The sequence below is a fragment of the Ostrinia furnacalis genome, unplaced genomic scaffold (assembly GCF_004193835.3).
Source record: "Ostrinia furnacalis isolate ACB-3 unplaced genomic scaffold, ASM419383v2 OfSCF4982, whole genome shotgun sequence".
Lineage (NCBI taxonomy): Eukaryota > Metazoa > Arthropoda > Insecta > Lepidoptera > Crambidae > Ostrinia > Ostrinia furnacalis.
In genome coordinates this window covers 1-142,972 of record NW_021135221.1, presented here as the reverse complement: position 1 = coordinate 142,972, position 142,972 = coordinate 1, and the positions used below count along the sequence as shown (strand labels likewise).

At 40.6% G+C, this 142,972-nt stretch overlaps 13 protein-coding genes across 14 annotated transcripts; 5 read left to right on the top strand and 8 right to left on the bottom strand.

The window, feature by feature from the left end:
* Positions 1-1,287: 1,287 nt before the first annotated feature.
* LOC114360407 (RNA-binding protein 25-like) lies at positions 1,288-5,792 on the top strand (the record flags this gene model as incomplete). The annotated part of the gene is made up of 5 exons (XM_028315122.1): positions 1,288-1,423; positions 3,797-3,899; positions 4,063-4,170; positions 4,952-5,116; positions 5,661-5,792. Coding segments are annotated over 5 exons (644 nt in total), but the record flags the coding sequence as incomplete, so codon positions are not given.
* A 183-nt stretch (positions 5,793-5,975) lies between these two features.
* On the top strand, positions 5,976-17,780 carry LOC114360406 (transcription elongation regulator 1-like). The gene is made up of 13 exons (XM_028315121.1): positions 5,976-6,101; positions 6,273-6,380; positions 6,580-6,702; positions 6,942-7,103; positions 8,663-8,785; positions 10,656-10,820; positions 11,175-11,291; positions 12,897-13,063; positions 13,365-13,496; positions 14,102-14,230; positions 14,805-14,936; positions 15,998-16,132; positions 17,370-17,780. The coding sequence occupies exons 1-12, from the start codon at positions 5,976-5,978 to the stop codon at positions 16,125-16,127; spliced, it is 1,614 nt and encodes a 537-aa protein (XP_028170922.1). The 3' UTR covers positions 16,128-16,132; positions 17,370-17,780.
* Positions 17,781-20,628: 2,848 nt separating this feature from the next.
* LOC114360410 (WD repeat-containing protein 34-like) lies at positions 20,629-25,444 on the bottom strand. Its single transcript, XM_028315125.1, has 4 exons — positions 24,279-25,444; positions 23,243-23,407; positions 22,494-22,684; positions 20,629-20,775 (listed from the first exon to the last, which is right to left on the bottom strand). The coding sequence occupies exons 1-4, from the start codon at positions 25,347-25,349 to the stop codon at positions 20,676-20,678; spliced, it is 1,527 nt and encodes a 508-aa protein (XP_028170926.1). The 5' UTR covers positions 25,350-25,444; the 3' UTR covers positions 20,629-20,675.
* A 2,414-nt stretch (positions 25,445-27,858) lies between these two features.
* LOC114360405 (ctenidin-3-like) lies at positions 27,859-31,177 on the bottom strand. The gene is made up of 5 exons (XM_028315120.1): positions 30,907-31,177; positions 29,993-30,010; positions 29,494-29,538; positions 28,683-28,887; positions 27,859-28,262 (listed from the first exon to the last, which is right to left on the bottom strand). The coding sequence occupies exons 2-5, from the start codon at positions 30,005-30,007 to the stop codon at positions 27,859-27,861; spliced, it is 669 nt and encodes a 222-aa protein (XP_028170921.1). The 5' UTR covers positions 30,008-30,010; positions 30,907-31,177.
* Positions 31,178-32,329: 1,152 nt separating this feature from the next.
* LOC114360404 (glycine-rich protein A3-like) lies at positions 32,330-33,870 on the bottom strand. Its single transcript, XM_028315119.1, has 3 exons — positions 33,804-33,870; positions 33,506-33,692; positions 32,330-32,583 (listed from the first exon to the last, which is right to left on the bottom strand). Exons 1-3 carry the CDS (start codon positions 33,837-33,839, stop codon positions 32,330-32,332), a joined length of 477 nt encoding a protein of 158 aa, XP_028170920.1. The 5' UTR covers positions 33,840-33,870.
* Positions 33,871-38,835: 4,965 nt separating this feature from the next.
* On the top strand, positions 38,836-40,594 carry LOC114360411 (rhomboid-related protein 3-like). Its single transcript, XM_028315126.1, has 2 exons — positions 38,836-38,969; positions 40,411-40,594. The coding sequence occupies exons 1-2, from the start codon at positions 38,857-38,859 to the stop codon at positions 40,577-40,579; spliced, it is 282 nt and encodes a 93-aa protein (XP_028170927.1). The 5' UTR covers positions 38,836-38,856; the 3' UTR covers positions 40,580-40,594.
* Positions 40,595-41,684: 1,090 nt separating this feature from the next.
* GCS2alpha (glucosidase 2 subunit alpha) lies at positions 41,685-66,740 on the top strand. Its single transcript, XM_028315118.1, has 19 exons — positions 41,685-41,696; positions 42,252-42,379; positions 43,289-43,499; positions 47,549-47,660; positions 48,841-48,985; positions 50,391-50,528; positions 52,066-52,174; positions 53,022-53,161; positions 54,066-54,253; positions 57,667-57,809; positions 58,578-58,675; positions 59,419-59,541; positions 59,912-60,077; positions 61,221-61,357; positions 62,032-62,144; positions 63,091-63,248; positions 63,864-63,977; positions 64,661-64,770; positions 66,396-66,740. The coding sequence occupies exons 1-19, from the start codon at positions 41,685-41,687 to the stop codon at positions 66,607-66,609; spliced, it is 2,559 nt and encodes an 852-aa protein (XP_028170919.1). The 3' UTR covers positions 66,610-66,740.
* A 3,383-nt stretch (positions 66,741-70,123) lies between these two features.
* On the bottom strand, positions 70,124-76,925 carry LOC114360400 (zinc finger protein 98-like). Its single transcript, XM_028315114.1, has 3 exons — positions 76,761-76,925; positions 75,975-76,504; positions 70,124-75,739 (listed from the first exon to the last, which is right to left on the bottom strand). The coding sequence occupies exons 2-3, from the start codon at positions 76,497-76,499 to the stop codon at positions 73,931-73,933; spliced, it is 2,334 nt and encodes a 777-aa protein (XP_028170915.1). The 5' UTR covers positions 76,500-76,504; positions 76,761-76,925; the 3' UTR covers positions 70,124-73,930.
* Positions 76,926-78,538: 1,613 nt separating this feature from the next.
* LOC114360412 (synaptic vesicular amine transporter) lies at positions 78,539-80,325 on the top strand. Its single transcript, XM_028315127.1, has 3 exons — positions 78,539-78,717; positions 79,376-79,509; positions 80,069-80,325. The coding sequence occupies exons 1-3, from the start codon at positions 78,540-78,542 to the stop codon at positions 80,132-80,134; spliced, it is 378 nt and encodes a 125-aa protein (XP_028170928.1). The 5' UTR covers position 78,539; the 3' UTR covers positions 80,135-80,325.
* Positions 80,326-84,635: 4,310 nt separating this feature from the next.
* Positions 84,636-100,862, bottom strand: CPR48 (cuticular protein RR-1 motif 48). The gene is made up of 12 exons (XM_028315117.1): positions 100,857-100,862; positions 100,073-100,159; positions 96,745-96,858; positions 95,910-95,964; positions 93,965-94,119; positions 90,230-90,329; positions 89,388-89,474; positions 88,487-88,641; positions 87,655-87,712; positions 87,021-87,124; positions 86,402-86,488; positions 84,636-85,352 (listed from the first exon to the last, which is right to left on the bottom strand). Exons 1-12 carry the CDS (start codon positions 100,860-100,862, stop codon positions 85,278-85,280), a joined length of 1,083 nt encoding a protein of 360 aa, XP_028170918.1. The 3' UTR covers positions 84,636-85,277.
* A 5,521-nt stretch (positions 100,863-106,383) lies between these two features.
* gkt (tyrosyl-DNA phosphodiesterase glaikit) lies at positions 106,384-133,024 on the bottom strand. Of its 2 annotated transcripts, XM_028315124.1 has the most exons (14): positions 132,881-133,024; positions 132,691-132,789; positions 131,046-131,190; positions 130,033-130,523; positions 129,090-129,202; positions 128,391-128,457; positions 126,342-126,573; positions 124,880-124,975; positions 124,138-124,308; positions 111,854-112,022; positions 110,439-110,541; positions 109,870-109,969; positions 108,565-108,775; positions 106,384-106,584 (listed from the first exon to the last, which is right to left on the bottom strand). In XM_028315124.1, exons 1-14 carry the CDS (start codon positions 132,915-132,917, stop codon positions 106,462-106,464), a joined length of 2,157 nt encoding a protein of 718 aa, XP_028170925.1. In that variant the 5' UTR covers positions 132,918-133,024; the 3' UTR covers positions 106,384-106,461. The 2 variants fall into 2 exon arrangements, with proteins under 2 accessions (XP_028170925.1, XP_028170924.1); XM_028315123.1 differs by lacking the exon at positions 129,090-129,202 and having other exon boundaries at positions 128,391-128,570.
* Positions 133,025-133,982: 958 nt separating this feature from the next.
* LOC114360401 (conserved oligomeric Golgi complex subunit 7) lies at positions 133,983-140,119 on the bottom strand. Its single transcript, XM_028315115.1, has 6 exons — positions 140,105-140,119; positions 139,454-139,571; positions 137,073-137,167; positions 136,189-136,272; positions 135,143-135,236; positions 133,983-134,586 (listed from the first exon to the last, which is right to left on the bottom strand). The coding sequence occupies exons 1-6, from the start codon at positions 140,117-140,119 to the stop codon at positions 134,483-134,485; spliced, it is 510 nt and encodes a 169-aa protein (XP_028170916.1). The 3' UTR covers positions 133,983-134,482.
* A 304-nt stretch (positions 140,120-140,423) lies between these two features.
* On the bottom strand, positions 140,424-142,270 carry LOC114360399 (uncharacterized; the record flags this gene model as incomplete). The annotated part of the gene is made up of 3 exons (XM_028315113.1): positions 140,424-140,618; positions 141,426-141,440; positions 142,153-142,270. Coding segments are annotated over 3 exons (324 nt in total), but the record flags the coding sequence as incomplete, so codon positions are not given.
* Positions 142,271-142,972: the final 702 nt, after the last annotated feature.

Below are 142,972 nucleotides of genomic sequence, written 5' to 3'. Positions count from 1 at the left end.
CGTTCTTGAGTTATAAGCGAAGTAACTAACACGACTTTCTTTTATATATATAGATATTGGGGCAATTATTAGAAGTATTTTCCCCAACAGCCAGACAGTTTTGACAGTTCCAACTCCTTGAAAGACAGTTTTTTTAGGGTAGCTCCCAAAGCCACCACGACCCAAACTTCATAATTCACCAACATTATATCCTATATTGGGAGCATACGCTGACAAACTTTCAGCTTTTATAAAATGACGTAGGTCTGGCGTTCACTAGCTCTTAGTCTATTAGCGGAAGAATGGTGGGGCGCGTCTTGTTGGATGAAGCGATCTATAACTGCGCACTTGGTTCCCGTGACGTCACATTGACGCTCTGGTACGGACGGGAAGGTGTGTAAGTGGGAGTGCGCAGTTTGCTCGATCGGGTTGTATTTGTGAGCTCGAATCTGAATCTAGTTTTACATTGCTTAATGCCGCTCACAGATACTTGTCAAGATGTTTGTGAAGATGCACAAAAAGTCAATAGCTCCGTTACGTTTATTTTAATTGAGAAACAAATCCTAAATTAATTTAGTTGACAAAAATAAATGTACTTCATTTTGCTGTCCATAATTTTCTCTATTTTTGCAAAAAAAAAACTCATCAAAAATATTGATATCGTATTTGTGATGCTTTGAAAACTTGTACAAACATCTTGATACATATCTGTAGCAGTCTTGAAAAACAGCACAGATTAGAATTCTTTTTTAAAGACGATAGCAAATCAAGCTCAACACCGTGGCATCCTGCTTCTTACGAAATGCGAAGTCTTAATAAATACAGTTCGCGAGGCCTAAGCTGAGCTTTGCATTTGTGTGAATGCACATGGATAGTTTAGGTAGGTGTGCCAGGAATTTCCTGACGAATTTCATGCATTTCCTGACGAAAGGAAACTGAAATGAATGAAAAAAACTGGCACACCTTTGCCAGTTTTTTAGCAATGCAATATCAAAATCATCTTATTTGGTCAGATTCAGTAATTTGGTATTTGACATAGTTCATCTAGGGACCACATTCGGCGAGTTGTAGCGTCCAACTTACAACATCTACAAATTTATCATTCCGGCTACAAGTTTTTTTAGATTTGCTAAATCTTTATGTATACGAAACTTTGGTTTTCCACAGTGGCCTCTCGAAGGGAACACACATAACATTTTTGAACTTTTTTAAACATTTTTATCCAACTGCTTTTGGTGATCACACACAAGTGCAAAACTCAGCTTACGCCTCGCGAATATTTTGCTTCAAAAATATTAGCCTGATAAGCCGTCGCCTACAAAATTAAACCTCCCCAACAACAGAAGGAAGCCCCAGCCGAGACGACAGAGGAGCCCGATCCAGAGGTAGAGGGAACGAAAGAAGAGGACGCGGCCGCGAGAGAGAAGGAGGCGCGAGCTCAGGCCTCCATCAAGGAGAGGGAGAGAGAGGTGCAGCGAGCGCTTGCGACCAGTCTGCGGGACAGGGACAAGGAGCGGCAGTATCACAAGCGGGACGAGGCTGTGCAGGTGAGATAGCGTCCAATTAGGAGAGAGAGAGATCTGGTCTCCATCAAGGAGAGAAAGATAGCCTACGGCCAGGTAGTGTTAGTGGGAGCGAGACAGAATGCAGGTGAGACAGATGGCAGGTCTATAGAGGAGAGAGAGACAGCAGGCCTCCATCAAGGAGAGGGAAAGAGAGGTGCAGCGAGCGCTTGCGACCAGCCTGCGGGACAGGGACAAGGAGCGGCAGTACCACAAGCGGGACGAGGCTGTGCAGGTGAGATAGCGAGGAGAGAGAGAGAGATAGGAGGCTTCATTTTAGGAAAGAGAGGGAGACAGCAAGCGGCCAGCGAGTGCAGGTGAGACAGAGACGCAGACGGCAAGAGAGTCCAGGTGAGAGAGAAAGGCGTCCATTTCAATCAGAAGTGACCTGAAGGCAAAGGGAATGAAAGAAGAGGACGCGGCCGCGAGAGAGAAGGAGGCGCGAGCACAGGCCTCCATCAAGGAGAGGGAAAGAGAGGTGCAGCGAGCCCTCGCCACCAGCCTGCGGGACAGGGACAAGGAGCGGCAGTACCACAAGCGGGACGAGGCTGTGCAGGTAAGATCTAGGAGAGAGACTTATGAGACTCCCTTCAAGAGAGAGGGAGACAGTAGGCGGCTAGCGAGTGCAGGTGAGCCAGACGGCAGGCCTCCATCAAGGAGAGAGAGAGGTGCGAGTCCGCGGGACAGGGACAAGGAGCGGCAGTATCACAAGCGGGACGAGGCTGTGCAGGTGAGATAGCGTCTAATTAGGATCAAGTCTCCATCAAGGAGAGAGAGACAGCCTGCGGCCAGCTAGTGTAAGTGGGAGAGAGACAGAAGCGCGACTAGCTAGGTGATTCAGGTGGTAGGCCTCTAGCGAGAGAGGAAACGCGTCAGGGCTCCATCAAGGAGAGGGAGAGAGAGGTGCAGCGAGCGCTTGCGACCAGTCTGCGGGACAGGGACAAGGAGTGGCAGTATCACAAGCGGGACGAGGCTGTGCAGGTGAGATAGCGGGGAGAGAGAGAGAGATGGGAGGCTTCATTTTAGGAAAGAGAGGAAGACAGCAAGCGGCCAGCGAGTGCAGATGAGACAGAGACGCAGACGGCAAGACAGTCCAGGTGAGAGAGAAAGGCGTCCATCTCAATCAGAAGTGACCTGGAGACAGAAGGAACGAAAGAAGAGGACGCGGCCGCGAGAGAGGAGGAGGCGCGAGCACAGGCCTCCATCAAGAAGAGAGAGAGACAGCCTGCGGCCAGCTAGTGTAAGTGGGAGAGAGACAGAAGGCGGGTATAGCTACCCCCGTGCACTAGCGTGCAGGTTAGACAGCGATAGCAGGTGAGACAGATGGCAGGTCTATAGAGAAGAGAGAGAGACAGCAGGCCTCCATCAAGGAGAGGGAGAGAGAGGTGCAGCGAGCGCTCGCTACGAGTTTGAGGGACAGGGACAAGGAGCGCCAGTATCACAAGCGGGACGAGGCTGTGCAGGTGAGATAGCGAGGAGAGAGAGAGAGAGATAGGAGGCTTCATTTAAGGAACGTGAGGGAGACAGCAAGCGGCCAGCGAGTTCGGACAAGGGAGGCCAGCGAATGCAGGTGAGACAGAGACGCAAACGGGAAGAGAGTCCAGGTGAGAGAGAAAGGCGTCCATTTCAATCAGAAGTGACCTGGAGACGGAACGAAAGAAGAGGACGCGGCCGCGAGAGAGAAGGAGGCGCGATCTCAGGCCTCCATCAAGGAAAGAGAGAGACAGCATGCGGCCAGCTAGTGTAAGTGGGAGTGAGACAAGCGCGGGTATAGCAACCCTTGTGCACTAGCGTGCAGGATGGCAGGTCTATAGAGGAGGGAGAGACATCAAGGAGTATGAGAGAGAGGTGCAGCGAGCCCTCGCCACGAGCTTACGAGACAAAGTCAAAGTCAAAATTTCTTTATTTGTTTAGACTAATAAATAGTTCTTACAAATCGTCATTTTGCTCTTAAGGAGCCTCTACATGTCTCATAATCTTTTTACCCTACCAGCGCTTCGAGACCAACATTTGGCAAGTGCTGACAGGGACAAGGAGCGCCAGTATTAAAAGCGGGACGAGGCTGTGCAGGTGAGATAGCGTCTAATTAGGAGAGAGAGAGACAGCCTGCGGCCAGCTAGTGTAAGTGGGAGAGAGAGAAGCGCGGGTATAGCTACCCTCGTGCACTAGCGAGCTGGTTAGACAGCGATGGCAGGTGACTAGCGAATGCAGGTGAGACAGATGGCAGGTCTAGAGGAGAGAGAGAGACAGCAGGCCTCCATCAAGGAGAGGGAGAGAGAGGTTCAACGAGCGCTTGCGACCAGTCTGCGGGACAGGGACAAGGAGCGGCAGTACCACAAGCGGGACGAGGCTGTGCAGGTAAGATATTAAGCCTCCAGCTAGGAGAGAGAGATTGGAGGTCCCCTTCAAGAAGAAAGAGAGACAGCCTGCGGCCAGCTAGTATAATTGGGAGAGAGACAGAAGCGCGGGTATAGCTAGAAGGCGATAGCAGGCGACTAGCGAATGCAGGTGAGACAGACAGCAGGCCTCCATCAAGGAGAGGGAGCGAGAGGTGCAGCGAGCCCTCGCCACGAGCTTACGGGACAGGGACAAGGAGCGCCAGTATCACAAGCGGGACGAGGCTGTGCAGGTGAGATAGCGTCTAATTAGGAGAGAGAGAGAGAGATAGGAGGCTTCATTTAAGGAACGTGTGAGAGACAGCCTGCGGCCAGCTAGTATAATTGGGAGAAAGACAGAAGCGCGGGTAGCTAGAGCAGATGAGTCAGATGGCAGGTCTATAGAGGAGAGAAAGACAGCAGGCCTCCATCAAGGAGAGGGAGAGANTCGTCGGACTATGTCAGCGACTCGAGTTCGGTTACGGATCTCCTCATTTCTGATTCGATATCTTTAAGAAGTGCAGACTTAAGGTAGCACAATGGAGAAGTTTCCAACGTTTTTCTTTTAAATATACTTGAAAATATAAGTAAAATTAATAATAATTGTGAAAGAATCATGAAAATATGTACAAATAAAGAAGTTACAGGGCCCTAAAGTTGCGCTTAACAAATATGTTTCGTAGAACATGGTGCCATTTAATTAAAACACTTTCTTTTACGGTTCTACAAATATATTGAAACCATGACAGTTCAGTACGATGACAAAAAAGAGAGAGAACAAAAGAAGTTCTAAACTAATTAAAAATAAAACGCCGCGCCGCGCACAGATTAGAGCAAGGAGGCTGAACGCCGCAACAAAATATTTCGCGCCATTTGATCGGTGTAGTCACGGCAGTCATTCATAATACGAACAGTTAATCACCAGTGCTGTTGACAGATCCAATTTTTAAAAATTTTTGTTTTTTAGCCAGGGTGACTCAAGATTCTCGGCTTTCGCCACGGTTTCAATCTAACGTTATAATAAATGTGTCCCAGGAGCGCCTCTTCAGCCAGCACACAGCAGCGCTGGCGAGCAAGCGTCGCGACAAGCTACGCGCGCTACTCAACGAACTAAACGTGTCGTGCACGGCGCACTGGCGGGACGTCAAGACGCAGTTGCAGGAAAACCCTGCTGCGCCGGTCTACTCGGCCGCTTCACAAGTGAGTTGTGAAGACTATGTAGTTCTAGAAATTGTCCAGAGATGGCGCTAGGTGTCTTTCAAATAGGAGCTCAATGTGTCATGTCAAGACGCAGCTACAGGAAAACCCTGCTGCGCCGGTCTACTCGGCCGCTTCACAGGTGAGGAGTAATCCAGAGATGGAGCTAGAAGTCTTTATAGGTAGACCGTAATGCTAGGAGTTATACAGAGGTGGCGTTAGGAGTCTAAACGTGTCGTGCACGGCGCACTGGCGGGACGTCAAGACGCAGTTGCAGGAAAACCCTGCTGCGCCGGTCTACTCGGCCGCTTCACAGGTGAGTTGATGACGATGTAGTTGTAGGAATTGTCCAGAGATGGCGCTAATTGTCTTCACAAGCGGGACGAGGCTGTGCAGGTGAGATAGCGTCTAATTAGGAGAGAGAGAGAGAGATAGGAGGCTTCATTTAAGGAACGTGTGAGAGACAGCCTGCGGCCAGCTAGTATAATTGGGAAAAAGACAGAAGCGCGGGTAGCTAGAGCAGATGAGTCAGATGGCAGGTCTATAGAGGAGAGAAAGACAGCAGGCCTCCATCAAGGAGAGGGAGAGAGAGGTGCAGCGAGCGCTCGCTACGAGCATACGAGACAGGGACAAGGAGCGCCAGTACCACAAGCGGGACGAGGCTGTGCAGGTGAGATAGCGGGGAGAGAGAGAGATAGGAGGCTTCATTTAAGGAACGTGAGAGGGAGAGAGACAGCCTGCGGCCAGCTAGTGTAACTGGGAGAGAGAGAAGCGCGGGTATAGCTACCCCCGTGCACTAGCGTGCAGGTTAGACAGCGATAGCAGGCGACTAGCGAATGCAGGTGAGATAGGTGGCAGGTCTATGGAGAGAGAGAGACAGCAGACCTCCATCAAGGAGAGGGAGAGAGAGGTGCAGCGAGCGCTTGCGACCAGTCTGCGGGACAGGGACAAGGAGCGGCAGTACCACAAGCGGGACGAGGCTGTGCAGGTGAGATATTAAGCCTCCAGCCAGGAGAGAGTGAGAGAGAGATAGGAGGTCCCCTTCAAGAAGAGAGAGAGACAGCCTGCGGCCAGCTAGTATAATTGGGAGAGAGACAGAAGCGCGGGTATAGCTAGAAGGCGATAGCAGGCGACTAGCGAATGCAGGTGAGACAAACAGCAGGCCTCCATCAAGGAGAGGGAGCGAGAGGTGCAGCGAGCCCTCGCCACGAGCTTACGGGACAGGGACAAGGAGCGCCAGTACCACAAGCGGGACGAGGCTGTGCAGGTGAGATAGCGTCCAATTAGGAGAGAGTGAGAGAGATCAGGTCTACATCAAGGAGAGACAGAGACAGCTTGCGGCTAGCTAGTGTAAGTGGGAGAGAGACAGAAGCGCGGGTACAGCTACCCCCGTGCACTAGCGAGCAGGTTAGACAGCGATAGCAGGCGACTAGCGAATGCAGGTAAGACAGATGGCAGGTCTATAGAGGAGAGATAGACAGCAGGCCTCCATCAAGGAGAGGGAGAGAGAGGTGCAGCGAGCGCTTGCGACCAGTCTGCGGGACAGGGACAAGGAGCGGCAGTATCACAAGCGGGACGAGGCTGTGCAGGTAAGACAGCGTTAAATTAGGAGAGAGAGAGAGATCAGGTCTCCATCAAGGAGAGAGAGGGAGACAGCAAGCCGCCAGCGAGTGTGGGCAAGAGAGAGGCCAGCGAGTGCGGACAAGAGAGAGGCCAGCGAGTGCGGACAAGAGAGAGGCCAGCGAGTGCAGGTGAGACAGAGACGCAGACGGCAAGACAGTCCAGGTGAGAGAGAAAGGCGTCCATTTCAATCAGAAGTGACCTGGAGGCAGAGAGAACGAAAGAAGAGGACGCGGCCGCGAGAGAAAAGGAGGCGCGAGCTCAGGCCTCCATCAAGGAGAGGGAGCGAGAGGTGCAGCGAGCGCTTGCGACCAGTCTGCGGGACAGGGACAAGGAGCGGCAGTATCACAAGCGGGACGAGGCTGTGCAGGTGAGATAGCGTCTAATTAGGAGAGAGAGAGATATAGGAGGCTTCATTTAAGGAACGTGAGAGGGAGAGAGACAGCCTGCAGCCAGCTAGTGTAAGTGGGAGAGTGACAGAAGCGCGGGTATAGCTACCCCTTTGCACTAGCGTGCAGGTTAGACAGCGATGGCAGGCGACTAGCGAATGCAGGTGAGACAGATGGCAGGTCTATAGAGGAGAGAGAGAGAAAGCAGGCCTCCATCAAGGAGAGGGAAAGAGAGGTTCAGCGAGCGCTTGCGACCAGTCTGCGGGACAGGGACAAGGAGCGCCAGTATCACAAGCGGGACGAGGCTGTGCAGGTGAGATAGCGGGGAGAGAGAGAGAGAGATGGGAGGCTTCATTTTAGGAAAGAGAGGGAGACAGCAAGCGGCCAGCGAGTGCAGATGAAACAGAGACAGCAGAAGGCCAGAGAGTCCAGGTGAGAGAAAAAGGCGTCCATCTCAATCAGAAGGGACCCGAGGGCAGAAGGAACGAAAGAAGGCCGCGAGAGAGAAGGAGGCGCGAGCACAGGCCTCCATCGAGGAGAGGGAAAGAGAGGTGCAGCGAGAGCTTGCGACCAGTCTACGGGACAGGGACAAGGAGCGCCAGCGTCCAGCTAGGAGAGAGAGAGAGAGATAGGAGGTCCCTTTCAAGAAGAGAGAGGGAGACAGAAGGCCAGCAAGTGCAGGTAAGACAGAAGCAGGTAAGGAGTTTAGGTGAGAGAGAGACAGCATGCGGCCAGCTGCTGAAGGTGAGAGAGAGGACAGAAGGCGGGTAGCTAGTTTGGGTGGCCCTGGGAGAGAAACAGTAGGCGACAAGCGATAGCGGGTTAGAGAGACCAGCGAGTTTAGGTGAGACCAAGGTAGCAAGCGATCAGCGAGTGTGGAAAAGAAAGGGACGACATTGGAATAGGAGAAAAGAGAAACTTACCTAGAGAAAGGTAACAGAGGAAGAGGTAGTCAGCAAGTGTTGATGTGACAAAACAGACTTCCATCTCAGTCAGACTTAGTTATTGTCATCATTGATAACAATCGCTTGTTGGTAACTGATGATTCTTGACTCATAGGCACACAAGTAAGCACCTGGATACAGGCAGCGCGACCGGTAGTTGTAGATATCCTTGGAGGCCTTTGTTCAGCAGTGGACTACTTTAGCTAAAATGATGATGATGATACAGTTTTTGGAGGGCTTATGTTTTGACTTGAAACAATCTATGTATACTCATATTATAAAGCTGAAGAGTTTGTTTGTTTGTTTACTTGAACGCGCTAATCTCCGGAACTACTGGTCCGATTTGAAAAATTATTTCAGTGTTAGATAGCCCATTTATCGAGGAAGGCTATAGGCTACGATCAATAGGAGCAGAGCAACAATGAAAAATGTTGCGAAAACGGGTTTTCACGCGTATGAAGTCGCGGGCGGTCGCTAGTCGTCGAATAAAGGACTATATTTTCTTATAGAAACTTGCATCAACTATGTACTCTTCTTTATGCTATCAGTATAATGCATCATCCAAATCCACTACATGATTCTCTTCTCTCCCGCAGCATTTCAATGCTCTGCTAGCAGACCTGGTCCGCAACCCGGACCTGTCGTGGCGGGAGGCGAAGAAACAGCTGCGTAAAGACCACCGGTACAGCCTCGCTGAACTGCTGACCAAGGAGGACAAGGTGAGTCGGTCAAAGATTTGCTGAGAACTCAAGCATGCTTGAGAGAATTTAAAGTCATGTCGCACTGTTTTGCACTGGCGTATCTAGCTAGAGTGCTTTTTCAGGGGGAATATGCCATGCGATTAGTATCATCATAGCTCATGAATTACTACTATCAACTTTAGCTATAACTCATAGGCTAGATAGTTGAGGGAGCTCAATGATTTCCACAATGGCCGGTTGGTGACGGCCTGCATCCAGCGCCTTCCTGCTATCTTTATGAGATCGTTGGTCCACCTTGTACGTGGCCTCCACTCCAGAACCTTGCTGCCCCATCGGCCGTCAGTTCTGCGTGCTATGTGCTCTGCTCATTGCCACTTTAACTTGTTAATTCGTCGGGCTATGTCAGCAACTTGAGTTCGTTTACGGATCTCCTCATTTCTGATTCGATATCTTTAAGAAGTGCAGACTTAAGGTAGCACAATGGAGAAGTTTCCAACGTTTTTCTTTTAAATATACTTGAAAATATAAGTAAAATTAATAATAATTGTGAAAGAATCATGAAAATATGTACAAATAAAGAAGTTACAGGGCCCTAAAGTTGCGCTTAACAAATATGTTTCGTAGAACATGGTGCCATTTAATTAAAACACTTTCTTTTACGGTTCTACAAATACAGTCGTGGTCAACTAATTAGGGACAGATAGAATACTAAGCAATACTAAGTGTTCATATCCTATTATTGTGAGCTTCATTCAATATTACTGGCTGTTACTTTGTAAACATATTGACTATCAAGTACTCTATTTAACAGAATACAATAACAACAAAAAAATTTACTATCTTAATAAAAAATCTTAATCAAATCACATGAATCGGTAATTATGGTACGGACGGTCTGGCCACCTAATTAGGNAGTCTCATGAACATTTCAACACGATAACGACCCAAAACATACCGCGTACTCTGTTTAATCGTTCCTAGCGCAACAGTCAGTGACGGTACTAGATTGGCCCGAAAACAACTCAGACTTAAGCCCTATAGAGCTTATGGTATGAAACGAAGGAAAAAGTTGCAGCTCAACGTACTGGCACTAAAAATCAGCTTTTCGTGGCATTTAATGGTGTTTGGAATAATATTTCTTTAGAAACCTGTAATGATTTGATTACATCCATGCCGCGCCGATGTCAAATGGTTATAACCAACAAAACCAACCATATTGGTTATAAAAATACGTTTGATGATTTTGTTTTGTATTCTATATTTATTAATGAAAACTGTTTATGTAATAAACACTTAAATAATTTCCAATTTATTTACATTTACAGTGAAAGTGTTACGTGTCCCTAATTAGTTGTCCAACCCTAGGTCAATAAATGTGTAGGTGGCAATGATTTATTTATTTTAAAAATATTGATCGCAACTAGCTAGTTTCTTTTCTGGCCTTTAAATATTTAGAATACTAGCCAAATTACTTGTTATTAATAGGCACAAGCTACAAAGCCTCGTGAAGATTTTTTTTTCGGACTGGATAGACGGTCTTGTGTTTTAGTCATATAACGTCCCTAATTAGTTGACCACGACTGTATATTGAAACCATGACAGTTCAGTACGATGACAAAAAAGAGAGAGAACAAAAGAAGTTCTAAACTAATTAAAAATAAAACGCCGCGCCGCGCACAGATTAGAGCAAGGAGGCTGAACGCCGCAACAAAATATTTCGCGCCATTTGATCGGTGTAGTCACGGCAGTCATTCGTAGTACGAACAGTTAATCACCAGTGCTGTTGACAGATTATATTTTTAAAAATTTTTGTTTTTTAGCCAGGGTGACTCAAGATTCTCGCCTTTCGCCACGATTTCAACCTAACGTTGTAATAAATGTGTCCCAGGAGCGCCTCTTCAGCCAGCACACAGCAGCGCTGGCGAGCAAGCGTCGCGACAAGCTACGCGCGCTACTCAACGAACTAAACGTGTCGTGCACGGCGCACTGGCGGGACGTCAAGACGCAGTTGCAGGAAAACCCTGCTGCACCGGTCTATTCTGCCGCTTCACAGGTGAGAAGTTATCCAGAGATGGCGCTAGAAGTCTTTATATGTAGGACGTAGTGCTAGGAGTTATCCAGAGGTGGAGCTAGAGGTCTTATGACGACGTAGTCCTAGAAATTACCCAGAGATGGCGTTATTGTCGTATGACGATGTAGGCCTAGAAATTATCCAGAGATGACGCTAGATACAAGTCTTTTAAATAGGGCGTTTTGAGCTAGAGATTTCAGGTCTCCTTCAGATTGATATGCTCTGTCATGTGATATGTCAATGCCACCATCCCTCCTCCATAGCTCAGGCACTGACTGAGTTAAGCTCTAGAGTCTAGAATCTAGACCTATAGTCCGTAGTCTATGTACCCATAAGTGTAAGTTACGCGCGCTGCTCAACGAACTCTACGTGTCGTGCACGGCGCACTGGCGGGACGTCAAGACGCAACTGCAGGAGAATCCCGCTGCGCCGGTATATTCTGCTGCTTCACAGGTGAGTTGTGATGACTATGTAGCTTTGTAAGTCACCCAGAGATGGCGTTAGGGGTCTTATGACGATATAGTCCAAGAAATTGTCCAGAGATGGCGCTAGGTGTCTTTCAAATAAGAGCTCAATGTGTCATGTACACTGGTGCGACGTCAAGACGCAGCTCCAGGAGAATCCCGCTGCGCCTGTCTACTCGGCCGCTTCACAGGTGGGACGTAGTTCTAGGAGTTGTCCAGAGATGGCGCTGCGTGTCATTTGTTTCTTTAGCTATGACGTAAGGTGCGTTGATGAAGATGTAGTTCTAGAAAAGTGCTTTTTTAAAGCCTACTTACAGAAATAAATGAGTTTTGATGATGATTATAGACCCATCTCACTTCTGAGCCATGTCTACAAGCTGTTTTCAAGAGTCATTACGAATCGTCTCGCTCGCAGGCTCGACGACTTCCAGCCTCCCGAACAAGCCGGTTTCCGAAAAGGCTTTAGTACCATAGACCACATACATACGCTAAGGCAGATTATACAGAAGACCGAGGAGTNAAAACGCCTACGACATGGCACAGAAGTGTGGTGGTACTCTTCTTCAAAAAAGGTGACAAAACCTTATTGAAGAATTATAGACCCATCTCACTTCTGAGCCATGTCTACAAGCTGTTTTCAAGAGTCATTACGAATCGTCTCGCTCGCAGGCTCGACGACTTCCAGCCTCCCGAACAAGCCGGTTTCCGAAAAGGCTTTAGTACCATAGACCACATACATACGCTAAGGCAGATTATACAGAAGACCGAGGAGTATAATCAACCACTTTGCCTGGCGTTTGTGGATTATGAGAAAGCCTTCGATTCGGTCGAGACCTGGGCAGTGCTACAGTCTCTCCAAAGGTGCCAAATTGACTATCGATATATCGAAGTGTTGAGGGATTTGTACAAAAACGCCACAATGTCGGTCCGCCTCCAGGATCGGGATTCGAAACCTATCCAGTTGCAGCGAGGGGTAAGACAGGGAGACGTCATATCTCCAAAACTGTTTACCACCGCCCTGGAAGATGTCTTCAAGCTTCTGGACTGGAACGGATTTGGCATAAATATCAACGGCGAGTACATCACCCACCTTCGATTCGCGGACGATATCGTAGTCATGGCTGAGACCTTGGAGGATCTAGGCACTGAGTTTTTTACTGAGAAGTTATTCATAGATGGTGCTACCGCCGCTTTGTGAGTTATAGTTCTAAAAATTATTCAGAGATGGCGTTGTATCTCGTTTGCATCGCGATATTGCTTGTTTTTATCGTATAAGTAGTTACAAAATTTATACATACGAAAACATTAATTTAGATACTTCTAAACTACTTTTCTCAACAATGCTATTATTTAACTATTGTGTCTTTTTGCGCAGTTACACTATGCGCGAGTTTGATCGAATCAGATAGAGTAAACATAAACATGCAGTTCAGTTCATTTCGCCGTGGGGCGCCCATACTTTCGTGCATGTATTCGATCAACTTTGCACATAGTGTGAACAGTGGATATCCGTTTAGTTTTGGTACTGCGTGAAGTTTATTTTTATTACTGTGTAGCTACTTCACTCCACCTGACTTGACTCGTTCTCTCACAGATGGAGCGAGAATTCCGCGATTACCAGCGCGACAAGCAAAGCGCGGCCAAGACGGCGCTCAGACAACTGTTACTTGAGACGCGCTCGCTCACGCACAAGTCGCACGCCGCCGTGCGCGAAGCAGGATCTATGCAGCACGTGCACGACGCGCTCAGGCACGACGCCAGGTCAGTCTACCTTAAGAGCAGAAAGTAGAAAAACATATCTGTTTTCCCTTCCCCCAGGATCAAGTCAACGCCTTTGACCAGACACCTTTCACCTGATCAAACTTCTCCCCCTGGATCAACACCCCCTTAGGATCAACCTACCCACTGAATCACACTCCCCCTAGATCAAATTACCCTTATAGACTTGACTGCCCTTCCTGGATCAGAATGACCTGACCTACTTACTCTCTGATTAGACCCCCTGGAACAAACTGCCCGGATTAGACTACCCGCTAGGTCACTAGGTGTAACACTAGATCAGTCCCATAGTGGCCAAGACGGCGCTCAGACAACTTCTGCTTGAGACGCGCTCGCTCACGCACAAGTCGCACGCCGCCGTGCGCGAGGCGGGCTCCATGCAGCACGTGCACGACGCGCTCAGGCACGACGCCAGGTTAGTGTGCCTTATCTTTCGATCTGAAGGGTCTAAAAGCAGAAAAAATACTGATTCCACCTGGATCAAGCCAAAACTCTTGATTAGACTCCTCCCCCCGATCAGACTTCTTCTCCCAGATCAGATTTCCCCTTCTGGATTAGACTCCCCTCTGGATCAGATTTCCCCTTCTTTATTAGACTCCTCTCTGGATCAGATTACCCCCTGTATCTGAAATGGATCCGACTACATCCTGGATCAGGTTCCTCCCTGATTCCTTTCTAATAAGACTTCCCTAGATCAGACCCTTCCTGGATCAGACTTCACCCCTGATCAGACTCCTTCCTCTGATCAATCTCCTCCCCCTGATGAGACTCCTTCCCCCATGATGAAGACTCCCTAGATCAGACCCTACCTGAATCAGACTCCCCTCCTAGATCAGATTAATCCCCCATAAATGGGGTGGGACTGCCGCCCTTTTAAATCAGCACTCCTTCCCCTGAGCTAGATATAAGCTAAGTACGTATCACACTATTCGCTAAGAAGACACTGGATTAGGATAGGAAGTCTATTAGCAATAGGGTAGCCCCTCAAAACCTTGCTTGAGCAAGACACTAGGTCAGTAGCATAGAAGCCAAGACGGCGCTCAGACAACTGCTACTCGAGACGCGTTCACTTACCCACAAGTCGCACGCCGCCGTGCGCGAGGCGGGCTCCATGCAGCACGTGCACGACGCGCTCAGGCACGACGCCAGGTTAGTGTTCCTTATCTTTCGATCTGAAGGGTCTAAAAGCAGAAAAAATACTGATTCCACCTGGATCAAGCCAAAACTCTTGATTAGACTCCTCCCCCCGATCAGACTTCTTCTCCCAGATCAGATTTCCCCTTTTGGATTAGACTCCCCTCTGGATCAGATTTCCCCTTCTGAATTAGACTCCCCTCTGGATCAGATTTCCCCTTCTGGATTAGACTCCTCTGGATCAGATTACCCCCTGGATCCGAAATGGATCCGACTACTTCCAGGATCAGGTTCCTCCCTGATTCCTTTCTAATAAGACTTCCCTAGATCAGACCCTTCCTGGATCAGACTTCCCCACTGAATAATACTCCCCTAGGACCAGACTAACGCACCTGGATCACTCTTACCTTCTGGATCAGACTACACACTCCCTCCTCTAAGCTAAAAAGAAGCAAAGTACGCATCACACTAGGTCAAACGCACAGTCCTAAGACACTAGCTCATTATCACAGCATTACGAACGTAATAGGAAACCTATCAGCAATAGGGTAGTCCCTCAAAACCTTGCTTGAGCAAGACACTAGGTCAGTAGCATAGAAGCCAAGACGGCGCTCAGACAACTTCTACTGGAGACGCGTTCACTTACCCACAAGTCGCACGCGGCCGTGCGCGAAGCAGGATCTATGCAGCACGTGCACGACGCGCTCAGGCACGACGCCAGGTCAGTATTAAGTGCCTAAAGTCCAGATCGGACTACCCCATGGTACAAACTATCCTCTCCCTGGATCAAACTACCCCTATATCAGACTGATATATCAGACCAGGCACGACGCCAGGTGAGTCTAACTTAAGTGTCTAAGAGCAGAAAGAAAATAGGTTTCTCCTCTCGATCAGACTCCCCTTGGGGTAATGGTTCTGGATCAGAATCCCCTTGGATCAAACTTCTCCCATATCAGACTCCCCCTGATTCAGAATACCTCCTGGATCAGAGTTCACTTGATCAGACTTCCCTTATATGAGACTCCCTTCCAAGATCAGATTACTGATCAGATAGTCTATGACTAAATAGGTCTTAAGTAACATTATATCTAATCAAATAAGAACTACTCTGTAACCACCTATTTAAGGCAAATAAATGATTATTATTATTATTATTATTACTGCCTGAATCTGACTACCTCCCGGATCAACACCCCCCTAGCATCATTCTACCCCCTGAATCACACTCCCCCTAGATCAGATTCTCCCCATGGACCAGATTGCCCCTCCTGTATCAGACGGTCTGATACAAAAGGTCTGATTCAGGCCCTGCCTCTTGCTCTTCGAGTATCCACGGAAGACCAGCGTCGTGGTTTCCCACCACACCACGGCATGATGCTGAGTGGATACTCCTCCTAGACCAGACTCCCCCTCCTATATCAGACTACCCTTTCTAAATCCTGGTCTGTGAGCACGTAGAATATTGTCCAACGACCCGACGGGCATGCGACTGTGCGACGGGCGCCCGCAGTGAGTGTGCGAGCGCGACAGCAACATAATAATTATGTTGCTGTCGCGCTCGCACACTCACTGCTCGCGCGTAATTATGTCATAATTACGCGCGAGCGATAAGGATGGGCAGCTTGGGGTCATTGGACAATATTCTACGTGCTCACAGACCAGACTATAGATCAGACTCCCCCCTAATCAGACTCCTAGATCATTCCCCTCTTGAATAAGAAACCCCTTCCAGATCAGTCATTTTTTTTAATTTCACCTGCTAATCATTCTATCTACCCGTAGGTACACAGCGCTGGAGCACATTCCGGACGAGCGGACCGCCATGATCACGAGCTACCTGGAGGAGCTGGAGAAGAAGGGCCCGCCGCCGCCGCCCACCGCCACCGAGCCCAGCCGCCGCGCCAAGCAGTGACGCGTGTGAGTCACGTAGGTAGACATCCTACAGGAATAACGGCCAATCAATAGGTGGTTCCTATTGGCCGATGGGGCAGCAAGGTTCTGGAGTGGAGGCCACTTACCGGAAAACTCAGCGTAGGACGTCCAACCAACCGGTCATCATGCAAATGATTGGGGGAGGCCTATGTTCAGCAGTGGACGTCCTGTGGCTGAAATATGATGATGATGAACAGGCACCGGGAGATGTGCTGAGTAACTGCTACCGAGCCCAGCCGCCGCGTTAAGCAGTGACGCGTGTGAGTATACATATTCCCATGGGTCTTCCCACTAAGGCCGGGATCCCATGGTCTTCCCACTAAGGCATTGGTTCCCAAAGTGGGGGGCACAAAGACCTTTAAAGGGGGACGCGGAATATTTTGTATGGTCGAAAGGGGGCGCGTCTCAAATAAGTTTGGGAACCAATGCACTGAACCATTCACCACGTTTCTGAGTGCCTCTGTACCTCTAGTAGGAAAAACTTTCGAGTTCGTAAACAGCGCCCCCTATATTATAGCCGCCCTAGGGGGCGCTGTTTAATTTTTCATACAAAATTTTTCGATGACACTTTGAATACGCAACGAAACGAACTCGAAAGTTTTTCCTACTAGAGGTACTGAACAGTCAAATATTTGCATAAAACGGTTATGTATGACGTGACGGCGACGTCATCACGCATCTCTTTTTATCACAGTGTTGCTGCTAGTGACATCTCGCTCGCTCAGTTTTTTGTTGCTCTATTCCGCTAGGTATATTAACTTTATAGCTACGTCACATATTCGCTATGGAAAGAAAAAATACGCGTGTGGTGTGCTAGATGGCGATACAGTAGCTTCTTGTAGCAGTCAGCCCTATCGCATCGGCACAGTATAGTTCCAAAATACTGAACTGTCCTATCCATGACATTGACATTGGGGCGCCACCGTCAATACCGGATCGCTGGTTCCGATTTTTGCCATGTTGGAAACCATATAGTTGAACGATGGTAGCGCCCCCCTGTCATTGAGTTTGGTGGGACAGTTCAGCGTGGGTCATCTATACCGATAACTGACGTATGTATACGAAACAGTGCTCGACTCTGATACAAGATAAATTACACCATATTGTTGATGTTGATGATATTGAGTAGACATTTTTTTAAATACCTTCGCGTAGAAAACTTTGCATATATTATTATTCTGTGACCGAACCAATAAAATATCAAAACTTAATATTGTTTCAGATATCCACCCTGGATAATAAGCACCAAAAAGAATCAGACTAGGGCCACCGCACGCGGCCGACTGACCGCCGCGACTAATCGCACCACGACTTTGTCGCGCCATAGCGTACGCAACTGTTGTCTACATAGGCAAATCTTTAGTTAGCATTCTTACTAATGTAGGATGTTTGTAATAATTAGATATAGAAGGACTGTGTTATAAAATACTAGCTTTCCACCCGCGGCTTCGCCCGCGTGGAATTTTGTCTGTCACAGAAAAACTTTATCGCGCGCGTCCCTGTTTCAAAAACCGGGATAAAAACTATCCTATGTCCTTTCTCGGGACTCAAACTATCTCTATGCCAAATTTCTTCAAAATCGGTTCAGTGACTTAGGCGTGAAAGCAAGACAGACAGAGTTACTTTCGCATTTATAATATTTATAGTATAGACTAGCTGTGCCCGCGACTTCGTACGCGTGAAAATAGTTTGAATAATATTTCCCGTTTTTGTAACATTTTTCTTTATCAGCTCCGCCCCTATTGGCTGTAGGGTGATGTTATATAGCCTAAAGCTTTCCTCGAGATATTTGACAGAATGTCAAGGATATGGTGACGTCATGACAATGCAACATTGCATTTTTTTGTGTACTTGTATAAAATTATATTAGTTAGTGACTGAGTTTCTTGCGCTGCTTCTTCTCAGCACTGGCCCATTTATTGTCCCGAAGCAGTGGTAGGGTTAATATTGGGACGTGTAAAAGTGCTTTTTAAAAGCCTACTTGCAGTTAGTTTTTTCTGTCTTTTATGAGTCCTTCTACATCTATTGTTACTATAGTTTTTAGCATAATCAGTTATTACCAAATATGGTAAGAGAAGATATACTTCAATCAATAAATAAATAAATATAGATCGTTTCATCCACTCGGCCGCGCCCCAGCAATGTCTGGTCCCGGTCGCGCGGGGTGCGGGGAGTGTGGTCCAAGCAAGCCGTAAGGCATTACTGTAGTGTGCGTGTGCACTCATGTAGCATTTAGCGTGTACCGATAACACTCAAACGTTAGCGGAAGAATGGTGGGGCGCGTCTTCGTGGATGAAACGATCTAATACTCTTCATGAACTATGTGGGGCCACCAATATCAATCAAATATCAAAGAAGTCTTATGGATATAGTATATTGCATTTATACAATAAATTACTACTCCACCTCCTAAGGGCCTGTTCACACCGCAATTCAGCAATGGGATGGGAGGTGTCGTAGCTATAATAATACTAAACTGTCATACAGTAAATTGTATTGTTTGTACGTTTTTCTAAAGTTTATTATATTTAGATTTGACCAGATACTAGTAAATAAATAAATAAAATAATTTTAATGAAAATAAAATAGTGAAATGTGACTTGTCAAAAGAACAATAAAACTGAACATTTTCTTTAAAAAAAAAATGACATAAACCTCCTTCTAGCGCAGTCAGGTAACAGATTTATGTACCATCCTAGACTGCATCTCGGTCCGCCCCGAGTGCCAAGCATCAGGGGGTGACAAAAGTCGCGCAGATTAGTACTCACTGGCGCCGCATCTGCATGATATGGACGGTCATGATAATTATGTCATGACAGGTATCATCAATAGCTCATTCGTAGTAACATCTTTCATCTTCGAATCGTTTATCTAATAATCCTGGGGGCACCAGACCATTCCGGGGTGCCATTATNCCACTGCACACAGTTCTTATTGTTAGTATTAAAAAACCACTACTACATAATAAAATGGTCTTTTACACAACTTGATTAATTTTTAAAAATTACACCGTCTCTTTCCTTTCCTATGCATAAGACAAAGCACGATATACTATGTTTGGTCATATCTTTGTATTTAGACTAGTAATATAGGCTGTGATGTTAATGAATTAGAATATAATCTGTGGGTGTTTCAATAGCTTTTATAAACATAAATTATGTCAGTCAGCAACTCTACTAGATGTCAGTGGGTCTAGACAAAGTGCAAATTATAATCGCAAACCAGTCGAAAAGTGGTCGAAAAGCCCCTTTTTTGTATTTGACGGATTCGATTTTCGATTCGATCAAAAAGTGCATTTTGTCTAAGGGGGCTGCAGTATACAGTCAACGTCAAATACTTCGTGACACCCAAAGTGGCCAAAAAGTGGACAACACAAGCTTATTCCAATTGTAACAACGACGTGTTGCGAACTTTTGGCTACTATGGGTGTTGCGGTGTGCGATGTTATGGCCAATTTTTATGTAACAAGCATTTTTATTCCTTCAATAATGTACATATTAGTTGGTAATTTTAACTACTGGGTGGAATCTGCTACTCCGGGGTGGCATCTGCTACTAGGTAGCGTGTCAAAACCCATGGCCTACGGTGGGCCATAATGCGTTCGTTCTCCCTCTTATCAAGGTATCGAGTGAGATAGCTACTTGCCACTGAAGTGGAAAGCACTAATAGGTGTCGTTTACCGCCCCGGAGGTAAACGGGCACCTCTTTAGTTTCATTTGCCCCCTTAGAGCTTGCCACGGGGGTGGTGATTGGCACTGGTGCATTTATCTTTTAGCTGCGCCTATTTTTTTAAGATAGTACACTGACATCTAGTAGTATACTGTTGGCAAAATAATAGTAATGCTTGTAAAACGTGTGTGTGTTAACATAAGGCTTCCGAGTGTGTAGCAAAAAGTCGACAGTGTGTGGTGCCCTAATAAAATTCAAAATGTATATTTTGAGTCATTGTGTAAGTAAACTTAGTTGTAATTTTTATGAAATAAAAATAAAATACATTGATTTGAATTGAATTTGTTTTATTTAATTAATATAATAAATAATATTGATCTGAATCGTGGGAATTAATGATTGTAGAGAGACTGGGAGGCTATTTCCAATAGCCCCCACAGGTGGCAACTGGGACTATTTTGAATGTTTAATTTTCATTTCTATGACCACCGCCACCACCGCGTTTAGGCGACTTTTGGGAAATTCAAAAACGAAAAATGATAGGTAGACCCATTTGCCTCTGCCATATTTTTAGTGTCGCCAGTGGGGATAGCGCATCAAACATTAATTCCCCGATTAAAATAATAACTTTAAAACGAGAAAACTAATAATAAATTCAACAGAGTATCAGTGTCCTGAGCACGAATAATAAATATCGTTACGCGTATGGTAATTGTATTTTTGTATGAATAACAGCTTTATAAGGAGCTACAGTTTTTTAAATCTCCCTAGTACGAGAGATTCGTGCTCAGGGTACAGATTTTTAAGCTTTAGCTGAATGCTGTATCGACTTACAGACTCGAAATAAACTAATTCGTCGCTAAAACTCCAAATCTTCGGGCGAGAGTCGAATGCGGCGCGCGGGGAGCTCCCAGATGCGCAAATTGCACTCCGAGTCGCCCGCTGCGATGCGACACGACCTACAAAAAATAAAACGTCACTTGAGTCAAAGAATAGCTCAGTGTTTCTATACGAGATCGAATTAGAAATGAGGAGATCCGTAAACGAACTAAAATCGCTGACATAGCCCGACGGATTAGCAAGCTGAAGTGGCAATGGGCAGGGCACATAGTACGCAGGATTGACGGCCGATGGGGCAGAAAGGTTCTGGAGTGGAGGCCGCGTACCGGAAAACGCAGCGTGGGACCACAGAATAAGTAATACTTAGTACAGGTACAGAAGGATTACTCCGCAAGACGATTTAAATAAATGCGAGTCTTGCTACGACGCGATACAGTGGAATTATTCAGCTCGCACAGCACTAAGTAGGTACCTACAATTTTATTCACCTACAAGTTTTGTCTCTTTCTATCGCGTGCCTCTGAACTCTTCTTACGTTGTTAGGGTTGCTGTCTAGTAGTGTCTAGTAAAAAAATAATTAATCTACTTATTTATTTGTAATGAGGCACGTACTTATGTAGGTAAGTACGCATTGATTATGGAAATCCTTGGGAGAGGCCTTTGTAGCAGTGGACGTCATTTTAGGCTGAAACGAACGAACGCAATCTGAGCAGTAGTCATGGTAGGTTAGGTTCCTATACTATCCTAAGAATTATTGATTACCTACATGGCCAACATACCTTTCAGCATCTTTGGGAAGCGAAAAAAAAGATAAATCCGGTAGATTTCTTTTCGAATTTAAACACCCGAACGCCGCACAATAATATTTCTTTCTCTTTATGTCCATTTTTAAATAATACTTCGATCATAGAATTAGGTAGGTACTACAACGCACGCCAGCGTCCTGACGGGCGCGCGCGTGACACTCGACTGATATAATACCCGCCGGCGGGGCGCTTCGCTGTAGGTAATTATCGGATGTACCGCGCGGAGTGAGCCAGGCCTGGTGGGACCACCTACAAGGTGAACCGACGACATCATAAAGGTAGCAGGAAGGCGCTGGACGCAGGCCGCTACCAACCGGGCAGCATGGAAAGCATTGGGGGAGGCCTATGTTCAGCAGTGTCCTACGGCTGAGATGATGTTGATGATGGGACACACAATGCCGCCCCCCCCCCCCCTCAACGAGGGGCCGATGGGATAAAACAAACTTGGCCTTCACTGGTTGATTGGCGGTCAAGCTGCAGATTCTGGCTACAGAGGAGTTGAAGCGGTGGGAACGAGACGTGACAATAATCCCATTACCTGAGTTATGGGAGCGGCACGGGAGGGGTGACTGTCAATGATATTATGACGTTACATGACAGAACATACAATCTGAAGTCTCGTTGACGCTTGACGTCTCAAAAACACCCTCCCGTGCCGCTACCACACTCCAGGCACAAAATAGGCTAGTTGCCTAAAAAAATTTTTTTAGTCCGTAATGTTTAATATCAAAAAATATTGGACACGTATATTTTTATTTGTCAATCTAACAAATAATTACATAGTTATGGTGCGTTGAAGTTGCGCACGACGTCACAACGTGCGGCATTTTTAAGCAAGCGTTGACGTCACGGGCCTCTTCTTATGAACTTTGGGGCGCTTTATCTCTTTAAATTTTCATTAGTTTGAAAAAGTGAAAAATACGTGTAGAGTATTTTTTGATAAGTTAACTGACGGACTAATTAAAACTCTTGCTTTTTGACCCAGGCAACATCCCCATTAAGTGCTAGAGCTATAGAAGCATATTTCTCACCCGCTCTGGTTGACAGCGACAGCAGTAACCGTCCCCGCACCAGTCAGCCCTTCAACCGGCACCGCGCGTCCTCCAGACACGTTTAGAAGCCGCACCAGATGCTTCTCAGCCCGCGCCTGGCCTAGCACGAGCACGCACGGGTTGTTTGGAAGCCAAGACATACAGGACACTGGTGTGTCTAGGCAGATGACCTGGAATAGGTGCAAAGTTTATTTATTTACTTATTTAAAGAAAGGTTCAGCCTAACCAACGCGATCACACGCGATCAGCTGGCGTGCAGCGATGGCGATCAGACTTAAATGCTCTGATCGCCATCGCTGCATGCACGCTGGTCGCTGGCTGATCGCGAGTGATTACAGGGGTTTGACTGAATCTTAGGTTATTCAAACACTCTTCTTCTCTCGGCTTTGCTGAATGAGTCTTTCCTAAGCTGTCACTAAAAAAAAGTTTTTTTTTTGTAGCGAGGCAGAAAATAGTTAAGCTGCAAGGGATTTGGACAATCGGAATGATTTCTTAGCAAAGTTAGCAACATAAAAAAATAATAGCATTCTCTAAACGAACATTCAATGATGGCTTTAGGCCCGGTTTTCCACCAAAGCGGAGCGGAGAGGAGACAATATATCGGACGGATGAATTTCAATTATTTAACAGCGGATCTCTGCTCGGCTCGTGGCCTCCGCCTTGGTGCAAACCAGGCCTTACTCTTGTGGAGGCGACTCAATTTGGGAAATGTCATGTGCCATACATACCTTCAAAGGACTACCCTGGTTGATATCATACACCCTCAACTCCGAGTCGATGGACACCGACGCGAAGATCCCAGGTCTCTGCAGACTGAAGGCCACGTCCAGCACACAGGTCCCGTGGCTGTCCAGCACGTCATACACCGGGTCCGCCATCTTGCTCTCAAGTAGCTATGGGTAAATTAGTCAAAAGTCAGTGTAGAGTGTAGAGGCTTTTACAAAGCGCTTTTTTACGTGACTCGTGCATTATTATGTTCAACAAGTTATCACAAATTATTGTGACTTCATAATTTCAGCTGGATGAAGGCCTCCTCCATTTCTACAACGACCGGTCGAATTACTGCCCGCATTCAACAAATTCATTTATTGTAAGTAGGCCCTTTTCAAGCCACTTTATACAGAGTGTCCTAGAATGGGTGAATCAAACTGCTAGGGGAGGTAGCTCTATTAATGTACTATCCCTAAAAAATATGAAAAAAATTAAAGCGCATAGGACACAAAAAATATTTTTTTGGTTGAAAAAGTTAAATTAAATCAGTTTTTTTTTATATCTGGCTATAATTGCTACGTTTGGAGTTTATTTGTACTTTTTTCTTAATAATATTAATTGTGCATGATCGCTTCGTTTATCTGTAAACAAACTTTTGAAAATAATGACTAGATTTAGAGTTTAGAGCACTTTATTTAAAAAAAATCCGAACTCAATTTTTTTTTAATATTTTTTAGGGATAGTACATTAGTATTTTTTAGGGATAGCTACCTCCCCTAGCAGTTTGATTCACCCATTATGGGACACCCTGTATATGTCCCAATATAGCTCGCTCTACCACCACATCTGAACAACTGATTGGTGCTGAGAACAAGTTGTTGCGTTAAATGCAAACCTAAGCTAGGTATTGGGACTTGCAAAAGTGCGCTTTTAATCCTTCAAGCTCCTCGAATCTAGACATAAGAAATCAATTTTGTTACGCGGCAACCGGCTACCGCTTGGGGGCTGAGAGGTTAAATAGCAAAAGTCCAGTTTAAGAAAATAAATATTTACCGGCTGAGCAGTCTTCACGCGGCACAGCAACAGTCCCCCAGCCTTGGATCCCACCACAAAAACGTCATCAGCGACCTTCTCCTCCGACGGTCGCAGTGGATAACTCTTTATGAAGTCGAAACAACTGATATCAGGCGCTGGTACTTTCTTTGACCCATTCAGGGCGTAGGACACTACGTTTTCAAATATTTTCAGGTTGGCATTCACTTGCCAAACGTTGATGGTGCCGTCTGACCCAGCGGAGATCAGAATCTGATCGGAGGCGCCGCGCCTTTTTCCTGTATTCTGGATTTGCATGGTCAAAAACATGTGAGCTAAGGATGCATCAGCCCAGAGTAAAGCAGAGACGCTGCGGCCTCCGTGACAGCCAGCAGGGGACGTCAACTGCATCCCCTCATTAACATTTCCAGAATCCCTCAAATTACATAGGACGACTTCGCCGGAACTCGTGGCGTATGCTAACAGCGCGGCTACAGACGGATGGTACTTGACAACTGTGACGCAGTTCTTCTCAGTGATGTCAATTGAATGGACTAGCTTGTCTCCAGCTGTTCTGCGGACTGTGTAGACCCTGATCAGACCTTCATGTTCGCACCAACGCTCGTGCTGCGTCTGTCCAATTGACACAGCTAAAGAATTGCCTGCACTGCTCCAGGATAGAGATAAGATGGACGCTAGCTGATGGTCTCCGCTTCCTAAGCCAGGGGTGTCTTTATTAGTCTTCATTTCTTGAAACAGCTTAGCTGTAACCGTCTCCTCTTCATCAGAATCTGAAGAATTATACAGCATCTCCCTATCATTTTGATCTAGTTGCTCCAGCACGCCTGGTAGGACTTTTCTGAGGAAGGCGTTTAGTCCAGGAGGGGGGTACTCTTTCAAGACGTCTTCTTGAGCGTTCAGGTCACTAGGAGAAGCGGTAGACCCACAATCTTTGGTGAAATTCGTCTGCGAACCGACTCCAGACTCCCCATACTCACTAGTTTGCGTCGATGTGCTAGTTTCTAATCTTTTGCTCTGGGATACAGACTCAAATCCAATGGCATCGCTATCATAACCACTCAAGGAAGACATAATTTCACTTTATTTTATCAATAAATAATAAATCAACAACAATACCCCGGTGTTTGTTTATTTTTGTTTATTTGGACCCGTTGTCATGGAAACGCGGTTCGTTTTTCAGAATGTCAATCAAAGTATGCCAGTGACTTGCGTGGTTAAAATAGGTTTCATTTAAATTTTAAAAACAAGATCTTCCTCTACTGTGGCGACAGCTGGTGAGCGCAAAATAGAGAAAACAATAAAAGTTGTTGTATTGACTTTTCATTGATGAGATTCGAGATTGGTTAGATGCTGCGACAGATGGCGCTAGTCGTTTCTAGAGCAGTTTCATTAGAAAAGGGTAGTTTTGCTCCGCGATTCTTCGGTTATTTAAGGGCTCAATTTTATTCATTACTAGCTTTCCGCCCGCGGCTTCGCCCGCGTGGAATTTTGTCTGTCACAGAAAAACAATATCGCGCGCGTATTTGCTCACCGTTTCGACCTACCCTGGACTACGACAAACATTTTAAAACCAAAATCAGCTCAATCGGCCCAGCCGTTCTCGAGTTTTAATCAGAGGCTCAGACTAACGAACATCAATTCATTTTTATATATAGATAGATAGATAGATTGTAAAAAAAACCGCAAGACCACAACAATTTTCAAAACTGAAATGTGAACCCAAGTGAATTAGTGATCGTGAAAACGTTTTCCAAACTCAAGATCATTTAAAAACCTTCTGCAGCTGGCTGTTTTACAAGTAAGTGGGTTTTTATACTTATTATTGTACCCTTAAGAGCAGGGTTGGCCAACTTGATTAGACATAAGATCAACTGTTTACTGACGAAATCCTGGGCGAATCTATCACTTACATCTTCTTGAAATCTTAAATGAAACAGCATAGTTTAGTACACAATCTTGTAGTATTTTTTGCCTTGCCACGATCTACTGGACTAATATTCGCGATCGACCGATTGGCCACCCCTGCTTTAGTCTCTACATATTCTAAAATACATGTTTTTCAGCGAGTACCTAGTAACTACCCAGGTACATAGTTAAACCTCTCTCCATCCTACCTATTTTTCACGCTGCATATAACTCAACATCAAAAATGAAAAGATTTTTTAACTTTTAGGTAATGGTTTATTATAAATAATTTTAATTTCAATAAAAAATATGTATAATTATCACTTTAAATCTTAAATCAAAATATTAGAATAAAATTAATGTAGGTATAAATAAATACATAATCAAGGACATGATTAAATTAAGTAAAATGTTTAAAATAGTTCATTAAAAATATTTTTTTAATTTTAAATTAATCAATTTACCATTTCGATTTTTTATCAAAGCCCTGCAAAGCATATTTATAAATTAATGACATAATAAAAAATATTGGCACAAATTAAAATCTTTATAAAATATTAAACCCAGCAAAATTGTACATGTTTTAGTAGTTTTTATTAAAAGGTACGAGATACTTTTCACAAAATAACACTCAATAGATTTTGTGGAGCTACCTACATTTTTAAAAGGACAAAACGTCAAACTTTGTATAGACACTAGCGCCACGGATATTTCAGGCTTTTGTGAAAAGTAAGTTTCAGTTTAAATGTTACACATTTTTATGATCGTGTCATCCACGAAGACGCGCCCCACCATTTTTCCGCTAATGTTTGAGTGTTATCGGTACGCTAAATTATCCATGAGTGCACACGCACACTACAATAATGACGCTCGGATTGCTCGGATCAAACTCCCCGCACCCCGCGCGACCGAGACCAATTTGTGGGGCGCGTCTTCGTGGATGAATATACCGTTTTTTAGTAAAAATATTTCAGAGCCAACATCTTGATTTAAGTTTTGTTAAAGAAACAACTCTTTTAAAACTTAATTCATAATCAAGATTTCATATAAAATTTCGATCGATAATTGATTTGGTATAAAACATCGGATCAAATTACAGGCTTGAATCATAAGCATGTTGCAATGTTAAGTGTTGCGGGAGCTTTTAATCCACGAATTCATTAATTTAACAAGTCATTTTGTTCCTTGAGACTTAACAGTAGCATTACTTATACTAAAAGTCTTTAAAATATTTGAGCCTCATTAGAATTGCATCTCATTTTCTATCTAAAAACTTGAAAAAATGGCGATAATCTATTTTAGCTTTCCAAAACAATGCTTGTTAAAAAGTGTGCTAACTTTAGACTTATGGAACACAAAGGCCATAAGCCTTTCTTTAGCGGTAAGTCTTTTGGAACATTACGAATTTCAACTTCTTACTGTAAATCATTTAAAATTGAAGCTATTGTTTAAATTCTATAAAAAGTGAGCCCCCCGCCAAGTGAGCATAAACTTTGACAAACATTATTTGCTTTTCTATTGATTATTTATAAAATATTCAATATTTAATAGCTACTTTCTCGCAATCGTCTCTCTTCAATACTTTCCTTTGTAGCTCTAAAAATAACCCACGCTTAGCCGCCATTATCAAATTTTTCCATTATAGGCACACAGTAACTAAATGGTTTTTACATTTTTAATGGCGTTTATCGTGGTGATCGTCATGGTCGTCATGATCATCATGGTCCTCATGATCATCATGGTCTTCATGGTCATCATCGTTATCAGTGTGGTGCTCATCATCGGTGTGGTGCTCATCATCAGTGTGATCATCTCTTTTGTGCTCATCATCCGTGTCTTCTTCGGCATTTTTCTGTTCCCCAAATCTGGGAGATCCAACATTATCCCCTCCTTTATTCTGCCCGTTATAGCCTCCGCCCCCGGAATATCCAGGTCTACCGCCACCGCCACCGCCACCGCCGCCACCGCCACCACCACCGCCACCGCCATGCCCGTGGCCCATGTACTTTTTGATCAATTCTAAGATGTGTTTGCCGCACGTTATCAAATGCTCCTTGTCGATTTTCGGGCAATGCGATTCTGGATACAAACAAACGATTTGTTAAATAACAGTCACAGCTCAAGGTGGACAGACGACCTTGTCAATAGCAGGACGGCGCTAGAAGCCGGCCGCTACCAACCGGCCAATCTGGATATCATTGGGGAGACAGTGGTTCAGCAATCAAATGGACGTCTTGTAGTTCTTTTGTTTTTAATAAGCATTTATAATTTGTATTCCACATATCACTAATAGTCCCGTTAGCCCCTCGTACTAAGCTAAATATGCTTGTGTCACGTGTGAGCTCACCACAATAGTCGAGCGGCGGCGGGCACCGAACCCGCGTTCCCCGGATCACGAGTCGGCCAGTCCGACCCCTTCACTGGTTTGGCTATCCTAGCTTCGATATAAAATAACTTTCAGGGGATGAGGTACTTAACAGTATAATAGAATCATCTTACCAGCAGCTCGAGTGGCTTGGCTCGCTTGATCCTGGAATCCACCCCCTTGTTGATAGCCCTGGTTCTGGTCATATCCCCCTTGTTGATACTGATAGCCCTGATTTGGTTGGTACCCCTGTTGGTAACCTCCCTGCTGGTATCCTTGTTGGTAACCACCCTGCTGAAACTGCTGGTAACCCTGTTGAAAACCTTGTTGAAATCCTCCCTGCAAATTAATAGAAAATAGGGATTCGGGCTAGTGAAGCTTTAAAATAGATAGATAGATACCTAACTAAGGGTCTCAAGAAGGTGACATGATGACAGTATGACAGACTTTTGTGAATGATGAAATTGTAATAGAACTTGAAAGCTTAGTTACAACCTTTTTAATGAATCGTTATTAAAATTCTTAGCGATTAGAGTCGCTTCTGAAACTTAATTTTTTAGGAAACAACTTGAAAAAATCGAACTGTCTAAGGCGGGAATTGAACCCACGACCTTCCGCTTGCCGGGCGACTGCTCTTCGAACTGAGCTACTTAGACATTGGATGAAAACGTCGAAATTTTCAAGCGTAATACCACAGAATAATAATAAGTACACGCTGTTATGGCCACGTTTTATTTCATCAATGTACTCCCCGTACTACCCTTAAAGCCCGGCAAGCGAAAGGTTGTGGGCTCGATTCCCGCCTTAGGCAGTTCGATTTTTTCAAGTTGTTTATTATTTAATGTAATGAAGCTTTAAAGTAGTTTTAATACTTGACCAATATGTACAGACATCGGACTACATTTTTGTTGCCCCTATTACATGGAATTTAGGAAAATAACTCACAGGTCCGTACGGTATGTTATCATTGTTAGCGCCCTTCCCGCAACACTGGAAAAGCAACAGTTTATGAGTTTGATGGCTTAGTGGTCCAGAACGTAGGAGGTACCAGGTTCAATTTCTAGTTTACAAAATGATTTCCCAAATCGATTTGACTCCAGGAGAGCTAGGACACAGCTAGGAGCTCACCTAGACGTAGGACCTTGTTTTTACTCCTTGTAGAATCTGCCTTATCATTAGAATCTTTCAATAATCATTTCAGCCACAGGACGTCTAAGTGCTGCTGAACATAGGCCTCTCCCAATGATTTGTTTTAATAATTTATCGATTTAGATTGTACCTACATCATCATCATTTCAGCCATAGGACGTCCACTACTGAACATAGGCCTCCCCACTGGCCAATGCTTTCCACGTTGATTGATTGGTACCTACACAATGTTAGGTAATTTTCTAACGTTTTTTGTACAAATCGTATCGAGTAAAACAACATTTTGTTTATTTACCTTTCCAATGCACATGATGTTTTCGCCCTTCTGACCCACCGCACTACCAAACCACACTACCAGTAGTGTCGTGGGGAATATTTTTTCCCTTCTGCACTACCAAGCCAGTAGTGTCGTGGGTAACATACATCTTCATTCCCATCGACACTACTACCATAACTAAATGTAAAATTAGTAAAATTTTGGATTGTTTTGCAATAAATTATGTTTATATGCAACCCTAACCTCTCGGTACAAATTTGCAGTTTGACGGAATTTACTGAAAATAAAATATTACCTAAAAGGGCTTATACCCATATAACTTTGCGTATATAAAGAAAAACAAAAATTATTTTTACCCGACTGCGGCAAAGCAAAAGAAGGGTTATGATTTTGACAGGATAAGTATGTATGTATGTTCATCTGTTCCCTCGTAACTTCTAAACTACTTAACAGAATTCGACAAATGACATATCATTAGAAGCGTCTTAATTGTCCGCTGGTTATAGGCTATATGGGGTTTCACAAAATCTAATGTGGCGCCCTCTAGCGGACAAACCATACAGAGTAAAAAAATAAAGTTAAGATAAATGTGCCGTGTTTGGTATCATTTGAAAGTGCTTTACTTGTACATTTACCGTAACATGTACATAAGCCCTTTTAGGATATATTTTATTTTCAGTAAATTCCGTCAAACTGTAAAATTGCACAGAGGTTAGTGTTGCATAATTTATGATGAACATAATTTATTACAAAACAATCCAAAATTTTACAAATTTTACATTTAGTTATGGTAGTAGTGTCGATGGGAATGAAGATGTATGGCTCTTAAAAATTACCCACGACACTACTGGCTTGGTAGTGTAGAAGGGAAAAAATATTCCCCACGACACTACTGGTAGTGTGGTTTGGTAGTGCGGTGGGTCAGAAGGGATGTTTTCGCTTCAACGTGTTACACAATTATTTTATTCATGATTCGCTTTATTTTATTTTTATTCAAAATCATTATTTCAATCACGAATAAAACATTTTAACACCGAAAACACACAATTTTACATAATTTAAATGTGGACACTTCCACGATAATTTTGACATTGAAATTGTCAGTTTTGAGAAGAATAGACAGAAAATCTACCACAGACAGGATATTGAAATTTTTCACTCGGAAATGGGCTAAGTTTTCATGTTACCTACTTTAGGGAATCGTTGGTTCGTCCGTTTCAGCCAAATGACGTCCACTACTGGACAAAGGCCTCTCTCATGAATTTCTACAGGGACCAGTCCTGCGCCGCCCGCATCCAGTCAACTATCGTAACCCTCACGAGATCATCGGTTCACCTAGTGGGGGACTGCCTACACTACGTCTTCTCATAGGAATACCTTATAGGGAATATCTATTGCGGGTTAGGCAGTAGATAATTTACAAGGGTAGTTTCGTAAATATTTTTATTAACTATTATTGTTAAGTCTAGACATGCCTATCTATCAACAGGTGGTAAAGTAAATTGAAATGCATTTAAAAATAAAATAATATTTTATTAAAACCACAAACAGAGTAACTTCTATAATAAAAACATTAGAAATAACACAGACATGATTTTGTATAAAGAAAAGGCAAAAAAATTATTGTACACAATCAAAACAGATAGACAGCATTTGACTTCACAAGCACAATACACAATTTAAATCTAATAAAATGTAATCACTGCATGTACATTACGAAGTATTTTCAAAATTCTGATTTAATACATAACTTGTTAGTTTAAATGAATATTTTAAGCTTTAATTTCCATTATTCCAAGCTTTCTTCAGTCAGATTCTACTTTCAGACCTTGTGTTGACTTGAGACTCGAGTATTTTAATGTTTCAAGGCTAGCCTTTTTTGAGAAGTTTTGAGCCTTTATAAATCTTTAAAAAATGATCAAGTCTCAAAAGTCTTACGGAACATACTCTTTAAGCCACGTATTCCAAAACGCTCCCATTTAAATTTAAAGCTCAAGCATAGTCAAGTTGTTGGTCGAAAACCATCATTCTCGTAGTTGAATTTTTAGGATTTCACCGACGAAATTCCAACGCAACCTTTAAAATTAAACGATGAGAGCTATCCCAGACAGTAGAGGATTATTTAAACTGACTAACACAGTCAGTAGTTCCTCAATATTCTCGTTCCCATCACTGCAATTCCTGTGCATCCAGAATCTACAGCTTGACCCCTTTCCACTCTTGTTCCCATCACTGCAACATCAAGGGTCTACAGCTTAAAAAACCGCCAATTAAAACCCGACCAGGGAAGGCCGAGTTTTAAACTAAGTTTGTACCTGTCCAGCACAAACTCTCTAAGCTGTTTAACTCAATAAATTAATGATCGTCATGTCCGTCCGTGCCAGCATCGTGAGGGGCGCCTGACCCAAAGCCGGGGGGGCTGACAGTAGTGCCACCACCGTCATCGAATCCCCCACCAGTGCCACCGCCCCCACCGGGACCGTAAGCCCCCCCGTCATCGTTGCCCCCGCCTCCAGACATGGCAGCCATTGCTTGGCAACACGAGCAGAAAAGGCAAGTGAGGCACGCAGCGAGACTGGCCATTCCGCACATTCCCATGCCTGAGGATCCTGAAAAAAAAAATGGGTCAACAGGATTTCGAGGATTATGAGGTTTCTTCGTACCAATCATCATCATCATTTCAGCCACAGGACGTCCACTGCTGAACATAGGCCTCCCCCAATGACTTCCACGTCACACGGTTGGCAGCGGTCTGCATCCAGCGCCTTGCTAAAGTCTGGTCTGTGAGCACGTAGAATTTTGTCCAATGACCCCAAGCTACCCATCCTTATCGCTCGCGCGTAATTATGTTGCTATCGCGCTCGCACTCTCACTGAGGTACGTGAGGAGCTACGTGCTCACGGACCGGGCTTTACCTTTATAATGTCGTCGGTCCACCTTGTGGGTGGACGTCTCACGCTGCATTTTCCAATACGTGGCCTTCGTGGTTTTCGTACCAATAACACGTGAAGAAAAAAAAAGAAAAAAAAATGGTTGAAGGAACGTTCTATGAGACTCGTTTTAAAAAAAATCTAAAAGTACCTACTGTTGTAAACCCATATTATTAAGGTTTCGCATTTTATTGATTTGAATTTGATTTGTCTATTCAAACTCAATATTAAAGTTCCCTACAAATATCCTAGATATCCAATCAAAATCCTGTGTCCGCCCTTCAGAAAAACGGTATCTGGATCCTACTCCCCAATATCTAGACTCTGTAAATTGTATAATGAGTACAGCACTGAACTAGACTTATTTGGCATGTCGATTAATAAATTTAGGCGTCAAGCACACTTATTAGATAAGTAGATCAATGTCTCCAGTAACATACCTACCTACTATTACTTTTATTATGCATGCTGTGTTTGCCCATTTCATATATTGTACAATTAGAAATTAAGTTAGAATTTAGTAATATAATACAAGTATTATTGTACAATTGTTGGCAGACCAATAAAATAAATAAATAAATAAATTTGATTTGAATCTAACCTTGTTGCTGCTGCTGTTGCATTCCCGGCTGCTGGGGGTACCCCTGTGGAGGCGGGTATCCTTGTGGAGGCGGGTACCCTTGTGGAGGCGGGTACCCTTGCTGATACCCTTGTGGTGGAGGGTACCCCTGTGGTGGAGGGTACCCTTGCTGTGGGGGGTATCCATAGCCTTGTTGGGGTTGGGGGTACTGAAAAGGGGTTTGGGGTACAGAAGGAAAATAGTTCAACTGCTATCAGTTTAGCATAGCTTGTAGTTATAGTTAGTCGAATAATTTAGGTGATTACTTTAATTTATTTACCTGTCCATATCCTTGCTGCTGGCCTCCCTGAAACATACAAATTCACCGTTAATATAGTAGTGTAATAAAGGATATTCAAATTCTTTATAATTATCTAAATTCTGAGCGTAAGCTTCTTGAACATAATATGGTGGAAGTAACTTGGAGCCAGGATCTACAGCTTGACCGCCAATAAAAACACAACCAGTGAAGGTCAGTGAAGAATATTAATTGATACCTACCTACTTAGGTATAATAAGTAGTAGCAGGCCTGGCTCACTCCGCGCGGTACANGGTTGCTGGCTAGTGAAAAAAATAATTAATCTACTTATATGTCATGAGGTACGTACCTGACACGTATGTATGTAAGTACGCATTCATTATGGAAAACCTTGAGAGAGGCCTTTGTCCAGCAGTGGACGTCATTTGGCTGAAACGAACGAACGCATTCTGAGCAGTAGTCATGGTAGGTTAGGTTCCTATCCTAAGAATTATTGATTACCTACATGGCCAACATACCTTTCAGCATCTTTGGGAAGGGAAAAAAAAGATAAATCCGGTAGATTTCTTTTCGAATTTAAACACCCGAACGCCGCGCCGCACAATATTTCTTTCTCTTTGTCCATTTTTAAATAATACTTCGATCATAGAATTAGGCACTACAACGCACGCCAGCGTCCTGACGGACGCGCGCGTGACACTCGACTGATATAATACCCGCCGGCGGGGCGCTTCGCTGTAGGTAATTATCGGATGTACCGCGCGGAGTGAGCCAGGCCTGCCTCAGGCTAGTATAAAATGATTCAAATGATTCTCCAACTTCCTGTTTTCTTTCATTGAATTTAAATCGCTCAAATACCGGATTACTTTTGGGATTCACATATTTGTCGATTTCAGACACGATTTTGTCGTAACTTCGTCTCTCCTCGTCCGATAATTTAAAGGTTAGGATGACTTTGGTAGACTCCGGACCCATCATGTTTCGCAACAATGACAGTTTAATTTTGTCTGAAGCTCCATCTTGATTAGTTGCTATCAGATAGTCCTCGAACAAACATTTCCAATAGTTCCAATCATTAGCTGATTGCGAAGAGCGAATGTCGAAATTTGGAGGCAATTTCACTGACGCCGACGACGACTCCATGATATTTAACAGGACACTTTCAGTAGAAAACAATATTTTCGCATCCAATCACACTTTAGGATCGTTTCACAACGGCTGCGCCATGTTTTAATATTGAAAACTCTCAGAAATTAACTAAGATGTTTTTATAGTATAGATACGTTATACCCGCTCAAGAATGGCAATACAAAAGAGATACNTGTTTTAATATTGAAAACTCTCAGAAATTAACAACACATTTTTATTGTAAAAAAATCAAACATGAACAAACATGAATGACAGATGACATTGACATTCAGGTTCGAAACCATAAATAAAACAGAAAACACCCAGTCCAATACAAACAAATATGTTCATGCACACAAATGTTTGTACTATGCGGGAATCGAACCCGCTACCTCCGGAATAGTAGTCCCGTTTCGAACCACTACACCAAACGGCCGACATCGAACCACTACACCAAATGGCCGATATGTACTCCATTTAGAACACACGTCAAAGGTATAAATTAGTTTTAACAAACACGTTCTCTATTCGCTCTGTTATATTCAAAGTGCCAATTCAAATACGAGTAACTATGATACAATTTTGATCTCGTATTGCCTTTGCACTTTGAACTGTGAAAATGTATCGGAAACAACAAAGGATAATCCTAACCCTCCTGTACAAACAGAAAACACGACTTTCCATCAAATTTTGTTGAGTAAAAACACGCAGAGCGTTGGGTGCATTCGCTTTTAAATTAATGAAAAAATTGAGTTCAGTTTCAAATAAATATCTTTGGACATTTTTACACTTCGTCATGTTTATTTACACTTGTATTTGTTGTTGTTCTAGGATCAAACCCGCGACTTCTGGCATAGTAATCTGACGAATCAGCATGCTAGACAGTAAAAATAAAAATTATTGGCTTAACATCCCTATGACGACTTATAAAATCTGACAATAGAGTTAAGAATTGAGATCTAAACTATATTACAAACACTCGATAGAAGATAAAGAAAACTAAAAGAAGTCCTAGTCTATAAAGATTCAAGCATAAAAACTTTTAATTTTCTATAAATATTAATTCGCTCACTTCAGGAAAAGGGGAAGCTATTTCCCACAATGAATTATGTTCTCAAAGCAACATGTTATACATAGTTTAAGCGGGAAACTGGGACCCTTTTCAAAAAGTTGTCATTCACATACTTTTGCCGTGTTTACGGCAACGAGCCAGGAATTCGGGGCAGGATCCGAATTATAGGGCCTGAGCCCTGAAGTAAGTAGGGTAGACCGGGGACAATAGTACCATTTTTTGGAAATTGTTCAATATTGAGAAATCTAATGAAATATAAGTTATTCTGTTNCCAATCACACTTTAGGATCGTTTCACAACGGCTGCGCCATGTTTTAATATTGAAAACTCTCAGAAATTAACAACACATTTTTATTGTAAAAAATCAAACATGAATGACAGCTATGACATTGACATTCAGTTCCGAAACCATAAATAAAACAGGGGTGGTATCAAAAGAAGAAATTCGTACCATTTAAAACATGCAGGTAGATATTCGCGGTACTTCCATTATTCGTTGTACATTATTCATGAAGCCGTGTCTCCGTAACGAGTCGGTTTGAGAGGAAACCTACTGTCGATAATGAACTAACCGTTTTTATCAGAATACAAATTCCTTGCCTTTAATTTGGAAGGAATTTTACGCAGTTTTGTTGGATGCGCCGGTGATGGGGCGTATTTCGCCAATGGCTTTGATTAATTTATTTGAGAATACTTTCTTCCTTCAAAAGTCGTCTTATTTTCGTATTCCGCATTTAATAATTTCTTACCAAAAGGAGAAAGATTATTTAGAGACAACTTTTTTTATCGAATGAGTTTTTTATGTCTTGGTTGAACTGAACATACTTATTCAGCAGCTCGTTATTCAGCAGCTCGTTGACATAATTCTATAATATAGTAATATCCGACAGGGTAGGTATATGTCATTATCCCTACAAGAACCCTATTCTTTAGTTGTCTTCAAATATTTGTTATACCTCGATAAAGTAGCCTCTACCTATACCAAAATTCATCAAAAAAATTTCACCAGTTAAGACCTGAAAACGTGAAAACTTTCAGACAAACAGTGATACCATTACATATGTTTATTATAACACTTGAAACACGAAAGACCTGTCATTTCGTTATTGTTTTGTCTTCTTCACAATAGTCGTTGACAAAACTGGATCTCCCATTAATTATTCCCACCAACTAATATGCTAAGCGAGGGCATAAAAACTATGGTCCCCGAGAGGCAGACTTAACTAAAACCCATCACACCTCCGAGGATTAGAGCAGTTTTACTGCCGGAGCTGGCAGCATTACGGCGCAAGTACACTAAGAGCGAAATTGACCAAGACGTAATAGTGTGAACACAATTTCGGTTACTATCTCCTTACCCCACCCGTTTTTATAAGGGACGCGCGATGGTCGCTTGAAGAGCTTTTCCAGCTTCACCGGGCAGAGTGGCGAGTACAGAAGGTTTACGCGATCGGGCCGTATCGAGCGCCCAATCAGCGGCGAACCCAACTAGAGAGTTTGAGTTTTGGGTCCCCACCCGTGTGTCACCCATACTTCGGAGTGCGGGCTAGCGCTTCAACTTGAACAATTTCCCGCATAGTGTACTTGCGCCATTACGTCGTTAGGGTTGCAATGGCCGACGCCACATGGGCGATTATCTGTGGTCTTAAACTTTAAAGGGTGGCCATAAAGCATATCCATACGGTAATAGTTACTCACATGAAAGGAAGGTAAAGCGATAACATGATATTGTTATTCGAATACATAATTCAGATAAAAGTCTTACAATTTTAAATATTCCAAAACTCTTTATTTCTGTTAAAAGCATGACATCAATTTCCTTATCACTTATTACAGAAATTCCATACAAATTCTATTGGACAATTTCATTGTTTTGATTATACTCGTAGTTATTCCATCTATTTTTTATACATGTTAATGACTCTCAGTATTAATAACTATTAACTTTGAACGCACGATACAATAAATTAAAAGCTGTTCATAATAATTCGGATTAATTTCAACGTTTATTTTAATTACTGTATCATTCTCAAATATTGAATAATTACAATTACAATCACAAAGTACGCTTNAACGGCTGCGCCATGTTTTAATATTGAAAACTCTCAGAAATTAACAACACATTTTTATTGTAAAAAATCAAACATGAATGACAGATGACATTGACATTTAGTTCCGAAACCATAAATAAAACAGGTTTATCGTGGTATCGAAACAATACAAATTATCCTCCTTACAAAAAAATAGTTGTTCACATATTAAATGTTCAATCAGTGGAGCTGTAATAATAAAACCTTAAAGCATTTCAAGCTAGTCGCCCTATATTCCCGAAAATCGATGGTGATAACAGCTTCACTGGGCTAAGGCAGCTTTCCCTTGAGGACTACTGACCTAGAACGTAGGCACTAATATTTCTAACAAGGCTGCAGATAAGCCAATTAGGAGGTTAGACGCCACGAACGTACACGGGTCATGGGAATTGAAAATCTTATTTGAAATGGTAACATGTTGTGTTGATACTTGATACCTTCACTTGTTATTCTTAATACAAATAGCAATACTCGGTTTTACGAAACTTTTTCATAACTTACACGTTAGTAGATAAATAGTAAATATCCAACCAAACATCTATTGTTTACTCATCAAAGACATCCTGGAGTTGAGTCTGATATTGGTTTCGAAAAAAAATCTTTACTATCAGACAGAAACTCCGAAACTATTAGACCGATTTGAAAAATTCTTTCACCATTTAAATCCTACATTGTTTCTAACGAACATAAGTGGTACCTACCTAATAATATCGCCGGGTCGTCTAGTTAAGAATAGAACCAATACTTGAATGATTTACTAAAGTTATATTATCATTGTTGCAGATGAGCGGCAAGCGCACGCGCAGCTATAGATGCGCCGTGCACCAGCGCGACCGCGAGGTGAGCTCCGAGAACGACTTCCATCTGCTCCTCGAAGATCCCACACTATTCGCCAGGTAATACAACAGAATAAATCTTTGTTTGATACAAAATAGAAACAAAACAAACAATAATAAAATTAAGAGACCCGCCTTTTGTTTTTGCCACTATTAGCAAAAATAAACGGGGTCTCTTAAGACTCAGTATATCCCGCTAAGTCCTTTTAGTATTAAAGAAGGTAATTTGAATGCCTCTGCTAATGGCGTAGATCCTATTGGAAACTCGGGGTCGGAGACTCGAGTAGCCCGGTCACAAATTCGGCAGAAATTGAGGCTATTGGTAGTCATTACTTTTGGTAATAAAGAATAGATTCCGTCTGCTGATATATTAGATCCTAGCCTACTGGTCAAGAATTCACATTCATCAATGTTATGGCGGATGGAACTGAGTGTATTGCCAACCTTTATGGTGTAATCGACTTGAAAAGGATATTGTAATGTCTCACCAATTCAATTATTGTTTATCTATAACTTAAACACCTGTTTGACTATAATTTCCCGTTTGCAGTTAATGCTTTTGCAAGAGTGCTTAACAATTTAGATATTTCATACTTTCAGTATTTTCAATTTAATATCATGCAATAGTATGTTTAATTTATAATTTATTGTTATCATAGTCCATATGTAGAGTATTATTGCATGATTGCAACGAATTTGCCAACTAAATTGGCACATTTGATTTGCGACCCACGCATTAAGCAACAGTACATAAGAAATTGGTCGTGATAAATGATACATGATGTTTACGTAACTGATAGTTATTATAAAATTATTAATATTTAGGAAGTAATAAAAATTCCAAATTGAGTTCAAAATATTCACAAAGTGCCTATTTCAAATTCCGATCATAAATTCAGGAATGTCGCGTGACTTACCTACATCTGTCACATTTGCATAAGGTCCTAGACCCAATATAATTTTTAGTAATATGAAATTTTAGTAAAATGTAGACAATTTTAATTAACTAAAACCAATTCAAAATTTTAGTATGATAAAATTCGTAGTTTTACATTAAAACGATTAACAAATCGATCAACGTTTCAATATATTTTTTATGTTCACTTGTCGTGTCACACTGACATGTGGTGTGCTTTGGTACAACAATAAAAATCGTTATTAAATTGCCTCCAAACGTGCCAAGAATAACGTGAAAGTAAGATGATTGATTGATCGCTAACTATTTTCTCAGTTACACAGTTTTTCCTCGTAATTCGTCTTTCAATATTGGAAAATTGTTATCTATTTCTTATGAAGGTATTTGTTGTCTACCCGACTTACTTTCCGTGGTATTTTAATAACTTTCTATATTATAAAGCGTTAAAGAATCTATTTAAAAGTACGCCTATTGTACGAGTGCTTTCAATATTCAAAGTTCAACCTGCTAACCTAATCTTTTTACTTCTTTCTTTTCAACGAATGTTGCGTAAGCCTTACCACTAATGAGACCCGTTTGTTGCAGAATGGTGCACTTGGTGGCTATGGAGATGCTCCCGGAGGAGCGCGAGCGCAAGTACTACCAAGAGCGATACACTTGCTGCCCTCCGCCATTCTTCATCATATGCGTCACACTTCTTGAGGTAAACATCAAAGCAAACCCAATGTTTCTCGTTACCTATTTACACAAGTAAATCATTGATGTACTAAACGTTATCTTTAGGAATATCCGAATGTAAAACTTTTATAACGGTTATAAAATTGCCAATGTTCTCGAAACCTGATTTTGCTTACCTTTCTTCTTCGGATCTAATTGTATCGCTTGGTGATTTTTAAATGCTCTGACTTTGCACACAAACGGCTTCAGAAGTTGCGACCTACACAGCTTCTTGCTCAAATACCTTTGTTGACGGCTATAAAAGTGAAGAAATAGTTCTAAAGCGTTTACAGATGCATTGACGGTAATATTGCAAAACGATGTTGTATTCATAGTGCAAATGTGTTCAAATGGTGCATCACTTTCTATTGCACGTAGAGACCGCTGCGCGAGCCCCGCTCCAGTTACCGCGGTTAATTAAAATTTGTAATAGCGGATTTCACATCCGTGCAAACAAGCGGTTTACGTGAATCATAACAATTGGTGCGCCCGCGCCGCGCGTGCGCGCCGTCATACGTTGATTCACCGCAAAGTGCACGATTCTTGCGGAGGTGTGCTCCGCTATGGGCAAATCGCACGCAGCTTTCTGTTAACGGTTTTCCCTCCATGAATAATGGACTAAAACGTCAATAGTTACGCAAATCTCTCCTTAAACAAACAGGTTTCTAGTTGTTCAGTATCATCTAATGAAATGAGACGCTCTTATTTGTGCTCTTGATTGGGTCCGTCGGCGAGCGAGCGCAACAGGAAATTCCTCGTTATACGCAAAGCCAATCTCAGGGAAACAATCCTTCTGGAACGTCATTTACTAAATAGCATTCCCATGGAATAGAAAACAAAAAATGATATTTCCTCCTCAAGCACTTACCGTAGACACCTGATCATTAGCATCGGGCTTAACTTGTACAGACCCTGTGAAGCGTTGCGAATTCACCGGCCCGTCATGAAACATTGCATTTGATCTAGATCATATCAATATAAAGAAGTTAATGACTATAAAAAGATACAATTCTATTGCATACACACATTCATCATAAGAATTTTTTGTTTGACCACACTAGGTATCTTGGAAAAGCGACATACCATGAGTTGCGAGTGGTGGTTGAAATATCTATTGGGAGTTTATATCGCAGTTGCCTCGGATGCCTATAGGGGTATATGGGCTGTAGGTTTGAGAATCACTGTCTTAGAAGATTTGTCCGTTATATTTTACTAGCTTTCCGCCCGCGGCTTCGCCCGCGTGGAATTTTGTCTGTCACAGAAAAACTTTATCGCGCGCGTCCCTGTTTCAAAAACCGGGATAAAAACTATCCTATGTTCTTTCCCGGGACTCAAACTATCTCTATGCCAAATTTCATCAAAATCGGTTGCGAGGTTTAAGCGGGAAAGCGTAACAGACAGACAGACAGACAGACAGACAGAATTTATTTATAACTAGCTTTCCGCCCGCGGCTTCGCCCGCGTGGAATTTTGTCTGTCACAGAAAAACTTTATCGCGCGCGTCCCTGTTTCAAAAACCGGGATAAAAACTATCCTATGTTCTTTCCCGGGACTCAAACTATCTCTATGCCAAATTTCATCAAAATCGGTTGCGAGGTTTAAGCGGGAAAGCGTAACAGACAGACAGACAGAGTTACTTTCGCATTTATAATATTAGTTGGGATTTTCATATTAGTAATTTGTTATTACACTAAAAAAAATTTTCACAGTTCCGGTATGTGCTTAAGATATCGGCTCTGGTGGACAGCACGTTCCGAGTGGAGATGGAAGAGGTCAACCCGTTGTACCCTCGCTTCTCCACCATGCTTGCGTTGAAGGACACTCCGTTGGCTGACAAGTAAGACGCTTTTATTTTATTACACAACTAAAGCCTGGTCCCTGAGCACGTAGAATCCCGTCCAATGACCCCGCTGCCCATCCTTGTCGCTCGCACGTAATTATGTTGCTGTCGCGCTCGTACACTCACTGCGGCCGCCCGTCCCACAGTCGCGACAGCAATATAATTACGCGCGAGTGATAAGGATGGGTAGCTTGGGGTCATTGGACGGGATTCTACGTGCTCACGGACCAGGCTTTAGACTTTTTGCATGTTATTCTAAAAATCTTAACATCATAGAAAAGTATCATTAATGAAATTTCTCAAACTCAGCCAGCCAGCTCATGAAGAATTAAAACCCATCACCTGTCACTGCTTGTTAATTGGTACCAATGATTTTATTCAGAAAGCAAGCCTCACAAATCAACAGATCTTATCTTTTTTTTCTTTGCTTCATCTGCGGTCAGTTTCACAACTATGTGCGGATTGTAGTGTCCTTTTCATATTAAGTCTTTTCTACTGTCACTACCTTGTTTAATATACCACGCAATCTTGTATACCCATTCTTATAAGATACACCATACAAGAATGCTTGGTAAATTCAGTGAACTGCTCCTGAATCGAATGTAACTACTACTACTATTTCTATTTATTTATATTAACCGGCAGACAGTGGTGACTCAGTTTGTTGCGGCGCTTCTTCTCAGCACTTGCCAAATGTTGGTCTCGAAGCGCTGGTAGGGTAAAAAGATTATGAGACATGTAGAGGCTCCTTAAGAGCAAAATGACAATTTGTAAGAACTATTTATTAGTCTAAACAAATAAAGAAATTTTGACTTTGACTGAGAACACTACTTATTTATGTATTTCTTCACTCTCCAGTGCAGATATCATCTTTAAAGGGGAAATCTAACCTTATCTCCTTCCCAGGTTAGATCAAGTCTCAAAGAAGGACGGGCAGCTCATCGTGGCCAACTCCAAAGGCCACAAGGTGGTGATAACAGCCAGCCCTCTGAAGATCGAGTTCCTGGACAAGGAGGGAGAGGTCGCTGTGGTTCTGAATGAGAACTCTCAGCTGTTGGTTGAACCGTTGATTGAGAAAAAACAGAAAAATGAAGAGAACGGCGAAGTTGTTCAAGTGGTAAGTTAGGTGGTGGTGGTGGTAGGTTAGGTGGTGGTTCGTTCGTTTCAGCCAAATGACGTCCACTGCTGGACAAAGGCCTCCTCCAAGGTTTTCCATAATGCACGGTCCTGCGCTGCCCGCATCCAGGCTCTTCCCGCGACCTTTACCAGATCGTCGGTCCACCTAGTAGGAGGCCTGCCCACGCTACGTCTTCCAGCCCAGCCAGGTGGTGGTTACTGTTTTTATATTAAAATTTCTGATTGGAATTAAGATGGTTAAGTCACGAATTATGTTCTACTATTCTGTGGTTTGTAGCGACTTCGTCCGCGTGAAATAGTTATTTGTGTAAAGCTTTAACCACACCAACGCGTGCAGATCGCCATCGCCGGCACGATCAAAGGCCAATGACAGGTCGCGCGAACTGTCATGGGTCGCGCGACCTGTCATTGGCCTTTGATCGTGCACGTACACGCGCCGGTGTGGTTGAAGCATAAGCCTGATATTAAATAGCCTATTGCCTCAATCTATACTAATATTAGAAAGCTGAAGAGTTTGTTTGTTTGTTTGTTCACTTGAACGCGCTAATCTCCGGAACTACTGGTCCAATTTGAAAAATTATTTCAGTGTTAGATAGCCCATTTATCGAGGAAGGCTATAGGCTATACAACATCACGCTACCATCAATAGGAGCAGAGCAATAATGAAAAATGTTGCGGAAACGGGTTATCACGCGTACGAAGTCGCGGGCACAGCTAGTAATCAATAAATGTTCTATTTAACACTGAAACAATTTTTCAAATAGAATCTCTCAGACTCTAACCATTAGACCAGTGTTGATGTCGGTCTGTATTAACAATAATGTAATCAATAATAGTCGTATTCAATGACTAATTCAATAGATAAATAGACAAAGATTACAGAACGTGTCAACATTGTTTTGTACATGGGATCGATGACTCCTCATTGATCTCCGTTATCTGTACGTGACTGATAACGTTTTCGCGTGTGTCGTGCGCTAACCTTTACCCGCGGCTCCGCTCGTGTCATTTTCGATGACAATGATCATCTGTATCTTCAGTAAAAGATACCAGTGACTTTAAACTACGTCACAATCGTTATATAATATACTGATAAAATTTATCGCACATGTCTCCCTTTTTAAAAACTAGGATATAATCCTATCCTTTTTTCCCTCTCTCAAACTATCTCCATACCAAACTTTATCTTAAGTGTGTTCTGGTTTAAGCCTAAAAAAGTAACGGATAGAAAAACAGCATTTATCATAATGAGTATGCATTACTTGCACGCATGGATACTAGTCCATTGTTTGTATCTTTTTGAAGGAAATAATACCGGATTAGTTTAATAACGATCTCGATTCACGATTTCAGTTATAAGCCCTGTAAAATAAACTACTACCCTACAACGTTATCCAAACTTTCGTGTGTATCTGTCCCTCTCACGCAAAGCGAGATTCCATCAGGAGCATTAGTGACAAATAGACTTGCAAATTCATAAACGGCGTTAGAACTAATTGTAACCTAGCGTCCTTCATTAATAAAATAACAAACCGCAGTTAAGTCGAAATCCGTCCCGTCAATCCAATTTTATTATCTATCTGTGTAATTCAGCACGTATAGAGATAACAAAATAATGTATGTGATTTACAAATCAATCAAAATGTCTGATAAATAATTTATAGGTATTTACAGTACAGATTTTCAATGAACTTGAGATACTAAACGGAACAAAAGTAAATAGCTGATTAACTTAGAATGTAAATTATAGGTATACCTACTGACTCAGTATTACTGAGCCATTGCCTGCCGGTATGGGAGCGACACGGTAGGGGTGACATTGACATATTATGACGTGACAGAGCATATAGTTCCAAAATACTGGACTGTCCTATCCATGACATTGACAGTGGGGCGCCACCGTCAATACCGGATCGCTGGTTCCGATTTTTGCCATGTTGGAAACCATATACACTCAACATCAAATAAACCGCACCTTCCGCGACGCGAACTTTAAAGATTTTCTTCTGACACAATCATGGTACCCCAACAATTTTGGTGTTATTTGAAAGCCCAATAAATATCCTTAAAGAAAAATACATTTCATTTCTAAATAAATGATTAACATATACCATAAATGTGACTTGAAAATAGACCTCACTTTAGGCTCACCTCTGGGATCAATTAGACCAATTTTTATGGTTATAAAACCAAATAAAGATCTCACGTGTCCTCTTTAACAGATGGATAGCGATTAATCCCAACTTAACAGTTTTATAGTCATAAAAAATGGCTATAGCGTAACTACCTATTTTTTGAAGAAGTTACTCTGGATCCTTCTAAAGACACATTTTTGGGGTAAAATCTTTTCCTTTAATGAAATGAAGTTTAGAACTAGGCTTTCAAATGGTACCAATATTGGTGGGAAGTGGGGATGCATACGTTTGATAAGTGCTTGTCGCGGGAGGTGCGATTTATTTGATGCCGAGTGTAGTTGAACGATGGTAGCGCCCCCTGTCATTGAGTTTGGTGGGACAGTTCAGCGTGGGTCATCTATACAGATGTGAAGTCTCCCTGACGTTTGGCCGTCACAAAAACACCCTCACTTGCCGCTCCTACACTCATTTAAGCGCTAGACCTGTAATAAAAATATAAAAAGATAATATTCTAAATCGAAACATCCATCTACTTAAAAAATATCATAATAAATTGTGATTTTCTTTTAAATTAAAATATCAATTATTATTTTTAATTTTATGATTGCATTTAGAGTAGACGCACACCGTTGATTTTTCGTCGGCCGATAGTTTAGTCGGGCAGTTGATCAGTATGGGCATGTATGGGAGTGCGCACACTACGCCGATTCGGAAAATCGGGAAAATCGGGCACAACTATCGGCCAACTAAAAATCAACGGTGTGCGCATACTCTTACAATGAACTTGTTTACATTATTTGTGACACGCGTTATCTAATGAGTGCAGTGTTATGATTTGTACAATTTATTGTCTACGTGAGGTCATATCCAGAGCAACGTGTAATTTACACGCATATTAGTCCTAATTACATAATAATTAACACCTTATCTGTGTAGGTCGCGGGTGTTACATTCTGTAGTTATTAATAAGTAATCAATTATACATTATGAATAGCCAATCCTTAAAATGTAAAAATAAATAGGGATGCGGTAGTGGTAGTAATACGTCATGCATTTTGTGTTCGTCATCATCATCATCTCAGCCATAGGACGTCCACTGCTGAACATAGGCCTCCCCCAATGCTTTCCATGCTGCCCGGTTGGTAGCGGCCTGCGTCCAGCGCCTTCCTGTTGTGTTTTGTGCATTTTGTGTTCACATGGTCACAACTTACTGTTGTCATTTTAATATCTAAATTCAAAAACAAAAAAATCTATGATTCGTATGATAAAACGGATCAGTAATATTGTTTCTAAAAGTTACTTCAATTACTGTAACGAATCGGCAACTGCAATGGACAAGTTTCCAATTTTTGATAGGTTTTCAAACCAAAAACATTTCAAAATCGGTCTATTTGTAACAAGCAAATCATGTCCAACTTATAACTCTTTTGCGTTGTAGCTAAAAATGTTGCTTCGGTAATGTGTAAATGATCAATAACAATAGTGCTTTCCGAGTCCTCCATTTGCATCTGGTAAATTAGAGAGGGTCGTCTTTGTACAGTTAAATGTTCTGTCAACCCTTACCCATGTGACATGCGATGGAATAATTTGAATTTAGACATGCAAAAATAGTAAATTAGAGCAGCTCGGGCATCGGACCCCTGTTGCAGGACCCTAACGAAGGACCATAATGACCACAATGTCCAGTCGCGGGAATGCTAGGTAGACTAGCAAATAACGGTATATTGTTCCGAAGATAGTCAATTTCATACAAAACAATTCACTATAAAGGGGCTCGCGGAATACTACACTTGCGCGAGCTAAGTTAACACAGCGCCATCTGTTGGTAGTCTTACGAACTTTGTTCTTATAAACACTCGTACAGGAGACCTGATGATGTTTGTTTTGTTAGCAGGAAGAAGAAGGCATGTGGGGCGAGAACTTCAAGTCGCACCACGACAGCAAGCCGCGTGGTAATGAAGCCATCTCACTCGACTTCTCGTTCCCTGACGCTGACCAAGTCTATGGTAAGTAACACAGTGTGTCAAAGACAGGATTAAAAAAAAGAAATTAGAAAACAAAAAATAAAGATGTCAGATCAGAGTATAAAACAAGATTTTCAGAATACTGAACTGAACAAAGTTGCTAATGTAGTTGCACAGTAATTTTCATGTTTGGAAAGGCATAGTCACACGTTACATATACTTACCTACCGTAGCACTTTGACGTGTGACTGCGGTTTTCCAAACATGATAATTACTATGCAACTACGAGTACATTAGCAACTTTGTTCAGTTCAGTATTCTGAAAATCTTGTTTTATACTTTTTCAGCGTCGTTTTCTCATTTTTGCTCTCTTCGTATTATAACGAATTATGAAGAGAATCACAGTGTAGATCACAGATTTAGATTATTTAAAGGACCATGGGCAAAAAAGAAATGTTTGAACTGTAGTCCAATATCTCAACAATTAAAACCTATGTCAAATGAGAGCATTTAGGCCCAGAACAGACTGTGAAACGCAACTGCAACAAAACTGCAACTGCTAGTTACTTTTGAGTTGCATCTAAGTTTCTGCCATAGCGTCCGTTGAGAGACCACACATGACGCGACGCAACTGAAAGTTTCAAACTGGTTAAAGTGTATTATATTTCCAATGCTGTTAACCAAAGCAAGAAATTGAACCAACATGACTCAACGTCCTTTGTAGTGTAGGAGTAACATAAAATATGGATACGAACAGTGCAATGTTATTTAAATAAATTGTCTTTATTATGCAAAATCTGTAAGTCTAAGTCTAAGTTTGGTTGTGGCAAAGTAGGATAGGTCTACTAGCACCCCAGAACTTAAATAGCTAGATAATGGGTTCGCTGTCCCTTGGAAACTAACAGGACTTCGTGGAGCCAAAAGTTTGAGAAACCCTGGCGTAGACTATTCCATTGCCCGAGGTGAGTAACGCCAGAGTAAATACAAATGAGTAGGTCATCTTCATAGAAACGCACCGAGCGCGGTTTGTATGTGAGCGCGCCAATACGTATGCGGCGGGCGCCCGTCGCACAGTCGCGACAGCAATATAATTAGGCGCGAGCGATAAGGATGGGTAGCTTGGGGTCATTGGACAAAATTCTACGTGCTCGCAGACCGGGCTTTACATATTTTCACGCCGTGTCGCGTCCTGACCTGATGATAACTAAACTTCTTTCCCCAGGTATCCCCGAGCACACCGACGGCCTGGCCTTATCCACCACCACGGGTGGCGAGCCCTACCGACTCTACAACCTCGACGTGTTCGAGTACGAGCTGAACAGCCGCATGGCCATCTACGGCTCCGTGCCGGTGCTCTACGCGCACGGGTGAGTGGGACACGCGGGGGCCACGGGGGCCACAGTGGCCCCCCGTCTGTATAATCTAGACGTGTTCTAGTAAAGCCTGGTCCGTGAGCACGTAGAATTTTGTCCAATGACCCCAAGCTACCCATCCTTATCGCTCGCGCGTAATTATATTGCTGTCGCGACTGTGCGACGCGCGCCCGCAGTGAGTGTGCGAGCGCGACAGCAACATAATTACGCGCGAGCTTGGGGCCATTGGACAAAATTCTACGTGCTCACAGACCAGACTATAGACGTATTCGAATACGAGCTGAATAGCCGATTGGCCATCTACGGCTCCGTGCCGGTGCTCTACGCTCACGGGTGAGTGGGGGCCACGGGGGGCACGCAGGGTGAAGGGGGTCACATGGGGCACATAGGATGAATGGGGTCACGTGGGGTGATCGAGGAGCATGGGGGTATAGGTCGAACGGGGGCAATCGGGGGGCACGCGGGACAAAAAGGGGCCAGGAAGGACCACCGGCGGGGAGCCCTACCGGCTCTACAACCTCGACGTGTTCGAATACGAATTGAACAGCCGCATGGCCATCTATGGCTCCGTGCCGGTGCTCTACGCTCACGGGTGAGTGGGGACTAGAGATGAAAGGACTCGAGTCTTTTAGTCCTTTAAGTTAGGACTAGACTCGATTTTCAAGACTCGACTCCAAAAATACGACTCAAGACTCTTTACTAACTGAGGGAACTCCAGTCATTATAATAAGACTCGGAAAATTAAACGACTCGAGTTCTTTTATCACTAGTGGGGACACGCGGGGTGAACGGGGGACACTTAGGGTGATCGAGAGGCGGGGCGAAAAGGGGTCAGGACCCCCGGGGACCCCCGCCTGTATAATCTAGACGTGTTGGAATATGAGCGACAGCCGCATGGCCATCTACGGCGCCGTGCCGGTGCTCTACGCACACGGGTGAGTGGGCACGCGGGGGCCACGGGGGGCCAGGACCTCCGGCGGGCCCCCCGAACTGTATAACTTGCTCTAGAAGTCTAAACCAACCAGAGGAGTCAGCTAGACCTTCCGGGTCACTGGCCACGACTCGCTTTAAAAGTCTAGGAGGAGACATTTGTGATTGACGTCACAATAAAATACAGACACACACAAAAGTTGTGTTCAGCAAGACAGCCAAAATAAAATACCTTCGGCCATTTCAAAGGCTGACATTTTTTTGTTACAAGCAATTAACGCCCTTTAGGGCAATAATCTTCTGATCCTCTGATTAATTTATAGAAAAGAAATAATTTCTGAATAGTATCCACACCCGCGGTGAAACACATTTATTTAATCTTTAACGCTAATATATTTGGTACATGGACTTAATACCTTAAAGGTTTTTAGATCTGACAAAGTTTTTAAACCCACGTGTTTCCTTACAGAACGAAGCGAACTGTTGGCGTTTTCTGGCACAACTCTGCCGAGACGTGGGTGGACATCGTGAACTACGCCGACGAAACCGTAGTGTCTTCGCTCGTCAACCTCGTCACTGGTGGACATAAGCGCCGCGTCTCCTCTAGGTGAGTGTGCCACTTTGGTTAAACCTCCTCCCATCTTTCCTAGGTCTCTACGTCAACCTCTTAACAAATAAACGTCGCGTCTCTGAATGAGCGTGCCACTCCAGTAGGACCTCCTCTCACTTATGATGTTACTAGGTGTGCCATGTCATGACAAACCACCTGTCTTAGCCAACAAGCACCCCGTCCCTTCTACGTGAGTGTGCCACTGTTCCCAAACTTCCTCATGACTTTCCTAGCCCTATGTGAGTATGTAAATAAATAAATATCCTTGGACATTTTACACTGCGCCTCTAGTCCCAAACTAAGCAAAGCTTGTACTATGAGTACTAGACGACGGGATAAACATACTTAAATACTTTTTTTTTTTTGTAAATACATACATATTATACATAGAAAACACCCAGACCAGTCACAGAAATTAAAATTCATCATTTCAATTTCTGCCCGGCCGGGAATCGAACCCGGGACCTCTCGGTATAGTAGTCCGTTCTGAACCACTACACCAAACGGCCGACTAAGTCTACTATGTCATTGTAGCAAAAACCCCCCTCCTACTCTTGCCGCTAGGTGAGGTGTGTTAATGTAACAAACCTCCCCTTTCCCCTAGTAGCATCACTAGGAATATTGTTTCCCCTTCCCCTGAGACAGAGATATGTCTATATTTTAGATAAATCACTTTCCTTCCTTCCCTAGCCCAATAGGTGCCTTTTGTGCCTTCCTTCACTTGACACTAGGTAAATGGTGTAAATGTAGCAAACTTCTCTGCCGAGACGTGGGTGGACATTGTGAACTACGCCGACGAGACCGTCGTGTCTTCGCTCGTCAACCTTGTCACTGGTGGTCACAAGCGCCGCGTCTCCTCTAGGTGAGTGTGCCACTTTGGTTAGACCTCCTCTAGTGAGAGAAGGTGTTAAATGACCTACATACTCATCTCATAGTAGAAAAACTCCTTTATGCGCAAATTGTCAAGTTTTAAAAATGTCCAGTTGTTTAGGTTTAATAATAAAAGTCAAGTAATTAATTGGCAGAACTTTTAGTCATTATAATGTTAAGGTTTTTTTAAATAGGTATGAAACCATAAAACTGTAATAAAAAGACATTTTTAAAACTTGACATTTTGCGCATTTGACATTTTGCGAATTTGGCAGATTGCGATCGCTTGACAATTTGCGCATAAACGGAAAAACTTCAAAAAAAGGAGACTCATGTCAAGCTCCTCGTCTCCTCTTGGTGACTGTGCCGCTGTAGTGAGACCTCCTCCTATGATGGTGTAATGCCCGTTTTCACCATCAATCCTTAATTTTGACCCCTATGGTAACACATAACAGGCATTATGATGTCATAGGGGTCACTTTAAAATTAGGGATTGATGGTGAAAACGGGCATAAGATGACTCAACTGATCAACTCATATTGTAGCAGAACTTCCTTCACTTGGCACTGGGTATGGTTAGACCTCCTTCCATCTTTCCTAGGTTAATGTGTCATGCCATGTTTGTTACAGTTGCTTGAATACTAAAATGCTCCCTTGTTCCCAGGTTCATGTCGGAGTCTGGTCTGATCGACACCTTCATCATGATGGGAGACAAGCCTGCTGATGTCTTCCGTCAGTACACCAGGCTCACAGGCGCCGCTCCTCTACCGCCGGTGAGTTTTCATCATCATTTCAGCTATATGATGTCCACTACTGAACATATGTCTTTCCCAGTAAAGATACGCTAACCCCTAAAGTCAATGAATTTTCTATGCATTTAAGAAGTGATATGCTTATGCGTGTGTCAGGTCACACTATAAAATTTCGTCAATTGTCCAGTTTCTTTAAAATATTACACTGTAACCTTGTTGACTGACGCGACGGTGAAGGTTGCGGGAAAAGCCTAAATTCTTAGGGGTAACTTTTGTCCAGCAGTGACATTTGAAAAGAACGAAAGATTACGTTGCTCCACACAAATTGAATGGTAATTTAAATTCAAAAACCTAACTGGGCTGGCGCAGCGACCTAAAGCGAGTCTTGGCCTTCAACTATAAATCTCCATCCCGATCTATTAATAATCTATTCTGCGCCACCTGTCGCCAGTTATCGACGTGAAAATCGTGCAGGTCCTTACCGACTTAATCGTCCCAGCAGTACCTAGGAAGACCAACCGCTCGACGGAACTTGATCATCCCAAATACGGACATGATTTGTTTCTTATTGATACTGCAATTGACTATTACTAATAAGAAAGTGTATTGAAAATTTGACATGTAATGAACATTATAAATAAACTAGTGACCGCCCGCGACTTCGTACGCGTGGATCCCGTTTTACCCCCTTAGGGGTTGAATTTTGCAAAATCCCATCTTAGTGAGCACCTTCATTCTAAAAGGATCCCCCATGCTAAATTTGAGACTCCTAGCACTTGCAGTTTCTGAGATTTCATGATGAGTGAGTCAGTCAATCAGTGACCTTTCGCTTTTATAGATATAGATTTAACATGTCCTCTCTCCCCAGAAATTCTCTCTGGCGTACCACCAGTGCCGCTGGAACTACGTCGACGAGGCAGACGTGCGCGGAGTCGACGAGAACTTTGACGTCCACGACATACCAGCTGACGTCATCTGGCTGGATATCGAGTACACCGACCGCAAGAAGTGAGTATATACAGCAAAATAGTCTTCTTCACCACAAATAATTATGTACACACGGCTACACTGTTAACTATCCATTTCCGTTTTTGCTCTCGCTCTCATCAAAAGGCGATTCTTTGCGATAGAACGAGACGACATGACAGGCAATGGATAATTAACACTGTTGCCGATGGTACCTAGGTACACCAAGACCCTTCCACCATATTGTATATTCCACAGGTTTCCGTCTGAAAATGTCAACCGAATGAAATCAAGATTTCTCAAATTTTACGTGTGAAAAATTTAAAATAAATAAATAAAGCGTATAGCTTTATAACGTAATAAAGATTGGGGGAAAGAGTTTGACGTGTCCACAATCCACATAGTCGGACTTCTTGGCTTCATGTTAGCGGTTTTGTTTTATCTCCTCAAATTCGTGTTTGGGCGACTATTAATGTGTAATAATGGTGGATTATTAACCATTAAGTGTTCGTAAACGTGCATGAGTGTGGGCAAATGAATCAAAACAGTGCATCGTGATTCTTCGGGTTCTCTCAAGTAGTCCATATGAGGTCTCAGTAAAGCACCACAACTTTACTGAGACTCAAGGGGTGGGAAGGGGTATCATCTATCATCCTTCATTAAATCATTACTTTGTCTCATTTAGTAACTCGTCTCACTTTAAACTTGAAAATGGCACAAATCAAGTCGACCTCGACGTGTACTGCCAACATCATCAAAAAAGAAGAAGAAGAATCCACATAGTCCCTCATTCTCATCCTACGAGAAAGTTAGATAGAACTCACATCTTATGAGAGATTCAGGTCAATCTGATTGAGCCATGTCGGATGCTAAATCTTTTTTGTGAATGTTAAAGACTAGTTTTCACCTTCTTTTAGTATTATTAACGTCAATTACCGTTGTACAGGTACTTCACATGGGACGCGCAAAAATTCCCGCATCCAGCTGAAATGGTGGCCAATCTAACAGCCAAAGGACGCCGTCTGGTGGCCATCATCGACCCTCATATCAAACGTGAAGCTGGATATTTCCTGCACGAGGACGCTACTTCACAAGGACTCTACGTCAAGGACAAGGACGGCAAGGACTACGAAGGTACGTTAGGACTGGTAGGGTACACACGGCAAGGACTACGAGGGTACGTCACGAGGATTGGTAGGGTACACACGGCAAGGACTACGAAGGTACATTAGGACTGGGAGGGTACACACGACAAAGACCGTCTCATGGCCATCATCGACCCTCACATCAAGCGTGAAGCCGGATATTTCCTGCACGAAGACGCTACTTCGCAAGGCCTCTACGTTAAGGACAAGGACGGCAAGGACTACGAAGGTACGTTAGGACTGGAAGGGTACACACGGCAAGGGCCGTCTCATGGCCATCATCGACCTTCACATCAAGCGTGAAGCCGGATATTTCCTGGAGGACCAGGAGGGTACACACGGCAAGGGCTACGAAGGTACGTTAGGACTGGGAGGGTACACAAGGCAAGGACTAATACGAAGGTACGTAAATTATTTAGCTTAAGATTTAATTATATTAAATCCTTTAGCCATATTATGGCACTGACCTGGGAGGGTACACACGGCAAGGACTACGAAGGTACGTTAGGATTAGGAGGGTACATGTGGCAAGGGGCGCCGTTTGGTGGCCATCATCGACCCTCACATCAAGCGTGAAGCAGGATACTTCCTGCACGAAGACGCTACTTCACAAGGACTCTACGTTAAGGACAAGGACGGCAAGGACTACGAAGGTACGTTAGGACTGGGAGGGTACACACGGCAAGGGCTACGAAGGTACGTTAGGGCTGGGAGGGTACACATGTCAGCATCACATGTGGAACGTGGCATTAGGTTATGAAAAAAACCGCAATGGGAAAGAAATACTTACGAAGGCTGTTCACTAATTTGAGCTTCGCTCGCAGCCCTCAGCAACCCAATACCCTCATCCGAATAGAATTTAGGGAATCTCTGAAAGAAACGATCACATGAAATAACCACGTACTGGAATACGAAAAATATCAATCACGAAAAATAAATAAATTCTCCGACGGGAACTTACCTCATGTGTGTTATTTTTATTTATTCATCAAGAAATTATCGTGGATGCATTTTGCACCACCCGATTTGAAATAAAAGGAATTACATTCCCGAAAATAATCAAATTGCGGTTGCGCACGATCGACAAATTCCTAAGTCATTTGACAGCTCCACTGACAGCCGCTCTGTCATAGACATCGCGATACGTTTCGTTTCGCCGTTTGAAAAAGTAAATACTGTACTAATAAAACCATGATGAAAACAATTTCCAGAACACTGAAAATATTCTATTTGAAAAATAGAATAATCAATATAAAAACACTAGGAAATGTTTCATCAAAGTATATTTCAATTAACTGAGCAAAAAGCGCCATCTATTGCAAATTAATTCTAAATCACGCCAATAGATGTCGCTAGTGGTATCCAAAATCAGAATATTGAGAAGAAATATTAATTTGTGAAAAAACAGCAAACGGCAACGTTACAGAGGGTACACACGGCAAGGGCTACGAAGGTACATTAGGATTGGGAGGGTACACACGGCAAGGAGTACGAAGGTACGTTAGGACTGGGAGGGTACACGCGGCAAGGGCCGCCTCGGATCATCATCGACCCTCACATCAAGCGTGAAGCAGGCTACTTCTTGCACGAGGACGCCACCTCGCAAGGACTCTACGTTAAAGACAAGGACGGGAAAGACTACGAAGGTACGTTAGGATTGGGAGGGTACACACGGCAAGGACTACGAAGGTACGTCACTACAACTGGGAGGGTACACACGGCAAGGACTACGAAGGTACGTTAGGGCTGGGAGGGTACACACGGCAAGGACTAATACGATGGTACGTTAATTATTTAGCTTAAGATTTATTATATTAAATCCTTTAGCCATATTATGGCACTAGTTGTGCCCGCAACTTCGTACGCGTGAAAACCCGTTTTCGCAACATTTTTCATTGTTGCTCTGCTCCTATTGATCGTAGCGTGGTGTCATATATTAATTAGGGTTCCGTACCTCAAAAGGAAAAAACGGAACCCTTATAGGATCACTTTGTTGTCCGTCCGTCCGTCTGTCAAGACCCTTTTTCTCAGGAACGCGTGGAGGTATGAAGCTGAAATTTATATCAATTACTCAGGTCTACTGTCCCTTGAAGCTGTGAAAAAATCAAACTTCTAAGCCAACGCAATCAAAAGATACAGCCGTTTATGCCGCAAATTTTCGACACTTGCAAGGGAATCAAAACCTACAGGGTGCTTCCCGTGAACTCAGAATCTTGAAATTTGGTACGAAGCAACGTCTTATAGCATAGATAAAGGAAAAATTACGAAAACCATACATTTTTAGTTACATCACATAATATATATTTTTTTAATAATTTTAAACTTACTACCCATTTCCTCATAAACGCGTAGAGGTATTAAATTGAAATTCATACCAAATACTCAGGTCTATAATACCTTTAAGTTGTAACAAAATCAAACTTCTATGTCAACGCAATCAAAAGAAACAGCAATTTAAGCTGCATATTTTGAAACTCGCAAGTACTCGCAAGGGAATCAAAACCTAAAGGGTACTTCCAGTCGACCTAGAATCTTGAAATTTGGCATGAAGCAACGTTATATAGCACACATGAAGGAAAAATTCCGAAAACCTTAAATTTTTAGTTACATTACAAAATATATATTTTTTAATAAATATAAACTTATGAATTTAATTTTGCAATATATACCATAGTTATGACTCGATTGTCGTAATGAACGAACTTTGTAAACCTTGCAGGTTTGTACGGAACCCTCGGTGAGCGAGTCCGACTCGCACTTGGCCGGTTTTTTTTTTTCAAATCGGACCAGTAGTTCCGGAGATTAGCACGTTCAAGTAAACAAACAAACAAACTCTTCAGCTTTATAATATTAGTATAGATTAAGTTCGCCTTATGTACAGTCGCAGAATGAAAAGGTTCGTCACCTTAGTGTCGGTTTTCGCTTGCACTAGGTGCTGTAAGAGTCAAACCTGCCAACATAACAGTGCAAGAAACAGTGCTGCTAACATTTAAATAAATATGACGTTTGCTAACAAATAAGGTTTTGCTTGTTTATTTTTCTATCCCATCAGTGCAATGCAATGATGACATTGACCAATTGACAATAGTTTTTTTATATTTAATAGAAATAATAATGGCAGGTTGAACCAACAAGAAGGTTTTAGTTTATCAATCATAATAATCTTCTTGACAAGATAAATCGTCAAACAACTTTGATCTGAATAATTTTGAACTTTACCGACGAACAGTTAAAGATTATTTTCTCTAACTCGAGGTTATTCTGTAACATAGTTTCAAAAGGTAATATGTGCTCGCGATTCGTTGAAGGAATCAATTTGTAAACTGACGAACCTTTTCATTCCGTGACTGTACATTAATTTGTGTAAGTTTTAAATACAAATGTCACTATGCTTGTCTCCAGGCTGGTGCTGGCCCGGCTCCTCATCGTACCTGGACTTCCTGAACCCGGAGGTCAGCAAGTATTATTCCGAGCGATTCCGCTTCGAGAACTTCCCCGGAACGTCCAAGGATGTGCACATTTGGAACGACATGAACGAGCCTAGCGTGAGTATTATATGATATGATGTACTATAATCCGGTCGCCGAGCACGTAGAATTTTGTCCAATGACCCCAAGCTACCCATCCTTATTGCTCGCGTGTAATTATGTTGCTGTCGCGCTCGCACACTCACTGCGGGCGCCCGTCGCACAGTCACGACAGCAATATAATAACGCGCGAGCGATAAGGATAGGTAGCTTGGTTGGGGTCATTGGACGATTTTCTACGTGCTTGGCGACCAGACTTTAGTACTAGCAGCCGCCCGCGACTTCGTAGGCGTGGATCCCGTTTGGGCTTGAATTTTGCAAAATCCCGTCTTAGTGAGCACCTACGTTCTAGAAGGAACCCCCATGCAAAATTTGAGACTAGGAGTCAGCACTTGTAGTTTCTGAGATTTCGTGATTGCTGCTCTATGTGTGGTTCTTGCTCTGTAAAGGAATATTAACTTTATGATTAAATAAAAAACAATCTATACTACTATTATAGTTGCGAAAGTAACTCTGTCTGTCTGTGTCTCTTTCACGCTTAAACCACTGAACCTAGTTTGATGAAATTTGGCATAGAGATAGTTTGAATCCCGGGAAAGGACATAGGATAGTTTTATCCCGGTTTTTGAAACAGGGACGCGCGCGATAAAGTTTTTCTGTGACAGACAACATATCAGCCGGCGCTGAGAACACATAGGGGCGGTTAAAATTTTATTTTAATTTTATTTAGGTTAACAAACAAATGATGCTGAATTATGATGATGATGACGTGATATTTCCCGGCAGGTGTTCAACGGGCCTGAGATCACCATGCCGAAGGACTGCCGTCACTACCGCGAGCACGATGAAGATGCACAAGGCTTGCACACATTCTGGGAACACAGGTGAGCGAGTCAACAGTGTTAACACTGTCGAAATAATCTTTGGCTACCTAAATAAATCTGGTCGCGGGAGGTGCCTGGATGCGAGCGGCGCAGGATCGGTCTTCGTGGTAATCCTTGGGGGAGGCCTTTGTCCAGCAGTGGACGTCTTTCTGCTGAAACGAACGAACCTAAATTAAGGCGTAATATCCTTTGTCTGAGTAGTATAGTGTCGAAGTAATGTCGATATTCAGTAGTGTCGGAGTAACGTAATGTCGAAGTCTTTGTCTGAGTTTATTTAGGTAGCCATAATCTTTATCACACTTTTGGTTTTTAGCAAAATCGACCCTCTTATCCTACTAATATTATAAATGCGAAAGCTTTTGGATGTCTGGATGGATGTTTGTTACTCTTTCACGCAAAAATTACTGAACGGATTTTGTTGAAACTTTACAGTATTATTTTTTATAACCAAGATTAACATTAGGCTATAATTTATGATGATATGTGACAAACAATTTTCAATAAATTAATAAGACGTGTCTAAAAAGCGCCATCTATCATTTTTGGTTAAAATCTACAGCGTTGGACAAACTACTGTTTTTGACGTTCGTAAATATTCATGCGGGGGAAGCCGTTAAACGCCACCTGTCAACATGATATCAAACAACAGATTTTACGAGCTAAGTGGTGAAACGAGGTCCTCGCGTACGAAGTCGCGGGCGGCCGGTAGTTACTTATAATGCATGAAACACATTCCATTCCAGACACATCCACAACGAGTACGGATTATTCCACATTCGTGCGACACACCAGGGCATGTTGGACCGCAGCGACGGCAAGTACCGGCCCTTCATCCTCACCCGCGCTGTCTTCGCCGGCACTCAGAGGTAAGCAATGCTACATTAATGATTAATTAATACTTTTCACCAATAGGGTCTTACACCTTTTTTTGAAATATGTTGTAAATCAATCCTAAGGTTATTATAATGAACCAGTGGAATTTTAATTTTTAAAAGCTTATAAATGACTTTAAAAACTTGAATGTAAGAGTAAGCGCACACCGTTGATTTTTAGTTGGCCGATAGTTGTGCCCGATTTTAATTTGCATGAAGAATCGGCCAAATCGAATCGGCGTAGTGTGCGCACTCCCATACATGCCCATACTGATCAACTGCCCGACTAAACTATCGGCCGACGAAAAATCAACGGTGTGCGCCTACTTTAAGCCGTCAGGTAACGTTGCCACCTTTCGTCCAGGTACGCGGCAGTATGGACGGGCGACAACGCGGCCGAATGGGGCTTCCTGGTGGCGTCGGTTCCCATGTGCTTGTCGCTGGGCGTGGCCGGCGTCAGCTTCTGCGGCTCCGACGTCGGCGGCTTCTTCCAGTACCCTGAAGCCGAGCTCATGACGCGCTGGTACCAGGTCAGTACCCGCAGCCCGAGCTGATGACGCGCTGGTACCAGGTCAGTACCCGCAGCCCGAGCTGATGACGCGCTGGTACCAGGTCAGTACCCGCAGCCCGAGCTGATGACGCGCTGGTACCAGGTCAGTACCCGCAGCCCGAGCTCGTGACGCACTGGTACCAGGTCAGTACCCGCAGGCCGAGCTCGTGACGCGCTGGTACCAGGTCAAGAGATAGATTGTCCTTCGAGCCGGATTGGAATTTGAACCAATAGATATAAGGAAAGGCACTGGATATTTTGATAATACCGATGCTAGAGTTCTTTGCTCATGTAATCTACAGTGTCAAGCATATTCTGACACATTTGGTCCTTCGAGCCAGATTTGAATAAAAAATGTGCCATGGCAAGATAATCATTGTAACGTGATAAGCTGTATAACTTTTCTTAAACGTCAATTAACGTTTGTTTTGCCCTAACTTCAAACTCCTACTAAGTTCTTCTGATCAATTTCGTTGCGGATTCAATGACAGTTTAACTATCGCCCTGGACAATCGACAAACTTGACCTTCAATGGTTGGGTTTTATTGGCGGTCAAGCTGTAGGTCCTGGCTACACAGGAGTTGCAGCGGTGGGAATAAGAGTTGAGAATAATCCCGTGCTAAGAAAGAAAGAAAAATCTTTATTTGACAACATAAATAATAAATACATTCTTAACATTATAATAAATAACAAACATTACATCAAAAGGAGAAACAGAGAAAGAAAGAAAAAGAAAAATAATAATAATGTTGTCAAAAAGGTCACCCACTCAGTAACGTCTTGGCCCGTCTGCCAAGACACTGATTTTCAGTGGGCGTCTTTTAAGCTAAGCTGTATATTGTATTTGTCGGCCGTTTGGTGTAGTGGTTTCGATACGGACTACTATGCCGAGAGGTCCCGGGTTCGATTCCCGGCCGGGCAGAAATTGAAATGATGAATTTTAATTTCTGTGATGGGTCTGGGTGTTACTATGTATAATATGTATGTATTTACAAAAATAAAATATTTAAGTATGTCTATATCCGTTGTCTAGTACCCATAGTACAAGCTTTGCTTAGTTTGGGACTAGAAGCGTAGTGTAAAATGTCCAAGGATATTTATTTATTTATATTCTGTTCTGCAGGCGGGTGCCTACCAACCGTTCTTCCGAGCGCACTCTCACATCGAGACCAAACGCCGCGAGCCCTGGCTATATGAACCTGCCACTACTGCGCTCTTACGAGACGCTACTAGGCGCCGATACGCACTGCTCGACTTCTGGTAACGTATAAATAACTATTTATTTGAAAGTTTGAAACTAAGTGACTTTATTTAGTACTGCGAGGTTGTTGGTATTTTTTTACAAATCTTCGTATAGCACCTAGTTTTTGTGAATATCGATCTTTCACAGAAATATTTTATCGCGTGCGTCCACCTTTCAAAAACTGGAGTAAAAACTATCCTGTCCTTACTTGACATATTATAATATCGTACTTAAACATTCATGATACCATTTTATCTATTGGTGCATAAAAACACAAGAGACCAAGACCACGACCTTTACCTACTTGACTTTAGCGATACATAAACATTAGGCTAGTTTCCTAATAAAACTTAGTCCTTCAATTATTACAAAAAAATATTGGACGCGTATATTTTGATTTGTTAATCAAACAAGTAATTACGAAGTTATGGTGCGATGAAGGTCCGCGTGACGTCAAAAATGCTACACTTTTTACAAGCTTTGACGTCACGTGCCTCATCTTCTTTTGAACTTTGGCGCGCGAAAGAGATAATCTTTGAATTTTCATTAGTTTCGACTATTTTTTCATAAGTTAACTAACGAACTAACTCAAATTCTTGCTTTTTTATCCAGGAAAGTCAAGATTTTACTATTTCATAATCAGTCTCATGTTGCTCTGCCATGTTTTCCTAATAAATGAAACAAATGCCAGGTACACCCTATTCTACGAGCACACACGTGACGGTCTGCCGGTGATGAGGCCGCTATTCCAGGAGTACCCTCAGGAAGAGGCTACCTTCACCATCGATGACACTTATCTGCTGGGTAAGACCATCTTATCAAATTATACAGGGTCAGTCAAGTACCGACGACCTCATAAAGGTAGCAGGAAGGCGCTGCATGCAGGCCGCTACCAACCGGGCGATGTGGAAATCATTGGTGGAGGCACATGTTCAGCATGGACGTCCTGTGGCTGAAATGATAATGAGTCAAGTACAATAGATCAAATAAATAATTACACTCGATTCTTAACTTTGAACTCCTATGTTCTTCCGCTTAATTTCGTTGCGGGTTCAATAATAGTTATTTAATCTTCCACCTGCACAAAATTGACTGTCACTGTATCATTCATTATACAGGTTGTCACAGAAACTAGGGACACTCAGATGTATAAAGTATTTAAACAAATAAATAATTGAGTACAATGTGAAAGTTCTCTTTCAATTAAAACATTTGAAATAAACACAAAGTAATTGTATTTTATCTGCTGTTTATATCTGAGTACATAATTTGTAAAGCTAGGCCGAGACAGGTGTAATGTGTAATGTAATCCACCGTGTAATGTAACACGAATTCTACGTGTGGACGGCACTACGAGCATTACATGTAAAGTGCGTAACCGTCTTAGTCTTAAGTTTCTTTTATAATATTCAGTATTTACTAAAAGGCTTATTTATTTATATAATGTACTCTTTCTCAGAGATAAAATAAACGTATGTGTTGCTCTGTAAACTAAAAGATTTATTCAATATTAATACATTTCTCATTGAAATAAATTCCTCATTCATTGGCTATAAATAACACAAACCTGTAAAATAAAAGATACGACATTTAAAGTTTATTATTATTTCTTAAAATATCTTCATATTTTCCACAATGACTTTTCACTGTGACATTCCTCTGATAGACATCAAAGTCATAGATAAACCATAGACCTTAAAGTAAAAAGTATTTACTTTACATTTATTATAAAAAATAATGTCACCTCCAGGCAACAAGCTCCTCGTCCGTCCAGTCACAGCCGCGGGCGCGACCACTGTGCAAGTTTACTTACCAGGAGCTGAATCCCACACCATCTGGTACGACGTGGACTCGTACCAGGCGCACAAGGCTAACGGGTACTTTACGCAGGAAGTTAATATCGCTAAGGTCAGTGTTTATAAGTTTTGGTGTATTTTTTTGTTTTTTCTAACCTTTACTTTAAGTAAATAAATAAAAACGATTGCAATCATTGTAAACGATTTTTTAATAAGAGTCCACGGACATTACTTGCCTGGCTCGCGTAATAAATATAAAATAATTTAATTATAACTACCTAACTTGTAAATATTTACTATTTAATGAGGGCTATCGTTTTAGCGCTCACCAGTTGGCGCCACTGTAGAGTAAGGTCCTGTCACTTGCTAGTAGCGAAGACAGTGGCACCAACTGGTGAGCGCGAAAGTGGTAGGAGGACTATCGTATTTGCACTCATCAAGATGGCGCCACTGTAGAGTAAGGTCCTGTCAAACAGGGGTGCCAACTGTTAAGTATAAAAACGATAGCCCTCATTGTAACGCTTGCAATATAGCCGTTGGTCCTCTTTTCTAACGTTAATTTTCACAACCGTGATGTCAACGTTATAGTTCTGTGATAGATTCAAATAAGATGTTAGTAACTAGTCAGGCAGACTTACAACTTGATGAATTTGTCCATATGCCCTGGACCTCACTGGGAGTCGAAGCTGGGGCATACATTATGATGAATAAATTATTTTCCCACCAGATCCCGGTATACCAGCGAGGAGGCAGTATAGTCCCGCGCAAGGAGCGCGTGCGGCGATCGTCCGCGCTCATGGCAAACGACCCTTATACGCTCGTCATTGCGCTTGACGCTAATGTGAGTTAAACATCATTTTTAGCTCGGTATAAGGTAGTGGGAAAATATTTCCCACCAAATTTTGAACTTTATTTCCTTGTCTGAAAGTCCAAATCCAATGAAAAATTTAGACTTGCGACACTGTCACTTTTGTAAAAAATGCAATATGAGTTAAATATCCAAAAATGACCCTAAAGCAGAGCTGACGGCCGATGGTGCAGAAAGGTTCTGGAATGGAGGCCGCGTACCGGAAAACGCAGCGTGGGACGTCCACCTACAAGGTGGACCGACGACATCGTAAAGGTAGCAGGGAAGCGCTGGACGCAGGCCGCTACCAATCGATCAACGTGGAAAGCATTGGGGGAGGCCTATGTTCAGCAGTGGACGTCCTATGGCTGAAATGATGATGATGATGATGACCCTAAAGCACCCCTTTACTTGGTGCGATAACGATACTTTTGTAGTACGCATAGTTTCGGTACGTTGTAGTATATGCTGTTCATCTCATCTATATTCTTAAATCATTATTTTTGTGAGGTGTCAAAGTTTTAAAGGCTTCTCCTGAAAAATTTCCGTTTTTTATACACACACCAAGATAAACATCGTATCTAAGACCTATTTTGCAACAAATATCTAATACGCTATGCTATCGTTTGCGATGGACTTACAAATAACTACAACCATTGTCTTATTTACATTTCCAGAACACAGCGGAGGGTACCCTGTACATAGACGACGGAGAAACGTTCGAGTACAAGAAACAGAAGTACATTTACGCCAAGATCACGTACACGAAAGACGCGATTACGTACAGGTATGTATTTAATAAGTATTTTAAAAATTTTATTTGTACGGGGTATGAAAACTATGCAATCTGTTCTATCCGCTCCACTAAAAATACTAGGGTAGATGATACTTGATCTGTCCCATTCTCCGTGTTATACGATGTGGTTGATGAATCAATTTTTCTAAACTTCCAGCTTATCCCAACTAATATTATAAATGCGAAAGTAACTCTGTCTGTCTGTCTGTCTGTTACGCTTTCCCGCTTAAACCTCGCAACCGATTTTGATGAAATTTGGCATAGAGATAGTTTGAGTCCCGGGAAAGAACATAGGATAGTTTTTATCCCGGTTTTTGAAACAGGGACGCGCGCGATAAAGTTTTTCTGTGACAGACAAAATTCCACGCGGGCGGAAAGCTAGTTCACTATAAAAATATAAGCAATGCAATGCTAATAGCATAGTTATTACTTAGGGCTACTCATCTAAGTAGTAACTATGCTATTGGCATTGATTTTATAACATCGTAGTTGTTAGAGTTTTGTATTCTCTCATCTGTGAAGAATCCCGAGTTCAACCTTGTGCGTTTTAAAAGTTCGTCTAATGGGAAGATAAATACTTTTTCTTTTTTGTAAACACATGCATATTATAAAGGATTTTTCTAAATTACCAAGTTATATTGACACCGATGACAGCTCGAACGAGCCTAATATGTCTGTAGAAAAGTCATGAAATTTGAGATATGACTAATTTTCAACCGACTTCAAAAAAGGAGGAGGTTCTCAATTCGACCCGTATGTTTTTTTTTTTCTATGTTTGTTACGCGATAACTCCGCCAATTATGAACCGATTTGAACAAATCTTTTTTCTGCGTATAGGTAATACCTCAAGGGTGGTCCCATTTAAATTTAATAATAGAAAAAACAACCCCCAAGGGTGGAAAATTGGGGATGAACTTTTTTATACCCAATATTTTCAATTTTTAGTTTTTTTTTTGTGTTCACGCATTTGAAGTCGGTTTTTGTTNCTGTCGTCGAAAATATTGTTTGTAGGTCAGACGTGAATTATTTCTTGTCCGCCAATATTTAGCTCTCATTGATCGCTACTACAAAGTTATGTCGTTACTTTTGATGGCAGCTGTCATTCTAATCAAGCTATATTGGATAGACTATAGTTACCTTTAAAGATAGGTGGTGCAACCCACCCCTGCTATTCCAAATGACCATGACATTGGGTTTGTTTACATTACATTTGGTATCGCTTCTCGTTGGCCGTACTTTAAAGTGGAAACTTGTGGTTAATAGATTTTTTGTCACCATCATCCACTTTTTACTGGAAGAAAGTAATTCTTTAACTATTAATTCCTACTTTGTTCTTCTGATTAATTTCGTTGCGGGTCCAATGACAGTTAACTGTGAAAAAATATGACCTTCATGACCTTCTTTGGTTGGGGTTTTATTGGCGGTCAAGCTAATGAAAATAAGCCTTTACTTAATTTGATTATTTCCAGATAGGTTGTACCATCTTACTATGACTATGACAAGCGTCAAACTCCATACAAAAACAACGGTTATTGTTACGGTTAAAGTAAGGTGGTAACTCAGCCCAATTGTTTTCATGGCAACTAAAACTAACTTACCTTTCTTTCTATCCCCAGCATGATCAACGAAAAAGCCGTCTACCCCACCAAATCGTGGGTAGAACGCATCGTCATATGCGGCGCGCGATCGCCACCAGCCTCCGCTCGGCTCCACCAGGCCGGGTCATCCGTGGCACTGCCCATGACGCTACACAAAGGGAACGATGTCCTGGTCATAAGGAAGCCCGGGGCTGCCATGGCCCAGCCCTGGACTATACGGTTCAGTTATTGAGAGAATATAAGGGAGCCCAGGGCGTGAGAAAAATTGAAAGGCGATTGGATCTCAAGCTACTCAGTGTGATCACCATGAGTTTACGTTAAATGTGCATGAGTTTACGTTAAATATGCTCGCTAGCGACTGCGTAAAAAAATACATTAAATGTATGACAAATTGTACAGCGCTCTAGCGGCTACTTTCTGGAACTATACACCACTAAATTATTATCACCGAAAAAAATTTCTCGGTAATGAATTATTGATACTGATCCTATTTATGCAAAAAAAAAGTTAAATAAAGTTACTCAAAATTTCATCCTAAAATTGGTAATTCTTTATGGACACACTCGTCTCTAGCACTATTTACGTAAGATAATGTAACACTTAATAGAACTTAACATTGTCTAAGTTAGCTAAGTATGTAATAATAACACTGGAAACGTATTCGAGGCGTGAGCGAGACAGACAGATCGGGGCAATGTGCCAGCGCGTACGACTACTCTAGCGAGCAGCGGAGTGACCCGGCTGTGACCCGTAAAATACGGACTAAAGAAAATTGAATAAAAAAAATAACTTTATGAAAAACATTAATTTTTCTTTTGCTTTCAAAATCAAAAATCAAAATCATTTATTCAGTTTAGACCACAAGTGGCACTTATAAATTTTTATTTAAATTTTTCACACGTTTCTACATAACCTGTTAAAATTTTTTCGGTGATAAAAATGTAGTGGTGTATTTTTTTTTTATGCACTCGCTAGTGTGCACACCTAACGTAAACTCATGGTAAGCACACTGGTCTGTGATCGGTTGAGTTTGGCACCATAACCTTGGACAATGTTGCGAACTGACAGCTTTGTTATTTCGAAAATACTTCCCCATCAAGCACTTGGGGTTAGCTATGCCGTTTTTTCGATCCGTAAAGTGATTTCGAAATTAAAATTGTCCACGCCCCATGATGTAGAAATTAAGACAGTCGCTTTTTACTCGAAATTCCCGCGGTCCTCTAGAAAAATCACGAGTCGCTACTCCGAAACGCTGTTTACGTAGTTTCGGATCTATCTGTCACCGTTGCTCACACTGGCATTTCGCTTTGCGTGAGAGGGATGGCAACATTCGACACTTCAGATAACGTTTTTCGAAGTAACCCCACAGATGTTAGTGTCGGAACTTTTTTAATAAGCCCGCTAAAAACGCAATCATGTAACTTGAAAAAATTAAAGATCTATGCTTGAGTTCCAATCGATGTTTAAGCTTCCCGATACGGCCCTGAGGCTACTTCTCTTTAAAAAGTCGCGTTGGACGCTTTTCTAAACCCTTTGGTTACAGTCAACACTCAATTCTACCACAAAATAGTAACAGAAGGCAATCTGTATGCATACACACACAGACGCGTCTGAAGCGGGCGGTATTCGCGCTCGCATTGGTTTAGACTGGTTTGACGCGTCTCAAACGGGCTACATTCGCCCTAGCACTGGTTTAGACTGATTTGACGCGTCTCAGACGGGCGGCATTCGCGCTCGCACTGGTTTAGACTGGTTTGCGATTATTGGCGATATCGTGTGCGTTGCCCGAACGCTTTGTATGTAGATTGTCTTCTGCTCCTATTTTGTGATTATACTGAAACCACTCTATTCACCTTTTTAATTGTACACCTAATGAACCCCAAGTCATATTAGATACAATCTTAGATTATTAATTTTATAACCTTTGTGGTGTAAATCTAGATGTCTTTGGCCTGTGACTACAGAATATTCACGTTGTAATAAAGAATTGAGGCTAGAAAATGTGTGTACTTATACAGACACACCCTGTATAGTCCACTTTATGCCACATATTTGACAAAAGTAACACATACATGGAACATTAAGCTATTGATGTGTATTCATTTTTTATGTATTATCTATTTATTATTCTAAACAATAGCACTTAGCTATTTTCTTAAATTGACAAACAGTATCATAAATCAGTGATGTAGTCCAGGGATGTTATGGATATCCGTAACCGTAACCGAAACTTCCGGATATCCGAAATTAAAAAATATCCGTAACCATAACCTTAGTAAGATAGAAAGGACGTAAGATTCAAAGGTTTCGAATAGTTTTCGGATGTAGGCAGAGTCAAGCAAGTTCCTACGCTGATTTAATGATTCCATTTTGAAGTACATGAGTTTTTTCCCATTAGATAAAACCGTAACCGAAACTTTCGGATATCCGAAATAAAAAAATATCCGTAACCGGTATAATTTACAATTTATTTATTCATGAATAGAACGGTAGTACCAATTACACTATTCAAACAAGACGTAACAAAGTTATTCCAATATCCGTAACAGTATCCATAACCGAACCTACATATCCATAACATCCCTAATGTAGTCCTACTTCTAGTGTAAATAATTGAATATGATAGTACACGATTTTAAGCTTATCTAATAGTTCATTATGTAACCCTAACACTGACTATGTATTAATATACATAATATGACTTATAGGTTTTGCGTTTAACTAAGTCAGTGCTTGAGGGCACGGGAGGTTGTTTTTGTAACATCCAACGTCAGCGAGACTTCAGTGTGCCTACCATGAGTTTACACTAGGTGAGCTCGCTAGCGAATACGTCAAAAAATTCTATGAAGATTTTATTTCTTGAAAGTAGCCGCTAGGGGCGCTGCACAATATGTCATACATTTAAATGTCATTTTTTTACGCAGTCGCTAGCGAGCACACCTAACGTAAACTCATGGTAGGCACACAGATCTGCAGATTTGTATGGTTGGGGTGACATTAACGTCACACCACCCGTTCGCGCTAAGTTTGCCGGTCCGTTGAATGCGCGTCCCTCCCCCAACTGCGATTAAACGCAGTTAGATAGTGATTAACGCAATTAATGTGTCTTATTTTACGCAAATACACATTTTTTATCAATATTAATTAATAAAAAATATTTTCAATATAGTTTGCTATAGTTATAGACACTTATCTTCGAGTGACGTCATATCGCCAGCGGCAAACTTATCGCGAACGGATAGTATGTCAATGTCACCTCTCCCGTGCCGCTACCATACCTTAGAAAGAAAGAAAGAAAGAAAAAAACATTAAACAAACCTTAGGCACTGAGTTAAGTGCTCGCCCTATAGTACATAACATGTTTGTACGCAATAGTGGTACCTACTTAAGATTTAGTCTTTCGGATTGAAAATATGTCTTTTGGAGTCCCATTCAAGTGTTCTATGCAATAAATAGTAGATTTGAGTATAAAAACGTAGGAATTAATACTCTATGCATAACCTCTGATACAGTATGTAGAAAAAACGAACCGATTCTAAAAATCCGTTAAGGCATTCGTATCAAATCTGTTTAATATAATCACATTTTGGCAGTAGCTATTTTGGTTTGAAAAGAGTGGCATTTCTGTATCTAAACTATTCGTTAGTCTTTGGTAATACGAATGACAGAGGCGACATTTTTAATATTAGATTAGACCCTTTTTTACCTAAGTATCTATTATTCGGTAAAAGTGTTTGTATTCCTTGACGGGCACATTATTTAATAATCAAAGAAAGATTTGGGAGTTTAAAGTTCGGTCGGCGAGCACATAGAATTTCGTCCAATGACCCTACCCATCCTTATTTGCAGCCGCCGCGCACGTCGCACAGTCGCGACAGCAATATAATTACGCGCGAGCGAAAAGGATGGGTAGCTTGGGGTCATTGGACGAAATTTTATCTGCTCGGCGACCGGACTTTAGTAATAATGAAATTTACGAGTTACCTAAAGATAACTCTTGGTAAAAGGTATATCAAGTCATAGACTGAAAGTCAGCGTTCAATGTTTATTGATGAAACTAAGATGATTTTAAAACCACTGACACGAATATTTTGTAATATTTATGAAATACTAGGTGATTTACCTAGCTATGTTGTCAGGCATCTAAAAACAATAAATATTGTTATGAGAAAGCAATTTTGCTTGCAAGTTTTTCTAACTAAACCCATTTGTAATATGTATTTTGAACTCAACGTGTTTGATTTAGAATTCAAAATGTAACTGTTTCATCAAATACTAACTTTTTAGCATGTTGATTTCTAAACAGGCACTTTGGGTAGTGAGATCGGACGGGTAAATGACGATGGAGTGTTATGTATGTATGTGATAATAAACAACATTTGAATATTCACTCGTTTTATTTCGACAACGCATAATAAATTGTTTTGTTAATCTGTAATTTTTTGAGGTTTACACACAACCTTAATCATTGTTTAAACTGAAAAAAGAACAACAAACTGTAGTTGTTTTAATCTAGAGTTAAGCTAATTGAAGATGGAGAATAGTGGAATTTCATTATACAAATTAGAACTGTTAGATGGAATGAAAAAAACTGTTAGTAAGCTACTTGCACTTTAAAATTAATTTATATGAATCAAAATTACAGATTAATAAAACTTATCCCCAACATCTAACCTCATAAACGCAAGGGAACCTACACATTGGCAGAATCATGACAAAACAAGTTGCCTCTTTACAAATAACTTTATATATTTTATTTGTATGAAAAAAGCCACCAATGTGAAAATTTCCCTTACACGTACACTGCCAAAACAAAACAATATCAGGCACTGAGAATAACAGCTAAACATTAACAACTACATGTGTTATATCAATGACAAGTGGAGGAATAATATTAATGTGAACACAACGAAAAATACAAGAAAAATCACTCAAATTGAACATTGAGCCCTCGATTATTACAGTTCTTGTAAATAAATAACACAATTTGAAATCTGAATTTAAATATTCATCATAATTTTCACAATATTGCACTTCCCTTAAGTAGGATTAATCAAAATCGATGTTAAATTCTTACAGATTTAAGTACATAGAGGTGGTGCACTAAAAATGACGCTTAATTTTCACGAAAACGGCGAAAAACTGCGGTCAAATAAAAAAAGAAATAATAAAAATATATAAAAAAAGTTTCCAACATACAGCTGAATTTTCGAACGCATATTGTATAAAATTGAGACTAAGAAAAGTTTTGACGATGATTATTATGGAGTTAGGTTTAGAAAATATTAAAATTTTCGAAAAAGCCAAAAATGCTTTTTTTTTCTCTCATCTGATTTATAGGGGTGGGGTCTACGGGGAGGGGGCAAATTTGACGTTATTTTTGCGCTAGGACGTACCGTTTTCGAGATACGAGCGATTTAAGGTCATAGGTGATCCGTCTCCTCGTTTGCCTCCTGTCACATAAAAAAAAAGCATAGCACCATACCAACGCGTGCGCGATGATGATGGCGATATTGGCGATAGTAAAAATCAGTAGAATCGACATCGCGCACGCGGGCTGATCGCGTTGGTTTGGTCGAACTTCAGAGTCCCAACTCCATACAAAATGCGTTCGAAAATTCGGCTTCGTCCCGCACCATCTTTACAACATGTACACTAGATACGTAGTCTTTCAAACTGATTAATTTATCATTTATTTAAAAGAATTGTAATATTATATTTTGAGGCACAACAGTGACTTTCACTGGAAAACGCGCTTTGTGAGTGTGACTAAAGGCATTTAAAAAAAATGCAAAAAAAAATCCAAATACTTCTGCGGGTAAAAACAGGATTGCAAACAGACAATATCCGTCCCGTTTCTTGATAGAAAATCCCATATTAATTCAGTGACAAGGTCACCCTGTTTTTATAGTCCAGTCTTTTATTCGAGTCAATCAAATGATACCTAATAGTCGAACGCTATTGGATATTAAACCTGGGCCCCGATTACGCTAAAAATTTTCATCTTCAACGTGCCCGGACGTCAGCTGTTTTGACAAATCCGTATCGCAGAATCCAAGAAATCGAAGAACCGCGTCTGTATTGGAGACGTTAAAAATTAGCGTAATCGGGGCACAGGTCCCCGATTGCGCTAATATGTAATGACTCCAATTCATTCGCGTTTCAACTCCAGTCACGCGCGACCTGCGCTCCAATATCATGCCAGCTAATCTACAATTCGATATCTTTTCATTTAAAGTCCTAACACCTTATTTTTTATACATAGCAAATGTTAGTGAAGCGTTTGAATTGCGTTTGAGAATAAGTAGCTTTCTGTCAGCTTTAACGTAAGCGCAGTTGCGCTCTGTTAACGTTTCAGCTTCGTTTAAACTAGCTGTCAAAACGATACCGCAATACGGATTTGTCAAAAAGTTGATTTTCGTTCGACGTCCAATCGCGTTACAATTGAATTTTTTTAGCGCAATCGGGGGCAATGGAACCCATTGTAGAAAAAATATTCGCTCTGAAAAGAAGAAAAAATACGCGTGTGGTGTGCAAAAGCAAGTTACACCATATTATTGACAACATTAAGTAGACCTTCGCGCGCCTAGCATATGACGTGATATCCATCCATCTAAAACTTTCCATATTGAATAGACACCTGTGTAATTATGTACACAGCTTTTATATTAATTATAATTCAATATGTTTATGTTAATTATAACATTTTTAAAGTAGAGACTTAATTAGCTTTTAGGCTTCAATTTACAGACTCGAATTAAAAACTGGACGATAGACATTATACAGCTTAAAAGTAACAAGATTTAGACTAGACTGCCGATACAATACGAAGCTGCATATTACTTTATATCTAACTATAGTCAAATCACAGGCAACCTTAATGGTTTCAAATATCCCTCTCTCCCAAGACAATATTGCACGCCTATTGGCAAAAGAAAATAAAAAAAATCTGGTTTAAAACCATTTGCACCCTTTAGAATAGTAAAAACTTTATATAAAACAAACATTTTTACATATTAGTGGGTTTATGAAAAACCGAATGTGGATAGAAAAAACTTTATATAAAAGTAATAGTTACATTTTAGTACATACTGGGTTTATGAAACACCGAACGTACATAGAATCGCTTGTAATATTGCATCTTGTTACGTTTTATAAAAATCAAAAATTCAATTCGAATACGAAATCATAGCCATCAAATCGAAATATAAAATAAAATAATCGCTAAATACTTCGAAAATTCAGTCTTATGCCCGTTTTCACCATTGATGGTTCCTTTTTGATCTAACTTATTCTTTACTAATAAAGTTTAGAATATTGGATTTGGGTACAAACGGTTTTAAACACAAAAATTGTTATCAAACATAAACCAATAAAAACCTTCTAAAAACAAAACCTCTTCTTGCTTAAATACCTCTTAATAATATATGCTTTTTAAATATACCTCTGTACCAATACCTCTAAAATATGCATCTTTGTAATACAAGTTACTAACCTTAACCTATTTTGTACATATTAAATACGTGTTAACACTTAAGTTAGGCAAGAGTGGTTTATTTGAAAAATATTCTTGTGGGTTTATCTTCGTTTGGGAACTCTATAAATGGGTGCGTTTGTTTATGGTCTAACATCTCCCTCTCCGAGGGAAAACTGTCTCCACAGACATCGCAAGGCACCGTTTCACTGCTTTGAATGTCATTCCCTTTGACTTCGCTCTCTGGCTGTGACTTTTCAGTTGTTGACTGTTCTTGTGCAAATGCCACCCCAGAAGCCAAATACTGCTTCATATTCAAATGCTTCACAGAAGCTTTGTGATGCTTCAACCGATTTTCCGAACTGCACTGGTACTCACAAATAAAGCACACATACTTCATATCCCCTGTGTGCAACTCCGCATGAGATTTTCTCTTTTCAGGCGTCGAAAACCGGAAATCGCAGAACTTGCAAGGGTATTTCCTATCCGGGGAATGTAGCCTCATATGTGATGTCAAAGCATCCATGTCTTTACAGATCTTTCTGCATTCCAAACACATTGTGCCTTTTATGGTCGGCTCGGTTTCTTCAACCGCCTCACTGTGATGCACCCGTCTATGAGACGTAAGACCTTTTTGACTAATAAAAACTCTTCTACAATCCTCACACTGAAACTGTGGATCAGCTTTAATATCAGGACTGTGTTTCTCTATCTGATGCAAGGCGAGCTTGTCTGCTTCGTGAAATTGTAAGCCACATTCCTCGCACTTCCAAGCTTTCACTAACAAAGAAAATGCCTCGAGGACGTCCAAAACTGACTGCCCTTCTACATCCGGATGGTAAGTCTTCATGTGATCACCAAATTCGATAATCTTTGCAAATGTATTCTTGCAATGCATACAGCTGTACGGACTGGTGTGATCCTCCATAACATGACATTTCAATTCTGATAGGTCAACATAGCTTTTCCCACACATAAAACATCGCAACTTTTGTTTACCCAACACAACTTCAGATATCACTTTATACTCCATCAACTGAACCTTTTGATGTGCCTGCAAATGTTTAAATAGCTCTTTCCTTGTGTTGTAGTCTGTAGGACAAAATTTACAGTGAAATTTCTTAGTATGCGCTCTTTTTCGGTGAGTAGCTAAATCGTTCTTGTCACTAAAGTATTTCAAGCAAGTAGAACATTGGTGGCTTGGGTTAGCATCGGCATACTCATTGTGAGAACGTAGACATGTCTCCATTCTGCTTCTTCTTTGAAACAGTTTGCCACAGGTACATTCATAATCTTCCTTCTTGATTTCTGGCTTTACATCTAAATCACATTGTTCAGCTTTTATCGTCTCCAAGGTAATCATTTCACTTTCCATTTCTATTTCCTGGAAATGTTTTTTACGATTTGCTTTCTTAGTTAGCTGTCCTTTGATGAAGCCCATAGCTCTTTTTTCGATTGTACTATGAATGGACATGTGTCTTTTTAACAAAGCAGCAGTTTTATATTCCTTCGTACATTTTAGACATGGATGCATAACGCCCTTGTGATTCTGAGATTTCTTGGCTTTCAACAAACCGTATGCTTCTTGTTCCAATGATAACACATTTCCCGTAATAGAATTTAATTGGAACATGTCTTCACAGTCCATATCGTTGTATACTGTGGGTAGGATTTCTTCTGGATTCCCTATTTTGGAAATGTTTACCTCTCCATGAGGTACAGGCAATATTTCCATGACTAAGGTCTTAGTGGTGTGAGATTCAATCATTCCATCTTGTGGATTGGTGACTGTTGACGTGGTGTTGATAAGTTTATTTGATATTAAATGTGTTTCTGTCACAGCATCAGTTTCTTGTTTTATGTTGTGATATTCTTCTCTGTGTGTGTCCTGAAAAATGCAATTTTAGAACACAATAAGATGATTATTATTATTATATGTGTGTTTTTGCTACCCAAAATAGTTTAAAAATCTTATTAGAATTACTTTTGATTTGAATGGCAATGCAGCACTAATGAATCTTTTGGCATAGGATAAATTTATAAGTAAGCATTAATTATTTTCTGAATACTTCAGTTCACAAGTTAATATTTAAAATTCTAAAATTAAGTATTAATATTTTTACCTCAGCACCATCAAGACATTCAGGCTTAATATGTATTTCTTCCTGCAGACATGTTTCTACGTTACCCAAAGCAGCAATGTCATTGCTGTCCATGCTCACCGAGTCATCAAAACTTGGGTAATCGTACGAAACTAGGGAGTCCTCGCTCATTATCATTTCGTTTTTAACATCTGCATTTGATTCAAGCTCTGTATTTTCTGCATTTGTAATATCTTTATTTGCACTATCAGATATTCCATTTGCAATGTGACTCTCTTCATTTGTTTTTGCATTCTCATAGTTATTAGGGACATGTTCCATCGAAACTTCTTCCTTAACCTGTAGGTGTCCCATATCAAAGGATGGATCGGAATACATATTAGATTCATTTGTTTGTTCAAGGAGAGCCTGCTCCTCAATTTTGATCCTAACCATAACATTTTCTTGGTGAGTTAAATTTACATCTGGTTCGGATTTTATGTCCAGCGGTTCTTTATGTTCTACATTGTTTTCAAGAGCATCTGGTACTGAATTAAGTTGCTCCATGTTGTCTGGAAATAAGCAGCAATGATATCAATATTGTAGACCAACTCTGCGAGGATTTACAACGAAATTATGACCTACAGGCTACACAGTTCATAGTTATGTTGACTTTCATTAAATATACAAAATAAATGTGTTTCACTGACATTAAAAGGGCTGTTATGCAAAAGAATTATTCAAACAACAGTCGCCTTGTAAAGAAAACCGCATAAAACATTGGAATTTGTAAATAAACTGGTAGTTTCGTACCGTACACATACTTACCTCTTTACCAAGTACCGCTACGAAATCAATAGTAATTATCCTTTTTCTTACACTCCATCTATAGTTAATAATACATTTGTGAGGAAATTACTAATTTAAACAGCTTTGTGATGAAGTTATTCGCAAAAAACAAGATATCATACACAACAATACAAATCGGCAACCATTTTTTTGACAATATTTTTTTTCTGGGATTCCATTCCATTTTCCATAGAAATGGAAATTATCGTTTTTTGGAATTTTACAGCCTTGGATTATTTCATTTGGCCATCATTAGTAGTAGTGTTGTTATGTTGAAGAAAATTATATCGATATTATCAAAGAATCGACTCAGTAAATAATATTGAGATACACATTATTGTTTTTAAATAGCTAATTCTACTTATTAAATGGACACCTATATGAAAAAAAAAAGAAACTAAAATGCTTGCTCATTCAAAAGCCTTTAGAAACACCTGTATTTACAATACAAGATAATAATCAAGATACAATTTTGTTTATATTCAGTTCAAAGTGTAGACATTATTAAACTTAAACAACGTAAAAAGGCCTAAAACATGTGTTGGTAATTAATTAAATAAATAATATGTTAATTATGTCGCTTAGACTGCTAAACGGCCAGATTGGTGGTGGGAGTCAAATTGTGTTTAATAAGATACTTTATTTATTTATTGTGAAACTTAGGTATGAATGAAGTAATGGTCTGCTGTAAAATAAAATACCGGTAAATTAAATAAATAAACGGACATCACTACTACTCGCATCACATCACAGATCACAGGAGGGCTCGTAATTNCTAACATTATTTCTACTTTTGACCACCATGAGCGCTGCGATAGATTATGTCCCCCCCACCTAGTACTTCGCACCCAGCGAAGAGCAGACTATTATCAACTCGGAAAGGGATCAACACCGTATCGCATTTCGCGAGCCTTTCGCACGCTGTCAGTCGCGAGGCGAGGCGTTTACGTTACGTTGCGGATAAGGGCCCTCGCCCACGGCGACTTTTTGTAGCGATACAGTCGCGCATTAGTAGCGCGTTGCCATCACTCCTGTAGTGCGTTGCAAATGCGACTAAAGTCACCGTGGGCGAGGGCCCTAAGGTTTGCGTTGCAGTGTGAAATTTCATACAAAGAATACTAACCGCCTCGAGTTGATACGGTTACGATCCCTTTCCGGGTTGATAAATGTGCTAATCCTTTATTTATTCTATATCTTTTAATTCCATTCCATTATATTCTATTCCATAATACAGTGTAAGTCACGTTAAAGTGGACATATGAAAAAAGATAAAACTAGACTAATTTTTATCGACAAAAAATAGGTCAAAAAATTTTTGAGATTTTATTTTTATTTTGTAAAGAATTTTTTTCTTTCAATTAATTATAGTAAAAAAAAACGTAATAACTTTTAAACTAAGCGGTATATCCTGATAAAATAAAAACAGTAATATAATGCTTAATAATAGGCGATACTAAAAAATACATAAAATACACAAAAAAGGCCAACAAATAATTAAAAAATGATACTTTTTGAAAAAAATCTGCATTTAAATTCGTGTTTTTTTGGTTATTTGATAAATTTCTCCAAAAAATGCCCCTATAACCGGTGGTTTTTATTACTTTGTATTATTATCTATCGTTTACCTTCGAAAACCAAAAATCGCATGCCTCTATCCCTATCACAACGTTTACAATAATGCAATATAAAATGTTAAAGTTGTTAAATAAACTTTTATTATTATTATTATATTATAAAATATTATTTACCTAGATCCCCATGGCCCGTAAACTGGAGCACCTCATCATTCCCAACGCTGGGCTGGGCTTTGCCATCGGCATGGTGGACTCGTCCATGATGCCGGAGCTGGGTTTCCTCGTGGACATCCGCCACGCAGCGGTCTACGGTTCCGTGTACGCCATTGGAGATACTGCGTTCTGCTTGGGATATGCCGTTGGTGAGTTACATGTTTTAGGAAACTCCACGAACCATATTCGTTTCAACCGAAATACGTCCAGCTGGACAAAAACCTCCCCCAAAGTTTTCCATAAAGATCGCTTCTGCGTTACCCGCATCCAGGCACCTCCCGCGACCTTCACCAGATTGTCGGCCCACCTAGTGGGAGGCTTGCCTACACTAGGTCATCCGGATCGTGGTCGCCACTCGAGAACTTTACTGACAGTGGCCATCAGCTCTACGAGCTATGTGCCCCGTCCGCTGCCACTTGATTTTAGCGATTCTGCGAACCATATTATGCTCCACAAAATGGGCCTAACAACAGAAGACCGCTATTGAGCATGTGGAAAACATGCAGAGTCTATACACTTACTGGGTGAATTTGACGCGTTATAGAACAAGGATGATCTCGATGGTCTTACAAAATTCATCTTTATCGATATATCCGGCAACAGAATATCCTAAGTCCCTTTCACCCAGAAACTAATGATTCATTTATTTGAAAGATTTTATGTATAGGGAAGCTCAAAGATCCCAGTGAGTCGAGGTGCTCTACGCTAAGACGTAGCCCTATAAGATAAACATAGATACAGAGGACAAGGGATCACAGTGGTTAAACCATAATATTTTGAAGGTCATTAAATTCTGTTCTTTCTCAGGACCTGCATTCTCTGGAGCTCTAGTCAACAGCATCGGTTTCGAATGGATGCTGGTCATCATTGCAATCCTGAACTTTGCGTATGCTCCGTTCCTTCTTCTGCTGAGGTCACCGCCAGCAAGGGACGAGAAACAAGTACGTTTATCATCAAGTCTCCACTGCAAAAGCCCTCTCTAATTTGCTAGAGGCAAATGAAGGATTTAGCTTACACTCCCCACGTTGGCCAGATGGGTTGGGGAGGCCTGATGTTCGCATGTATGTCCCTTAGTCATTTACAATATCCACTAAAAGAGTGTGGGTGGACCTATTCTATGAGCCTCCTCCACCATTTGGTTTTGCCATAATCTCCACGCTTGGCATGCGGGTTGGAGATCGCAGTTTTTTTATTTTATTTTATTGAGAAAACCAACAGCGTATTTATACAATTTTACCATACATATATTTAACATACAATATGGCCAATAACAGGTTTCCCTTAAATTATTACCAATAGTACTAGTAAAGGTTGGAAGTTTAAAAGATTAATGTTTATAAGAGAGCGTATATTATGTAGTCCCTAAGTCACCTCTTACGACACCCGCGGGAAGAGTAGGAGTTGGTGACAAATGTATTCTACTCTGCCGTCACCACACGCCTGAATGAGTTGAATGAGAATGAGAAACACCAAGATGATTATAATTTTCCATATTTTCAGAGTTTGATCATCAGTGACAAGTCATCGGTACGCTACGTCAGCTACCAAAACGAGGAAGAAGAATAAAGCCCGCCAAAACCGCCGCCATCTTGGATACCGCCGTAATGTCATTTTCTTTTTTATTGTCTTTGGAGTGGTGTTGCTGTACAAAAATATGAGGTTTGCTTAGCAAATATAATAATAAATAGCGACGTCTAAGGAGTGTACAACCTGCTGTAGTGTTGCCAAAATATATTCAACGATATTATAATATATTTATTGATTCTATGGCAATATATAATATAATTGGTAACATAAAAGTTTAAGAAGCTTGTAACTAGTGAGGAAGCATATATTATACACATATTATAATATAATATTAATATTATATATTTACATTATACTGTAGATATTGCCCAAATATTCATATATTTGCTAATCTTATATTATTATACGACTTTAGAAATTTTCTCTGAAATATACCATTATGACCAATTTACCTGTGACCTGTCTGTATTTTCAAGCATATTATAGCATATTATTATACATCCCATAGACTACCAAGTTATTAATATCATAATTGTGTAATTAGGAATCACAGTTAATGTAGTACTTTTATCTCTTTACTATTGCAAATTTGCAAATATACCTACTTGCATATTATCTTCATAACACTACGTAAACCTTTTAGAACCTAATATTGTGATTCCAATAAAATTACATATATCGCCACTTAGTCAGGGTGTATCGTAGGAATGAAATAATACAGAACATATCTATATTTACCCACATATTATACATATAATGTTATTTAATATCTTCCTTTTCTTGTAAGAATATCTTGCAAAATATTCTCTGTTTCCACAAACTTAGTACCCAGTCGACATTTGAAAATGCATATATTATGGAAAAACACATTGTACATTATGTTAATAATACAACACAATGATCGATTCAGTCAATCATAGGTTTTGTCTTTTGATTGGTCTAAATATTAAAATTCAACCAGCGCAAAGTCACATTCTTTGCTTCAAAATTAATATAGTTTTGAGCTACGAAGTAGTAGACATGTGAAGGTAATGCGAACATCTAGGGACTGGAATTTACTACCTGTTGATATACGATTATAATAATATCTATAATATCTACAGAAATGGCAGTTAAAATCTAGAAAAAATCTTAAAACGTGTCGTACTTTGTCGTAAATTTTATTATATTTATTTACGATTAATATGAATAATTTATACTCGAATCATTTTGCATACGTGACTTTGACAATATTGTTTGATATATTTTAATATATAATTATATACCTATTATACATTAATAATATATTGTGATTATACAATATAAACCCATATTTATTGTAGACAATAATGCATTTGTGTGGCTACCTTTTTAATGCCAAATTGTTTGACGTTTCGGACTTATATAGCTAAAATGAAATAATAATATAATGACAATAAAATTATTTCTAGACCACGTGTTATTGTAGCACTTTTCGATTTTTTACAATTTCTGGGTAAAGGACCAACGCAATTTATAACAATATTTTTTTGACAATGATTATGGCATGATAGAGCTTATATTATTATACATGTATAACTCATTTATCTTGTATATAATTAGCGTATAGTGTGTGCAAGAATATTTTATTGTACTCGTTTATAAATTAGGTATATTGAGAAGTTTCTTTATCTTGACTATTTCAGGTTTTATTATAATGTGTAATAATAATTTTGTGAAAAAATATTTTTATTTATAATCTTAGAGTGAAATTCATCGTGTGTCACCAAATATAAATAAATGATCGAGTGTAATTTTATCTAAGCATTTATATTGTTTTGAAGTAGAATTAGTTTAGAATAGTCTTAAAATCAGCTCTAAAAGTACATTAAAAATTTAAACAAAGAATACGAAAGGAAAATAAAAATATAGGGTTTTTGTTTAAATGCCTAACAAAACATAACAAATTTTCGAGTTGTCAGTATTCACAAGCAAAATTTCTGGAATATACATATACCTAATAAGGTATACTTAGTAGGAGTATACACCTAAGGTTTTTGTGCTTGATAGTATAATATAATAATGTATCTAATCTAATATTCCATGATTTAGCCCAAAAAGTACCTACTAAGGAAGTAGTATGAAATGTGTGTGTAGAATTTCAAATATGCTTATACATTTATTATACTTGACTCTAGTGAATATTGTGTGTATATTCTTAAGAAAATGAGTAAGTATTCATTCTTTATCTCGATTAATAAGATGGAAGCAGTTTCTCATGTGTATTTCTTACAAAATAAACATTTAAAAGACGTAAAAGTACTTAATCACAGCTAATAATTTACATATCTCAAACTATAATAAAAAATAGACATTCTGAAATAGAATTAATTCTGTCATCTCTAGGCTCAACCTTAGTAATTGGTAAACTAATATGGCAAAAAATATTACAAACTACTTGCATTATTTTTCACTCTTGTAAGAAGTATTGAGGAATATATTTACGTATGGCTGCGTAAATGGTTTTTATTCAACATGACGAAATTGCGTCCATTTTATTATTAGTTAGTGATATTTTATTTTATTTACGTGACAAGATATTTATTTTAATATAATCTTATGATTCTAATTCAGTTTTAAGTATGTAATATTACGTTGTTTTCTATTTACTGCTAAAATTATTTTCTTAAATGTTTACACATTCATTATTTTAATATAATATTGTATAAATAAGAGTATCAAATATATAATCACATAATCTTCCAGTGTTAGATGAAGAAAATAAACATTTGAGTAGACAACTACGATAACACTACTCATTATTGTCATTATTAAACATCACAATATTATTTATAATAATGATAATCAACATTCTAGATTCATTATTCATCTCAATCAAGTTATTATTATTTAAATTGGTATCATACTTACGCAGTTTTATTCATGTAGAAATAGTGGCAAGTCAAAAATGCTTTTTATGTGTAGTAAAAAATATAAAATAATATTGATAAGTTAGTTATAATAACAAGCACTTATGTTAGATCATTCGTTTATATTTGGTGATGATTGTTATTTTAAGTGTAATGTCTAATGATACGCCATAGCTGGGTTCGGGTCCTTTTAGTCTCTCGTATATTTTTATATTAAAATATTATTTTGAGTGTCTGAATGATAAGTAATTTTATAACTCTGATCTTAGATTGTCAGCGTTTAAGAGATCTATCTATCTAGAATAATAATGATTACAGTTGGAATACATAATAATTATCTCTTTAACAAATTTTGTTATCTTTTCCTGATATTGACAAACATAATACAGAATAATCTTAGTTTATAAGTACCTACTGACATCAGTGAGCTTTCTGTTATTATTTCCAACAAATTCTTTATTTCCTTTTGTATGATTTATATAAATACATAAAAAATATATAATTATATTTAATTATAAATCATTATTTGACTACTAAGAAAAAATACGTTAACATTTTAACAGATTCATTCAGATTTTCAGAATATGTACATTATAATATTATTACTAAATGTTAGTTTAAATAGTAAAGTAAGAACAAAAGCCAAGAGCTGAAAGTGTATTGTAGTAATAAACGAGAATCTTTGTAATATATAAATTTATACTTCTTCTATCCCTCTCTTGGTATATAAAGGCATATATTTTTAGGTAAAAAAGTTTTTCTCATTGCAAATATCAATATTTAGTATTTAAATAATAATATTATAATAAATATTCATTGTGATAGTTATTAGTGATATTTTGATGCTTTTAATGTAAGAGTAGAAATTAAATAAATGAATTAGGTAAACATTTATTAATATGATTGTTGTTTACAATTATTTAACTTTGTTGATGTATTTACATGAGGTTTGACATAATTTAAATATTCGATTGGTATTTTTTACATATTTTGATATTTTATATATTTAATCTTGAATGACTAATAATTTTAAAGGTGTGTTTAATAAGTTAAAAACATATTTTTAACAATAACTTTGCTGTTATATTATATTTTGTTGTATTGTTAAATATTTGTATAAGTTTTATATTCAACATCTAGTCCTGCCCTGTTAATCATGTGTTTGAATAAATATACATTAATGGAACTATGTATTGTATGTCGTTTGGTAGATATACAAGTTTATGAATATGTGTAACTTATTATGAAAATTTTCGGAGTGTTGTTTTAATAAAATGTGGGTATATGAACTAAATAAGCGTTTCCTTTCTATAAATAACTACCAACGACATAGCATGCGTAAAATATTAGAAAAAGTCATGTCAATGTCTACTAAATTAAATAAACTTCTACTAAACTAAAGTTTTCGGAAATCGTCTAATTTTAGCGCAATTTATTTTCTTTTCAGGTAAGGGAAACATGAATTCATACGAACGATAGTAGAAATACCAAACTATACTTACTTAACATTATTCTAAGATTAAAAAGCTTATCAAAGTCTCATAGTCTCTTTAATAGATATACAAAAATACATCAGTACATCACAACATTTTTTTATAGTAAAAACTCAATATAAGGCATACACATTTTATATATTATTATTATTATATTATATCACGCACATAAGTAACTATATTATACAACTACGTATTAATTTACCCAAATTAAACTTAGCTGTAAACCCATCTAAATACAATAATATTCTACGACATATTCACTAGGTATATAAATATTTTCTAAGAATGATACTTGGCCAAATCTGTAAAACAAACATAATATACTTTTAATTATTAAAAATGTTAAAGTTTTAGTTAAATAGGTACTGAAGAAGTCTTGGTACAAACTCAAGTAATAAAATGTTAAAGATTTTGATTGTATCGTTTATGTTAATTAACTAGCAAAGAATAGCATTTTTAATTACTATTTTAACAAAGGTACCTAGAATAATTTTTGACTTTTTAAGGTAATACTTGAAATTGGTTAATATTAAGCTTTGTTCAGTTTACATTTCAGCCGTCATTTGTTGTCAGGTTCCAGAAATTATAAGTTAGTTAAATAGATAGTTGACACCATTTTATAATTACATCCAGTTTTAAGAACATCGTAATATACTTAATGTTCAATATTGCTGGTGTCAACTACTGATTATTGAAACATAAAAAAGCTTATATAAAATCACTGGTTGGAATATTTGGTTATAATATTTACAGTATTTGTCGGTCATCTATTATAGTTTGTTCATCATATTATTATAATTAGCCTTTGAAGGCGAAGGAGTATCCTTCACCGAAGTTGTGGGGTCCTCTGTCTTCCACTCCGTTCTCACGATACTGTAAAAAGAAAGCTATTTTAAGGCTGAGTTGCACCATCTTATTTTAACCGTGACTATAATCTTAACCGGTGTTTTTGTATGCAGTTTGATAGACCTTTGACGTTTGTTAAAGTTAAAGTAAGATGGCGCAACTCAGCATAAGTTATAGAACCCTTAAAGGGCTTCATTGGCAAGGCAGTTGGTTCTAAGACAGTCGGCTAACTTCAGGAATACTCAACCCTTACTGTTGGAGGATGAAAAATATTTTACAATCATATAAAAGTTATCAGATGATTCACACTCCCGCTGGCGCCATTCCACGAAGTTTATATCTCCGCATCAACTATAGACACACCATCGAGTATGATCACCATTATTTTATAGCAGTTCTATTACAACACAGTTGAGTTAACTGCGCTGCGCACTTGGCAGCCGTGACGTCTCATCGACGCTGTACGGATGATGGGGCAAACTCGGGGAGGTGTGCAGTGGGTCTAGGCAAGTGGCACTTTCTGATCGAATCGAAAATGGAATCCGTTGAAACTCCATACAAAAAAGGCTTTTCGACCATCTTTCGACTTTTAACTGTCACATTTTGCAACTTGTCTAGGGGGCTGGTAAGTGGGAGGAAGTGTCGCATTCCAGCGAGGTGAGCAGTTCCTCGATTGGGCTGTACTATTCAGGAGATACAGGGGTGGGAAAGAGAGATGAATAAACCGCCTCTGTAGTCTAGTGGTAAGACCACTTGCTTCAGACGCAAAGGTCCCGGGTTCGATTCCCAGTGGGGGCAGATTTTCTGTTCGGTTTGGTTGGTATTAGGGCTTGTTCTAAGTCCGGCTAGCTACCATCATCTTACCTAAGTCTGTCGCCGTAACAACTATATTAACAGCATTATTGTGTTCCGGCAGTTAGAGGTAAGATAGCCAGTTCCTCCATGGTGGAGGATTCCGGGTGAAGCTCGCTTCCACCTTCAGCCTGATCGTCACTTACCATCAGGTGAGATACAGGCCAAGTGCTTCCTCGTTGTGGATTAAAAAAAAAATAAGTCCATTTAATAAGGCTTCTTACCTGTCCATCGTCTTCGTTGCCTCGTTGCCAGCTCGGCGCGTAATACTGGTTGCTGGGCGGCGCCGGGCGAGGGCCCTCTTGGTACTGCTGATAAATTAATAAACATTACTTTTTCTGAAAAGTTCACCAGTAATTTTTCGCAAACTATCTTCTTGAATTAGGACGATAGTTCAGAAATCGATGGGAGTTATCGGGACTGTTTTTCCAAATATCGGAACCCCGATTCACTGTGTAAGCGTTATGCCGAGTACACTTCATTATAGGTACAGTAGTGACTGGATGGAACATCCATCTTGTGAGATGCAAATCAAGAGCTTCTTCAATATTAGTAGAAAAGTTAGAACAGAAATATTTGGATCTTAATCCCGTGATATATCCCCTATGGTATAGATCGTTTCATCCTCGAAGACGCGCCCCATCATTATTCCATTCTTCCGTAAATGTTTGAGTGCTATCGGTACCTACAAGCTAAATAATCCATGAGTGCACTCGCACACTACAATAATGACACTCGGATTGCTCGAATCAAACTCCTTGCGTCTTCCTTCGACTAAAAATTGGTGGGGCGCGTATTCGTGGATGAGACGATCTATGTAATATTTAATAATTTAAAGCTTACCTGTGGGTTGTTCCATCTGTTAGGTTCCGGCCTCTGCTGGTTGTACTGCTGTTGGAGCTCATACGCTTGCCTCTGCTGCTCATAGGCTTGCTGGTGGTGGGCCTCTGGAAATGATAATTCAAAAATAAGGAATATACAAAAGATTCCGACTTGAACGTAGGCTGTTTTCGATTTTTTCTTACTGAAAAATTGTGGAGGGAAGTGACTGGCATATAAGTGCTCCGCAGAATTGACAATAAATAAAATGTAGTGTGTGGAGTGGAGGCCACGTACCGGAAAACGCAGCGTGGGATGTCCACCCTCAAGGTGGACCGACGACCTGATAAAGGTAGCAGGAAGGCGCTGGATGCAGGCCGCTACCAACCGGACGATGAAGTCATTGGGGGAGGCCTATGTTCAGCAGTGGTGATGATGATGATGATGTCCGGGGCACATAGCTCGCAGAACAGATAGCTGTTGGGATGATTGGGGCAAAAAAGTTCTCGAGAGGCGACCACGGATCAAAGGACGCGGTGAAAGCAAGCCTCCCACTAAGTGGATCGACGATCTGGTGAAGGTTGCGGGAAGGACTTGGACCGGTCTTGAATCTTTGGGGGAGGACTTTTAGTTAAAAAAAATGAAAGAGACTACTTACCCTGGTTTAGAGGTGGGACTGGCTCAGGACTCTTTGGTATGTGGCTTCCTTCAAGAATCTGAAAAGAATAAAAATCAAATTATTTAAAGTAGCTAGTTATTTAAATAAAATTAAATTCGTGCTATGGAAGACTGGTATGAAAACTATGCCACCCTAATGGCGCAAGTACACTATGCGGAAAATTGACCGAGACGAGCGCAAAGTCGCAAGCCCGCACGCCGAAGTATGGAGAGGAAATTAACCGAGGTCGACGTTTACACGAACGTTTTGGTTAATTTCCCGCGTAGTGTACTTGCGCCATAATAGATGGTTCCTCCTCCACCCTCCATAGTCACGTGACACACGTCGCAAGGCACTTGTAAAAGTTAATTCTTAAAACTGGCAATAGATGGCGCTGATATACTTAATGCCGGCTGAATACTCGTCTACGACGCTGTTTAGTGCTACGGTGTTCTACGACAGCTTTAACATAGTTATTCAGCATCTTTTGACTTTCTTAGACCCAGTTTTTTTGAATCGTAGTAAAGTAACAACATAAGTAACAATGATTAAATATTAACAAAATGTAAACTAATAGGTAAAAGTCAAACAATTAGGTACCTATTTGACACCATGCACGCGCATGCATGTTCGTGAAGCGTTTGAATTGCGTGTGAGAAAAAGTAACTTTCTTTCAGCTTATACGTAGGCGCAGTTGCGCTCCATTTACGTTCCAACTTTGTTTGAACTAACTGTCAAAACGATACCGCGATACGGGTCAAAACAGCTGATGTTCGTTCGTGGTCCAGTCTCGTTGCAGTTAATAATATTGGGGCCCTGAAGATGGACATACCTGGAAGCCTTCCTTGCCAGCCTTGTACTTCAGCTTGACAATCTGCCCACTTGGATCCTTGTACTGGTACCCGCCGATTCTGGAGCCATCGGGCTGGATGGTTTCACCAGCAGCCAGCCCGTTGTCTGATGCGTACTCGAATTGGAAGCTGCCCTCTGGAAGAGTTGTGTTTAGTTAAAAATAACTTGAATAAAAAAGTATTTATTTGATGCAAGTAAAAAAAATTAACTAAAACTGACAATAGAACGGGTACAAGCACCAAAATGACATCTGCTCAGTATAAGCCGTGACGGCAGAGAGCGCATCACGACCACTGATATTTTTCACCTTTTTTGGGTTCGGTTAATAGAGAACTAACTTTAGAAGTTACTATAGGATACAGATAGCAGATAAGCTTATTTAGCTAGATTTTTCCCGCGGCTTCGCTTACGTGAATTTTGAGACTTCATCGCACAGGTCTATTTCAAAACTGGGATAAAAAGTATCGTGCGATAAACTCATGAGTTAGTAGTACTATCGTCTTTAAATTAGTAGCCCATCATCCTGGGGGGTGGGGGGGCATCAGACCATTTTAGGGGGAGTGGCGTGTCTATAAATAAACCGAAAAGTATACCTTCCTTTAGGCTAAGCAGAAATCTAATATATAACTCAAAGCTGACTGACTGACTGTCATAGTGATCTATCAACGCACAGCCCAAACCACTGGACGGATCGGGCTGAAATTTGGCATGCAGGTAGATGTTGTGACGTAGGCATCCGCTAAGAAAGGATTTTACGAAACTTCACCCCTAAGGGGGTAAAACGGGATCCACGCGTACGAAGTCGCGGGCGGCCGCTAGTAACCTACATATTTTTAGATGTACTGAACTGTTGTGTCCAAAATCTTTCTATCACTACTAACCTGAAGTCAGGGCTTGCTTGTGGTGGATGATGGCGGCCTGCTGCTCCTTCGTGAGCTGGAAAGCTGGTCTCCAGGGCTCCACCGGGGCTGGGGCGCTGTAGGAGGGGCCGGCTGGGAAATAAAGATCGTCATCATTATCATTTCAGCATCCACTTCTTCGAAGCATCAATATGTCGTCCTGAAGTGGTGGTAGGGCAAGCTAATATTTGGGTCGTATGGCCCTTTCCATGGCACTTATCCTGAAAAGAGCCTAATCTAATAGCTAATAGTAAAGAATTTCAGTTTGATCTTCAAAAGCTGTCAGACGTCAGCTGTTTTGTCACCTGACAACCGCTTTGCACAGGAGGGAAGTCGAACCCTATTTTCTTCTGCTTAATTTCGTTGCGGGTCTAATGACAGTTTAACTTTCCCCCGAGACAAACTTGACCTTCACTGGTTGGGTTATTGGCAAGCTGTAGATCCTGGCGACACAGGAGTTGCAGCGGTGGAAAAAAAAGGTGAGAATAGTCCCGTAGCTGCCAGGCACAACAAAAATTAGAGTAAAGAAGAACGCAGCTGCGATTTATACTCGTAGACTGTCTAAAGCAGGGGTTCCCCAAAGTTGTCTGGGTTACGAGCTACGACTCATCTAATACAAGTTCCCAAACTCGGGACCAACCTATAAGAAATTTCGCCCGCTGCCCAGCGGTTGCATCGGTAGAGTGGTGTGTCGTTCTTCAGGCAGGGCCCACTCAATGTTCGCTCGCGACTTACCACTGGGTCGCGACCCATAGTTTGGAAAAACCTGGTCTAAAGTATACCTACTCTTGGATTTAATCCTATCTAGCTAGTGTACCGCATACCATTCCAGTTTTCCTGCACAGGTTTCGGTCTCCAAGGCTCTGCTATGGTGCTCTGAGGAGACACGTCGTTACGGGATGGGGTGAAGAGACCCTTGTCCACCTGTAAAGATAAAAATGGCTATCAAAATACAAATAAATAACGGATTGGTTGCTTCATCATCATCAAACGGGACTATTCTCGTTCCCACCGCTGCAACTCCTGTGTAGCCAGGATCTACAGCTTGACCGCCAATAACCCAATCAATGAAGATCAAGTTTGTCCCGGGGGAAAGTTATACTGTCATTAGACTCGCAACGATTTTAATCAGAAGAACATAGGAGGAGTTCGAAGTTAAGGTTCGACTTCCCTCCATTGCAAAGCGGATGACAGGTGACAAACAAAGGTTTAAAACCTTTAAGAAAATATTATGCACCACGGACAATAAATATCAATTAAGGGGGCCTATCTTATGAGAAATTAGCAACTACCTGCCAATAATATTTTTCCTCCAGTCAGTGCAAAGCGGATGACAGGTGACAAAACAAAGGTTTAATAACCATTTCATCATCAAGTCATTTGGTATCCAGTACAGGAGCACGATCCTCTAATTTACCAGAGGCAAATGGAGGATTTGATACACTCCCCACGCTGGCCAGACGGGTTGGGGAGGACTGATGTTCGCGTGTTTTTCCCTTAATTAATGACATACAAGAAGAGTTGGGGGTTCTATTCTACTCTACCGAAATTACCCGGTTGACCACTGATTGCCTAAAGTATCTAGGTTTTCTATTCTCATGCATGAATATCCTTTAAATGACTCATGCAAATACATACATAATTAAATAAATATCCTTGTATTTTTATCAATTTTCACCTTCGAATCCCAAACTAAGAAAACTTTTTACTACGTGTACCAAACAACGGATAATATAAACTTGTAGGCACGTGTATGTGAATACCTACATGTAGGTACACTACACTACACACTATAAGAAAACATCCAGGAATTGTTAAACTTTGTTCACTTGGGTGATGAAATTGGAATTTTTAGTGTCCTCATTTCACCCAGGTGAACTGATTCGACTAAAGCGGTCGCCTTTGTTCACCTACGAATTATTTCACCCAGGTGAACAGATGCGAAAACCTGAGTGAATTAATTCCTAGGCGAATAAAGGTGACCACTTTAGGTCAACTCAATTCTCCTGGAAAATGTGAACCGAAATGAAATGAGGACACTAAAAATTCCACTTCCTTCACCCAGGTTAACAAAGTGGAATAATCCACACCCAGCCCACTAAAAACAAATTCATGCACACAAATAAATACAATTGTATTTTTAGGGGATAGAACCTGCGACCTCTATGGCAACCAAATCAAAGTATTATTAAGTGCCTTGCCAAACACCAATGTAGTAGAATATCTGACATCACTTAAGTAATACGTAACTTAGTCCATCTGGTGTCGGACACACTGGGCTCCCAGGACCTGTGCGCTGGTTGGAAGAAACCGGCATTTCCCACCTAAGTAGGAAATAAGATATTATGATATCAACCTAATCTTGGAGGGAAAGTTCACTTTCATCACAGTCATCACGTTCAGAAACTTTGGTTTATTTTCTTAAATTGTAGCGTTGCAGTTTGCTGTTTTTTCACAAATTAATATTTCTTCTCAATATTCTGATTTTGGATACCACTAGCGACATCTATTGGCGTGATTTAGAATTAATTTGCAATAGATGGCGCTTTTTGCTCAGTTAATTGAAATGTACTTTGATGAAACATTTCCTAGTGTTTTTATATTGATTATTCTATTTTTCAAATATAATATTTTCAGTGTTCTGGAAATTGTTTACANTCCGTATCGCATCCAGCATCTTCTGTCGAGCTTCGTCATAGAGGTCGTCATTCCCAAAGTGCGTGATCGCGGCTCTCTTCGACTTCCTCGCCGCATGGGCATAGTGCAGACTCGCACAGCGTCATCCTGTGTAGGCACCCCGAGGGGCAGCTGGAGCTCCCCTATACACTCTCACATTCGGCCTGTCTCGTGGGCGAGAGTAACCAGCATGATGGTTCTCCTCAACCGCAACACACTCGTCTTCATCGTACAAGCTAGTTACAAACAGCGACAATAGATGGAGCTGTGTCGAGTTAGCTCGCGGTATCATTTGATTTTTTCTTAACCAATAAGTTTCAAGGGACACTTTGATAACCAAACTGATAGATTGGAAAGACTTGCACCAAGCGATTTCGTTCGTTCTAGTTATTTTTTGGAGCTGCAACTACCGAACGTAGCTACCTACTGAGAAGTAGACTACGCTTAGGTAGTTAGAGCAGCTAAGAAACGTAAGACGTAATTGTAGGCATCGGTAAGTATCGGTAGGTACCAATACCAAGTACTCATGTTGTATCGAGGCATGATATCGTACCTAAAAAAAGGTATTGATACTATTCAGTGATGACAATATGACATGAGCTCCCCTGGCTTACCTGGAAGTCTTTAAATAGACTTCGGACGCAGGTTGGCCGTAGTAGGGGCAATCTGGTCAGGTGGGGACTCTTGGATGGCTTAAACATGGAGTGCAGGTGCGGTTTTGTTCCCCAGTCGATGAAGCACCTGATGTCATGCCCTGAGTGCCCAAGCAACTGCACTCAGGAGGATTTGATGAGTGCTACTGACAACGCCACTCTTGTGGCGGAGTTTTGTGCTGACATTGTGTAGGTTTGTTGTCGACACGAAAAAAATAAGAAGAAGTGATGATGATGATCCATCCGACCGATTTCGGCCATGGCGACCACTCCGACTCCTAGCTGTCTTGGCGGCGCTGGTGTGCCCGAATGGCTTACGTAGCCGATCTTCGCGGCAAACCCCCTCGCACATTGAGGGCATCTGAGCACGCCGCCAACATAGTTATAGCTTGGACGAATTCGTCCAAGAGTTATAGTGAATGGTGGCAGATGGATGGGCCCTCAAGTCATCGCGCTTCGCGTCGAGTTCAGTCGATTATTACTATTCAGTATGTACATAAGAATGAGAGCATACAAATCTAAAGCACATCTAAAGCCTGGTCCGTGAGCACGTAGAATCCCGTCCAATGACCCCAAGCTGCCCATCCTTGTCGCTCGCACGTAATTATGTTGCTGTCGCGCTCGCACACTCACTGCGGGCGCGCGTCGCACAGTCGCGACAGCAATATAATTACGCGCGAGCGATAAGGATGGGTAGCTTGGGGTCATTGGACGGGATTCTACGTGCTCACGGATCAGGCTTTAGTCTCACTGACGTTTAACGTCCCCGTGCCGCTCCCCTACCTGTGTTCACTGAGTTAAGCGCTAGACCTGCTCGTAGTAGTGTGTCTACGAGCGTCTACGACGCTGGCTAGTGCTACGGTGTTTTACGACAGCTTTAAAATAGTTATTAGCATCTTTTGGCTTTCTTTGAACAGTTTTTTGATTCGTAGTTAAAGTAACAATGATTAAATATTAACAAAATGTAAACTAATAGGTAAAAGTCAAACAATTAGGTATTTGACACCATGCACGCGCATGCATGTTCGTGAAGCGTTTGACTTTGCGTTCGAGATAAAGTAGCTTTCTTTCAGCTTATACGTAGGCGCAGTTGCACTCCGTTTACATTCCAACTTTGTTTGAACTAACTGTCAAAACTATACCGCGAAACGGGTCAAAACAGCTGATGTTCGTTGGTCGTCCAGTCGCGTAGCAGTTAATAAATAATTGAGGCACTGATAATGGACGTACCTGGAAGCCTTCCTTGCCAGCCTTATACTTCAGCTTCACGATCTGCCCACTTGGATCCTTGTACTGGTACCCGCCGATTCTGGAGCCATCAGGCTGGATGGTTTCACCAGCAGCCAGACCGTTGTCCGAGGCGTACTCGAATTGGAAGCTGCCCTCTGGAAGAGTTGAGTTTAGCCAAATAATTTGAATGAAAAAGTATTTATTTGATGCAAGTACAAAATCTATTACTTATAATAAATCTGTAGAGAGGTCAATTCTGTACATGAAATATATTTTCAAAATAACTATCAGGGGGTGATTAGTGATCGATACTGATGCCAAAAATGCAATCAGTAAAATTTTTGTCTGTCTGTCTGTCTGTCTGTATGTTCCTTATAGAAACAAAAAATACTCGACGGATTTTAACGAAACTTGGTACAATTATTCTTCATACTCCTGGGCAGGTTATAAGATACTTAGGAATTCCCACGGGAACGGGAATTAGCGGGTAAATCCTTTTGTATGAAAAATCTAAACCGCTTGAGTTAGACGCTTGAAATTTGTCATGCAGGTACCTTAGTAAACATAAAGCTTAGTTACAACAGGATATTGCAAAATTCCCACGGGGACGGGAGTTAGCGGGAAAAAACATTTGTATGAAAAAATCTAAACCGCGTAAGATAGATGAAGGGGGTAAAACGGGATCCACGCGTACGAAGTCGCGGGCGGCCGCTAGTTAAATAATAAAAACTGACAACAGAACGGGTACAAGCACCAATTAAGGCATCTGCTCAGTATAAGCCATGACGGCAGAGGGCGCATATCACGACCACTGATATTTTTCACCTTTTTTGGGTTCGGTTAATAAAGAAGTAACTTTAGAAGCTACTATAGGATACAGATAGCAGATAATGTAACTTATTTAGCTAGGTTTTGCCCGCGGCTTCGCTTACGTGAATTTTGAGACTTCATCGCACGGGTCTATTTCAAAACTGGGATAAAAACTATCGTGCGATAAACTCATGAGTTAGTAGTAGGTACTATCGTCTTCAAATTAGTAGCCCAACATCCTGGGTTCACCAGACCGCCTCTGTGGTCTAGTGGTAAGACCACTTGCTTCAGACGCAGAGGTCCCGGGTTCGATTCCCAGTGGTCAGTCGAAGTCAGCCTGGCTAGCTACTACCATCTTACCTAAGTCCGTCGCCATAACAACAATGTTAACAGCATTGTTGTGTTCCGGCAGTTAGAGGTAAGATAGCCAGTTCCTCCGTGGTTGAGGATTCCGGGTGAAGCTGCTGCTGTCGCGCTCGCACACTCACTGCGAGCGCCCGTCGCACAGTCGCGACAGCAATATAATTACGCGCGAGCGATAAGGATGGGTAGCTTGGGGTCATTGGACAAAATTCTACGTGCTCACGGACCAGGCTTTAGTGAGTAGTACTATAGTCTTCAAATTAGTAGCCCAACATTCTGGAGGGTGGGGGGGCACCAGACCATTTTGGGGGGAGTGGCGTGCCTATAAATAGACCGAAAAGTATGTTTCCTTTAGGCTAAGCAGAAATAATATTATTAGATTTTTTTTTACCCACAACGAGGAAGCTCTTGGCCTGTATCTCACCTGATGATAAGTGACGATCAGGCCGAAGGTGAAAGCGAGCTTCACCCGGAATCCTCAACCACGGAGGAACTGGCTATCTTACCTCTAACTGCCGGAACACAAAAATGCTGTTAAAATTGTTGTTATGGCGACAGACTTAGGTAAGATGGTGGTAGCTAGCCAGGCGGACTTAGAACAAGCCCTACCACCAACCAAACCGAACAGAAAAATCTGCCCCCACTGGGAATCGAACCCGGGACCTCTAAGCTGCGTCTAAAGCAGGTGGTCTTACCAATAGACCACAGAGGTGGTTAACTGACAGATGTTCTGAACAGTTGCGTCCAAAATCTTCTTTCTATCACTACTAACCTGAAGTCAGGGCCTGCTTGTGGTGAATGATGGCGGCCTGCTGCTCCTTCGTGAGCTGGAAAGGTGGTCTCCAGGGTTCTACAGGGGCTGGGGCACTGTAGGAGGGGCCGGCTGGGAAATAAAGATCGTCATCATTATCATTTCATCATCCACTTCTTCGAAGCACAAGCCGATTGTTGTCCTGAAGTGGTGGTAGGGCAAGCTAATATTTGGGTCGTATGGCCCTTTCCATGGCACTTATCCTGAAAAGAGCCTAATCTAATAGCTAAGTAATAGTAAAGAATTTCAGTTTGATCTTCAAAAGCTGTCAGACGTCAGCTGTTTTGTCACCTGACAACCGCTTTGCACAGGAGGGAAGTCGAACCCTATTTTCTTCTGCTTAATTTCGTTGCGGGTCTAATGACAGTTTAACTTTCCCCCGAGACAAACTTGACCTTCACTGGTTGGGTTATTGGCGTTCAAGCTGTAGATCCTGGCTACACAGGAGTTGCAGCGGTGGAAAAAAAAGGTGAGAATAGTCCCGTAGCTGGCACAAAAATTAGAGTAGAGAAGAACGCAGCTGCGATTTATACTCGTAGACTGTCTAAAGCAGTGGTTCCCCAAAGTTGTCTGGGCTACGACTCATCTAATACAAGTTCCCAAACTCGGGACCCACCTACAAGAAATTTCGCCCGCTGCCCAGCGGTTGTATCGGTAGGGTGGTGTGTCGTTCTTCAGGCAGGGCCCACTCAATGTTCGCTCGCGACTCACCACTGGGTCGCAACCCATAGTTTGGGAAACCCTGGTCTAAAGTATACCTACTCTTGGATTTAATCCTATCTAGCTAGTGTACCGCATATTGATACTTACCATTCCAGTTTTCCTGCACAGGTTTCGGTCTCCAAGGCTCTGCTATGGTGCTCTGGGGAGACACGTCGTTACGGGATGGGGTGAAGAGACCCTTGTCCACCTGTAAAGATAGAAATGGCTATCAAAATACAAATAAATAACGGATTGGTTGCTTCATCATCATCAAACGGGACTATTCTCGTTCCCACCGCTGCAACTCCTGTGTAGCCAGGATCTACAGCTTGACCGCCAATAACCCAATCAATGAAGATCAAGTTTGTCCCGGGGGAAAGTTATACTGTCATTGGACTCGCAACGATTTTAATCAGAAGAACATAGGAGGAGTTCGAAGTTAAGGTTCGACTTCCCTCCATTGCAAAGCGGATGACAGGTGACAAACAAAGGTTTAAAACCTTTAAGAAAATATTATGCACCACGGACAATAAATATCAATTAAGGGGGCCTATCTTATGAGCAATTAGCAACTACCTGCCAATAATATTTTTCCTCCAGTCAGTGCAAAGCGGATGACAGGTGACAAAACAAAGGTTTAATAACCATTTCATCATCAAGTCATTTGGTATCCAGTGGTCAATTTCCCAAACACATTTTTTGAGCGGCGTAGCTGAAAATCATATGTTTTTTATGACATAGAACTTTAATTTTTTTTTACACGAAAATATACAGAGGTTTCATTTTGAGGACAACATTATTAATGAGTATTTTCTTTTACAAATTCGACAAAAAATAATTGAACTAAGCGTTTCTAATTTTGGTGCAGTGTCCACATCCTTAATTTNCCTCTAATTTACCAGAGGCAAATGGAGGATTTGGCCTACACTCCCCACGCTGGCCAGACGGGTTGGGGAGGACTGATGTTCGCGTGTTTTTCCCTTAGTTAATGACATACAAGAAGAGTTGGGGGTTCTATTCTACTCTACCGAAATTACCCGGTTGACCACTGATTGCCTAAAGTATCTAGGTTTTCTATTCTCATGCATGAATACCTATCCTTTAAATGACTCATGCAAATACATACATAATTAAATAAATAACCTTGTATTTTTATCAATTTTCACCTTCGAATCCCAAACTAAGAAAACTTTTTACTACGTGTACCAAACAACGGATATAAACTTGTAGGCACGTGTATGTGAATACCTACATGTAGGTACACTACACTACACACTATAAGAAAACATCCAGGAATTGTTCCACTTTGTTCACTTGGGTGATGAAAGTGGAATTTTTAGTGTCCTCATTTCACCCAGGTGAACTGATTCGACTAAAGCGGTCGCCTTTGTTCACCTACGAATTATTTCACCCAGGTGAACAGATGCGAAAACCTGAGTGAATTATGGTTCCGAAATGAAATGAGGACACTAAAAATTCCACTTCCTTCACCCAGGTTAACAAAGTGGAATAATCCACACCCAGACCACTAAAAACAAATTCATGCACACGAATAAATAAAATTCTATTTTTGGGGGATAGAACCTGCGACCTACTCAAACCAACCAAATCAAAGTATTATGTAAGTGCCTTTGCCAAACACCAATGTAGTAGAATATCTGACATCACTTAAGTAATACGTAACTTAGTCCATCTGGTGTCGGACACACTGGGCTCCCAGGATCTAGGCGCTGGTTGGAAGAAACCGGCATTTCCCACCTAAGTAGGAAATAAGATATTACTTATGATATCAACCTAATCTTCTTGGAGGGAAAGTTCACTTTAATCACAGTTAAATAAAATAAAATGTCATAATTAACCAAATGACACAACTACAGGTTTGAAACAAAACGGTGCTAATATAACTTCAAATTCTCTCACTTCTTGAGAGAGAAGAGTGAAGCCCGTATTCACAAACGATGTTTGCTTAAGCCTAGACGCAGACTATCGACGTTTAAGTAGTTGGCCGATAGTTGAACCCGATTATAATTTGTAATGAAAAGTCGACTAATACCTAGAACCATATCGGTGTACTTAATGTGCGCACTTTCATACATCTCCATACTGATTAACAGCCCGACCTACAAAAAATCGGTGGTCTGCGCTTAAGCTAAGTGAAGCAGCCGAACGCACAGCGTTGAATAGAGCTCTGTGATTGGTTCATATGTCACCTTGTGCGTCCACGCCACACGCACTGTGAGACCTCATAGTAATCTTTGTCAATACGAGCGTAAGGCCTCTTCGTGTGAGGCCTTAATTAGAGAAGTTTATAAATATTATTGGTTAATGGCGTCAAACAACATCAAAGGATGTCTTCACAGCCATAATTCATACCCCGTTCAGCTTCAGTTCGCTGCCTGACCATCAGCAATTACTGATGAATCATCACAGTTAAGCAATGCCCTAGTTGACCGCCCGACAAGAAAGGCATGGAAATAATTTCACATTGCATCATGTAGACATGACATGAGTAAAAGTATTAGGTACGTACTAAGTACTATTTAGAATATTAATAAATGCTGCTTCTTTTCATAAATTACGAAATTATTATCTCGAAGCGCTGCAGCAGAGCAACAAAATAATTAAATGTAGTCTCCATAAGAGCATTGACGATTTGAACGAGAAAATATGCAGCCAGCATCCTCGCTTCTTTGTCTGGAGGACATGACATGCTTTATTTTTGATTTAAGGATTGTAATACTGGATGCGTTCTAAGGTCTAAGTCAGGAAGTAAACGCAACCCGCATCATGTAAAACAACATTCTCAATTTGCATATACAGTGTGGAATTTTCTAATGCCACCTGGAGGGCAACTACTCTTAATATTGTAGATAGAAAAATTTTCTCAAAGAAAACATTCCTTTATTTTTGAAAAGAAATAGAACTGCATTCAAAGATTTCCAAAAATTTGCTTGCCATACCCAGGAATCGAACCAGCTAAAATCTGTTAAAAATTACACCCTGTATTTTTATTGCATCGATCGTTAGGGTCAAGGATAAGGATGAAAGCTCTCTAACAAACTTGATAAATCAAATGAAAGGAAATCCATGAAATCTTAAATTATTTTAATTATGTACAGAAAATTGTATGGTATGGTAGTGAATTTTCGAAAAATTTTTGAAAATCTATGAATGCAGTTATCTTTCTTTTCAAAAATAAAGGAATTATTTTTTTTTAGTAAAATCTATTTGCAGTATTAAGAGTACTTTCCCTCCAGGTGGCATTACAAAATTCCACCCTGTATTTTGGTATTGTTGCGACCTGACCTGAGGATCTCACCGTGCGAGCAAGAGCAAATAACGCAAACTGACAGCGTGTATTTGAAACTATGGAAGAGGCTGACAATAGTGAAAGATTTACCATAAAAATGTGAAGAACTTACATTATTTTGATTGAAGGTCTGAGGGGCATAGTAGCCGTCCTGCGCCCTCACGCTCGCCGCCACCAAGAAACACCAGAAACATATCAACTGGAACAAGGATAAATAAATAAAATAGTTTTTTTTAAAGATTATTTTTTATTTTGTAAATAGTTTTTATCATTAGTACCTAATATTTTAAGATTATGTAAATCGACGGTAAGATTATACAGGATGTTTCAAATAATAGTGTCAAGCTGAAGCTCAGAGGTAGAGCATTACTAGGGCTATCCGAATAACCCCCATGTATTTTCCGCAATTCTTGATTGTTTTCTAGGTTTTTTTTTTAATTTGGGCATTATTTAATTTCAGAGAGAGCGCGGCGCTATCGGTTTACGCGTTGCTCTCTCCACGTGATTTAGAATTTTAATTGTTGAAAGATTTTAGGTTGCTAACTATGTTTTCAATGTGGGTGATTGTTTTCTAGTTATGATTGTTTTAAATTTCTGTGCTTAGGCACTTTTTTGGTCACTGTGGCGCGAATAGATAAGTTGCATGTCTGATTTTTTTTTATTACTATTAGTGAATACTAGGCCTAGCTGATTCAGAAGTACCTACATCCATAACACGAATGTAAACTAAAAAAAGTTAAAAATCCTGTGTGTTGTAAAAAAATATCATAACGCGAAAGCTATCAAAAGTCGCAGTGATTCGGTTAGCCCTGGTACTCTACCTTTGGGCTTCAGCTTGACATTACTTTTTGAGACACCCTGTATATTTTGAAAGCTTCGAAAAATTGTGTACTTACCCGCATTATGAATTGTCCAGAACACCTGTACCTCCAACAAGCAGTCCTACAGTGAGACTAGTTATGAAACATGCACCTCCTTATATGCAGTTGGGTAAGGAGCAATGAAGCGGTAACTAGCTTACTCTATAGAGGTCAGCGGTTCAGTTAAAGAGTCAGTTAAATCAAAAGGCGTCATGTTTTTGGATACTGAACAAATTAATTGGTTAAGTATAATTATCTAAATTAGTTTGGTGTAGTGGTTCAGAACGGACTACTATGCCGAGAGGTCCCGGGTTCGATTCGGCCGGGCAGAAATTGAAATGATGAATTTAAATTTCTGTGACGGGTCTGGGTGTTACTATGTAATAATTATGTATGTATTTAAACAAAATGTATTTAAGTAGTAATCCGTTAAGTTAGCACCCATAACACAAGCATTAAGTTGCTTACTTTGGGGCTAGCTGGCGCTGTGTGAAATTGTCCAAAGATTTATTACTTTTTAACCGACTTCAACAAAAGGAGGAGGTTCTCAATTCGGTTGGTATGTTTATCTTATTTATTAACCTAGGTTTTGGTGGATCGCAAACAATTTCATCTTATGGCTACACTGAATGAAAATTTGTTAAGTTTCGTTCGTTTCAGCCAAACGACGTCGACTGCTGGACAAAAAGGCCTCCCTCAAGGATTTCTACGACGACCGGTCCTGCTGCATCCATGGCTTCACGCGATCTTCGCCAGATCGCCCATACCTTATTACTTACATATTATGACGATTTTATAATATTGTACGATGTATTAATTAGGTACCTACTTATACTACGATTGACAATCGTGTTAATCTTAAGTAGGTCTCTGCCAACTGAAGTAATTAAACTTGGATGAGGGTGATGAAAGTAAATGTATATAAATGTGTATCATTTAGTACCAAATAAATATTTTTTCTTTCTTTCTTTGTATAACTTACAGTGACTTCTGAAGTAATAACTTACAGTGATTACTTCTTTCTAGCGAATCAAAATCATTATTTTTACTTATACTTTTATTATTTTTACTTATAGTGTCATTTTATGTAAGAGCCAAAATAAATGTTTCTTTCTTTCTTTCATACTACGTTTTCCGATGTTCCAGTTCGGTTTTGGTGAGATTCGTTGTAAATTTCCTAAACAGTCGCAAACTACAAAGCAAAAATTATTCAAAGTGAAGAATTAATTGAACTTGCACATAATTAATTGCTAATTGGCACAATTTTGTTAAATAATTAAACGTTAACATTCATAAACTAGACAGGATTTCTGGACTATTAGCCGCGATCGCAATGTTTGAGTTAGGTAATTTTACAAAACACTTGAAATATCGGCTGATGCAAGATGATTGGAATTTGCACGCAGAATACATTCATCATCAGGTAAGAATAAGAATAAGAAAAACTTTATTTGACACAAAAAGAAAAAATAAAAAACAGAAAAAAGGGACTTATAGATGACCCACGCTGAACTGTCCCGCCAAACTCAATGACAGGGGGGCGCTACCATCGTTCAACTATATGGTTTCCAACATGGCAAAAATCTGAACCAGCGATCCGGTATTGACGGTGGCGCCCCACTGTCAATGTCATCGACAGGACAGTCCAGTATTTTGGAACTATAAAACTATACACGCATATTTTTGTGCCAAAAAGGCGCCCGCTCAGCATTAATCGAGCCACGCGTGCTCCGACACTGCTTTTCAGCGGGTGCCTCTCCAACCAACATTTTAAATAAAATAAAAACATTAAACAAAACATTGACATCAGGTCGTTTAGTCTCCCCTGCAGGAGCATGACTCTCTAATTTACCAGAGGCAAAATTTTGGGCTTAAACTCCCCACGCTGGCCAGACGGGTTGGGGAGGCCTGATGTTCGCATGTTTGTCCCTTAGTCGCTTACGACATCCACGGGAAGAGTCGAGGTGGTTCCATTTTGTTTTGCGGGAACTACCTACACAGATAGTATTGTATGTGTTACCGGAAAAGTACAAAATTTGGTATTCAAAACTAAAAAACTGTCAAAACCATTTTTGACTGCAAAAATCAGGAAGAAGTGGTTTTAAATGATGCCTTTAGTTAAAGCCACTTGTGACAGATTTTTGCAGTAAAAACTGTTTGTGACTAAGACCGACTTAAGGTCCTATGTCCCCTATGTCCCCTAGATGGGGCAGAGAGGGCGTCCACAACCGTCCTCCATCGCGTTCGGTCTTGAGCTTCGCGTTTGATCTCGCTCTAAGTCTTGCCGATCTTTGCCTCGTCTGCTACAGAGCGCCGCCAAGTTTTCCTTGGGGGTTCCACGTTTGCGTTTTTCTTGAGGGTTCCAATCCAGAGCCTGCTTGGGGATGTGTTCGGGGTTCCTAAGAATGTGTTGTCCGATCTAGTACCACTTGCAGTGCTGGATCTATCACTGTTACTTTTGACTAAGACCATCGAACCATGTTCTTCTGATTAAATTCGTTACGGGTCCAATGACAGTTTAATCCCCCGGGACAAACTTGACCTTCACTAGTTGGGTTATGGCGGTCAAGCTGTAGACCCTGGCTACACAGGAGTTGCAGCGGTGGGAACAAGAGGTGGGAACCCCATGAGCATCGGTCAAAACCACTTTAAACTACAAGATTTTTTAAAGTCATTTACTTACAGCAGTTTTCAGAAATTCAACCAGTTTTTATTCGTAATACTAATCGGTCTGTCGATCAACCTAATTGATTCATAACGATGAACTTAATTGATACGTAACTAACGCTCGTATTCACAAACGATGCTTGCACAAATCGAACGCACAGCGTTGAATAGAGCTCTGTGATTAGTTCGTGTGTCACCCTGTGCGTCCACGCGCACTGTGAGACCTCATCGTAATGTTTGTGAATACGGGCGTAAGTATGTGACGTGACAGAACGTGTCCCAATTCTGATGTGGAACGGAAAAAAATAAAAGTATTAATTCAATTCAATTCATTAATAAATCATATTTATAATTCTGATTTCGATATTGACTTGAGGAAACCGGTCAAGCGCGAGTCGAGACAACATTCTTCTAATTTTTTGCAAAAACGGAGAATTTGGCCTGATGGAAAGTGATGATCAGGCCGAAGGTGGAAGAGTGCTTCACCCGGAATCCTAAACCACAGAACTGGGCATGTTAAGCATTGTTGTTATGATGAAAGGAACATGTTCGTGCTAGCTAGTCAGGCGGGTTTAGAGCGAGCTGCTACCAAACCCAGCAGGAAATTTTGCCCCCACTGGGAATCAAACCCGGGACCTCTGAGTCTGAGATAGGTGGTCTTACTTACTACTAGTAGACTACAGAGGTAGTTAGCCTCTGTGAATTTTTCCTTTACTTGTGCTATAAGACCTTCAATATTTTTCATTTTCATTGGACAACGAAATAAAATAAAAACACAACTAAAAATAGCAACAAAATCATTTATTTTTATGCTTAACAACAATCGCATCACAATCAGATTATTACAAATCTCGATTTTTTACCTGAAAATAACACTAATGGGACAAGAATCCAAGACTTTTCTTGCCGGTCCACTTTGACTACTAAACGGGTATAACGCAAAATGGGCACTTCGCAAACCGTGCACTTTGCAAAATGTGCACTTCGCAAAATTAGCGCTTCGCAAAATGTGCACTTTGCAAACTGTGCACTTTTCAAAATAAAATTTGCACTTGTGAAATGCGCACTTTTCTATATTGACATTTATGTCAATTTTAGCCTTTAGGCTGAAGATTTTGTATAATATTAGTATAGAAAAATGCTCATTTTGCGAAGTGCACATTCCACGTCAGAGCTACAAAGATTTTTGTAAAAAAGTTGAAATTTTCAAGTAATTTTTGAGCAAGACTTTAATTTTTTAAAGTGAAACATCTTTTTTTTTGCTTTTTAAATGCAACTTCTAAAGCTTATAATTACAAACATAAATTAACGATGATAATAATAATAACATTATTAATGATTATTTACAATACATACGGCATTTAATACCCTGTCATATTACAAGATAAAGCGTAGCTTACAGTTACAGCTTTAACTGCCAGTTTCCCGGTCCCTGATAAACTATCAGACAGTTATAAATAATAAATAAATATCTATAAATAAATATTGCTTATATTTTATTTTCTTCAAAAGTGCCTTTTCGATCTCTATCAATAAGACTTATGAAACTAAATTTTGTAATTTATCTGACAGATAAGTCCCAGATAGTAGATATTTAAAATCTTATATCCCAGTCAAAGTCAATGGGGATGTTGCCTGGGTCAAAAAGCAAGAGTTTTAATTAGTCCGTCAGTTAACTTATCAAAAAATACTCTACACGTATTTTTCACTTTTTCAAACTAATGAAAATTTAAAGAGATAAAGCGCCCCAAAGTTTATAAGAAGAGGCCGGTGACGTCAACGCTTGCTTAAAAATGCCGCACGTTGTGACGTCGTGCGCAACTTCAACGCACCATAACTATGTAATTATTTGTTAGATTGACAAATAAAAATATATGTGTCCAATATTTTTTGATATTAAACATTACGGACTAAAAAAATTTTTTTAGGCAACTAGCCTATTATCTATAAACAAAAATTGCTCTAAGATTGATAACCTTTTTGTCTAACAATAAAACTAGTGAAACCAAGTTCTAATTATCTGCCAGATAAGTTTCTGATAATCTTATCAGGGACTTTATAAGGAAGTGGGAAAACTGGCGCTAAATTAACTTAAATACTTAAAATAAAAATGGGTCAGGTTCTGGGAATAGTCAAACGTAGTGTAGGACCCAGCTCGACGGACCGACGACCTCAATAAAGTACTTGAAAAGGTTGACGAAAAAAAGCGAGAAAACATGGTTAAGTTTACTGGAGATTTACTTTCCTGGACTGCTTTATAATAAAGGAAAGAGAAAAATCAATTAAAATGTTAAAAACAAAAATAAAAAACATACAGTCCTCCTTTTTTGTAGTTGGTTAAAAGACAAAAAAAAACAAAGAAAATAAAAGATAGTACAGTTACATATTATGAACATTATATTTTACAACTATACAGTTCAGTTAATAATTTTTTGAGGTCGTCGGTCCATCGAACAAGTGTCGAGACACGTGTCAAGCTTAATGTGCCGTCGGACCTAGTGTTGCCGAAAAATCGATTATCAATTAATGCCCCTAACTATAAAATAACTTTAGAATCGATTATAACGGCCTTTCAAAGCAATAATATCAATTAATTTTGGCCCCATTTAAAGTATCGATTTCTAATCAATACACTATCGATTTTTAATCACACTATCGATCATTTGGCAACATTATCAGAGTAAATACAAATGAGTAGGTCATCTTCATAGAAACGCACCGAGCGCGGTTTGTATGTGAGCGCGCCAATATGTATGCGGCGCGCACGCACACACTGACATAATTTAGCGGGGATTAGCGGCACTGTATAATATTATGTATAAGTATAATAATATGAGCGGGGAGTTGCGCCGAATTTTGTCAGTGTGTGCGTGCGCGCCGCATACGTATTGGCGCGCTCACATACAAACCGCGCTCGGTGCGTTTCTATGAAGATGACCTACTCATTTGTATTTACTCTGACATTATTCAGCATTTAACGTAAGTAATCAGAGACCCATGGGGACATATCGCTGGTATACTTAGTAGGAGGGATGTCGTATGGGATGATAAGACGGTTTTTTGCACCAGGCTCTAGGGGGAAGAAGTCTTCATTGATCTGAAAAGAAAGGTATAATCATCATCACCATCTATTTAAGGACGTAGCACATTTATCAACCCGGAAAGGGATCGTAGCCGTATCAACTCGAGGCAGTCAGTATTATCACAGAATAACTACTACGTACAGAAGTTTTACTTCGCGAAGGTATTTAAAAAAATGTATGCTCAATGTCATTAACAATATGGTGTAATTTAGCCTGTCTCAAGAGTTAAGCACCATTTTGTTGACAAACGTCAGTGATCGGCACTGCGCCGAAGCTATAGGGCTGACTTCGGTAAAATGATGTGACGTGAGGTGCCAAACTGCGGAAAATGGCGGAGGAAATACATGACTAAATCATGTATTTCCATGAATTATCATGAATAATATTAACTACTTATGTACCTCTCAGTGTCTTGAGGCAACTTAAAAAAGTACATTCTGTGTTTTTATTATTATTTAGGCAGTTAAATACTGCACAGTATTTAGTACACCATTTTTTTTTCTTCTATCATACACAAGAATACGCGTGCATGAGTCAATGTTCGCTCGTATGTGAGGCCTTGTCGAATAGTATCCTGTAGGGGGCCATCGTGCGTGTTTTGTTTTTGATGTAAACTCGCGGAGATGAACAGGCCTGGTATTGCACAAATTACTAATAGTCCCGTTAGCCCCTCGTGGTAAGCTAAATAAGCTTGTGTTACGAGTGGGCTCACCACAATAGTCGAGCGGCGGTGGGTTTCGAACCCGCGTTCCTCGGATCTCGAGTCGGCCAATCCCTTCACCGCTCGGCTATCGTGGCTATTAATAATAGGGATGATGACTGGGTAATGAAATCGAAATTCTATTTAGTCCGTCAGACAGATAATTAGAAAATATTAGACTCATATTTTTTATTTTTTCCATAATCGAATAATTACAGTATTATATTAAGTTAAAATGTCGCGTGACGTCACTTTTGAGTAAAAATTCTACTCAAGCGTGACGTATCGCGCCATTTCAACTCGATGTAGCACTGTTATTATTTAATTATGAAAGAAAATAAAAAATATGAGTCTAATATTTTCTAATTATCTGTCTGACGGACAAATAATTGAAATTTTGTCATCTAGCCTATTGACCAGATGCAAATAAAGGATTTGGTCTACACCCCCACCCTGGCCAGACGGTTTAAAAAGGCATGTTCGCATGTTTATTCCTAATGTCTTTGATATCCTAAGATGTTCCGCAAGGTTCTATGTTAAGCCCTCAGCTTTATAACCTTAATCTTAAGGGACATCGCAGGGAGTCACTTTTGGCCCGCTATTATTTTTAACTATACATTAAAATTAAGTTACTCTTGTGGACTTTGATATCCCGAATGGAAGTTTGGTATTACGCAAGGAGCTATTTTAGGCTCGCTACAACAAATCAAATGTAGGAATGAAAATCACTCTCATCATCATTTTAGCCACAGGACGTCCACTGCTGAACATAGGCCTCCTCCAATGATTTCCAGATAAGCCGGTTGGTAATGGCCTGTGTCTTTCCCTTCCTGCCTTCCTGCTGCTTTTATGAGGTCGTCTATCCACTTTGTGAATAAGCGTACGAAAAGCACGCAGCACGCCAGCTCCAAAATTCATGACTCTCAGCGTACTCTTATCGAAAAATCCATTTATAACCTTAGGTGTAACGCAAGGCTAACTTCAATCAGGAGCACCCCAAGGAACTATTTTAGGCCCACTATTATAACACAAAAATTGAAATACAACAAATTTAAGCAAGAAAAGCACTCCAGCCTCATAACTTTGCTCTTTGCTTTGCAAGCGGCTTTGCTCATGTTCCCAGACGTCAGTATGTAGTACGCGGCCCGCTTGTTGTCCGGAGAGGTCCGTGTGTAGTTTTAGGTGTTACGCAAGGGTCTATATTAGGTCCTGAGCTGTATTACCTCAGACAGGAGCACCTCAAGGAACTATTTTAGGCCCACTATTATTCATTATCAAAAAATGTAATACTTACAACAAATTTAGGCAAGAAAAGCACTCCAGCTTCATAGCTCATGACCCTTAACGCAGCGTTTCCTTTGTTAATGGACCCCCAAGCGGCCTTGCTCACGTTCCCAGACGTCAGTATGTAGTACGCGGCGCGCTTGTTGTCCGGAGAGGTCCGTGTGTAGCTTTTTATGTGAGGCATCGCTTTGTTGCGGTGTGTGTGCGTTGCTTTCCATTGGCTGGTGAAGAAATAAAGACATCAAATAAATTCAAATAGTTTATTCAGTACATAGACCCTTTTTAGGGCATTTATACACGTCCCAAATATAGCTTGCCCTACGTATACTTCGGGACAACATATGGGCTGGTGCTGAGAAGAATATGAATTGTAGAATACTAATGGTCGCTGGGTCAGAAAAGTTCTCGAGTGGCGACCACAGACTAGAAGACATCGTGGGCAGGCCTCCCACTAGGTGGACCGACGATCTGGTGAAAGTCGGGGGAAGCATCTGGATGCAGGCAGCGCAGAACAGAGGGCTTAGAGTGAGTTTACATCAAACGTCCTCACTAGTGAGCGCGTTAAAAAAAATATGAAAATTTTAGTTCTTAAAAGCGCTAATGACATTATTTACGCACTCACTCAGGCCCCTCTTTCCCACTGGGCACTTTGGGCACGTGCCCAGGGCCCCGCGACCAAGGGGGCCCCCGTCTGCACAAAAGTCCTTTCTCCAGATAATAAGCAGGCCGGGGGTGCTGGGGCACCCCTGCCACCTCCGTCTGACGGGAACGACTTGGCGTTTTGGGCCATTCCCGTCGGCCCGTCGGCTCCCCACAAGGGAGGCTTGTAGGGTCCGCCGTGTAGGCGGGCTGTCGCCGGTGGTGTCGCGGAAGTCTAAGGCTACGGCCGGATACTCGCGACACCCCCACTTGGGCGATGACGGGACGCCGCGGAGGTTTTAGTGGGCCCCGTCCTTTTCAGTGCGCCGGGAGTCAAGTGCCCAGGGCCCCTAGTAGGTTAAAGACGGCCCTGCGCTCACTAGTGACGACGTTTGATGTGAACTCACTCTAAACCCTCAGGTCGTTGTGAAAATCCGTGAGCGAGGACTTTTCGACGTCATTTGGCTGAAATTAACAAACGAACGATACTGTATGAATTAAGTATGGATGTCATCATCATCATCACCTCAGCCATAGGACGTCCACTGCTGAACAAAGGCCTCCCCCAATGCTTTCCATGTTGCCCGGTTGGTAGCGGCCTGCGTCCAGCGCTTTCCTGTCACCTTTATGATGTCGTCGGAAGTCGTGAGTATGGATGTAGCTTAATTATACTCACTATAGGAAACTATTTAGCCACAGTTGCTTTTGGTGTGCGCTAGCGGCGTACGGCAAACACCCGCCGCCGAGTAAGTCGTCGTGCGATTGTCGCACGTTTTCTGTGAAAAGGACGCATCAATTTAATATAATAAGGTCATGCGGGAAAAGTCCACTGACGGACTTCATTTTGAACAGAAAAGGGCCCCGTATAGTGCTAAAAAATTACAACTGCCACGCAACTGGACGACGAACGAACATCAGCTGTTTTGACAAATCCGTATCGCGGTGTCGTTTTGACAGATAGTTCAAACGAAGTTGTAATGTAAACGGAGCGCAACTATACTTTTACATAAAAGCATACAGAATGCTACTTATTTCAAACGCTTCACGAATATTTGCTGTGTTTTAGTAATTTTACTTTAAAAAATAAGGTGTTCGGACTTTTAATGGAAAATGAATAAATCCGTTGTTTACGCGTGAATTTTACTGCGATACCAAATTGCACATCAGCTGGAATGAGAATGGAACGTACAACACGTTACAAATTAGCTTTGAAATTCGAATATTATTCGCCAACCAAAATCCTACCTAAAGACGGGTAGATAAGCTTCAATTCCGGCTGCGGTGACAGCGCTTGCGGCTGATTCTTTATCTTCGTGAACTGATGAAGGAAGTCTCCAGTCAGCCATAACTGTGAACAATAAAATATCATCATCATCATCATCTCAGCCATAGGACGTCCACTGCTGAACATAGGCCTCCCCCAATGATTTCCATGTTTGGTAGTGGCCTGCGTCATCATCATTGAATCAGAAATGAGGAGATCCGTAAACGAACTAAAGTCGCTGACATCATCATCATTTCAGCCATAGGACGTCCACTGCTGAACATAGGCCTCCCCCAATGACTTCCACATCGCACGGTTGGTAGCGGCCTGCATCCAGCGCTTTCCCGCTACCTTAAGTCGCTGACATAGCCCGACGTATTAGCAAGCTGAAGTGGCAATGGGCAGGGCACATAGTACGCAGAACTGACGGCCGATGGGGCAGCAAGGTTCTAGAGTGGATGCCACGTACCGGAAAACGCAGCTCGGGACCACCCACAAGGTGGACCGACGACCTGATAACATAGTACGCAGAACTGACGGCCGATGGGGCAGCAAGGTTCTGGAGTGGATGCCACGTACCGGAAAACGCAGCTCGGGACCACCCACAAGGTGGACCGACGACCTGATAACATAGTACGCAGAACTGACGGCCGATGGGGCAACAAGGTTCTGGAGTAGAGACCACGTGTCGCTCCCATAACTCAGGCACTGACCGAGTAAAGTGCTAAACGTATAGGAAATTCTTCACTATCACTATTTTTCACATTTTTGTAAATTCTCTTCGAATTTGAAATAACGACCTTATTCCATTACAATAAACACCTTGAGCTCCTTCTTGAAGCCGCCGAATTGCTAGTTTTTCGCGTGTCATTTGTCACAGAACTTTAGAAATTATTCTTGCTACAGAATTTTCGACCTTATTCCGTGACCATTAAGGACTATTTTACCTTAGGATCCCTTCCGAAGTTCTTGATACATTTGATATGGAATTTTAAGCCGTATCCCGTAAGTAATAGAGACTATTCTACCTTGGGCTCCTTCCCGAAGCTGCCTTTAGTTTTTTAATAACAGATGGCGCTTTCATTCAATTTAGCAAATTCTTCAACAAATTCTAACAATTTTTGGAAATTTTCTTGGGATTTGATCTTTGGGCACCCTCGGATGGTGAGCGACTTTTTTCCGGACGCGCCACCAGTACCTCAACTGCTTCGTTCGAAAAAGCCCATCATATGGTTATGATATATCGTGGTGAGCCTCGAAGAGAGTGCTAGTGAAATGTAGACCTTATGCAGTTTGAATAAAGATCAGCTCACCTTCCAGCTACTAGCTTCCGCAACGAAATCTTATTTTGCTACAGAATTTTCGACCTTACTCAATTCAAATAGAGACTATTTACCTTGGGCTCTTTCCCGAAGCTGCCTATACTGCTAGCTTGAGCCAGCAGCGGCCATTTGTCGTTTTCAGCGGCGGGGACCGCACAGTGTTGCCTCAACAGTGACCCCACGCGGGTCATGCCCCAGTCTACGTCGAAATGGGACCCGGGCGCTGATGCGACTAGGAACACGCTAGAATAAGATCAGATAAGGTGAGATAATGAAAGAAAAAAGATGGAAAAAAAGGGAAAAGAAATAAAAAAAGAGGGGATAACTCTTTTATAATGCGAACAGCTAGGGTCTGGAATTTGTTGAATGCTGCTGTCTTTCTCGAACACTAAAAAAACTCATAAAAATGTATGTACCATCACTACCATCCTAGACTGCATCTCACTTAACATCAGGTGCGATTGCGGTCATATAACCTGCCTTGTTCGGAAGAAAGGAAAAGAAAGGACAAGAATGTTAAAATATTATGTTTTTTAATAGTATCAAAATAATTAAATAACTACTTNCATTTTTTGTGTATTTTATGTATTTTTTAGTATTGCCTGTTATTTAGCATTATTACTGTTTTTATTTTAACAGGATATACCGCTTAGTTTAAAAGTTATTACGTTTTCTTTACAATAAGTAATTGGAAGAAAAAAAAATCTATAAAAAATTAAAAAAAAATCTCAAAAATTTTTTGACCTCTTTTTTGTCGATAAAAATAGGTCTAGTTTCATCTATTTTCATATGTACACTTTAACGTGACTCACACTGTATGTCCCTACAGCGACGCCCTGCGTGACGTCATGACCGTGTCTACACCTTCCAGCTAGATACAGCCGTTCAGAGCTTGGAAGCTGGTGTGGACTCTGCTGCGATGAGTACTTTCTACAGAGAGTAGTCTAGACTTAAGCCGAGCCGCATTTCAAAGCTGCATGTCGCTTTATATGCAGCGACATTCGCTAAAGCACCGCCCTGCGTGACGTCTTGACCGTGTCTACGCTTTCAAGCTAGATGCTGTCGCTCAGAGCTTGGAAGCCGGTGTGGACTCTGTTGCGGTGAGTAATCTACACTGAGTGAGACAGAGAGAGAGAAGGAGAGTAATCTATAGCGCGGCAGCTTGCGGCTGGAGCTCGACTCCACGCGCGCCGCCTTGTATGCGGCGCAGTTGGACGCGGCTGCTCAGAGCTTAGAAACTGGTGTGGACGGAGCTGCGGTAAGTCATAGTCTACAGAGTGAGTGAGAGAGAGAGGTCTAGAGTGAGACGGCAGCGCCCTGCGTGACGTCATGACCGTGTCTACGCCTTCCAGCTAGACGCTGCCGTTCAGAGCTTGGAAGCTGGTGTGGTTAATGCTGCGGTAAGTACTTTCCACAGAGAGTAGTCTAGAGGTAACTGGAAAAAAAGAAATTATATTACTGGATTTTTAACTGACTATCTTTTTTTATTTCAGAATCGAGTGAGTGAAGCCGAGTTGACCATTCAAAGGTTAAGAAGTCAAATTAGGAAATTAAAGGTATGTTAATTGTAATTTGCTTAGTCGAAGTATGATTTTTTTTTTTATTTTAGTTAGTAAAAAATTCTCCATAGAATTGCATATTTCAGAATATAATTAATGTTTTAAACAGCAAATTGAAAACGAAATACATTATCAGAACTATAAGGCTGAGTTGCACCACCTAACTTTGACCGTAACTATAACGATAACCGGTGTTTTATGTATGGAGTTTGACAGATTTTTGACGTTTGTTAAAGTCAAAGTAAGATGGTGCAACCCAGCCTATGTCTAGCGCTTAACTGATTCAGTGCTTGAGGTATGGAAGCGGCACGGAAAGAATTTTATTTTATTTTTATTTATTTTTCTTTATTCAGAAAACCACAGCTCTTTATAATAATAATACAAACAGGTATTTTTGTTCTTACAGCCAATAATGGATTCTATATATTATTACAATCTCGTAAAAAACAGTCAAAGGGGCCAAATTTGTGCCATCTAACGACAGCGAGACTTCAGAGATGGAATTGTGTAAAGCAATTGTTATCATTTGACAGTTCATAACGTACGATTATTCTGCCAAACGCTTTGTTTAACTGACTTTATTGTACGTTATGAACTGTCAAATGATTACGATTGCTTTACACAATTCTGTTAAAATATTATGTTTTTTAATATTATCAAAATAATTAAATAACTACTACATACTAGCGCCATCTAGTGTTAAAAATGTGTACTAGTGTTCCATAGCTAATGAAAAAGAAATAAAGATTGTCTATTCTCAACCTGCAACTCATTCGTTTTATTAGGTTATGGGCCCAGTGCAAAAGTTTAATAAAATTGCTACAGTAAAATCGTATCGTGCATCAGAAATAAAGTTATAATGTCGTCAGGAAGTTATTTATTGAATGTGCCGAAGTTGAAAGGGCGGGAGAACTATGATGACTGGGCGTTCGCGGCAAGAAATTTTCTCATCTTGGAAGGCATGGACATCGACGCCATTCCTGTCGATTTAAATGATGCAGAAGACAGAAAAGCGAAAGCAAAACTCATCATGACGATTGATCCCAAGTTATATGTACACATCAAAAATGAAACCAAAGTCAAGGACCTGTGGCAGAAACTCCAGAGGTTATTTGATGACAGCGGATTCACAAGAAAAATTAGTCTGCTTCGAACACTAATATCCATCAGATTAGATAACTGTGAATCCATGACAAATTACGTGAGTCAAATAGTGGAAACTGCACAACGACTAAAAGGTACAGGATTTGAAATTAATGAGGAATGGATCGGATCATTGCTGTTGGCGGGGCTGCCAGAAAAGTTTGCCCCGATGATTATGGCAATAGAACATTCTGGCATAGCTATAAACTCTGATGTCATAAAAACCAAACTGCTTGATATGAGTTCTGAGATCGGTGACCATGACTCGGAAGTTGCATTATGGTCGAAGCAAAAAAGTAAGGTTGGTCAAAATAACTACACAAAAGGCGCGAAACCACAAACGTCAAATACGTCAAATGTCAAAAAGGTTATAAAATGCTACAAGTGCAAGAAAATTGGCCATTACAAGAACCAGTGTCCCGAAATGAAAGAAAAGCAAGTAAACGCATTCAGTGCTGCATTTTTCAATAGTGAATTTGACAAGGAAGACTGGTATATCGACTCAGGGGCTAGTGCTCATATGACATCAAGTAAAGAAAACTTATTGCAAGTGAGAAAAGTACACGATATGAAGAGAGTTACTGTTGCAAACAATATGACTGTGCCAGTGGTTTGTGCCGGAGATACACAGATTACTACCCTTGTAAATAATTCTCAGTTTGACATTAAGGTAAACAACATTTTATATATACCTAACCTAACCACCAACTTGTTATCAGTAAGCCAGTTGATAGCAAGAGGAAACAAAGTTACTTTCGAAAGTGATGTTTGCTATATACATAATCAACGGAATGAGCTTATTGGAATAGCTAACTTGGAGAATGGTGTGTATAAGTTGAATACAATGAAGTCAGAGAAAGTGTTGGCGGCAGCAGTTCAAACTACAGATGCAAAACAGTGGCACAGACGATTAGGACACATCAATAGTAATGATTTGCAGAAGATGAAAAATGGTGCTGTAGAGGGAGTATCTTTTGATGTGAAGGCTGATATTACAAAATCCAATTGCCAAGTATGTTGTGAGGGGAAACAGAGCCGTTTGCCATTCCAACTACGAAACCATAGAAGTACAGAAATGCTAGATGTAGTTCACTCAGATCTGTGTGGACCTATGGAGGTTCGATCGATTGGACAGGCAAGATATTTTCTATTGTTTGTCGATGATGCAAGCAGGATGGCATTTGTATATTTTCTAAAAGAAAAGAATCAGACTCTACAGTATTTCAAGGAATTTCAAAGAATGGTTGAGAATCAGAAAGGAACAAAGATAAAAATATTGAGAACCGACAATGGAGGGGAATTCTGCTCAGATATGATGGAAAATTATCTGAAAGATAATGGAATTATTCATCAGAAGACGAATCCGTACACTCCGGAGCAGAATGGTCTCAGCGAGCGTTTCAACAGGACCATAGTTGAACGTGCAAGATGTTTATTGTTCGAAGCTAAACTGGATAAAAGCTTTTGGGCCGAAGCAGTTAATACGGCTGTATACTTAAAAAACAGATCGCCGGCTTCAGGTTTGGACCAAAAGACACCGATTGAAATATGGACTGGACAAAAACCTGATCTCAGTCACGTCAGAATATTTGGGAGCCAGGTAATGATGCATGTTCCTAAAACTAAAAGATTGAAATGGGACAAGAAAGCAGTTCAATTCATATTGGTGGGCTACTCAGAGAACGTGAAAGGTTACAGATTGTATAATCCAGAAACTAGAAAAATATCTACCAGCAGAGATGTCATCATAATGGAACCAGAAACTACTCAGATAGAAATAAACGAAGGACAGATTGATGAACAGCAATCAGAGCGAGAGGAAAGTTCTACAGAAGAAAGTTCAACAACATTGATAAATCAAGATGATCCTACTTATGTATGTGATTCAGAAAAAAGTACAACTTCAACTGATGGAGAGTCTTATCAGACATTATCAGAAGAAGATCAATCTGAAAATGAAGAGCCTCAGTTGGTTGGAAAGCGTATCAGAAAACCTCCTCAAAGGTACGGTTTTATTAATCTTTGTGTTTCAGATGAACCAGAGTCTTGGGCTGAAGACATAACTTACCATGAAGCTACCAATGGTCCAGAGAAAGACAAGTGGCTGCAGGCTATGTCTGATGAACTTCAAGCGTTTGAGTACAACCAGGCATGGGAGATTGTCAACCAAGAGGAGGCAGATAGAGTGGTACAATGTAAATGGGTGTTCAAGAAAAAGCTAGAAAGCAACGACAGTATCAGGTACAGAGCTAGACTTGTTGCAAAAGGTTACACTCAGCAACATGGAGTAGATTTTAACGAGACTTACTCACCAGTTCTAAGGTACTCTACACTTAGACTTCTGTTTGAATTAAGTGTAAAGCTTCAATTTGAAATAACTCATCTAGATGTAGTTACAGCCTTTTTAAATGGTGTTTTAACAGAAAATGTATACATGCAGGCACCTCCTTCTTTAAGTTGTCCAAGTAATTGTGTACTTAAACTTAAAAAACCGGCCAAGTGCGAGTCGGACTCGCGCACCGAGGGTTCGGTACAAACCTGCAAGGTTTACAAAGTTCGTTCATTACGACAATCGAGTCATAACTATGGTATTTTTATTGCAAAATGAAATGCATAACATTACAATGGGGAAAGATGGAGGAGCATAAATTTAAGACAGAGATCTCTTTATCGTTTAAGTAATCCCTTATTTCCGTACCGCGCGGGAATAACTTGACATCTCGACCTGCACTTTTTTTTTTTATTAGCTTAAGCGCTTCCTCTACCTTATACCCTACTGGTATAAAAAACTCAACTCGAAATACCCAAAAATACTTGAAATACAGCTCTTGTTCATAAGTAAATATCTCTAATTTAGGCAATAAATATTTGACATAACGATATATCCAATTAATATTATTCTTACAAACATTTATATTTCGATTTATCAATGTATGTCAGAACATGTATTTATTAATATCTCGACTTATACATTTATGGATTTTCGTTTTTAATTTGACAAAAACAGTTATCAAGTTATGGGATGTTTATGTATTTTGTATAACACGATTTTTGTACGTGTAGTTTAGTATCCACACAAGATTAAGTCGGGACACAAAGTATTACCACGGAGGGTAGTTGAAAATATTCATTTTTAATACAAAAAATAGAAATTATTCACATTATTTCATAAAAATTTTAAAATTCACGATTCACAACTTACCTGAATGTTTTAAATATGTATGTATGTATGTCTGCAAATCTGCAGTGACTGCACGATGGAGACAAAGATGTTTTTTCTGGTTCGTCATCATCAGATAAAACTATAATTTGTCGTTGTCTATGTACATACGAGGTTTCTTAACAAACTTTTCACCATATCACTATCATCACCATTACTTAATCGTTTCCTTTTACCCATTTTTACGCTAAGTTATTTTTATTGAAAAAGTACGTGTGAGTCGGACGAACACCAACACAAGTAATGACAAGAAATAATATGGCGGACCGCGGAATGTACTACGGTGCTGAGGAGTCAAAACACGTACTTTATTATATTTAAAACTTATATTTTTAAATAAATATTCTCTAAAAGTGTGATAAGGACGGCATCATCCCAGGTACTGCTGCATGTAAAACATAATCATCTTCGGGAGAGATACGAAGTATAATTAGGTACATAATTTTAATGAAATAGTCATTAAGTTATGAACATGGGAAATTCTCATTAATCATTCAATAAAATTTCAGAGGGAGGTTTCCACAACATCTATAATAACGATTTATAATTTAATTTAATTTTCATAGCATTGTTGAATTATGAGTAAGTTCTTAAAATAACTTCTTTTGTATTAATTCAGGTGTCACTGAATTTTATTGAAACGTGAATTGATTTAAACATTGTGAGTTTTCTTCAAGGTCCGTATTTCGGTTTTAATTTATTGTATAACCAGCTTTAGTTAATATGACATCATTATCTGAAACTGAATTTACTCCATGAAAGATTTTTACGTCTTGTTGAATGGGAAGTAATGGTGGTAAGGTGTGGAGAGTTTATTTTTTATTTATTTAATAGGACAACCAACAAGACATACACTAGAAGACAATCAATATTTACAACGTATTTAACTTAATCTGAGTGCTGCCTTAATTATAGGTTGCCACGGCATGCAATAGTGGACTTATACATTTAAACTGTGTCTACACTTAAAGAAAAGAGTTTCTTCAGCGAGTATTATTTAGCTGGAATAAAATTTCGCCAGCGACTTGATGCGAAGCTGTTTGTGAGTTGATTTGGGAAAGACCTCTTTACTCAGCAATAATCTATAGTACCTATGGGCCGAAAGACGTAGCGTGGGCTGGCCCCCACGAGGTGGACCGACGATCTGATGAAGGTCGCGAAAGGTGCCTGGATGCGGGCGGCGCAGGACTGGTCGATGTGGATATCCTTGGGGGAGGCCTTTGTCCAGCAGTGGACGTCATTAGGCTGAAACGAACGAACGACGAGTATTTCGTGTGGCAGTTTAGTAAATCTTGTGTGCTGTATAATCCCCTTACAACGAATTAATCAATCAGTAAAAGCCCACACGAATTCTAAAGTCACTTTGTGCTTTGATAAGGTCATTGCAAGCTGAAATCAATCTGATTGGCCGAAAAGCAATATTATTCCGAGCTTTGCAGAAGGGCAAGGTCTTTCGATTACCTATTACACAAATTAATGACTCTGAATAAAGTTCTTAATCGATTTTCAATGAAACGAAATAAATGCTGTGCGTCCGATTTGCTGATTCACTTTAGCAAGCATCGTTTGTGAATACGGGCGAAAGCTTATTTATTTTATCGAGACAGCTTTAAACACACATGCTATCTAATACATCTATGCAAAAAGCTTTTAGATTTAGTTTACAGAATATTGAATAAAATCTCCATAACTCTCCTTTTATACTCCCAAAATTTACGTAAGTATTTCACGTGTTACTAAGTGAGTGCCGGCGTATTTCACGCGCAATTGTACCAACATTAATTATTATACTTCTGAAGCGATGAATACAAAGTGTTATCAGCTGTACCGTGGATAGGGTGGCCATGAAAATTTTGTGCACGTCTGCCCTTGAAGTAGGGACGTCACGAGTCGATAAAACTGTAGCGATAAGGCCGCGTTCAAACTAAATTACCGGCTGTAATTTGCGTTTTTGAGTTTCTTGTTTTCCTCATTAAAATTTCAGTGAGTAAATCGTGTAAAGTGGGCCAAGTCACCGGAAGAAAGGGTTTCCGTCATCTCCAGAATCAGTCGTTACAATTCCATAATTGTGTAGGACCATTCCTAAAATGGTGTTAGGGCAGGCGCTATATTTGTGATGTGTTTAATTTGAATTTATTGTTGCGGCATTCAGACTATGTAGCAAAATTGTATTTATGTTGATGTGTACAACACTATGCGCCTCCGTGTCCAATCGAATTACGAGTTTCGTTGACCATACCTAGTATGAATTTTCTCGTCCATTAGGGCTTTCAGTGAGCTTGCACATAGTAATTATTTTTTTCAGTCACAGAAACTTTTTTCTACTTGAAAAAATAAAATAAAATTGCCTCAGGTGGCAATTGAACCCACGACCTGCTTATACTCGTCGTAGTATCTGCTGAAAATAGTTTAGTGTGAATGAAGCTTTACGTTGAACGGCCCCACGCACGATACGCGGCTGTTACGCAGTTGATTAATCGCTGGAGGAAAATTTACACAAAGTATACAATATGTTTTAAATATTGCCGAATTTTACGCGTCGAAATTTTAAATGGAATGAATTAAATGTTTCAGTGGTTTATTAATTTTATTTGCGAACTTACTTCCGTATGATTTTAGCATTTTAATACTAATCTAGGTTAAAATGCTGTCGTTAGCGGAGCAAATAGACTTTTTTCTATGTCAAGGTTACATTTTATAAACACAATCGGTCGATAGAGAAATAAAGCTATCAAGGAACTTAATTTTTAGACCAACGTAGTTTGAAATTGAAATATCGGAAACTCTAAATTAAGGTACATGGTAGCAACCCCGTCAGTAATAATAATTATGATAGTGACCATAAAAGTTTAACACAAAGCTCATCCCACGCGAATTTTAAATACTAGTTGAATTTTTTTTACGCATATATTCGTCGCGGAAGGTGCCTGGATGCGAGTAGCGCAGGACCGATCTTTGTGGAAATCCTTGGGGGAGGCCTTTGTCCAGCAGTAGACGTTTTTCGGCTGAAACGAACGAACGCATAATCGATGGAGAATAGAAGTATCGATAGATTGAATTTATCGACAATTATTTTTATCACGTTTTTGCCATCCCTGATAGAAGTATGTATCCGTGGTACTTGAATAGTTACGACCGGATCGTGCGTCTTTTTTCTTGACTCAGATTCACGCCTTTATAGGCCACGGCTGAAGTATATTTTAAACAAATGTTAGGTATTTCATCATTCGATATCAGGTATTTCATCATCATCATCAAGAAAAAAATGTTCGACTGATGCAGCGAATGACGCAGGCTAGTCGCGACATTGTAAAATTATTCGAATTTATTTCATGAAGGTGTCACTAAGTCTGTAAGTATAGGTACTTAACTTGGGTAGCCCCAAGTCTATACTAAGGGTGCGCCAAAGTTCACCTAAATTTTCAACTCCGAAAATTGGAAATCCGAAAATGTTCTTCCTAACATTTTTCATCCTAACAATCACAATTCCTAACTACTTTGTCTCTAATGTTCATAATTCCGAAGCATCCAACTTCATAATGTCAATAGCAATAAACATCTAATATACTTTTATTTGTTTTCCTATATTTTTTCAACATAACCATCTTTTACACTATTATTCAAAGTCATATCTTTTTTGTTTAGATTTCTTTCTTTGACGATAATATTACTTGTCTCAAGTTCAAGTTTGTTGGCATTAGCACGTATACTTGAGGAACTAGGTATAAAGTGTGAGTCACGTTAAAGTGTACATATGAAAATAGATGAAACTAGACCTAATTTTATCGACAAAAAAGAGGTCAAAATTTTTTTGAGATTTTTTTTTAATTTTTTATAGAATTTTTTTTTATTCCAATAACTTATTGTAAATAAAACGTTATAACTTTTAAACTAAGCGGTATATCCTGATAAAATAAAAACACTAATAATGATAAATAACAGGCGATACTAAAAAAATACATAAAATACACAAAAAAGGCCAACAAATAATAAAAAATGATACTTTTTGAAAAAAAATTGTTTTTAAATTCGTGTTCTTTTGGTTATTTGATAAATTTCTTCAAAAAATGCCCCTATAACCAGTAGTTTTTATTACTTTGTATTATTCTCTATCGTATTACCTTCGTAAAACCAAAAATCGCATGTCTCTATCCCTATCACAACGTTTGCAATGATCGTTTGAACTAAACCTCTCCGGGCGCGCCATTCAACGTTTCGTTAACAACGAAACTGAAAATGGCTCTAGATTTGTAATTTTGATAAAGACAAGTTAGATTTCAAATAAAAACAAAAGATTTCAAATAAAAATAAGCATTTTAGTTACAATTAAAATTGTCTCTATCTGTAGCGGAGAATAATGTTGTGGCAGGCCTTTGTTCAAACGATCATAGCAAATGTTGTGATAGGGATAGAGACATGTGATTTTTGGTTTTACAAAGGTAATATGATAGAGAATAATACAAAGTAATAAAAACCACCTGTTATAGGGGCATTCTTTGGAGAAATTTATCAAATAACCAAAAAAACACGAGTTTAAAAGCAGATTTTTTTCAAAAAGTATTATTTTTTATTATTTGTTGGCATTTTTTGTGTATTTTATGTATTTTTTTAGTATCGCCTGTTATTTGTCATTATTACTGTTTTTATTCTATCAGGATATACCGCTTAGTTTAAAAGTTATAACGTTTTCTTTACAATAAGTTATTGGAATAAAAAAAAATCTATAAAAAAATAAAAAAATCTCAAAAAATTTTTGACCTCTTTTTTGTCGATAAAAATAGGTCTAGTTTCATCTATTTTCATATGTACACTTTAACGTGACTCACACTATATAGCGAATTGGTCCTATTCATAATTTATTGGTTTAACTTAAGTTAGAACTGCGACCATAACGCACGAGCCGAGCAAGCGAAACCAGAGTGAANGGCTAGGGCATGGAATTCCAGAATAAATGATTTTTTGTTAGAAATGGATTATGTAAAGTCAGTTTCAGAACCATGTTTATATAGTAAAAAATGTAAAGATGAGCAGATTATCATTGCAATATTTGTTGATGATTTTTTCATTTTTTCTAATAATAAAACTATGACTAATGATTTGAAGGAGAAACTTATGTCACAGTTCAAAATTAAGGACTTAGGTCCAATAAAAAGGTGTTTGGGCATGCGAGTAAAATATGAAAACAATTGTATTGTAATTGACCAACAACAATTTGTAGAAAAAATTCTAAAAAAGTTTTATATGAATAATTGTAATACTAAAGACATTCCAATGGAATGCAATTTGAAATTAGATAAGGCAGAATGTGTTGATAAACAGTTTCCCTACCAACAACTTATAGGAAATCTCATGTATTTATCAGTATTAACACGTCCAGATATATCATACAGTGTAAGCTATCTTAGCCAATTTAATAATTGTTTTAATTCAGTTCATTGGCATCATGCCAAAAGGATTCTAAAATATTTACAAAAAACTAAATCTTATGGTTTGAAGTTCTCTAAAGACAATTGTAATTTAGAAGGTTTTGTAGATGCCGATTGGGCTTCAAATACTATAGATAGAAAGTCTTATACGGGATTTTGTTTTAAATTATCAGGTTGTGTAGTATCCTATGAATGCAGGAAGCAACAAACAGTGGCATTGTCAAGTACTGAGGCCGAATACATGGCCATTGCTGAGGCATGTAAAGAGGCAATGTATTTAAAAAGTCTTTTATCAGAAATTGTTGATTGTAACTATACTGTAGTAATTTACAATGATAACCAGGGAGCCCAGAGGTTGACAGAAAACCCTTTATTTCACAAACGAACCAAGCACATAGATGTGCGGTATCATTTTATACGAGAAGCAGTTTCTAATAAGCTTGTAAAAATTGTTCATCTGTCAACATCTGAGATGCCCGCTGATGTATTAACGAAAAGTTTAAGTGGTGCCAAACATAACTATTTTGTAAAATTATTAGGTGTTCAAAATGTTTAAAGAATACAATATAAGTCTTAGTTAAGTTATTTAATACTTTGGCTAATTGTTATTAAAATAGATATTAGATTATTTTGATAAGTGGTGCTGTTAAAATATTATGTTTTTTAATAGTATCAAAATAATTAAATAACTACTTCATACTAGCGCCATCTAGTGTTAAAAATGTGTACTAGTGTTCCATAGCTAATGAAAAAGAAATAAAGATTGTCTATTCTCAACCTGCAACTCATTCGTTTTATTAAAGAAAAGAAAATAAAAAAGAAAAGAAACAAAACAAAAAAAAAAGAAAAGGAAAAGAAAGTAAAGAAATAAAAAGAAAAGAAAAGAAATAAAAAACAGGGGATAATAAAAAAAAAGAAAATAAAAAAGATGGGTAAAGATAGGAAAAGAAAGGAAAGAAAAACACGATTTGCTGTGTAAATAAATGAAAAATCTTTCTTCCAAAACTTACTTGATATGACTGAAGTCGCATCGCTTCACCCTGTCCACGTAATACGCTAAGCTTGCCAAGTGGTAATGATTCAGGTACCGAAGGAGGGCCTTCTTGAACATCGTCGGGGATTCCCCGTCGTGAGGCATCGCCGCTTCGGGGAGTTCGGGGCAGCTCGGGCTGAACCATAGGCTGGGGAGATAGGGGAAAAGTTAAAAGCATTGAAAAGTAGAATAAACATTATTTACTTCTTAGGAAAATTAAAAAAAAATGTTTTCGGAGTAGGTGCTAGCCTGCCAAGTGCTAAGCACAAAACCTCCAAGGTTAGAGAACGTATACATTTTCCGGAAATGACTCAAAAAATATCAATATACCTACATGTTAGATGTTACAGTCAAAACTCACAACCGGTCAAAATCACTTTTAACTGTAATAAATCAGGCAAGTTTTTATTTCGGATATCCGAAAGTTTCGGTTACGGTTACGGATATATATAACATCCCTGCTCTAGAGCAGCGTTTCTTAACCTTTTTTGTCCACAAACCCCTTAGGAAATCAAGCACAATTTTATGGACCCCTTTAATAAAACTCATTTTGGCTCACGTGCGAAGCGACTACGAGACTTTTAGTGGTAGTTATTTATGATTGACAAATGGTCCATAAATAAGACTGCGGACCCCCATAAATATGCTTGCGGACCACAGGTTAAGAAACGCTGCTCTAGAGAATTTTCTCGAGTAAGGTTACTCAAATCAAAACTCACCCTTGCGTTCTGTTCTCCCAGTCATCAATGTATAGGTTTGCTGTGGAAACCACGACCCGTATCGAGCCGTCCTCGTAGCATAGCAGCATTAGCTTACTGAAACAAACGGGTTAATAAAATGAGTCTGGCTGGTCTCTCTCTATTATTCTGTTCTGCTGATTTTTACAAATCAAATCATTCGATGTTTATTCTGCCAATTTTATCAGACAGTTGATACTGTCTTATCTATTTATTGACTGTCTGTCTACTGTTTATCTATTTACTGTTTGTCTACTGTTAAACAGTCTACTGTCAATCTGGCTACTGTCTGTCTGTCTGTCAATATGTCAAATGTCAATCGATCAACTGTCAATCTGGCTACTGTCTGTCTACTGTCAATATGTCAAATGTCAATCGGTCAACTTTTCTAGTGTCAGTCTATCAACTTCTGTGTCAATGTCAATCTGTCGACTTGTCTACTGTCTATAGTTCCAAAATACTGGACTGTCCTGTCGATGACATTGACAGTGGGGCGCCACCGTCAATACCGGATCGCTGGTTCAGATTTTTGCCATGTTGGAAACCATATAGTTGAACGATGGTAGCGCCCCCCTGTCATTGAGTTTGGCGGGACAGTTCAGCGTGGGTCATCTATATCTACCATCAATTTATTTATTTATTTAAAGACTTTATTGCACACACAACAATGTGATGAAGAGAGGTAAGGGAGGATAGGAGAGGATAAGGGAGAAAAGGAAAGAATAAGGGAGATCAAGACGACTTGATGCGTTCAAGAAAATGTTTGCGCACAGAGTGTTTGAAAACAAACTTACTAGGAGCCTGCCTGATGTGATCAATCTGGCTACTGTCAATCTGTTAACCTGTGTACTTTTAATCTGTTAACCTGTCTACTGTCAATCTGTCTATCTGTCAACTGTCAATATACTTACTGTCCTTTTCTTTATAATTTTGTCTACTGTCAACTCACGTATGGTGCTTCCCATAGGGCGTCGGCATCGACACATAATGCGTATCGATGTGTGGTTTCTTGTCCCTCAGAGTGCGTATATCGTTGCCAGTGCTTTCGTCACCGTACAATATGGTCAGTCGCTTGGCGCTGAACCTAGATGGTACTATCTTTTCCACTCAGCTACTGTCTTTCATAGTTGTATGTCTATTGTCCACCAGTCTACTGCCGTTCTGTCATCAATCTGGCTAGTTTCAATCTGTCAACTTGTTTACTGTCAATCTGTCATCAATCTGGCTAGTTTCAATCTGTCAACTTGTTTACTGTCAATCTGTCATCGATCTGGCTACAGTCAATCTGTCAACTTTTCTAATGTCAGTCTGTCAACTTCTGTGTCGAAGTCAATCTGTCGACTGTCATCTGGCTACTGATAATCTGTCAAACTGTCGATCTGTCAACCTGTATACTGTCAATCTGTCAACCTGTATACTGTCTACCGTTTATCTCTCTACTCACGTGTGGTGTTTCCCGTAAGGGGTCGGCATCGACACATAATGGGTATCAATATGCGGTTTCTTGTCCCTCAAACTGCGAATATCGTTGCCAGTGCTTTCGTCGCCGTACAATATGGTCAGTCTCTTAGCACTGAACCCAGCGAAGTAATATTGAGCTAGCAACCAGCCCGGTTCCACCATGAAGTTGATTTGAAGGGAGGCTTTTAGCTCGCCTAGACTGTAGTCTAGGAGTTCTGGAATGGAATGGTGAAAAAATGTTTTGTTATACAGGGTGACTTTGAAATTTTGCATGCTGATATTGTTAAGCAGAATAGTAGCACTTTACCTAAAAACACCTAAACCATTGTACCTATTCTTGCAAATAAATACTTCGACTTTGACTTTGAAATTGTTGGCATCATTTTAATATTCCTAAGACTCTTCTCATGATACATAGTGCATTCCCCAAATATGAGACGCATCCAATGAGATATTTTGTAATTTTTTTACTATGTATTTGTATTAGTACTATACTTATAGAGTTTAAAACTATTGTACAGTCAACAGCACATTAGCCTTTATAACACGTAGCAAAATAACACTTAATACATCGAAATAACATGCCACAAGATCAAATCAAGTACAAGATTTTAAATATTGTAATTTTAACTCATTGGATTTGTCTCATATTTGGAGAATGTACTATGTATCATGAGTAGTCTTATTTTAAAAGGATGCCAAGGATTTCTAAGTCACCCTGTATGTCTAGCGCTTGCGAGACAGTGCTTGAGGCATGGGGGCGGCACGGGAGGGGTGATTTTGACATTTATGGCAAGAGCCATAAAAATCAGAAGTCAGGCTGACATTTGACGTAATAAAGAAGACCCTTCCGTACCTCAGCTATAGTTGTGAGAAAGACAGTTATAAACATAAAATTTTAAATATGCATCTTTATTTTTTGAGCTACAAACATATTGTATTGCGAAGGCCTGCTTGCCTAAGGTCATAGCAGACTTATCAACTCGGAAAGGGATCAAAACCGTATCGCTTTCTCGCGCTGTCAACTGCAACGCAATTGCAACGAAACTGCAACTTCTAGTTACTTTTGAGTTGCATCTAAGTTTCTGCCATAGATTCCGTTGAGAGACCACACATGACGCGACCATTTCAAACCGGTTTCAAACTGGTGTGCATGTAATGTAGTTTCACACAAAAAATACTAACCGCCTCGAGTTGATACGGTTACGATCCCTATCCGGGTTGAAAAGCGTGCTACATCCTTGAAACTCCTGAACCAATTTAGATGAACTTTGATATACATAGAAATAGTTACAGTCCAAGGAAAGGACATGAGATATCTTTTTTCCGGTTTTCGAAACGGGAACACTCGCGTTATTGGCTTTATCGAAACTCACGCAGACAAAACCTATTTATCTATACTTATAATAAATCTGTAGAGAGGTCAATTCTGTACATGAAATATATTTTCAAAATAACTATCAGGGGGTGATTAGTGATCGATACTGATGCCAAAAATGCAATCAGTAAAATTTTTGTCTGTCTGTCTGTCTGTATGTTCCTTATAGAAACAAAAACTACTCAACGGATTTTAACGTTTGGTACAATTATTCTTCGTACTCCTGGGCAGGTTATAGAATACTTAGGAATTCCCACGGGAACGGGAATTAGCGGGAAAAACCTTTTGTATGAAAAATCTAAACTGCATAAGTTAGACGCCTGAAATTTGGCATGCAGGTATCTTAGTAAACTTAAAGCTTAGTTACAACAGGATATTGCAAAATTCCCACGGGAACGGGAGTTAGCGGGAAAAAACATTTGTATGAAAAAATCTAAACCGCGTAAGATAGATGAAGGGGGTAAAACGGGATCCACGCGTACGAAGTCGCGGGCGGCCGCTAGTATTTATTACTACTTTGCCTGGCCCATTCCCATTTTATTTGGGGTCGGCCCTCCGCGTCATGCGGCTCCAGGCGGCTCGGTCCTGGGTTGTCTTACTGTCAATTTGGTTAAACCCTATTTATCTTTATAAATAAAACATAATTTGACTTACCCAAGAAAGTGATAGAGTAAGGCTGATCGTGCGTCTCTTTCGCGTCCGTTATGGCGGTATAGAAGATGTGATAAGGCGCGCTGGCGGCGTGTTTGTCGGCCATGTTGCCGCGCGGCCGGACCACCTTCAGGAACTCGTCCGCGGACCGCCCGGGCGCGACCATGGGGCGGTAGGTGGAGTCTGTTTAAAATACATAGAGAATTATGTCGCAGATGGAAGTCAAAACACGGTCTTGGACAAGATGGCGGCACATAAGCGCCATCTGTCGGCTACGCAGACGGTAGTCAAAACAACAATATGACAGTAAAATTGCAAGTTTCTAAGAACGGAGGTCTCTAAAAAGATCTGATTTGGTCTCCCACCTAGGTCTTAAAGTACTCTGGATCCGACCAGCTAGCGCTATTTGTCAAAACACAGTTGTCAACAAAATGGCAGTGTCACGCTAGCGCCACCTAGCGGCTCGGTACATAGCCCATATTATTCTGAAGCAGTGGTGTGAAGGATTCGATCAGACTTTAGTGGCCATCTTGCCGCTTCTTTCAAAACACGGTCGTCAACAAGATGGCGGCGGCACGCTAACGCCATCTAGCGACGCTGTATAGAACCTACGAGTTTAGTTAGTCTCTTTCGTTTGGTCTTTCTCGCTCGCGAACTGTTATACATTGTCTAACTAAATTAAAGAAACGGTTAGGACAAGATATGGTAGGGCGCGCTGGCGGCGTGTTTGTCGGCCATCTTGCCGCGCGGCCGGACTACCTTCAGGAACTCATCCGCGGACCGCGCGGGAGCGACCATGGGGCGGTAGGTGGAGTCTGGTAGATATAGTTCCAAAATACTGGACTGTCCTGTCAATGACATTGACAGTGGGGCGCCACCGTCAATGCCGGATCGCTGGTTCAGATTTTTGCCATGTTGGAAACCATATACATAGTTGAACGATGGTAGCGCCCCCCTGTCATTGAGTTTGGCGGGACAGTTCAGCGTGGGTCATCTATAGAGAGATAGTAGTCAAACACAGTCTTAAAAACAAGATGGCGGCATGCTAACGCCATCTGTCAAAACACGGTCATCAACAAGATGGCGGTGTGACGCTAGCGGCAAAATGGCGGTGTCACGATACAGATTGGGCTAATTGCAAGTGTCTAAGAACCGAGGTCCCTAAAAAGATCTGATTTGGCCCCCCACCTGGGTCAAACAGCAAGTGGGGGGCACTTGGATCAGTATTTGGTAGCCATCTTGAGGCGGCAGGCTAGCGACAAGATGGCGGCACCCAAGCGCCATCTGTCGAAACACGGTCGACAACAAGATGGCGGCATGTAAGCGCCATCATTTTTCCTAAACGTTGTTGCCAAAAATAAAAGAAGAAAAACTGGCCTACGCTGATGATGATGGTTCTAAGCCGTTTTCTATAAAGTTTGCATTTGCGTAGTGTGTTTACTTACTTCAAACGGTAATCTTTCAATATCGACTGCGTAAAAAAGTGACATTAAATGTTTGACCGATTGTACAGCGCCCCTAGCGGAAACTTTAAAGAACTAAAATCTTCATATATTTTTAACGCTGTCGATATCGAATGCGTTTGACGAAACTCACACTACGCCCCCTAGTCAATGTCGCATATAAATAAAAAAGTACAACTTACTGTCAATAGTCATCGCGTACTCTTCATCAGTCAACCTCTTTGCCGGTCTCAATGTAGCGTTCGCACTCATTTGAACATTAACATTCGACGTAGTAGTAGCAGAACTTGTAACCATTGGACTAGTATGGTTTTCAGGTCTATTATAAGCACTTGGTCCAGGCATAGCAAGGCCGCTGGGTGAATTGTTATTATTATTGGGGCCTGGGAGCGAATAATTGTATTGCGGTCCAATGTATTGATGATAGTACGGTGATGCGTCGAATTTTGCAGGGCTCGGCATGATTGGGCCAGCTTGGTTCATGTTTTGGGTCATGCTACTTGGGATCGGTTGACGGTGGCCATTACTAAGGCAGCTTGGACCGGGCTGAGCACTTGGACCGGGCTGTGAGCTTGGTCCAGGCTGTGCGCTTGGTCCAGGCTGTGGTGAGGCTACTCTTGAGGTAGATGGCCCTGCTGTTTGTGTGGGTAGTGATGGTAGCATGGTGCTGGAGCTGAAATAAAGACAGTTTTGTGCATAAAGGTTACCTCGTTCGTTCGTTTCAGCCAAATGACGTACACTGCTGTACAAAGGCCTCCTCCAAGGTTTTCCACAATGAACAGTCCTTCCCTGCCCGCATCCAAGCTCTTCCCGCGACCTTTACCAGATCGTCGGTCCACTTAGTAGGGGGCCTGCTCACGCTACGTACAGTCCTACTTTTATACAATTTTACAATTTATGCGTCAGCCCCCCCTAGACAAGTGGCAAAATGTGTGTCTTTTTTTTTGTATGGAGTTACAACAGCATAGCATGCGATATTTGCATCTAGAAGGTTTTACATCATCAATGCCAACTAAGTTTATTTTATATATAATATACATATTATGTAACTTTGTAAAACCAGTTTTGCAGACCTAGTAAAAAAAGACAGATTTGATTTCCCATTCAATTAAAAAGTGGCAGGCACATCAATTGGTTAAGTTTTTTTATAAAATTACCCAGAAACTAATATGTAGGTAATAATAAAAACATTCACCTGCTAACAGCCTTATTCCCAGGCTCATACGTTTTCTTGTCCAGCATGATTTGCAGCTGTTCCATCATCATTCCGCGCTGGTTGCTGTAATGGTCTGGTATGTTGAATCTGCCGCAGCCATCGTACTCGTCTAATATTGATTCTACTGCAAAATAAAATCAGTAAAGGCTTTGGCAGACCAAACGCGGGGCAGTAGCAGCGCAGTTTGAATGCGGGCCCGCGCAAGTTGAAGTTTCTTGTAACTCTTTGAAGTGTGTCACACCAAATTTGAACGCGGGCTCGCGCTCCAACCGCTACGCGCCGCGCCGGTCAGAAGCGGCGCGAGCGCGGGCCCGCGTTGTTGTATTGCCATGGCGGCCATATTAGCATAACAAACCGGAGGCAGGGCGGTAGCAGCGCGTTGAAAGCGGTTTTCGCATATTGAATTTTTTGACAACCCGCGTTGCAACTGCTTGAAACTGCGCTGCCTTCAGTGTGGCTACTGCCGCGCTGAAACTGACCAGCACTGCTTCTGACCCGCGTTTGGTTTATGGAAGCCTTAAGCTGGTACTTAGATCTGTTTAATTTTCCCCCGGGACAAACTTGGCCTAAACTGTAGATCCTGGCTACACAGGAGTTGCAGCGGTGGGAACGAGAGGTGGGAATAGTCCCGTGTTACTTAGATCGGACTTTCTACTATGGGCGTATGCAGGAGGGAAGTCAAGCCTCCCCCCTGTAAGTCGTTTTGAAGGAGCCAAGTCACACTATCTGACCTAAAAATTGACTTATCCTTCCCTAGGCCAGAAGCTGGGTACGCCCATGCCTTATACCAGCGGTTCCCGAATGGTGGTCCGCGGAACCCTGGGGTTCCGTGGAAAGGCCACAAGGCAAGGGCCATGAATGGGAATTCAAAATGAAGTCTCTCAACAGATTGCACAGTTAAATATTCTAACATCAAATAAAATGGAAATGAAATAGTGTTAATGATGCAGTGATTTCATTGAAGGATACAAACCCACAAATCTATTGTTTGGATAGTTGATATTTGGAGTTATATAGGATTAGGAATAGGTAGGTGCTAATCTACACTACGATCCACCTACACTACTATTATTAAACAGAAAAGATTTGATTTTTTGTTTTTATTGAATAAGCTCCGAAACTATTGGACCGATATGGAAAATTCTTTCACCATTGGAATCATACATTTTTCTTATTTCTCAGGAACATAGGCAGCACAAAGTTTGCTGGGACAGCTAGTTAACAATAAAAATCACAATCATATGAGCATGTGAGCGCAAAATAGAGAGTATAGTATTTTTCCAATAAGAATCCTATATTCATAGATTCCAAATTATATTTATTTACTGGGCTATCAACATGAGATACAATGCGATACAAAATGTTGAAATTAAGATTACTATCTGGTCTGGTTTAAATGGAAAAAATTATAACCGAACTCAATTTATTGGGCAATTTTCTTAGACTAAAAGGGAATAATTTTGATAACTACCCACATCTTCAAATAAGAACTAATAAATTATAACTGAGCATTCGTTTTAAAGGTACTTTTAACTTTAAAAAGCAGTAATATTGAAGTTAAAGCGGTTTTTTTATATCAAAACAAGTGAAAAGGTTGATTTTGAAAATGTATTGTAACACTTACAATGAGGATGGCAGTATTCCATAAAATGGGTAGGATTCCGTCGGAAACAGTTCTCCTTGTAGCTACATTCTTTTTTCGGTCTTTTAGGCGATATTCTTTCTAAAATGTAAAAAGAAAAACATGTAATAATTGTATTGCTTTCTCTACAAAAATCTCTTTAAATTCTTTACGAATTATAAATATTTATTACCGGTTCTTGCAGTTGTACGCTTACTGGGCACACTCATATTGAAAATAGTATTTGTTTTCTTGATTTTAGAGTTATTTCACTTTAAAATCCGGTTGTTTACGTATTTTCCACGAGGAAAACGTGTTTGACAGCACAGATTAGAGAGTATGTTTGACAGTTTTTTTGACATTAGCTAACGATCTGTCAAAAATCTGGGATGTACGTTCCAAAACTAAGTACATAACTATGCGTAGTTTTTTTACATGAAATAAATTAAAACATTTAAGTTTATGAACAATCTTACCAGTATAAATTCACATTATTATATTAATTCTTTTATTTTGTAATCAAGTATAATTAGTTACTCATTAAGTTGTTTCAATTTCAGAAATCACTTCATGGATATTTTGTTTTTGTTCATCCTTTGAACGTACACTCCACCAAAGAATTGAGATTGGATACACGTCCAAAACTTCTACCTGTAACCAACATGATTATTAAATTATTCTGTTTGTTTAAAAAAAAAACTTTTTTATTCACTTTTTCATGTGTAAAGTAGTATTAATGTAGCTTCACTTGCAGATTAATTGTCACGCGTCTCAGTACGCGCTTGTTACAGACATTTTTAAATGTGCATTAAACCGTGATTGTATTGTGTATGTATCCGAACGTAAAAACTTTTTGTTTTCGTGGGTGTTTTTTGTTGAGTGATTTTAATTACATTTGCCCTCTAATATCCGGGTAACGTATTTACAGATTCGCACCATTGCCATAGTTATTTTATATTTTTATTCCCAGATGGAAATTAAGGATTTTTAGTGGAAAAAAATAATTGGATCCCTTTTGGGTAAAAGCACAGATCACAAATAAGTTACGTTTTCACCATCAATCCGTATTTTTCAATGACCCCTATGAAAACAAAAATCCTATTAAGTGTTACCATAGGGGTCACTTAAAAATTAGGGATTGATGGTGAAAAAAACGGGCAGAAGTCTCCTCCATCTTTTTATAATTGAAGGATTTGAAGGTTAATATGAATAAAATGGAGTGGGGAGGCCTTTGTCCAGCAGTGGACGTCATTTGGCTGAGACGACAACGACGACGATGAATAAAATCTTATCCATACACTTAAACATCTTTTATTTTCATTTATATTCCAGCCAGGTGCGCGTTTAGCTCAATCGGGTTGCAGATTAGTGTGTTGATCATAAAATTAATATACCTAGCGGAATAGAGCAACAAATAACTGAGCGAGCGAGATGTCACTGGCAGAAACACTGTGTGATAAAAAGAGATGCGTGATGCCGTCGCCGTCACGTCAAACAGAACCATTTTTAACAGTTCAGAGGCATACAGTGGCATGCTGAAAATGTTAACTTTTATACATAATCATATTTTCAGATTTTACGTTAGTGAAATCGTGATTTTTTAAGAGAAAACTGCTTCAGAAACTTGGTGCCTGGTTCAGTGATTGATTTATTGTACAACAGTGAAATATTAATCCTGATACTGACATACAGGTGTCATACAAAATTGGTTTCGTTTGACAGATCGTGGTCGTCGCCCTATTCCGAAGGAATATTATCTTTATGGTTTTGATTTTTTTTTGTTGTATTTATTTATTTATTCGGCCTGGCTCGGCGCTGCTGCCCTTAGGGATTTCTCCAAGTTCTTCAGAGCTGGTGTGATGCTGCTTCCGAGGTCTTCCACCACACTTGAGAGGTATGCTGGAATAGAAATAAAAACGTAATTTCAAAATCAAAAGTCGAACCGACAAATCTGTTAAAATTTGACACCCTGTATTTTTATTGCATGGGTCATTAGGGTTAATTATAAGGATGAAATCTCCTTAACGCAAATAAATTATTATTTCTATTCTATTCTAACAAACTTTATAAATGAAATGAAAGGAAAGCCATGAAATCTTAAATTATTTTAATTATTTCCAAAAAATTATATGGTATGGTCGTGAATTTTCGGAAAATCTTTGAATGCAGTTCTCTTTCCTTTAAAAAATAAAGGAATGTTTTCTTTGAGTAAAATTATCTATCTACAGTATTAAGAGTATAGGTCCAAAATACTGAACTGTCCTGTCCTATCCATGACATTGACAGCGGGGCGCCACCGTCAATACCGGATCGCTGGTTCCGATTTTTGCCATGTTGGAAACCATATAGTTGAACGATGGTAGCGCTCCCCTGTCATTGAGTTTGGCGGGACAGTTCAGCGTGGGTCATCTATACTTTTCCTTCAGCTTACATTCCAAGATTATAATATACGTACCAATATCAGTAAGACACCTCTTAGTTCCCAAAGCGTCCATGTTGCGAATGTTCAGTATCTTCTCAGCGTACACTTCGCATGTGTGTGTGCATACCTGTAAAAAATATTATTAAAACACCTATGATAAGAAATAAAATATAGGATTCTAAAATTTCTAAAGGACGTAAGACACTTATCAACCCTGAAAGGGATCGTAACCGTATCAACTCGAGGCGGTCAGTATTCATTGAATGAAACTCCATACTGCAACGCACACGTATCCGCACCGTAACGTAAACGACTCGTCTCGCGGTCGACGGCGCGCGAACGGAACTATTCTCTCTCTTTCCCACCGCTGCAACTCCTGTGTAGCCAGGATCTACAGCTTGACCGCCAATAACCCAACCAGTGAAGGCCAAGTTTGTCCCGGGGGAAAGTTGAACTGTCATTGGACCCGCAACGAAATTAATCAGAAGAACATAGGAGGAACAACAAACATTGTAGGTTTGTTGTCGACACGAAAAGAAGATAGGAGAAGTTCGAATTTAAGGTTCGACATCCTTCTAGTGTAAAGGTCATAGCAAACTTATCAACCCGGAAAGGCATCAACACCGTTTAGCCATTCGCGCGCTGTCAATGAGGGCTATCGTTTTTATACTTAACAGTTGGCATCCCTGGCGATTGACAGGACCTTACTCTACAGTGGCGTCATCTTGATGAGTGCAAATGCAATAGTCCTCCTACCACTTTCGCGCTCACCAGTTGGTGCCACTGTCTTCGCTACTAGCAAGTGACAGGACCTTACTCTACAGTGGCGCTAACTGGTGAGCGCTAAAACGATAGCCCTCATTGCGAGGCGAGGCGTTTACGTTACGGTGCGGATATGTGTGCGTTGCAGTATGGAGTTTCATACAAAGAATACTGACCGCCTCGAGTTGATACGGTTACGATCCGTTTCCGGGGTGATAAGTGTGCTTCGTTCTTAAAGCGGATGACAGGTGACTAAACAAAAGTTTAACTAACCTTTAAGATGGATTACTTTTGTAAACTTATTTAAAGATTCTTACCTCAGATAAAAACTGCCAGGGGGCTTGCTTCTCTGATAAATGCATTTCTAGATGCTGCGGTAACGTCATTAGGTACTGGCCAATCTGTAAAATAAGAAAATTCGTGTAAATATTATTACAGTTCCGTGAAATTTTCGTCTGTGCGAGTTTGCATTGAACGTTGTCGCTAGCGAGTACGTCAAAAAAATGATTTTAGTTCTTGAAAGTATCCGCTAGGGGCACTGTACAATCTGTTATACCACAGAATAATAATAAGTACTACGTACAGAAGTTTTACTTCGCGAAGGTATTTAAAGAAATGTATACTTAATGTCATTAACAATATGGTGTAATTTAGCCTGTCTCAAGAGTCAAGCACCATTTTGTTGACAAACGTCAGTGATCGGCACTGCGCCGAAGCTATAGGGCTGACTTCGGTAAAATGATGTGACGTGAGGTGCCAAACTGCGGAAAATGGCGGAGGAAATACATGATTTAGCATGAATTATCATGAATAATATTAACTACTTATTTACCTCTCAGTGTCTTGAGGCAATTTAAAAAAGTACATTCTGTGTTTTTATTATTATTTAGGCAGTTAAATACTGCACAGTATTTAGTACACCATTTTCTTTATTTTCTTCCATCATACAAAAGAATACGCGTGCGTGAGTCAATGTTCGCTCGTATGTGAGGCCTTGTCGAATAGTATCCTGTAGGTGGGCCATCGTGCGTGTTTTGTTTTCGATGTAAACTCGCGGAGATGAACAGGCCTGGTTATACATTTAATGTAATTTTTTACGCTGTCGCTAGCGTTTGAGGTAAACTCGTACTAAGCCCCCTAATAGCGGTTGCTCTTTCCGTTAAATAAGACATAGGAAGAGAGAGTGAAAACTAGCACTTACCTCAGTAATGTATTCCTGGGGAGACAGGGCGAAGTCGGGCAGATCGGTGGACAACGCGTCGTTGTTATTCCAAACGGGAAGCTGGGGTATTTTGTCTGTTGATAGAAAAAGTATTGTGTCAAACTTTATTGGGAAATAATTTAAAGTTTGTAGGAAAAGATGTTGGTTTTGTAAAGTGACACTAAAATCAAGTGGCAGTGGGCGGGGCACATAGCTCGTAGAGACGATGGCCGTTGGGGCAGGAAAGTTCTCGAGTGGCGACCACGGGCTGGAAGACGTAGCGAGGGCTGGCCTCCTATTAGGTGGACCGACGATCAGTTGAAGGTCGCGGGAAGAGCCTGGATGCGGGCAGCGCAGGACCGTTATTTGTGGAAAACCTTGGGGGAGGCCTTTGTCCAGCAGTGGACGTCATTTGGATGAAACGACATTTGAATTTTAATTAACTATGTAACTAGAACTTTTTTATTTATAGAAAAAATCAAAAACGACTCAAAAGGTGCATAAAAGCATAAAACTTTAACACCGCGATGCAGGTTAGCATGCGCGGAAGCGTGCTCCATAGTAAGCTTGCATCAGCGCCATCTGTTGACTGATTCCTGTAACTACTTTGTAGTGGCGAGTCGATAGGTGTCGCCACTCTCATACCAAGCTGTGACTATGTGTTCTTTCAAATCTTGCTCCAATGAGGGATATCGCTTTTGAAAAATCCGCCAGATAGCTATACTACGTATTGCTAACGCGAGGTCCAAATGCTGCATGATTGGTGGATTTTGACATATCTGTCAATGTCATGTCAAAAATAACCAATCGTGCAGCGTTTGGACCTCGCGTCTACGTATTGCCATCTGGCGGATTTTTCAATCGCGAAAACCCTCATTGGAGCAAGATTTGAAAGGACATATAGAGCCACAGCTTGGTGTGAGAGTGCTCGCTACTACAAAGTAGTTACAGGAATCAGTCAACAGATGGCGCTGATGCAAGCTTGTTATGGCGCATCATCATCGATTCATTGGGATTCAAACCTGGGATGACTTACCAAGCTGCGCCTCCACCGGCCTCCTCAGTACGGCCCTCGCGAGCGCGCGCAACTGGTCCTTGGTTCTGCGGAGCGCGGCCAAGGAGGGATAGGCCTCCGCCCTCAACGAAGACAGTTTCTAAAGAGCTGGCTTGGTCACTTTTCTTCTAGATTTGGCTCCCACTGGGAGTCGAATCCGGGATTTCTGACGCCCGTATTCACGAACATTACTATGAGGTCTCATAGTGCGCGTGGACGCACAGGGTGACACACACCAATCACAGAGCTCTATTCGAAGCTGTGCGTTTGATTTGCAGCTTCACTTAAGCAAGTATCGTTTTTGAATACGGGCATCAATTACTTACCTTCTTCTTTCTCCCAGATTTTGTTCCCTCTGGGAATCGAACCCTAAGGTCTCATTGACCCAGATGCAGTCTTCTCAATATAGCAAGATCCTTGGATTTCCCTTTCCTTTCTTAAAGCTCCTGCTGAGAATCGAACCCGGGTGTACTTACAAATCTGTGCCTCCTCAGTATAAGCTCACAACGCCTAGTACTTGAACCTCTTTTCAATTCTTCCTCCTCTTGGGAATCGAAGCTAGAACCTTTGAACACACTCACCAAGCAGCGCTTGGCCGGCCTATTCAGTATAAACCATCTCGAGTTTCTATACAGGGTGTTAGGTAAATGGGTATATGAGCCGACACTAGCCCATGTTAACATGGCCATATAAATGGTATGGTGAAGTCAGAAAATTGATATCTTCATTTTAATTATTTTAATTTTCATACAAATCGGATTTTATAAAATTTATTTTGTATGAAAATTAAAAAAAAAATGATGATATCAAATTTCTGACTTCACTATACCATTTATATGCTCATATTTACATGGGCTAGTGTCGGCTCATATACCCATTTACCTAACACCCTGTATATACTAGCCCGCATTATTTTTTACCATCTCGCCTTTCTATTTATACTAGTCAGGAAAAAAAACTCCGTCACCGCGATGCAGGTTAGTACGCACGGCCGCGTGCGCCATAGTAAGCTTGCATCAGCGCCATCTGTTGACTGATTCCTGTAACTACTTTGTAGTAGCGAGCACTCTCACACCAAGCTGTGACTTTATGTGTCCTTTCAAATCTTGCTCCAATGAGGGTTTTCGCGAATGAAAGATCCGCTAGATGGCAATACGTAGACGCGAGGTCCAAACGCTGCATGATTGGTTATTTTTGACATGACATTGACAGATATGTCAAAATCCACCAATCACGTAGCAGTCAGACCCCACATCCACGTCCCGCCATCTAGCGGATCTTTCATATGCGAAAACCCTCATTGGGATTCGAACCTGGGATTACTTACCAAGCTGCGCCTCCACCGGCCTCCTCAGCACGGCTCTCGCGAGCGCGCGCAGCTGGTCTTTGGTCCTGCGGAGCGCGGCCAAGGAGGGGTAGGCCTCCGCCCTCAACGAAGACAGTTTCTAAAGAGCTGGCTTGGTCACTTTTCTTCTAGATTTGGCTCCCAATGGGAGTCGAATCCGGGATTTCTGACGCCCGTATTCACGAACATTACTATGAGGTCTCATAGTGCGCGTGGACGCACAGGGTGACACACACCAATCACAGAGCTCTATTCGAAGCTGTGCGTTTGATTTGCAGCTTCACTTAAGCAAGTATCGTTTTTGAATACGGGCATCAATTACTTACCTTCTTCTTTCTCCCAGATTTTGTTCCCTCTGTAACAGACAGACAGACAGACAGACAGACAGACAGAGTTACTTTCGCATTTATAATATTAGTTGGGATGAAAATTAAAAAAAAAATAATGATATCAAATTTCTGACTTCACTATACCATTTATATGCTCATATTTACATGGGCTAGTGTCGGCTCATATACCCATTTACCTAACACCCTGTATATACTAGCCCGCATTATTTTTTACCATCTCGCCTTTCTATTTATACTAGTCAGGAAAAAAAACTCCGTCACCGCGATGCAGGTTAGTACGCACGGCCGCGTGCGCCATAGTAAGCTTGCATCAGCGCCATCTGTTGACTGATTCCTGTAACTACTTTGTAGCAGCGAGCACTCTCATACCAAGCTGTGACTGTGTGTCCTTTCAAATCTTGCTCCAATGAGGGTTTTCGCGAATGAAAGATCCGCTAGATGGCGGGACGTGGATGTGGGGTCTGACTGCTGCGTGATTGGTGGATTTTGACATATCTGTAAATGTCATGTCAAAAATAACCAATTATGCAGCATTTGGACCTCGCGTCATTGCCATCTGGCGGGTTTTTCATTCGCGAAAACCCTCATTGGGATTCGAACCTGGGATTACTTACCAAGCTGCGCCTCCACCGGCCTCCTCAGCACGGCTCTCGCGAGCGCGCGCAGCTGGTCCTTGGTCCTGCGGAGCGCGGCCAAGGAGGGGTAGGCCTCCGCCCTCAACGAAGACAGTTTCGCGCGGGGACCGCTGTCTAGTAGTAGAGCTGGCAGGTCTTCGAGTATGTGAGGTTCTGATGGCTCTGAAATGAAGGTGTTGGAATTAGTTCCGGATTTGGCCTAGAGATGGCGCTGCTCCGTTTTATTTCGCGGTGTCATTTATTGTATAGACATTTTGTGTGAAAATGGAGAATGTTGGTTTCGAGGGCTCTGAAATATAGGTTTTAGAATGAGGGCTACTGTTTCAGCGCTCGCCAGTTCGCGCCACTGTAGGTAGAGTAGGATTATGATTATTGCAATCGATTATGAAGTTTTACTACGCGGTTTTATTTGTCATACAGAAAATTTTGAAGGAAATTGGGGAATTCTAATATGGTGTATCCCATAATAAGCAAAGAAAAGAAGATCTTGGTTTAAATAGCAAAAAATATTAAATAACCACTTAGGTCCTAGATTTTATTTTATTTTATTTATTTATTAGGTACACCAACAAAGTCACATACATAATACAGTTCATACATTTTAACATGGTTTAACACATGATACGTATAATATGACCTCAATTACAGGTATACACAGCATTTCTTTTTGCAATGTTAGGGTAATTATACACCAGTAAAAATAAAAATCAATTGAATAGAGTTTAGAGATAACGAGATAAAGACTTGTCTGATGGACAGACGACCATATTGGCTCGCTCCTTCTCAATGAATGAAACACTAATGCCCGTTTTCACCATCAATTCCTAATTTTTAAGTGACCCATATGAAAACAAATTTCATATTATTTGTTACCATAGGGGTCACTTAAAAATTAGGGATTGATGGTGAAAACGGGCATAAGTGCCCTAAATAGTCTGCTTGCGACCTTTTTTACCTGACTTAGATTACCTTCGTCCTTGCTCTCTCTTAGAGGTGGGCGCCACACCGGCGCGCCGCCGCCGCCGCGAATTTTTTCACGCCGCCGCCGCCGACGACCAGCTGTCGGCGCGCCGATACTGATACTGTACCAACTACTTGCAATTTATTCCTCTTCTATACTGTACTAATTTGTGTTTCGAACGCAGAAGAACTATTTCTTTATTGAGTTGAGCGTCTATTCTAGTTCAATAAAGTCCTAGTATCACTGCGACCGGTACCGATCTATTGTGAGTGGCGCTATTTTCCTTACAGTTCGCCTCCGAGTCCTGCATCCATTAGGAATTGCAGTATGTTTTGGGGGGCGATATGTTTTACATCTTGTGGGCTTAGGATGTGTTTGCCCAGGTGTAAGCTCCGCTTGCGCATCAAAGGTCCGCAGTCCGTGAGAATGTGTAGTGGCGTTTCATCTGCCTCATGGNCTTTGTAGTAGCGAGCACTCTCACACCAAGCTGTGACTTTATGTGTCCTTTCAAATCTTGCTCCAATGAGGGTTTTCGCGAATGAAAGATCCGCTAGATGGCAATACGTAGACGCGAGGTCCAAACGCTGCATGATTGGTTATTTTTGACATGACATTGACAGATATGTCAAAATCCACCAATCACGTAGCAGTCAGACCCCACATCCACGTCCCGCCATCTAGCGGATCTTTCATATGCGAAAACCCTCATTGGGATTCGAACCTGGGATTACTTACCAAGCTGCGCCTCCACCGGCCTCCTCAGCACGGCTCTCGCGAGCGCGCGCAGCTGGTCTTTGGTCCTGCGGAGCGCGGCCAAGGAGGGGTAGGCCTCCGCCCTCAACGAAGACAGTTTCTAAAGAGCTGGCTTGGTCACTTTTCTTCTAGATTTGGCTCCCAATGGGAGTCGAATCCGGGATTTCTGACGCCCGTATTCACGAACATTACTATGAGGTCTCATAGTGCGCGTGGACGCACAGGGTGACACACACCAATCACAGAGCTCTATTCGAAGCTGTGCGTTTGATTTGCAGCTTCACTTAAGCAAGTATCGTTTTTGAATACGGGCATCAATTACTTACCTTCTTCTTTCTCCCAGATTTTGTTCCCTCTGAGAATCGAACCCTAAGACCTCTGGGTCTCATTGACCCAGATGCAGTCTTCTCAATATAGCAAGATCCTTGGATTTCCCTTTCCTTTCTTAAAGCTCCTGCTGAGAATCGAACCCGGGTGTACTTACAAATCTGTGCCTCCTCAGTATAAGCTCACAACGCCTAGTACTTGAACCTCTTTTCAATTCTTCCTCCTCTTGGGAATCGAAGCTAGAACCTTTGAACACACTCACCAAGCAGCGCTTGGCCGGCCTATTCAGTATAAACCATCTCGAGTTTCTATACAGGGTGTTAGATAAATGGGTATATGAGCCGACACTAGCCCATGTTAACATGGCCATATAAATGGTATGGTGAAGTCAGAAAATTGATATCTTCATTTTAATTATTTTAATTTTCATACAAATCGGATTTTATAAAATTTATTTTGTACTAGCTTTCCGCCC

Bases quoted from the DNA above. Each gene is read 5' to 3' on its own strand.
- LOC114360404 (XM_028315119.1), bottom strand. From the start codon at position 33,839: ATGTTTCAGGGAGGCCAGCAGCAAGGATATGGACAG. The intron at 33,693-33,803 runs GTAAATAAATTA...ACCCCTTTTCAG, and splicing joins AGCAGCAAGGATATGGACAG to TACCCCCAACCCCAACAAGG. The intron at 32,584-33,505 runs GTTAGATTCAAA...TTTTTTTTTCAG, and splicing joins GCAACAGCAGCAGCAACAAG to GATCCTCAGGCATGGGAATG.
- gkt (XM_028315124.1), bottom strand. From the start codon at position 132,917: ATGAGTGTGCCCAGTAAGCGTACAACTGCAAGAACCG. The intron at 128,458-129,089 runs ATCTTGTCCTAA...GCGCCTTATCAC, and splicing joins CCGCCAGCGCGCCCTACCAT to ATCTTCTATACCGCCATAAC. The intron at 110,542-111,853 runs GTAAATAGTCTC...TATTGTTCACAG, and splicing joins GCTTCGGGAAAGAGCCCAAG to TTATGGCTGACTGGAGACTT.
- LOC114360411 (XM_028315126.1), top strand. From the start codon at position 38,857: ATGAGCGGCAAGCGCACGCGCAGCTATAGATGCGCCGTGCACCAGCGC. The intron at 38,970-40,410 runs GTAATACAACAG...CGTTTGTTGCAG, and splicing joins GATCCCACACTATTCGCCAG to AATGGTGCACTTGGTGGCTA.
- LOC114360412 (XM_028315127.1), top strand. From the start codon at position 78,540: ATGGCCCGTAAACTGGAGCACCTCATCATTCCCAACGCTGGGCTGGGC. The intron at 78,718-79,375 runs GTGAGTTACATG...GTTCTTTCTCAG, and splicing joins CTGCTTGGGATATGCCGTTG to GACCTGCATTCTCTGGAGCT. The intron at 79,510-80,068 runs GTACGTTTATCA...CCATATTTTCAG, and splicing joins CAGCAAGGGACGAGAAACAA to AGTTTGATCATCAGTGACAA.
- LOC114360410 (XM_028315125.1), bottom strand. From the start codon at position 25,349: ATGTCTTCCTTGAGTGGTTATGATAGCGATGCCATTGGATTTGAGTCT. The intron at 23,408-24,278 runs GTAAATATTTAT...ATTTACCCATAG, and splicing joins GCGTGAAGACTGCTCAGCCG to CTACTTGAGAGCAAGATGGC. The intron at 20,776-22,493 runs GTGAGAAATATG...TATTTTTTGTAG, and splicing joins GTCGCTGTCAACCAGAGCGG to GTCGTGTCGCATCGCAGCGG.
- GCS2alpha (XM_028315118.1), top strand. The intron at 52,175-53,021 runs GTGAGTTTTCAT...CTCTCTCCCCAG, and splicing joins GCGCCGCTCCTCTACCGCCG to AAATTCTCTCTGGCGTACCA. The intron at 57,810-58,577 runs GTGAGTATTATA...ATTTCCCGGCAG, and splicing joins ACGACATGAACGAGCCTAGC to GTGTTCAACGGGCCTGAGAT.
- LOC114360405 (XM_028315120.1), bottom strand. The intron at 28,888-29,493 runs GTGAGTTATTTT...ATTAATTTGCAG, and splicing joins ATAACATACCGTACGGACCT to GGAGGATTTCAACAAGGTTT. The intron at 28,263-28,682 runs GTAAGATGATTC...GTTTGTATCCAG, and splicing joins CCAAGCCACTCGAGCTGCTG to AATCGCATTGCCCGAAAATC.
- LOC114360406 (XM_028315121.1), top strand. From the start codon at position 5,976: ATGGAGAGAGAGAGACAGCAGACCTCCATCAAGGAGAGGGAGAGAGAG. The intron at 7,104-8,662 runs GTGAGATAGCGT...TCTCTCCCGCAG, and splicing joins AGCGGGACGAGGCTGTGCAG to CATTTCAATGCTCTGCTAGC. The intron at 13,064-13,364 runs GTCAGTCTACCT...ACACTAGATCAG, and splicing joins GCGCTCAGGCACGACGCCAG to TCCCATAGTGGCCAAGACGG.
- LOC114360400 (XM_028315114.1), bottom strand. From the start codon at position 76,499: ATGGAGCAACTTAATTCAGTACCAGATGCTCTTGAAAACAATGTAGAA. The intron at 75,740-75,974 runs GTAAAAATATTA...TGCATTTTTCAG, and splicing joins AATGTCTTGATGGTGCTGAG to GACACACACAGAGAAGAATA.
- LOC114360401 (XM_028315115.1), bottom strand. The intron at 136,273-137,072 runs GTAAGTGCTAGT...CTTATTTTACAG, and splicing joins CCCAGGAATACATTACTGAG to ATTGGCCAGTACCTAATGAC. The intron at 134,587-135,142 runs GTACGTATATTA...TTTCTATTCCAG, and splicing joins GAGGTGTCTTACTGATATTG to CATACCTCTCAAGTGTGGTG.
- CPR48 (XM_028315117.1), bottom strand. The intron at 90,330-93,964 runs GTACGTCCATTA...TTATCTTTACAG, and splicing joins CTGGCAAGGAAGGCTTCCAG to GTGGACAAGGGTCTCTTCAC. The intron at 87,713-88,486 runs GTATGTCCATCT...TATTCTTTTCAG, and splicing joins CTGGCAAGGAAGGCTTCCAG to ATTCTTGAAGGAAGCCACAT.